The 122,691-nt window shown below is 43.1% G+C and overlaps 1 protein-coding gene across 1 annotated transcript; it reads left to right on the top strand.

Annotated features, from left to right (window-relative positions):
• Positions 1–1,063: 1,063 nt before the first annotated feature.
• Positions 1,064–91,123, top strand: LOC145403135 (uncharacterized). The gene is made up of 10 exons (XM_080274961.1): positions 1,064–1,513; positions 3,876–3,939; positions 4,006–4,083; positions 28,593–28,668; positions 31,637–31,748; positions 38,723–39,293; positions 58,023–58,244; positions 82,387–82,665; positions 85,079–85,182; positions 88,100–91,123. Exons 1-10 carry the CDS (start codon positions 1,064–1,066, stop codon positions 91,121–91,123), a joined length of 4,980 nt encoding a protein of 1,659 aa, XP_080131087.1.
• Positions 91,124–122,691: the final 31,568 nt, after the last annotated feature.

Here is a 122,691-nt window from a genome sequence, read left to right as displayed (position 1 = left end):
TTAACCCCTACAGACCATATTTTTCTGAGGTTATGTTCCACCCCAACTGCAGTTCGGGGTCGATTTTTCATCATTTACCAAGGTAAAATTTTTTCTTATAGATTTGAAGAGCTTGAATTTACACACCTGAAAATGCCAATCTCAGTCCCCTAGGCCTAATGGTTACCGCAAAACCGCCTGTCAAAGATTATAAAAATCTCCCCTCGCAGTGAGAGAAAAGTGGAAAAAATTGTTAGAGAACCTTACCAGAATCAATAAAATTATTATAAAATATGTTTCTATTGATGAAACTAGGTACTAGAGTCAGCTTGAGAGTTAAAGGGGGGGGGTGGAGGCAAAAAAAAATTTTGGTGAGGGTAGACATACAGTACACAGGCTGATTGTAGCAGGGAAATTGCTGTGTCATACTTGGGACAAATGATAGGGAGGAAGGAGGGTGGAGGTGGGGTGATGAGGGGGGATGAGACACACCCCCATTGCGGGGGAGGTGATATGGGGGTATTATGGTGGGAAGAAATACACACAGAGCAATCATAGCATGGAAATTGCTGCATCATTCGATATGAAAGGGGGGGGAGCAGGCATGAGACCCCCCCATACAATGTAGATGTGGTACTGGTGGGTAGTTTGGGTGGGAGGGGACAGAGCAGGCTGTATCCAATCACCCAGAGGGAGGTGAAGTGGTGGGGAGGGGGGGGGGAGGTGGTAGGATCTTCCTTTCCACCACCTCATCCCCTAGTTCTGATTGGGTAAGAACCATTTATTCCATAAAAGGGGCTGGCTTAATGCTCGGAAGTTTTTGATAGACCATCTACGATTGTCAGTCATAGGCAAACTTGCAAACTGACGATTGTCAGTCATAGGACTTTCGGGATTAATTCCTGAGTTTAGGTTTTGATATTTGAGTGGCCAGATGTTTATTTCTGTGTCTGTTTGTGTGCAGGATGAAAAAGGACTGGACAGATCGCTGGCTCTTCTTCACCTACTGAGAAATACTGTTGGGAAAGCATTGCACAAGGTCTTGCTACGAGGATTCAGAAGTGCCCTGCATGTGCATAACAACATGGGCAGCAGGATTAAGGAAAGCATGACACTATACAACCTGCTTTCCCAGGTGAATGCAGTCCCCAAAGATGATGGCAAGAAGAAGAGTGGTTACCAAGAACAAAACTTGTATCGCAGGCCATTACAGATAGCAAACATTGCTAAGAACAGAGACTCTCTTGATAAAGTAACAGTGAAAGACATGCTTGAAGCTAATGAGGAACGGTGTAAAGTCCTGCTGCATTTGGACTTGAACTTTGTCATCAATATCATTACTAGCAGAGTTCTCTGTTATGACTTGAGTGAGGATGCTCTGAGTGCCATGTTCAAAATAAAGGATATTAGGAAGTTTCTTCATCATTCTAATTACCATATAACTGAGATGGAATTTGAGAGAAACCTGCCAGACCTTTTGAGACAAGTGCAAGTTCTGTATCAGTACCTTGGCCAAGCCTTGGAGGATCTTTCTGTAAGGGAAGGACTTGTTCGTAAAGAATCAGAGTCGACGAAAACAGCAGTTATTTTTTGTAAGTGTTGCTTCAAGATGCCTGGTGGTCTTGTGGGTTAAGGCTCTCCAAATTGATGTGGTCCATAAGGGGATCAGTCCAAAGGGCAGTTGGAGTTTATTGCTCTCATAATACCACTCACAAGCAAGAGACTGGTCATTCGCCTCAAATGTCTGGACTAAGTAGCCTAGTCTCTTGCCTCCATGCTTTTGATAGGGCAATTAGAATTGATGGTGATGGTAATAACTTCTGAAGTAAGTTTTTATTCTGTTAACCCCTTCAGTCCATTGACATAATTTTTCATTGTACCTGTATTCCATCATTTACATTCATTCATTCATTCATCTAATCAGGTGATTTTATTCAGCTTTAGGGAGATTTTCAAACTTCTTATTAGTTATAAATTTCATGATCTGGTACAATACAGAGATGCTGTTGCTGTTGGGGGAAAAAAAAAAGGAGGTAGCAAAAACAAATGCAAATCACATAATGGGAATATACTTGTTAATTTTGTTGTTGTAATAATTAACTTTGGTATAGGAGGACAATAGTAGTGGCGGACAGCATTGTGTAAGTATTGACCCCATTAGTGGTGGCATGAGCAATGAACCCCAGCCATCCCAAAGATGTAAACCCTTATGGGCCGTATCTTATTTAAACACTCTTACCCCAACCACCAGGCTTCTATCTCTTTATCTATTGCCAGATGCCTCAGTCCTGTAAGGGGTGGCCACAAACAAATCACCTCCGTGTCTCCCTGTCCAATGCCATGTCACTGTCTTGATCTCAGCTTACACTCCCCTCTCTCATATACCTCTCCACTCCATCCCACCATCTCATCCTCGGCCTCTCCCTCCCTCTCCCCTCCCCTCCACCTCACTTGCATACATTCTCCTCGTTAGTCTCTCGCTCTCCATCCTCTCCACATGGCCAAACCATATCCCATCCACATCCACACCACAATGCTCCTTCACTTCCTCATTTGTCAGTCTGTCTCTCCACGAAACTCCACATGCTTCTCACAGATAACTCATTTCCACTGCTCTCACTCTTGACTTGTGTCTTTCCAACAAGGCCCAAACTTCACTTCCAGATGTTAGGGTTGGTATCACAATATTGTCATGCAGCGACATTTTTGCTTCCATGCTCTTGTTCCTTGCTTTCAAAGAACCCTTTCTTCCCTGTTGTATCCTTTCAAGCGCTTCACCCTCTGAACTTCCATCCTTACTCATCACACTTCCCAAGCACGTAAATGCACTAACATTTTCCATTTCCTCCTCATCCAGCCTCACTGTACATTCAGTCGCTTCATATCACTTCAGCCGTTTCCTGCCAGAGGGCCGGACGAGTTACCCTCGGAAAACAGTAAGAATTTGCGCCTTGTATATTTATCTTTTGGTCTAATTTAGTATTATTGGACTAAGATAGGATTCTTTACTCTACCAGTGATCCATTATTTTATCACTGTAAATGATAAATTAGTAAAACAAGGGATCACGACAGCGTTTGTTTACATTTTCGACACAAGACAAGTCTTGCTGTTATTGCCCAACAATTTTTCTTTCTATTTGCACTAATTTTTACGGTGAAATATTTCTCCTATTTCTTTACAGGTAACTGTGTCGTGACTTTATTGTTATATTTCAGATTGTAGTATAATTTTATTTCTCCATTCCAGGTAATGGTTAGCTTTCCTTTCTCTGGAATAGATTACTGATAAATACTCTGCAGGTACATTACTAACCAGTAAGGTAGTCATTCCTGTACAGTTTTAAACAGCAAGACCCCCCACCAGCGAGGCCTTCACCTGTAGCAATTACATAAATTGTATTTGTTTTGCTAGCAGATTTTGTAAAGGAACTGATTATTGTTCCAGTATCTCTTCCAGGTGCTAATCAGCAATATCTGATTCTGTTTCTCTTAAAAGTCTTCGCAGTAACTTTGAATTTCAGAATGCCACGGAACATTATTTGCGTAGCCTGCTCCGGTAGTTTCACTGGATCCTTTTATATGGACCATTCCTTTGTTTGCAGGATGTGCAAACTACGTCAGAGCTTGGAAGACAAGCTGACCGTAGCCACAAATAAAATTAACAGCCTGACCCATCAAGTTGATGTGCTGGAGGAGTTCATTGCCAGCAACGTTGGACATACTGTGGCGGATAGCCCCACCACTCGGCCAACCACTGTCCAGGCAGACCATCCTCCTCCCGCTGTAGTTACTTCTCCCCCCACCATACAGAATGGATTCCAGCCAGTGTGGAATGGTGCCAGGTTTGTGAGAAAAAGTAGCATCATTCCAGTAATCACATATAACAAATTTCAGATCCTCGCAGAAGTAGAGGAAGAGCCCCACGAGGCATGGGGTGTGAGGGACTCCATCATCTGTGGTCAGTTGGTGGAATTTTGTGGCCGGGCACCCTCTAAACGAAAGCGTTTTTTTATTCCATATGCAGGAGTAGATGACATAACAGAGGCTGTCGATGACGTTTTTGAGAATGCAGAAAATGACGGCCTTGTTATGATTCATACAGGTACCAATCATGTCATGCGAACCCAATCAGAGGAGCTGATGGAGAAGTACAGAAAGATAATTCGATGCTACATAGAGAAACTAACCGTATTTTAATTTCAGGCATACTCCCAAGGATTAATGCTGGGAATGCCTTTTTGAGCAGAACATTTAGTATAAATAACAGGGTCAAGTCACTTTGCTTACAGGAAGGAGTTGAGTTCATCGACACGTGGAACCAGTTTTACGAGCAGCGAACACTATTTGCGAATGATGGACTACAGTACACTTGAATGCCGTTGGTTCCGCCCATCTCGGTTGTTTGCTTAGTGCTCCCGTAAGTTTTTTCTGGAGGAAAGACAAGCATCACGGGAGGCAAACGTAGATGTCATACGATCTAATAAATCAGTAAATAATGGAAGCTCCCCACATCGGAAAAGAAAACACATTAAAGCAATCCTTGTAAATGTGCGTAGTCTATGTAATAAATTTTCTGATTTAGAGGCCCTTGTCTTTACCGAAGATTATGATGTAATTGGTGTAACAGAAACGTGGCTAAATACTGCGCAGAGAGATTTTCTAGCAGAGTTTAGTATACCAGTCTATCACATTTTCTGTAGTGAAAGGATGAATTGAGCAGGGGGCGGAGTGTTGTTATATATTATATCAGGATTTCATCCATTCGAAATTACCAAGCCATTTATTGAAAACATTGACACTGTTTATATTCAACTTAGAAATGAATCTTGTCATAAAATCACTCTTGGGTTAATTTATCGTCCACCCGGTCAGCCACTCAACATCGATAATGAAATCTACAATCGAATTGTCGAAATATCTTCTATGCAAAGCACTGTAATATTTGGTGATTTTAATTTACCAGTTCCAAAATGAGGAGAAGCCCTATCCCCACACACAGGGTTTGACCTATATACAGACTTGCAGGAAAGTTCTTTGTATCAATTTGTAAATTGTCCGACATGTGGAGCTGACATTCTAGATCTTGTCTTAGCCACATCAGAAAATGTAGTGAGTAATGTTATTGTAGGAGAAGAATTTAGTACAAATGATCATCGCATAGTTACATTTAACATTAAATACAGTGAAGACAGTGTCAAGACCAGTTGCAAGAAAGTGCCTGACTTTAAGAGAGGAAATTAAAGGCAATTGCAGGTGCAGGTGACTGGCATCCCATTGTCGAAACTTTAGATATCAATGATGCATGGAATTTTTTTTTTACAGAAACACTCAACAGTGCTGTCAGGTTATGTATTCCAGTGCACAACAGAAGACCTGCCAAAAATTCTAAACCCAAATGGTGGAACTCCAGCATTAAACATTGTCTAGAAGCAAAGAATCTTGCATATAAGAATTATAATACCACAAAGAGTCAAAGTGATAAAAATGAATATGATGCCCTTCGACAGAAAACCAATAAATTAAATGCAGCAAGAAAAACCTTGAGATACTGTACATATTGCAAGTATCAGTAAATCAAATCCCAAAGAATTTTTCAGTTACATAAGAAGCAAAAAGGTAATAACTCCATCAATCGGTCCCTTAATCACAGATAACGGAGAGCACACTGATGATGAAACTATGACGGTGAAAATTCTTAATACTTTTGCATCAGTATTTACAACAGAAATATACATACGATTCCTTCTGTTTCCCCCATTCCTATAGAAGGGGGCAACATAATCACTGACATCACAGTTAGCGATCGTGACGTACTGCTTGCAATGAACAAATTAAGAGAGAATAAAGCATCAGGAACGGACAAAATATCGCCATGTGTATTGAAGGAACTACGGAATGAAATATCAAAGCCTTTATCTGAACTTTTTAATTTATCACTTAAGAGCAGTAAGGTGCCACACGAATGGAAGCTTGCTAACGTAACCCCAGCATTAAAAAAGGGCAACAGAGCCTGACCAGAAAACTACCGCCTAGTTAGTTTAACATTGGTGGTTTGCAAATTGCTTGAAACTATTATCAGAGACAAGTTTGTGAAACACTTAGAAACAATCTCATAAAAGATTTGCAACATGGTTTTCGTAATAATCACTCTTGCCTCAAGAATGTGCTGGACTTTTTCAATGATATGCTGAACATGTATGACGAAACTAAATCTGTTGATGGGGGTCTATCTCGATTTTCAAAAGGCTTTTGACAAAGTTCCACACAGACGACTCCTTCAGAAGCTAAAGGCACACGGTTTCAGTGGCAGTGTTCTCGGGTGGGTAGAAGATTGGCTCACCAGACAAAAGCAAAGAGTTGTAATAAATGGAAAAGAGTCAGACTGGACAAACGTTACAAGTGGAGCACCGCAGGGTTTTTTGTTAGGTCCTATTCTTTTTTTAATATATGTAAATGATATTGATGAAGGATTTACTGATGATACTAAAATAGGTAACAGAGCAGATACAGCACTGCAAAGGCAGGCAATTCAGAGAGATCTTGATCAATTGTTTAACTGGGCCCAAGTCTGGCAAATGGATTTCAATATTAATAAATGCAAAGTGCTAAACATTGGCAGTAAAAATGTAAGAGCAAGTTATAGCATGAATAATGTCCAGCTTGATAGGGTAAACCATGAAAAAGACTTAGGAGTTATAATAACAAACGATTTGAAACCAAGCAAGCAATGTACAGAAGCTGTGAAAAAAGCCAATAAATTGATTGGATTCATAGGCAGAGCATTTGAATATAAATCAGATAATATCATCCTCTATCTATCTATCTATCTATTGCCAGACGCCTCAATCCCGTTTGGGGTGGCCACAAACAAATCGCCTCCATGTCGTCCTGTCCCCCGCCATTTCACTGCCCTGCTCCCAACTCACACCCCCCTCTCTCATATATTTCTCCATCCCATCCCTCCATCTCATCCTCTGCCTCCTCCTCCCTCTTCCCCCCTCCACCTCACTCACATACACTCTCTTCGTCAGTCTTTCGCCCTCCATCCTCTCCACATGGCCAAACCACCTCAGTGTGTTCCTTTGAATATCGTCCTCACTTTGTATAATTCCTTAGTACGCCTGCACTTGGAGTATTGCGTTCAGTTTTGGTTACCGTATTATAAAAAGGATATGGAAAAGCTTGAAAGAGTGCAGCGAAGGATGACAAAGATGATACCTAGATTGATAAATAAACTGTATGAGGACTGTTTAGAAGCCCAGAATCTCTTTACCCTAACAAAACAGAGGATACGAGGAGATTTAATTCAAGTATTCAAGATATTCAAAGGACATGATAACATGGCTGTTGATAAATGCTTCACAGTTGATCACTCAAATTATGCTAGAGGCAATGGGCATAAAATAATTGGCAAACGATTCCAGTCACATGAAGCTAAGCATTTCTTCTTCAATAGAGTTGTAAATATATGGAATAAATTGCCCGTCAGTGTAGGAAATTGTAATACAGTACAAACCTTTAAAGGTCGCCTGGATAAGTATTTGTCGTCTAACCCCCAGCTTAACCCCTTAACCACGGGGCGTCACTTTCGTGACGCTTGGGAGCAAGGGATCATACCGCGGGGCGTCGCTTTTGTGATTTTGTGTTATTTTGAATTCACCCGGGCTTCCAAGTGGGGGCTTGTATCATCTATCAGTACTGCCAATGTCCAACACTAGTCAGCACTCCTAATCTCATCTGTACTCCCATCCATTGTTGACAATTTAGCCATTTCTCCCCGTTCTTGACTCCCCTCCCTACCCCTCCTCCATTACCCTATCCTCTCGCCTGCCCAACCGTGCTATGCTAAGTATATCTTCCCTAGAATTTTTCACTGATTTCATCCATTGAAATAAGCCCTATGCCCTATTCTTATACCAAATAATATATACAAGAAAGAAATAAGGTAAGTGAGAGTGCCATACACCTGGAATTGGCTAATTATCACCTGACAACACCTCACGTGCACTCGTTCGCTAATTTTCGCTGTTTTTTTCCCCTTGAAATACGCCGTATAATCTTTTTCGTAATAAATATACATATAAGGAGGGAAGGGAGAAGCCTAAGTGATATTTACATTCACCTGGAACTACCTAATTTATAATGTATTGTCTAGATTTCCTGCCAATCATTTCAGTGCTATACAAAGCTGTTTCAAGAGCTAACGTTGGTAGTACTGTACTGAATATCCCCTAAGTAGGCCTCCACCCGGCCCTTGCTTATCAGTTTACTCTCATCTTCCGAAGTGGAGGTACGTCTGTTTCCTCTTGCTGACTTCAGGGACTTTTTCACCCCCATGCAAAGGGCCCTATGACCTTTACCCCCTACTAAACCTCGTGTGGAAAGAGGTAAAGGGGTGACAATTGATAAAAGAGTGACTACGATCTTTCTATTGAGTAAAACAATGCAAGTGGAATTGTAAATAATGTGTAAATAATGTGTAAACAGCAAGTGAAAGTAATGAATGTAAATATACGTGAACAATGGAAAATAGTTTTATAAGTTACTTCAAGTGACAGTGCATAACACAGTGTAAATAAAATAGAAATGTAAATAACGTAAATAAAATAGAGAACGTAAATAGAAATGTAAATGAGTAGTATTATAAGAATACGAGTATATACCCTAGGAGTAATGAAAGTGAAAGTTTCACTCTAGCATGTCTGAATACTATGAGTTATGAGAGTGAAGATGAAAGTGACATTCACTCTCAATGCTAGTATACACGACGAGAAAGTGAATGCTACGTATTTTACTGAAAGAAATTGAATCCCTACAGTGACAATAAACTAATACTACTGAAGGAAACATATGGATAAAGACTGTAGATATATAAAAGTGTTATATAGTAATAGAAATATAAAGTGTGAGGGGTTTTATGAATACAGTAATCACTCTAATATCTGGACGCCCAATAACCGAACATCCCCACTAACCGAACCTTATCGTCCTGGGATCAAACATTCCCAAAATGGTCCGAAAATCCAAAAAAAATGGAAAAAAAATCGATTTTTTGCCGTCCGTAATTTGAACTTGCCGCGCGCACCGCGTGAGAGCATTGTTTTGGTTCGTCATTCCTCCGATGTCCGACAGAGCGCCGCTGCATCCTCCCCACTTCCCGCCTGTCTCTCACCGCGACAAGATCTGCGCTGTTCGCCATGGCTGCCCACGTGATCGCTTTTGTGGTGGTGCCGTACTTGCTGCAAGGCCTCCTGCTGCTCTCTGCCCTACTCTTAGTGTGTGTGATGATGGCCCCGCCTCCTGAGAAAAGGAAGAGAGTGGTGTTGACTCTGGAGAAGAAACGGGAGATATTGGAGAAGGTTGATGCGGGTTGGTCTTCCTCTCGCATTCTCCGCGAGTTCAACCTGGCCCGGTCGACTTTGTTCGATATCAAGCGTTCCCGAGACAAGCTCATGCAGTACACGGCTGACTTCTCGTCGAGAAGCAAACGCAACGTGGAGAGGAAGGTTATGTTTACCCCCAAGTATGCAGAGATCGACCGCTCCACGTTGATTTGGTATCGACAGCAACGTGCAGCTGGTGTGATGGTACGTGGAACGGAGCTGAAGGCTGCTGCTGAGAAGTTTGCAAGGCTTCACGACGCCCTAGACTTCAAGGCATCCGAGGGTTGGCTCTTCACGTTCAAGTTGCGACATGGCCTTACTAACCGTAAAGCACATGGCGAAGCATTGGACGCTAACGAGGATGGAGTGGACGAGTTTCGGCACAAGGTGAAAGGCTTGATCGACAGGGAGGGCCTCACTCTCGGTCAAGTCTATAACGCTGACGAAACTGGCCTATTCTATCGCTCGGTGCCAACGAACCCTCTCGCCGATGAGACGGAGAAGCGTGTACCTGGCCGCAAGCTTTCTAAGGAACGGATATCTGCTTTGTGATGTGCCAATGCTAACGGCATGCACCGGCTTAAGCCCGTTATTGTTGGCCGTGCAAAGCAGCCTCGGTGCCTTCGTGGGGTGATGGATGTCCTTCCTGTCGTCTGGTACCATTCTTTGAAAGCATGGTTCACAGCTGTGATTTCCAAAGACTGGTTTCACCATCACTTCGTCAAGGAGGTCATACATTACCAGACGAAGACACTGGGAATTCCTCGCGACCAGGTAAAGGCTCTCCTTCTCCTCGACAATGCACCTGCCCACCCGTGCGACAAGGACTTGGTTGCTGAGAATGGCCGTATTAGGTGCATGTTTCTGCCACCTAATACGACTGCTCTCATTCAACCAATGGACCAAGGAGTGATCGTGGCAACAAAGCGCCTGTACCGTCGGAAGTTCCTGGACGAGGTGATGGTGGTTCTCGAGGACGAGGACGAGCGCAGGGAAGGACGTGACACTCGAGGCAAGCGGACTTTGGAAAACCTTTGCCGCTACAACATCAAGTCTGCGCTGTACAACTGGGCTAGTGCATGGAAGGAAGTCCCTGTGAAAACTCTTGAAAATGGTTGGTCTCGTCTGCTTCTCGGAACAGATGTGGAGTACGATTTCCTAGGGTTTGACGTGGATGACTTCCATGCACGGCTACGTACGCACGGCGACGATGTTGATGTGGACGATGTTCGTGAGTGGTTGGACGACGACGAGGGCGATCCTGGGTATCAGACGTTGTCTGATATCGAGATCGCGTCTTCGGTTGCTGGTGTCAGTCCCGAACTTGAAGATTCCGACGACGAAGGCGATGATGATGCAGACTCCGCCCAGCAGGACAGTACTCCAGCCATCCCCAAGCTGAGCGCACTCCGGGAACATCTAGAGTTCGTCCTAGACTACCTGGAACACCCGGACTGCGACAGGGAGATGGGGCCCTTGGGACTCGTGGAGGAAGTGCGTGCTTTCCGGCAGCGCATCATCAATCGCCAGAATCGTCGGTCCTTGCGTCAGTCAACGATTGACAGTTTTTTCAGGCCCGTGACCCCCGCTGTGCCAAGCCCTGGTTCCACTCCGTTGCCTCCCCAAGACAGGCCCTCATGCTCCGAGCCACAGCCCAGCACATCAGCTACAGTGGAGTCACCGCTCGACGTGAGTTTGCGGCTGTCTTCAGAGTCTTCTGTAGTCAGTACGCCATCACCACTACCCACCGATGCACCCCTTGGACGCCTGCCAGTGATACTCTCGGGCTCTGACAGTGAATAAACAGCAAGAACTTCTCCACTAGACCACACGGGAATTTTGAGTGTTGTGCAGTGAAAAAAACGGTGTGTTGTGTTAAGGTTTTCAAGTTGGGAGAAAAGACTAAGTAGAAAAGAAATTTAACGTAACTAACCTTCTTTGTTTTGGCTTTGGAAACTTAAAAAAACTTGGGAAAAGTTAATGTGCAACACTTAAATTTAATGGAACATTATTTGGACTAAAGTGAACACTGTGAAAAGAACGGACTTCTGTGTGTTATTGACTAAGTTCAGTGCAAGACTTCAGGAAGAGTGTAGTGCAAGTGCTTCAGGAAATCGTTCTTACTGTCAGAGTCCGAGAGGAGGCGGTTATTCATCGAGGTGGCCAGGGACTTGCTGTAAGTAGCCAAAATGTTTCATGTTGTACTATTTCCCATACTATATTTACCAGAATGTTTCATATTGTATTTTTTCCCATACTATACTTACCAGAAAGTGTCATACTGTACTTCTTTCCATACTAAACTTACCTCATGCATGTGCAGTAGGAATGTGTTTTTCAGAGTTCGGTTAGGTTAGGTTCGGTTAGAGTCCATAAGTACCAGAATGTTTATTAATGTATGAACATACTTCTAAACCCACATTTTATGTTTCTATTGCATTTATTTCAGTCATTTATGTGCCTTATTGGTGTGATTTGGGTGTTAAATAGGTGCTATGCATGTCCGGAGGGAGTTGTATAGGTGTTTCTCTGTGTTAGGGTCCGTAAGTACAAGTCCATAAGCTGGGGCCCAATATCCGGACAAAACCAATATCCGAACCTACCGATGGCTCTATTGATCCGGATATTGGAGTGATTACTGTAATAAATGACAGAGTACCAAGAGCGAACTAGTGCAGGTGCGACGGTCAGACGCGCTCATAATTTTCATTGCTTTCACAGTGTTTTTTTTTTTTTGGAGTATGGATCCCAAACTACTTGAAAATCATAGAGTAGTGTTTATAGTGTTAATATCTGGCTGTGGTAATCATATTACGGGTTGTCGGGAAGTGTAAAGTGGAGACTTCGTTACCCAACTTCAGAGGTCTCCACGAGTCCTACGGTAACTGACGAAGGCTCAACAAACATTCCAGGAGAAAGCTGAAGGTATGTGGCATAAGCATATATAATTTTAATATTCTAGGACTAATAACTGATTTTTGGCAAAAATTTTTTGAGAGTCTGTCGGAGCCCGAATAACCCCGGGGCACACGCAAAACATCGGTAAACATGCCCACGGTGTAGGGGTTAATTTGTTTAATCCTGAATAAAACACTTGTGTATGTATAATTTTGTATTTTATTTTATTTTGTTTTTTTTAGAGCCTGGATCAATTTATTAAGTGCAAATATAATACATGCACAGACTAGGATATGCTCAGATAGCCCTGAGTTAATGGTCGCTGCTCATACTTTCGACCTGTGATGGGCTGTGGATCACTGAGGGTCCCTGTTAGTTAAGTGGCCACCATTGGGATTTTTTTTATGTACCAGGGGTCACTGCTTCAGGAGGTGACTTGTGTGCTTGTCCCGCATGGGAAAGTTCCTTGTCTCAGTGGAATGAACGGAGCTAGGGCCTGATTGACTGCTGGCTACCTGAATAGCGCCAGGCAAGGCTGCCGCACCACCCTTGAATATCCACACTGTGTGCTATGCAATTTCCTCTCTCTGTCCGCAGACGCCCCGTCAACTCAACGTACCCATACATAGTGACATGCATTAGTTATTTATTTATTCGATTATTCATTTTACTACTTTCTCTTTCAAGTTATACATACTGGTAGCTTATAGATAATGTATTATAGAATTTAGCTTTTCCTTTTCAGTCGTTCCTATGATATTTCCATGTCAGTTTTTCCATGCTGCATGCCAGTTTTAACTGGAGGGTTTGGAGGCAGGGGGAGCCTTCTTGCTTTCCTATCCTTATCCTTCAGCATGTAGAGTTAGATCTCGTAGTCATAGTCTGCTCTGTAACAAACAGCCTCGAAAGGACCATAAGGTCTGTTGCTGTTTGGTTTCCATTGTACTCCTTTGTACATTGTACTCTCGAAGACTATAACTTTACTATTCCCTACATTGACCTTTAGATTCCATTTCTTACACACTCTCCCAAACTCATTCACCAAGCCTTGCAGTTCATCATCACCTCTTAGCAATACAGTATCAACTGCAAACAACAGTACAGGGAGTTTCCAAACACTGCACTCTCTCATTAGGGTCACTCCAACATCCACTGCCCTACCTTGTATCTCTCTTATTACCCCATCCATGTACAGATTGAACAACCATGGGGCATGACATTCTTGTTTCAGTCCAACATTCAAATAGAAAAATTTCCCTTTGTACAGGGGAATAATTATGCCTGACTTTCAATCCTCCAGGACTCTACCATCCTCCCAGGCCACTCTGCATGTCTTCCATATCCATTCTGCTACTCTCTTTCCCCCATGCTTCAGCATTTTGCCACACACTGCATTAATTCCTTGGGTATTCCCCATTTTTACTTTCTTCATTGCTTTCACTACTTCCATCCGACAGATTTCTTCCTCTGTTCTCACCTCATTCCTTCTCTCAGCCATTCCCCAGTCATTTACACTCACTTTGCTTTCATTCTCTGTGTTCAACAGTTCCTTAAAGTGTTATCTACATCAACTCACTTTTTCTCCCTTCTCCACTAGCAAGCTACCATTTTTACATTTCACTCCCCAACGTCTTCATAACCCTGTCTAACTCTCTTTACATCTTTTTAGAACATTTCTTACATTCCCTTCACTTTACACTCAGATTCCTTCCATATTCCTCATCCACTCTCCTCTTACTTTCCCTTACTAAACGTTTCACATCTCTCTTCCTCTCTACATATAACTCTCTCTTCCGTCTCCCACCTTTCTCCACTCCCCTGTTTCCCATCCACTCACCATATGCTTTCTTCTTTTACTCCACAGCCTGTCTCACCTCTTCATTCCACCAATGCTGTTCCTTGCACCCCCTTTCGTCTTCTCTTCACCCCACACACCACCTCGCTTGTTGCACAGATTTCTTCTGTGCATGTCTTGCACACACCTTCCACATCACCCATCTGCTCCAAATCATGTTTACCCAATTGCTCCTCCACTTCTCTCTTATATTCTTCCTTTTTTCCATTCTCTTGCTACCTTTTTACCCTCCTTGTATGGACTATTTCCTCCTCTCCTTCCCTTCCCCTACTCTTCCATTTCATTTTACCTTGACATTCACCACCACGATGTGGTGGATAGAAAGTCCACTCCCCCAGTTGTCATTGTCATGCACACACACATAATCAGTCATTTCCCTCTGTTCATTTTGTCCACCACCCTCCCTTTTCATCACTCGCTACGGCTTCCATTTGGTTTTATGGTTAACACCCACAATAAATATAAATGGTTTCTTGGGTTACAGGAAGCAGTTTTGCATGTCACTTTGTGTTGAGTAAGCTAAAGAGAGCACAGCACCAATGTGTGGATAGTGGGAGAGCCAGCAGTCAAGTTTATGGAAGTAAAATTATGGAGAGCATTTAATGTTCTGAGTAAAATTATTACCCGGTATGATAAAGGAGAGTGAATATTGATTAGATGCAGTTTGGATTTGTGTCAGGCAGAGGGACCACTGATGCCGTATTCATTGTCCAATGGCTTCAAGAAAAATACAGTAATCCCTCAGTTTTCTGGACCGACCGTATCTGGTCATACTTTGTATCCGTTCATTGGGTCTTGGGTATATTATAACCATAAATGGGATTTATTTGTCTGTAACCGAACTTAAAAGTTCCGGCTTTCGCGGCCAGACCGCCAACAAAGTAAAAAAAAAAAATTCGTTCTGTGGCTCACCAGCCTCTCCGTCCACGTTCGGTTAATAGACCCTAGCCCACAATCCAAGCGAGAATGGCTGTACGGATCCCTAATGTACAGTATGGAGGAAATCACCCGGCCGCCTTAATCACTGGTAACATGCTGGCAGTGCACGAGGAAGACAGAACGTAACCCACAGGCTGAGCTAAAATGGCTGTACGGATCCTTACCAAATGGTGAAAGTTCATTGGCTGGCCAGATCAGCGGGAACATACTGCCCTCAGAGGAGTAACACAGAGCCTAACCCACCAGCAGAGCAAAAGCACCTGTCTGCCTCCTCACCGACCAGCGAAGTTCCTGTGGCATCCCTTGCTTCTCACCCCCCCTTCCCCAGTCCCTCATCCATGCTTCCTCATGCTTACAGCTGGCCAGCTTACCTTCCTCCTTCTCCCTCAGTTCTTCCCCACCCTCGGCTCACCCACCATCCCTACATGAGTTTTTTAGTTTTTTGCATTTTATTTGAATACTCTTGATTTTATCAAAATTTTGAAACAACCACGAGAAAGCTCATGAAATTCTGCATCTAGACATATGCTTAGCTCTTGCCCAGTGCAGGCAGAATTTTGCTCTAGGATGTTGGGAAATTATTTGGAGGTATTTTTAGCTCTCCAACAGTTTTAGTCTAACTGCGGTTTTGTACTTGTATTCATCAGTTTTGTGTGTTTTTATTTGCTAATCTTATAGTACAAACACCAGCGAAGATGTTGGTATACAATTTATACAAATATAGCCAATTTCCAGGGGACATATTGAAATTGAAAGAAATTGTTTTCTTGCCAGGGGTCAGCCATTACTCTTAGTGTCTCAGAAACCTTGTAAATTCCTGAGAGGGTTAAAAATGCTGCAACTATTTTTTTTTTTTTTTTTTTTTTTTTTTTTTTTTTTTTTGCATTCTTAGTACAGTATATATTATTTTAGCTGATATTCCCATGTGTGATTTGATTTGTAAATACAGCTGAAAGACTGGAGAACACTACCAGAATTAGGAGGAATACTGTACATTATAGGTAAGGTGTTTGTGGATTTTTGTTGCTTATGCATTGTTTTCTGAGTGTCTAGCATTATACTGGATAGTCCCATGTTTGTTTTGACGTATAAATGCCGCATAAAGACCGCAGAACAATGCCAAAATTGGGAAGGGTCCTGTGCATATTGGTAGTTTTGTTGTCATTGTTGTTGTTTATGCATTGCTTTCTTAGTGTTTAGGATTATATTGCATATAGCAGTGTGTCCTTTGATGTCTAAAAATCAGCTAAAAGACCTCAGAACACTGCCAAAATTAGGAGTACTGTACATATTGGTATTTTTTTTTTTTTTTTTTATGCATTGTTTTCTTAGTGTTTAGGATTATGTTGCATAATCCAATTTGTGTTTTGATGTCTAAGAAGACCCGAAAGACCGCAGAACACTGCCAAAATTGGGAGGGGTACTGTGCATATTGGTAGTTTTTTTTTTTCTTTTTAAGGATTCTATTGCATACTGCAATGTGTACTTTGATGTCGAAAAACAGCTGAAAGACCTCAGAACACTGCCAAAATTAGGAGGGGTACTGTACATATTGGTAGGGTTTTGCATATTCTTTTATTTATTTTTTTTTTTTTACATTTTTTTTTTTAGTGTTTTGGATTATATAGATGTGGAAGATGTGCAGATTAGCCTGGGAGGAAGGTAGAGTCCCGGAGGATTGGAAGTCAGGTATAATTATTCCCTTGTACAAAGGAAAAGGGGAAAAAGAAGTGTGTGGTAATCATAGGGGCATTTGTCTTCTTAGTATAATAGGAAAAGTGTATGGTAGGATACTTATTGACAAAGTTAGAGAAAGAACAGAGAAATTAGTTGGAGAAGAACAGGGAGGCTTTAGGAAGGGAAGAGGTTGTGTAGATCAGATATTCATTCTTAGATCTTTAGTGGAAAAGTTTCTAGAGAAGGGAAAGAAGTTGTATGCGGCTTTCATGGATTTGGAGAAAGCATATGACAGGGTGGATAGACAAGGATTGTGGAAAATGTTAAGAATATATGGAGTAGATGGGAAGTTGTTGAATGCTGTGAAGAGTATGTACGATGGTGCGAAGGCTGCAGTGCGTGTGGATGGTGAACTAAGTGAATTTTTCTCTTTGAAAGTTGGGTTGAAACAGGGATGTGTCATGTCTCCATGGTTGTTCAATCTGTACATGGATGGGGTAATAAAAGAGGTACAAGGTAGGGTAGTGGATGTTGGAGTGGCCCTGGTGAGAGAGGATAGTGTTTGGATACTCCCTGTGCTGTTGTTTGCAGATGATACTGTGTTGAGTGAAGACAAAGTGGAGCTGCAAGGCTTGGTGGATGAGTTTGGGAGAGTGTGTAAGAAACAGAATCTGAAGGTGAATGTAGGGAAGAGTAAAGTGATGGTCTTTGAGAGAGGTGAAGTCAGCGAATGTACAGCGAGGTTGGATGGTGAGGAATTGGAAAATGTGGGTACGTTTAAGTACTTGGGTAGTGTGATGAGTAAGGATGGAGGTTTGGAGGGTGAAGTGCTTGAAAGGGTACAGCAGGGAAGAAAGGTTGCTGGTTCTTTGAAAGCAGTGATAAGAAACAGGGAAGTGAGCATGGAAGTGAAAAAGTTACTACATGACAGTATTGTGATACCAACTCTAACGTACGGAAGTGAAGCTTGGACGTTGTTGGAAGGACACAAGTCAAGAGTGAGAGCAGTGGAAATGAGTTATTTAAGAGGAGCCTGTGGAGTCACATGGAGAGATAGGCTGACGAATGAGGATATAAAGGAACGTTGTGGTGTTGATGTGGATGTGATAGGGAGCGTTATGAGGAACACACTGAGGTGGTTTGGCCATGTGGAGAGGATGGAGGGTGAAAGACTGACGAAGAGAGTGTATGTGAGTGAGGTGGAGGGTGGAAGAGGGAGGGGGAGGCCGAGGATGAGATGGAGGGATGGGGGTGGAGAGTTATATGAGAGAGCGTTGTGTGAGTTGGGAGCAGGGCAGTGAAATGGCGGGGGACAGGGCGACTTGGAGGCGATTTGTTTGTGGCCACCCCAAACGGGATTGAGGCGTCTGGCAATAGATAGATAGATAGATTATATTGCATATTGCAGTGTGTGTTTTGATGTCTAAAAACAGTCAAAAGACCACAGAACACTGGCAAAATTAGGAGGGATATTATTCATATAGGTTGGGTATGGGTATAGGTAGGGTATGGGCATAGTAGAGGATACTGCTCAGTATCTGGACATTGCCAGTATCCAGTCATGCCTTTGCCTCTGTTATGACGGATAATTGAGGGAGTACTTAATATAGGAAATAGAAGGGAGCTGTAGTTTGTGCTTGTTTATTTGGAGGGGGCCCTTGACGGAGTCTGTAGGGAGGTTGTGAAATGGGCAATGAGAAAGCTCGGGATTGAGAAGTGGCAGGTTATAGTGGTTATGGCTGTGTATGTAGGTGCTTGCACCCAGGTGAGAGTGAATGAAGATTTAATCTGTGAGTTTTCCGTAAATGTTGGTGTGCATCTGGGGTCAGTCTTGAGGCCCTTATTGCTTGTCTTGGTGCTTGAAGTTCACTCATGTGACATCAGAAATAGGCTGCCATGGGAGATGTGTGCTGATGAGAAATGGACTTCCATGGGAGATGTTGTAGGCCTGTGCTGATGACATGGTATTGATTGCAGAGAGTGAAAGGGAAGCAGAGGAAAGATGAAGGAAATGGAGAAACAGAATGGGGCACAAGAGTTTGAGAGTAAATGCAGATAATACCAAAGTGTTGATATCTAGAGTTGATGGTGGTACTGACAAAGCTGAGGGAGTCTTGTTATATGTAGTTTGCACAAGGGTGTGGGAAGTAACTCCATCTTATGCAGTGTTTGTGATAAGTGGGTCCTTAAGAGATGTAGCGATTATTAGAGTAGGCTGTGAAATAATGCTGATTTTGTGTGTGTGGTGTGTCAGGGAGAGCATGTAGAGTTTGACAGGTACCGTATGAAAGGATTGATCATCTGGGGGAGTCTCATGAGTATGTTGAGGAATTTTATTATGAGGATGTCAGTAATTTGGTGTATGAAATATTTTTTTTATTCATTTGTTTTTCCATCCTCTGTTGTTATTTGAAAAAAAAAAAAAAAAAGGGGGGGGGGGGACACACTGTGTGCTGGAGGTGGGGCAGGAGTTAGTTCTGTGGCTAGGGTAAGGAGTAGTTGGAGGGGTTCAGGGAGCTGTTGTCTTTCCTAACATTGAGAGGGCTGTCTCCTTGTGCTAAGGGATCTTCATATGTGGCATGTGTTAGGAGTGTAATGCTGTATGGTAGTGAGACTTGGGCAATAAAGGAAGAGGATATTTGTAGGCTCAGACTTACAGAAATGACAATGATTTGATGGATGTGTAGTGTGTTCTTCAGTGCAAGGCCTGGGAGGGCTAGGATTACGATAGAAGGTCTGAAAAGAAGGATAGGATTTTGTAAATGTATTGGTGTTGTGATTGGGAGGGGTAGATTCAGATGCTTTGGGCATGTTGAGAGGATGGAGGACAACAGTTGGGTGTGGAGGGTAAGAGGTGTGTGGGGGTAGGGTTATGAGAGACAGACTAAAAAAGACCTGGGACAGGGTCATAGAGTGTGACCTCAGGGATAAGGTACTGAATAGGGAGGTTGCCAGAGATCAAACACCGTGGAGAGTCACCATTAGGTGAACATGGCCGATGCATGCGACCATGTTGGAGCCTTTGTAAACGAATCAGTATGAAACTACAGTCGAATGTTCTCACTAGCAAAAGTTTACCCCAGTTTTGATATAAATCTTTCCAGTACCACTTTGATACACCACTCCAAACACATGTTATAGTAAACTCTCATCATGTATACCACACATTTTTATACTTTAAAGCTTCATAACCATCACTTGATTTGTTTAAGAAATGCTGTCATCCTATTTTTGAAAGGTAGGATTATGAGAAAATTGGTATGATAGCAGTAATGCTACTGTATGTGTTCATGAAAATTGTAATTTGAGAAATCATAGTATTATTACACCAGATGGCTGATATTGACTTGCATAATTTAATTGGATATTAGCTGTCTCTGTGCATATCATGTATGCACAGTGTGAAGGGGAAACATTATACACATGCTTATATTAGAGTCAGCCTTGAGATTTTTGTGATAAATTTATCTTTAAAACATTGATTCTTATGGTACCAGTTATATGATTTTCTGATCAGTATGTGGAATGCAGTGGTGATGCTGTACATTATTGCCATATGCAAAGGAATACGGAAGTCATAATATCAAACGTTCATTAATCTATTCACAGCTGAGCACTGTTGTGAAAATTTGTGCACCCCATGCTGATTTAGTGTAGATTTTTCTTAATGGTTCCTGCTCAAACGTGCTAAAAGTTTATAGATTAAAAGGTAAATTTATTTGAACAAATGAATATAAAGACAGTCACCATATTTTGGTAGTGCTGTACAGTAATACCCTCGGTGCAAGTCAGAGGTGCCTTTGTGTTGTGGCAGTGGTATAGCAGGATGATTCTGATGCCTGATTATGCAGATGTCTCTCGACTCCTTGTTATCTGAACAGGGGAGGATGGACTGCAGGAGAGGGGCAACTTCAGCCTAGCCTGCAATGAACTGGGTTCACATTCAGATGAACTTTGGGTTGCAGCTGTTACTACTAGTACAGTAAATTCTCATTATATAAAACTAATTGGGGGGAAAAGCTGATGATATTGCTAATTGTTGAAAAAAAAAAAAAAAAAAAAAAAAAAAAAAAAAGGCTGCTTGACAGTACTGTGATCCTCATTCTAACTTAAAGTGAAGCATGAACCATGTTGAAAGGATACCATACAAGTCAAAAGTGAGAGCAGTGGGAATGAGTGATCTGAGAGGAATATGTGAATTCACATGGAGAGACAGACAGGCAAATGAAGAAGTAAAGGAGCATTGTAGGATTGATGTGGTTATGACTGAAAGCATGAAAAGAACTACTTTGAGATGGTTTGGCTATGTGGAGAAGAGGGAGAAGGAGAGACTGACTAGAAGAGTGTATGTGAGTGAGGTGGAGGGGAGAAGAAGAGGGGGAGACCAAGGATAAGGTGGAGGGATGGAGTAGAGAGATACATGAGGTAGGGGGGTGTTAGCTGGAGGGAGAGCATCCAAATTAAAGATTACAGAGTGATGTGGAAGTGATTTATTTGTGGCCACCACTTACAGGATTGAGGCGTCTGGTAATAGATACCTAAGACTGACGAAGAGAGTGTATGTGAGTGAGGTGGAAGGGGAAAGAGGGAGGGGGAGGCTGAGGGGGAGATGGAGGGATGGGGTGGAGTGGAGAGGTATATGAGAGAGGGGGGGGGGTGAGTTGGGAGCGGGGCAGTGAAATGGCGGGAGACAGGGCGACGTGGAGGCGATTTGTTTGTGGCCACCCCAAACGGGATTGAGGCATCTGGAAATAGATAGATAGATAGCTTGTTCCATGGATATGTAATTGTTTTATATAGTTCTCGACAACAGTATTGGGCGCCCATGTCTGGGCACAGCAAACTTTTGGTAAAAAAAGAATGGTGCTTTTTTGGGTAAAGAAATTTAGAAAGAAATTTTGGGCGCTAACATGACGTCACGGCAGCCCGAGGTCTGGTAGGCCCAGGAAAACTTCTTCGAGGTCCTTTAATGCACTTCAACATGCATTGAAGTCTAATCCTCATGTGACTGCAAGGAGAATTAAGGAAGTGTTTGGCGAGGTCTTAGTGCGCACTGTTTTCTCGAAGAGTCCATGAACTTGGTTACACCAGCCACAGGCCTATGAGAAAGCCTCTTCTTACACGTAACCAGAGACTTCGTAGGCTTGCCTTTGCTAACAAGTACCATACCTGGGATGAAGAGCAATAGTTGTCAGTGTTGTGGTCTGATGAGGCAACATTTACTGTTACTTGTAATCGAGGAGCGTGAGTGTACCGGCGCAGAGGTAGTGACCCGCTTGACCCCTGTTACGTGAAAAGCACAGTTAAACACCCTGATTCGCTTATGGTATGGGGTTGTTTTTCTGGTAAGGGGTTGGGGAAGCTTGTTGTGCTTCCCAGGAACCGCAAAGTGAATCAGGACATTTACCTGGAGCTGCTTTGTGATCATCTACCTGGGTCTTTCGAGCTCACAGGCACATGAGTGTTTCAGCAGGATGGTGCACCTGCTCATACCGCCAAATCTGTCACCATCTGTCTTCGTGACCGCGAGGTATCCTTCATGAAGACTGGCCAGACAATAGCCCAGACCTCAACCCAATAGAGAACCTCTGATACCTCATAAAAAAGGATTTCCAAGGGAAGGACGTTAGCTCTCTGCCTAAGCTGGAAGCAGCCATTCGTGAGTCCTGGACAAATATATCACCCCAACACCTGAGGAACCTGGCCCTTTCACTTCCATGACGTATCGGGTCCGTGAAGAGGTGCAAGGGAAACTTACCAAGTATTAAAGGTAATTATAATGCTTTATTTACAGGTTTTTCCATATGTGAAAGGTTTTTTTTTTTTGGGGGGGGGGCGCTTAGAGCGCCCAATACTTTTGTCAAGTACTGTATATATTCACACTATGTATCTCAGTTTTCTCTATGCTTTTACTTTGTACCTTGATACTTTGTAGAGAATTATTATTGTAAATACAGTAAAATCTCAAATTTCGACAGTTTAGAATTCGATGAATCAAATGTCGATGCATTTAGAGTGGTCTGCCTACCGTACCTTACTTTTTTATGCAAATTCGCGAATTTTGATGCTCTCAGGGCCAGACTTCAACCAAAACAAGCAAAGATAATTTTTTTGATGCAAACCAAAATGCTAGAAGTGAAGGAAAATTATAAGAAAAAATATGAACCTAACCTAATATCATATGTAACGTGTGCTGTCAGGGCCAGACTCCAACCGAAACCAGCAAAGATAATATTTTTGATGCGAACCAATATGCTAAAAGTGAAGGAAAATTTTAAGAAAAAGTATGAGCATAACCATATGTGGACATGCATTTCACTGCAATTTAGTTGTATGTATTTTCTTTGTATTTTCGTTGCAACTTACCTGTTTCAAAATGACAAGCAAGAGTGGTTCTTTGGGTAGCAGTGGTAATGTACGAGAGCAGCCTGGCACCTCTAAAACTTCGAAGGCAAAGGAGAAATGGCAATACAGGAAAGGGTAGAAATACACCAAGTACAGTATACACTTGCTGATAGTATGGCAATACAATGCAGAACTACAGTTACTTAACCACAATTATAGTTCATAAAGTTTACAGGGGGTGTGGGCAAAAAAATCATGATTGTAGGCAGTTAGGTTTGGAGGCCCCGGACCCAAACTAATTTTTCCCATAAGAAGTTCAGTTTAAATTTCGATGTTTTCAATTTCGTTGTTTTCAGTTTCGATGTGGTTTTTTTTGGTACATATCCCATCTAAATTTGAGATTTTACTGTACGTATTTTCAGTCAGTAATAAGCATTTGAAAAAAAAAATACAGTATTGCGCCTTATTAACATGCTGTTCACAGGATGCGCACGGAAGTCAGACTGTGTGTTCTTTGTCACCTGCTGCTTACACTGTCTTTTAATCTGCTGGCTGCATCACCTCAATATATCAACTTTTTCAGTGAATTTTTCCATTTACTGTTGGTATCTCCTGACTACATTTGTGCAGGTCAACCTCTTTTTTTTTTTTTTTTAAAGATTAAGCTGGGAAAGGCCCCAGAAACTGATGGAGTGTGTGGTGAAATGCTTAGGTATGGGGGTGAGATTGTTGTGGAGTGGATATGGAAGTTGTGTAGATTGGCTTGGGAAGAGGGAAGGGTTCCAGAGGACTGGAAATCAGGTATAATTGTTCCTCTGTACAAAGGAAAAGGGGAAAGAGAAGTATGTGGTAACCATAGGGGTATTTGCCTTCTTAGTGTGACTGGTAAAATATATGGTAGAGTACTCATTGATAGGGTTAGGCATATGACAGAGGAGCTAGTTGGAGAAGAACAAGGGGGATTTAGGAAGGGAAAAGGGTGTGTAGATCAGATATTTGTTCTAAGATGTTTAGTCTAGAAGTATCTAGAGAAGGGAAGGAAAGTGTATGCTGCCTTCATGGACTTGGAGAAAGCTTATGACAGAATAGATAGGCAAGGTATGTGGAAGGTATTAAGAATATATGGAGTGGAGGGGAAATTGTTGAGTGCTGTGAGGGGTATGTACGAGGGAGCTAGAGTTACGGTGCGAGTGGATGGTGAGCTGAGTGAGTTCTTTGATCTCAATGTGGGACTGAAACAGGGTTGTGTGATGTCTCCATGGCTGTTTAATATATATATGGATGGGGTTGTAAAGGAGGTGCAAGGTAGGGCAGTGGATGTGGGACTGGCCCTGATGAATGAGGGTGAGATTTGGAAGCTTCCTGTGTTGCTGTTTGCTGATGATACAGTATTGTTGAGTGAAGATGAATGGGAGTTGCAAGGTTTGGTGAATGAATTTGGGACAGTGTGTAGGAGGAGGAAGCTGAAAGTTAATGTAAACAAAAGTAAAGTTATGGTGTTTGAGAGGAATGAAGTCACAGAGTGTGCAGTGAGGTTGGATGGTGAGGATATGGAGAATGTGAGTGCATTCAAGTACTTGGGTAGTGTGATGAGTAAGGATGGAACTTTGGGGGATGAAGTACGTGAAAGGGTACAGCAGGGAAGGAAGGTTGTTGGTACACTGAAAGCAGTGATGAGAAATAGGGAGGTGAGTATGGAAGTTAAGAAGTCACTGCATGATAGTATTGTGATCCCTACCCTGACGTATGGTAGCGAGGCTTGGACCTTGCAAGAGGGGAACAAGTCAAGAGTGAGAGCAGTGGAAATGAGTTACTTGAGAGGAGCATGTGGAGTGACGTGGAGGGACAGGTTGACGAATGAAGAAGTGAAGGAACGTTGTGGGGTAGATGTGGATGTGGTTGAGAAGATTAGGAGAAATACACTGAGGTGGTTCGGACATGTGGAGAGAATGGAGAATGAAAAACTGACTAAGAGGGTGTATGTAGGTGAGGTGGAGGGAGGGAGAGGGAGGGGTAGACCGAGGATGAGGTGGAGAGATGGAGTTGAGAGGTATATGAGGGAGGGGGGGGGTGAGTTGGGGGGAGGGTAGTCAAATGGTGGGTGACAGAGTGACTTGGAGGCGTTTTGTCTGCGGCCACCCTTTGCAGGATTAGGGCGTCTGGCTATAGATAGATAGATAGATAGTATTATAGGTATGTATTTCTTGCCAGCTACCTGCATAATTATTGTATTCACCTTAGGAGAGACTTTCCAAAGTGGAGAGGTATGTAAAACCTTCTCGTATGGAGAGGTTTCTTAAGCCTTCATCAGCTTCTTTGATATGAGAAATCCTTTACAATTTGTGTGGAGGTAGCAAGGAATAAACATAAATAATGCATCATTAGAGAGAAGTGATTAAGATAGACTTTTTGAAGCAGAAGGATGAGACAACCTTAATAAACGTATTTGAATAGAAGTGGCTTTTGGTGTATTGGATAAAGTCATCTGATGGCTTCAAGTATAAACCAAAATATGATGTCACCCAGATGCGGGTGGTTACCTATGTAATCAGCGGATATTACAGTACAGCCTGTGGTGGTATGAACTGACAGGGTGCTGTAGTCATTAATTGTGCAGTTCAAATCCCCACAAAACATGGGATGACAGTATATAGTGTAATTTCTTGAGAACTTTGTCTCTCCTCTAAGTTTTTTTTTTTTTTTTTTTTTTTTTTTTTTTTTTGATAATGAATGGAGGAAGGAAAAACAAAGGAAAAAAAAAAGTTCATGTGCCTAAAGACATCCTCCATTCATAAAATACTTACAACAATTGGATTTAAAATCGAGAGGATTAAATATATGTGGGAAGCAACTCCCAGGAAGTGAATTCCAGAGTAGTAGTAGTTCTGGGGGGGAGAGAGTGTGAGTTCATGGGCGCTCCCAGCTGCCCGAGTATTTCGGGAGAAAATGTGAAGGGGAGGCACAATTGAAGCCAGTTCGTTAGAGCACTTACGGTAAAATTATCGATAAAATAGTGCTAAAGAAGCAACATCTCGACGTACTGATAACGGAGGAAGGTCCTGCGTTATGGTAGGATTATTGATTAATCTACTGGCTTTATTTTGAATTTTGTCCAGCTGCCTCAATGCAACCGCTCCACATCCACTCCACAGTGGTGGACAGTATTCATTCTGAGAATGCACATGACTTTTGTATATTGTGGCCATCTGCTCGTCAGTGAAGAACTCACGAACTTTGTACATAAGTCCTAGTTTTTTAGAAGCATTTTTAGCAAGGAATTTAACATAAGTTGTCCAGCTTAGGTTGGGGTTTAGAGTAACACCTAGGAGTGGATATGGGATATGGGAATACTGACATCATTTAAAATTATGTGTGAGTCTGAGGGATTCATTCTATTGGAGAAATTAATGTATTTAGTTTTCTGAGCATTAAATGAGACCAGATTTTTTTTCCCCATTGATTAATTTTAGAAAGGTCCTGGTTCAAAGAAATTGCCGTGTTTATTTGGGAATTTATAATATCAAATTGTGTAACGGAGGTACGAAATGTAAAAGAACTATGAAGGGTTGAGTCATCAGCATAAGAGTGTATTGGGTTGTGCGTGACAGATAGGAGGTCATTTATATGAATGAGAAAGAGGGTTGGCGCCAAAACTGATCCCTGAGGTACGCCAGCATTTATGGAATGAAACTGAGAATAAATTCCATCTACCATGACCCGTATTTTTCTACTATGAAGGTAAGAAGAAATTAGAGGAACCAGTGATGCAAGGCCATAGTGTGACATCTTTTCCTCATGGGTCACTTACTAGATTTCCATTGGGGGACTGTAACGGTGGATTGGAAGAGGTGGTAGTGAAGTTAGTTTTAAATGAATTAAGGGTTGACCAGAATATTTTGTTATCATTTGGATGGTTTAGTAGTTTGTTAGCTTGTCTATGTAGAAAGTTTGATTTAGAAAGATGATAATAGTTTTGGCGTGGTTTCTGATATTTTTATAATAGTTAAAGGCTTCTTTGGTTTTGGTCCTTGTATAAGTGTTATAGGCTATTGTTTTATGTTCTGTTACTCTAGCACAATTGTGGTCAAACCATTTAGGAGAATTACATCTTTTTCTGTAACTATGATGGGGAATGAATGTTTCCATGCTGACTTTAATGAAATCCTGTATGTGGCCCAATGTGGAATTTGCATCATGGGAGAAAAAGGAGGTCCAAGGAACATCCATGAGAAAATTTTGAAGTCCCTCCCAGTCTGCCCTGTCGTAGTGCCATTTAGTCATCACGACAGGTTCAGCGCAAGAGGGTGTGGTAGGTGTGAAACTGGTGGCTTGAATCAGACAATGATCAGAGGATCCGAGTGGGGACTTCACTTTGACATTATAATTATCTGAATTGGTTGTTAGAAACAAGTCCAATAGGTGGGGATTTTGATTGGGGTTGTCTGGTACACGGGTGGGTTGACTGACTAACAGGGTGAGATTAAATGAATCTGCAAATAGCTCACATTCAAGACCAGAGTCATCAGTTCTGGCTGAATAAGTGAGCCATTCAACATTATGGACATTAAGATCACCCAGAACAGTAATTTCTGATGCAGAATTAATGTTGAGGACACTTAGTTTTGAAGACTGAGAGTCAAATAAACTCAGCTCTGAAGGGGCATTAGGGGAACGATAAACACAACAGAAATACTTAATTTTACCAAAAGAATTTAATTTGTATATGGAATAGTCGAAAAAAGGACAATTAAATTCAGTAATCTCCAGGGCAATTTCTGATTTAGCATGGCAACATACGCCTCCTTTGGATCTGAAATTTTGAATCAAGATATATCCAGGAAAATTAAATCTAGTTAAATCAGAGGTGGAGCTTACTTGTGTCTCTGTCAGAAATAGCAGTTCAGGGGATTCAAACTGGAGGAAATTTTGAACAGAGTTGATGTTGGAGTGAAGTCCCCTAATATTGCAAAAGAAAATTTTACTTCACTGACAAGCAGATTCATGGCACCGCAACACTGGAGGTAGCACAGTCGCTTGATGACGACCGGGAGGGCTCTGTGCAGACAACCCAGCCCTGCCGGTGGTGGTCACTCGAGAAACCACGGCACTGATTCCCAAAATAGCAGCAGCCATGGTTCTTTTTATGGGGGGAAGAACAGGGATGTGTTGTGGAATGAGTATGATATGTAATGACAAGATCGGTGTTTTTTGGAGAGAGGATAGCTGGTTTAAGGTAATGTAATATAATGTGGATGTGTGTGTTATGTAAAGAGGGCAGCCTGATGCCCTCCAGTGTGTGAGGCAGAAAGATGTGTAACCAGTTACTAAGGCCTAGGAGAGAAACTGGAATCCAGGCTATTCCTTGAGTCTCTCGCGACCTTGGTGGTAGTACTTCCCTGGGTGGGGCTGCCTACCCCTACTACTCCAGCATTTTCATTCCTATGTAAGAATTGTAATATCCCTTGTGTCAGGTATTTTTCTATGATGCCTCATACATACTTTTTGAATCCACAGACGAATTGCGTGCTGAACTTCAGAAGACGTATGCTGACCCACCAGATTATATCCTGCCCAAGATCACTCGTAAACAGTAGGTCCACATCTGTTAGTTTTCTCAGAAGCTCAGTATTTTGCAGGTATTCATTGAACCCAGAAGTTCCAGTAAATATTCCAAGATGTGTGAATGATGATTGTGTCATATGGTGAAAGTTATTTAACCACTTAGTTTAATGGTAGATATACTTCCCTGGTTGATAACAAATAGGTCATTGGACAACCTCAGAGCTATATATAAAACACCCTCTAACTCCTCCTCCCAGCCATCCTTCTCTTCAATCTCATGATCCTCATTCATCCCTCCACCTCTCCCTCTCCTCCCCATACCACAGCCCCTCTCCCTTTCTTCTCCTCCCACAACCACTCTTCCTCTCCTCTCTGTACTAAAACCCTTTTCCTCACCTCTCACAACCTCTCTCCCTCTCCTTCCCTGCCCACAGCCCATCCCTCTCCTCACCTCCCATAACCTTTCTCCCTATCTCCCCACCTCCCACAGCCCCTCTCCATCTCCCCTGCCCACAACTCCCTGCTAACACCTCTTCCTGTCCCTTTCCTCCTCTCCTCTCCTGCCCACAACCTCTCTTCCTCTCCTCCCCTGCCCACAACATCTCTCCCTCTCCTCCTATGCCCACAACCTCTCTTCCACTCCTTTCCTGCCCACAACTTCTTTTCCTCTCCTCCCCTGCCCACAACTCTCTCACTCAGGACCTGACAACAGCTCTGTGCCTTTCCTTTCCTGCCCACAACCCCTCTCCCTCTCCTTTTAACTTTTAGCCTTTAGCTACCTCTCCTTCGATCACTGTCTCGCACCCCCTCTCACTCCCCACTAAGCTTCAACCACTCTGCACTACACATGCCATACCCATCATCATGGACACTACACTTCCCTCACCATCACGTGTGCCAGAATGCACTACAGATATCACCACCTACTACACTACCTTTGTATTTCCCTGCCAGCACAGGAAACCCTCGTTCCATGCATGATGAACCAGTACATTGAGTCTTCAATATACGAAAGGGATAGGGACAAAAAATAAACTCGTAATCCGAAATTTCGTATATCGGAACGATTTTCCCCATTGAAATATACAGGTAACTCGCACGGAACACGTGGGTTTCGTTCCTACCGTGCCGTGTTAGGTGCGAAATCGCGTATATTTAAACTACTCCGTATTTTGCTCCCTAGACCCCCCAAATGTGTTGTTTTGCTGTTATCTGTCATTGGTAATCACTAGAAAGCACTTTAAGTGGTTAGAAGGTTTATTTAATGTTATAACTCACAAATACAGTACTCCAGAGCAAAACTTCAACACACAAATACTGTACATAAACACAAGGAAACATTCCGACGCCGATCATAGGTAATCATATAAATCAGGTTAACTGGTACCAGTGCTTTAACTTACAAGTACATACCAGAACAGTACATATTTAACTTAGAAATGCAGTACTGTGATATCGAATGATTTCAGTACATAATATGTTAGGAATGGCTGGAAAAAAAAAAAATGTTATGAATACATTTTCACCTTTTTGATATATGTTTATGGTAATTTCGAGTTATTTTTTACGTTATCGTTGTGCCCAAGCTTGGAAAAGGGAGCGAAAGAGTTGAATTTTCAGTCCTAAATGAGAAAACTGCACGTCTTCCAAGGCTAGACTCTGCCACGGGAGAATAAAGTGGAGGGTCAGTCCGATTAGCAATAAGGAAGTTGTGTCACAACTTCCAGCTCCCACACCACGAGAATGGCTAAAAATAGAATCGTAATGCAGTTTCAGAACTAACAATAAGTCTAATTATTACGAATACAGATACAAAGCAGAAATAAATACGTTTACAGACGGGGAAAACGTACTTCTTCCGTCATAACATGTTCATCTTTCGCTATCATTTTACGTTCATCTTTATCGTTTTACCTTGTTATTTTCGCAATATGTATTGCTGTCTCGTAAACAGGGTGGTTGTTTGTGTTTTGCAAGGGAGGAAAAAGATTGTATTTTCTGTCTGGGTCGAGATAATGGGTGTAACTATGTGTGGTTAGGCATGGCCACGAGCGAAAAAATCGTACATCCACTCATCACGATAGCAAGTGGTGAACTGACAGATGATACATGAGAGGGTGAAGTCAAGGTCAGTCTCATGTCCCAGATTTTCGTTCACTTCCCGAAAGTTTTCACAGTTTTCTACAAGTTGCATTGCATCAAATGATCCAAACCATTACAGCAAACCTGAGCAAATAGGTAAAGATACCAAGACAAAAATGTATTTTTCTCTTATTATAAGTCTTTAACGAACAAACAAAAAAGGCAATATTCCGACGCCGATCATGGGTAATCATATAAATTAGGTTAACTGGTTACAAGGCTATATTTAATGCTTTAATTGCTTACAAGTACATACCAGAACAGTAAATATTTAACTTACAAATACAGTACTGTAGAAAAGCAGTACAGTACGAGTTTAACGAACAAACAAAAAAGGCAATATTCCGACGCCGATCATGGGTAATCATATAATTCGAGTTAACTGGTTACAAGGCTTTATTTAATGATTTAACTTTATTTAAGTGCTTACAAGTACAGTACATACGAGAACAGTAAATATTTAACTTACAAATACTGTACAGTACTGTGGAAAAAACAAACAAATAAAAAAGGCAATATTCTGACGCCTATCAGGTAAACTGGTTATAAGACTTTATTTCTTGCTTTAACGTTATTTAATAGTACTTTAAGTTGCACATAAACTTACCAGTACAGTACAGTACTGTAAATATTTAACTTAAAAATACTGTGCTACTGTACTCGGGAATGTCTCACTCACTGAATAATTTCCCGCCTAGATCGTCACGTAATCAAAACAAACCGCACGCTGCGGTGACGTTCGAGGATTTGATCTTTCAAAGGCCTCTCCTGCATTAATTTGTAGTTTTTATAATGGTTTTTTAATCTTACGTTGTCTTTTATGTATCCCAGCCCTTACCGTGTATAATTGCGAGCGCGTTCCATGAGATTGTGTTCCGTGCGAGTTACCTGTACATAGAAATGGGGGGATGTATCCCAGGACCCCCCCCGGACCCCTCACCTAAACTATACCCCTCCTATTTTGAAGTAAGTAATACCTGTAGAAGTAAGTAATACCTGTAGATGCAGAGAATGAGGTGGCCATTTTCTTTTACAGTACATCTCTTTTTTTTCTTGGTCACAGTCCCAATAGTGGAAGCTGCAAGGCCTAAAGCACGCCTAATCTCTGAGACTCCCTGCCCCTCCTCGTGGCGTCTTATAATTTCCAATTTCCTCTCCAGAGTTAGAGTAAGGTGCTGCTTCTTCATTGCAGCGGGCTCCCCCGATGCTGGAGATGGTGTAGGGGACTTGGGAGGCATGTCTATACAGTACGAAAAAGTGTAGAGCTGCGAAAATATCCTCATGTACAGCAAAGCTGCGAGGAGGGACGTGGACTCGGTTCCGGGACAATCCGCTGTGAAGTCAATTTGCCATCAAAACATGGACATTTCCCCATCAGGACAATTCACACCCAAGACGATTCCCCGTTGTTCTGTAAATGTACATAATATTAATTGATTAATACTATAATAACTAATTTCATGGGGAACTATCAAGGTCTATGTTCATTCAGCAGCATAGGCTTTTGATATTATTTATAATATGCACTTGTAGTAAGTAATTAACTTACTTCTGCCTCGCTGTAGTCGACTTTGAATTAAAATCTGGCGTCTCCCATAGATGTCTTCAGTAATTTTTATTGTAATTTTTGGATGCAGTCGGTTGAGATTGATTGATTAGCTGAGAATGTAGACATAATATGAAGATCTATCTATCTATCTATCTATAGCCCGACGCCCTAATCCCGCAAAGGGTGGCCGCAGACAAAACGCCTCCAAGTCACTCTGTCACCCACCATTTGACTCCCCTCCCCCCAACTCACCCCCCCCTCCCTCATATACCTCTCAACTCCATCCCTCCACCTCATCCTCGGTCTACCCCTCCCTCTCCCTCCCTCCACCTCACCTACATACACCCTCTTAGTCAGTCTTTCATTCTCCATTCTCTCCACATGTCCAAACCACCTCAGTGTATTTCTCCTAATCTTTTCAACCACATCCACATCTACCCCACAACGTTCCTTCACTTCTTCATTCGTCAACCTGTCCCTCCACGTCACTCCACATGCTCCTCTCAAGTAACTCATTTCCACTGCTCTCACTCTTGACTTGTTCCCCTCTTGCAAGGTCCACGCCTCGCTTCCATACGTCAGGGTAGGGATCACAATACCATCATTCGTATAATTTTAGAGTATGTCGATCATTCACTTGAGGTTTTTAGGCATTTATATAAATGCCAGTGTCTCATATGTAGCCATTTGTTAAATGATGAAGTGAAACATTGTACATCACCTGATTCACGTTTCAATATATTTAAAAAAATTTTCCATTTATAACAACTATTTGATGCCATATTTTACATTAATTATAAAAAGAATAAACCACCATCACCTTTATAACTCATATAAATCGAAAACTAATATACTTGCTAAATAAACTGATATGTAAATAAATGACGGGGAATCGACCTGACATTGAATTGTCCCGAAATCTTGGACTCAACTGAGAAGCGTGCGACAAACTGTTTACCGGAGAGGGGTTAGTTTGTTTCCTCGCTGCAAGTGAGCACCCATTTTGAATTTTTCATATTTCCTTTCGTATCACTTTTCGCATAATTGAGACAGATACTTTCGTATTGTGGAAATTGTCATATATTGATCGCTTTCATAACATTGAAAATTCATACTTCGGGTTTACGTTTGTCATGGATTCGGACTCATTGTATGGGATTAATTGCTCATACAGTGAGGAAAACGTTAGGATCTTCTATCTACCTATCTATGTATTGCCAGACGCCTCAATCCCGTTTGGGGTGGCCACAAACAAATCGCCTCCAAGTCGCCCTGTCCCCCGCCATTTCACTGCCCTGCTCCCAACTCACTCCCCCCTCTCTCATATACCTCTCCACCCCATCCCTCCATCTCATCCTCGGCCTCCCCCTCCCTCTTCCCCCCTCCACCTCACTCACATACACTCTCTTCGTCAGGCTTTCACCCTCCATCCTCTCCACATGGCCAAACCACCTCAGTGTGTTCCTCATAACACTTCCTATCACATCTACATCCACACCACAACGCTCCTTTATATCCTCATTCGTCAGCCTGTCTCTCCATGTGACTCCACAGGCTCCTCTTAAGTAACTCATTTCCACTGCTCTCACTCTTGACTTGTGTCCTTCCAACAATGTCCAAGCTTCACTTCCGTACGTTAGAGTTGGTATCACAGTACTGTCATGTAGTAACTTTTTCACTTCCATGCTCACTTCCCTGTTTCTTATCACTGCTTTCAAAGAACCAGCAACCTTTCTTCCCTGCTGTACCCTTTCAAGCACTTCACCCTCCAAACCTCCATCCTTACTCATTACACTACCCAAGTACTTAAACGCACTCACATTTTCCAATTCCTCACCATCCAACCTCGCTGTACATTCACTGACTTCACCTCTCTCAAAGACCATCCCTTTACTCTTCCCTACATTCACTTTAAGATTCCGTTTCTTACACACTCTCCCAAACTCATCCACCAAGCCTTGCAGCTTCCCTTCATCTTCACTCAACAACACAGTATCATCTGCAAACAACAGTATAGGGAGTTTCCAAACACTATCCTCTCTCACCAGGGCCACTCCAACATCCACTACCCTACCTTGTACCTCTTTTATTACCCCATCCATGTACAGATTGAACAACCATGGAGACATGACACATACCTGTTTCAACCCAACTTTCAAAGAGAAAAATTCACTTAGTTCACCATCCACACGCACTGCAGCCTTCGCACCATCGTACATACTCTTCACAGCATTCAACAACTTCCCATCTACTCCATATATTCTTAACACTTTCCACAATCCTTGTCTATCCACCCAGTCATATGCTTTCTCCAAATCCATGAAAGCCGCATACAACATCTTTCCCTAGAAACTTTTCCACTAAAGATCTAAGAATGAATATCTGATCTACACAACCTCTTCCCTTCCTAAAGCCTCCCTGTTCTTCTCCAACTAATTTCTCTGTTCTTTCTCTAACTCTGTCAATAAGTATCCTACCATACACTTTTCCTATTATACTAAGAAGACAAATGCCCCTATGATTACCACACACTTCTTTTCCCCCTTTTCCTTTGTACAAGGGAATAATTATACCTGACTTCCAATCCTCCAGGACTCTACCTTCCTCCCACGCCAATCTGCACATCTTCCACATCCGTTCTACTACTATCTCTCCCCCATGCTTCAGCATTTCACCACACACTCCATCAATTCCTGGGGCTTTCCCCGATTTAACTTTCTTCATTGCTTCCACAACGTCCATTCTACTGATTTCTTCCTGTCTTCTCACCTCCCTCCTTCTCCCAGCCATTCCCCAGCCCCTTATACTCGCATTACTTCCATCCTCTATGTTCAACAATTCCTTAAAGTGTTCTCTCCATCTGCTCACTTTTTCTCCCTTCTCCACTAGTAATCTACCATTTTTATCTTTCACTCCCCTGGTAACTTCACTTCCACCCTGTCTTACTCTTTTCACCTCTTTCCAGAACATTTTCTTACAGTCCCTCCACTTTACACTCAAATTCCTTCCAAATTCCTCATCCAGTCTCTTCTTACTCTTTCTTACTAATCTTTTCACCTCTCTCTTTCTTTCTACATATAACTCTCTCTTCCGCCTCTCAACTTCTTCCACGCCCCTATTTCTCATCCATTCATTGTATGCTTTCTTCTTTTGTGCCACAGCCTGTTTCACCTCTTCAGTCCACCACGCTGTTCCTTGCACCTCCCTCCGTCTTCTCTTCCTTCCACACACCACATCACATGCTGCACATATTTCTTCTGTAAATATCTTACACACACCTTCCACGTCTCCCATCTGCTCCAATTCATATTTGCCCAATCGTTCCTCCACGTCTCTCTTATACTCTGCCTTTTTCTCATCCTCTTGTAACTTTTCCACTCTCCTTGCAACTACTCCTTCCTCTCGTCTTTCTCTTCTTCTGTTCCTCCATCTTACTTGAATTCTAATTCTGGCCACCACCAAGTAGTGGTCAGAAAGTCCACTCCCCCAACCTCTATAAACTCTTGCATCCATTACACATCTTCGCATCCTTTCATCCACACACACATAATCAATCATTGCCTTCCTTTCATTCAGTTCACCACCCACCCTTCTCATCACTCGCCATGTACCCCTGTGGATCATTTTATGCCTGAAGAGGGTATTGGCTATCACCAACCCACTCCCAGCACAAATGTCCACTAATGCACTCCCATTCTCATCTATCTCAGCAGGCACACCCCACTCACCAACTATTCCATCCACCTTCACATTCCCAACTTTACCATTGATATCACCAATCAAAAACACTCTCTCATTCCTTCCAAACTTTTCCATGCACACTTCCACATTTGTCCAGAACTCTTCTCTCACTCTTCTAGCACGATCTTGCGTTGGCGCATACACACACACAATCACCCACATTTGTATTCCAACGTTCAACTTTACCCACACAATCCTTGACCCAATATATATTAGGGCATTTTTGCTTATGCTGTACAATCATTATTATCTTATATGAAGCCTCACTGGTCAATGTACAATCACCATTTTCGCTTATACGATCTTGGACACAAGCTTAGTCATATGTTTGTTCCAAGATGGCTTTTGAAATCAGTCACTATCGGTTGTGTTGATGTCAGTGATGTAATAGTGTGGTGCTGGAGTTCAAGCAACAAGCAAAGTGTAGTGAAATGAAGTAACTACCACCATTGGTGAGTTGGAAACAAAATTTTAGACATTTGTGGTAGTAAGCAGAAAGTGAAGTGCTGAAGTAACTACCAGTTGCATTGGAAACTAGTATTCAAACATTTTTGGTGGTAAGCAGCAAGTGAAGTGCAGTGAAGTAAAATAACTACCACTTAAGTTGAGTTGGGAACTTGTTTTTGGACTTCATTGGAAGGGTGACCCATGGCCGAAATGTATTTTTGTGATGGATTTTTTTTTTCAAATGTAGTCTCATTGTGAAATGAGCTTTTTTATTTTTTCCAAGCACATTCTCATTGAAAATGAGGGCATGCTCATCACTGCTGCACAGCAGCACAGGTGTCTGCCATGGGAGAACTCATCTTAGTCCTCTGGATGACATTTGCAATAACAGAAATACAGCAAGAGGCACAGTCACCAAAACCAACATTGGCTGTTTCACCATGAAATAGAAACAACCAGAACACACTGCATGGCTCAGTACAGATTATCAGACTATAGGAGCATACCTCTTGACCTAATAGGCCATGTCCATGATAACCAATGAGGTCCGAACAGTAGCCAGCACCCATGTCAAACTCCTATAGTGTATGTTGGACATTCCAACCTCCCTCCATTCAGAGAGCACTCACAAGGATCTGAGCTGCATTTGTATCACTCTAGGTAATATATTGGTGCTGTGTCTCGTACACTTCATGATACTGGTCACAGGGCAATGGCATTTGTGAAAGGTCTTACTGGGCTTTGAACAGCAACCATCACACTACTTTAATCTCAGACTGCCAGGAAGTGCTAAATCTCATCCTATTCATGATGATGGACCTGAATCTGGCATCCCACTCTGCCATTGGCTACAGCTTCTATGAAATCATTGGCTACACCCCATTCTGGTACCTGGGCCATTAGTACCAATCTACTGTAAAGATTTTTCAGACCCTCCTCAGTGATGTCTGGGAAACTTGCTCCACTGCAGTCTTCACCAGTGATGTACAATGACCCAACCCAAACGCTGAGACAGACACTCACTGGGAGGTTGAACGTGTTGGCGCTGTGAAACTTTAGTGGAGCACTGCGATATTCACCTGGGAGCCAAATGTCTTTACATTTACATGCACCTTGCCATGGGAAGGACCTTGTTCCACTCCTGGTAGTGTGCTATCTGCCGTAAGGGGATACTGTTTCCCTACACCACTGGTTCTCAAACTGGAAGCCATGGCTCCTAAGGGGGCCACGGCAGGATTTTTTGGGGGCCATGGCGGGCTAGTGTAAGTAGTAAATCAGAGTGTGCCTGCTGTACACTTGGGTGAGGGGGCCATGTCTTTAAGCAGGCCGCTTTGCTCCCTCTTACTTCAGCGTATGCTTGCAATGTTTCAACACCGTTGGACCAATGAGCGAGCAAGAAAAAATATGGCTAAGTGGTAACACTTTGTATGAAGTATGCAGGAGTGAACTTGCAGAGCAAACCATATACAAAATCCTTTTTGCCTCAATAGAAGGGATTCTTCCAACAGACATAGGACTGCGTACAGGGTGAAAGTGTGTCTCCCTTGCTCCCTGTTGTAACCTCCGTCTTGGTCACGACTCCAGTTGGCACCCGCAGAAGTAGGTTTGTGAGAAATATCTCTGCTTTCTGTACTGCTTTGTGCAGTGGCAGTATCATTACCTGTGAGGTCTTGCCTAAATGACCTATTTGCTGCTGCTATAAGGCTCATGTTGGGAAATGTTGTAAAATACCATCTCATCACTTTTGCGGCACCTTGGTTTAGGTTACCTTTCCTAGAATGGTAGTCAAGTCATACCTCACCTGCTTTTAGTGGCCTTGCAGACACCCTGTTACAGTATTTAATTTCAGTTCTTTGTTTTTTTTTTGGTTTTCTTTTTTCCTAAATTAGGGTGACACAGACGGGGTTGGCGCTACCCAGGTTTATCCCGGGTGATATTGTATAGTATTGTATATACTTTATGCTGTTGTTGTTGTTGTTTGCTTTGTTCATTTATTTTGGGGGGATAATCATGAGCAAACAACACCATTGCCCTCACTGCAGTAAGTCTGTGGCGAAAAGTGCACATGCATTGAAGTGTGCCTACTGCAGTGAGTGGGTTCATTTAGCACATGAAAGTGTGTATGCAAACGACTATCCATTTATGAGGAAAAGCCACCAGCTGGGCTTTTGCTGGCTGTGTAGCCAGTGTGTTGTACCTGCAGATGAGGTCTTGGCTGATGGAGGAAGCAGTCACAAAGAAGGAACTGGAAAATAAGATAATTGGTCCTATTTTTCTGGCTATCAGGGATGTTTCAAGTAGACTGAAGGCACAGGACACCAAGGTCTCATCATCCATGGCTGTCACCCAAGATCAGTCCAAGTCATTTGCAGATACTGTTTGGGGGCCTTTCATGGGGGATGCAAAGGATCTGCCTAGGGGCGTGGTTGAGATCAGTGCTCGTGGCCAGAAAAAAGCCATCTGTAGTCAACAGGTACTGATTTTAAAACCAAAACGTGGTGCTGAAGCTCCGCCAAGTCAAATGGGACCTGAAGAAATCAGAGATGTACTTGACTTGGTACTGGTTGATAGCTGCTTTAAGACCAGGCCTGGTGGGCTGGTAATGAAGTTTCCATCAACAGAGGCCAGAGGTGAAGCAGATGAGGTACTGAATGATCATTTTGGCTTTGATGACACTTTTTATGTATCAGAGCCAAAGAAAATGCTGCCAAAAATGACCATGACAGGCCTTTCTTCTTCCTTGGGCGACTCCGACATCATCCCAAACATTCTGAGTAAAACAGTAAAATTAAGTTGCTGGTGGATGGAGGGTATACCCTCAACCTTCTCTTCACAAAAACTAAGAATGAATCTAAAACTGCTGTCTTGAAGATGTCGCCAGAGGTGAGATCCTCCATTGTAGAACAGGGCAATTATATCTATGTGGATCTTACAAGATGCCACACTTTTGATAGATTCTGGGTTACACAGTGTCAGGGTTTTGGTCATACATCTGAGAGGTATTCTAGAAAAAATGATGAATCTAAATGTGTTTTTTGTGCTGGAGTCCATATATCTAAGGATTGTAGTGACAGAAATTCTCCCAAATGCATCAACTGCTCTTCCTTAAGACATCAAGAGGTTAACACTAATCCACAGTCAGTTGCCCATATTGCATCTAGTAGAGACTGTCCAGTTGTACTTTTTCATAGGAATAGATTGATTGAAAACTCCAACTTAGACCATGAAAAAAACTGACTACATCCCTCTTGAACCAGTTAAGGATGGATCTTTTAAATATTCATGCCATTCGCAGTAAGATAGACTATATTGTGCATACAAAAATGAACAAAAGAATGAGTGCAAATGTTTGTTTAACTTTCAGCAGAAAGACCTTACCAGTTCAATTCATATTTGTGCAGTTTATTTTCAGCATTTTTTTGACTATTTTTTTTTACCCCTAACAGGCGGCCGACATTACGTAATGTCCGTGCGTGAGGAGGCGGGTGACGTTACGTAACGTCCAGATATTTTCGGTCCTAATTTATTGGTGCAACTGGGTGATGAGGCATCCTTGTCACCTATTGACCTTCCCTCTACTCTCCCAAGCCTTGAAACAAGTAAAATAGTATATATATACAGTAATTCCTCCAATATCTGACTTAATAGAGCCATAGGCAGGTCTGGATAGTGGTCCTGTCCGGATATTGGGCCCCAGCTTCTGGACTTGTACTTATGGACCCTAACTCAGAAAAACACCTATACAACTTCCTCTGGACATGCATAGCACCTATTTAAGACCCAAATCACACCTATAAGGGACATAAAAGACTGAAGTGAATGCAAAAGAAGCATAAAATGAGGATTTTGAGGTAGGTTCATACAATATTCAACATTCTGGGTACTTACAAGTCCCTGGCTCTTGGACTGGTAGTTATGGACCCTAACCTAGCCCAACTCAGAAAAACACCTCCCTACTGCACATCCATAGCACCTAAGACACAGCATATTCACACCAATAAGGGACATAAAAGAGAGAAATGAGGTGTTTGAGGTAAGTATAGTATGGAAAATACAGTAGAGTACAGTATGAAACATTCTGCCTACTTACAGCAAGTCCATGGCCATCTCGATGAATAACCGCCTCCTCTCAGACTCTGACAGTAAGAAGGATTTCCTGAAGCACTTGCAGTACACTATTCATGAAGTCTTGCACTGAACTTAGTCATTCGCACTCAGAAGTCCATTCTCTTCACAGTGTGCACTCTTGTCTAACTTATGCTCCATTGTAACTAAATAAGTGTTACACTCTGCACTTTAAGTCTTTCCACTCTTATAACCATTTTCTAAAGCAAAAACACACAAGTTTATGTACGTTAAATTTAGTCCAAAAATTGTTTGTCTTTTCACTCACAACTGTAAATCCTTAACACAATGCACTGTTTTTTCACTGCACAACACTGTAAATTCCCGTGTGGTCTAGTGGAGAAGTTCTTGGGGTCTGTTCACTGTCAGAGTCCGAGAGTATCGCTGGCAGGTGATCTAGAGGTGTGTCGCTGGGTCGTGGTGATGGCGTACCCACTGTAGACGACTCTGAAGACAGACGCAAACTCACATCGAGCGGTGACTCCACCGTGGCTGATGTGTTGGGCTGTGGCTCGGAGCATGAGGGCCTGTCTTGGGGAGGCAACGGAGTGGAGCCAGGGCTGGGCACAGCGGGGGTCAATCATTGATTGACACAAGGAATGACGATTCTGACGATTAATGATGCGCTGCCTGAAAGCACGCACTTCATCCACAAGTCCCAAGGGCCCCATCTCCCTGTCGCAGTCCGGGTGTTCCAGGTAGTCCAGAATGAACTCTAGGTGTTCCCGGAGTGCACTCAGCTTGGGGATGGCTGGAGTTGTGTCATGCTGAGAGGAGTCCGCATCATCGTCGCCATCTTTGTCGGAATCTTCAAGCTCAGTACTGACACCTGCAACTGAAGATGCGATCTCGATATCAGACAGGGTCTGATACCCAGGATTGCCCTTGTCGTCATCCAACCACTCACGCACGTCGTTCACATCAGTATCGTCGCCATGGAAGTCATCCACGTCAAAACCTAGGAAATCATACTCCACATCCGTTCCGAGAAGCAGACGAGACCAACCATTTTCTAGAGTCTTGACAGGGATTTCCTTCCATGCACTGGCCCAGTTGTAGATTGCAGTCTTGATGTTGTAGCGGTGAAGGTTTTCCAAAGTCTGCTGGCCTCGCGTGTCCCGTCCCTCCCTGCGCTCGTCCTCGAGAACAACCATCACCTCATCCAGGAACTTCCTTCGGTACAGCCTCTTCGTTGCCACGATCACTCTTTGGTCCATTGGTTGGATGAGAGCAGTTGTATTATGTGGCAAAAACATGCACCTAATGCGGCCATTCTCAGCCACTAATTCCTTGTCGCACGGGTGGGCAGGTGCATTGTCGAGGAGAAGGAGGGCCTTTACCTGGTCGCGTGGGATTCCCAGTTTCTCCGTCTGGTAATGTATGACCTCCTTGACGAAATGGCGGTGGAACCAGTCTTTGAAGATCTGGGCTGTGAACCATGCCTTCAAAGAATGGTACCAGACGACAGGAAGGACATCCATCACCCCACAAAGACACCGAGGCTGCTTTGCGCGGCTGACAATAACGGGCTTAAGCCGGAGCATGCCATTAGCATTGACACAACACAAAGCAGATATCCGTTCCTTGGAGAGCTTGCGGCCAGGTACACGCTTCTCCGTCTCCTCGGCTAGAGTTTTTGTTGGCAAAGAGCGATAGAATAAACCAGTTTCGTCAGCGTTGTAGACTTGACCAAGAGTGTGGCCCTCCCTGTCGATCAAGCCCTTCGCCTTGTGCCGAAACTCGTCAACTCCATCCTCGTTAGCGTCCAAAGCTTCGCCATGAGCCTTACGGTTGGTAATGCCATGCCATAACTTAAATGCGAAGAGTCAACCCTCGAATGCCTTGAAGTCTAGGGCATCGTGAAGCCTGGCGAACTTCTCAGCAGCAGCCTTCAGCTCCGTACCACGTACCATCACACCAGCAGCACGTTGCTGTCGATACCAAATCAACGTGGAGCGGTCGACTTCAGCAAACTTGGGAGTAAACATCGCCTTCCTCTCCACGTTGCGTTTGCTTCTCGATGAGAAGTCAGCCGTGTACTGCATGAGTTTGTCTCGGGATCTCTTAATATCAAAGTAGATCGGGCCAGGTTTAACTCGCGGAGGATGCGTGAAGAAGACCACCCCGCATCTACTTTCTCCAATATCTCCCGCTTCTTCTCCAGAGTCAGCACCACTCTCTTCCTCTTCTCAGGCGGCGGGGCCATCATCACACACGAAGGAGAGGCACGAGAGTAGCAGGAGTGCCTGCAGCAGGTAAGGCACCACCTCAAAAGCGAGCATGTGGGCAGCCATGACGACGAGCGTTCACTCGCGACGAGAGACAGCCGGAAAGTGGGGAGGATGCAGGGGCGCTCTAGCGGACGTCGGAGGAATGACGCGCCACAACAAAGCTGTCCCGCGCCTCGCGCGCCAAGTTCAAATTACGGGCGGGATTTTTTTTTTTTTTTTTTTTTTTTTTTTTTTTTTTTTTTTTTTTGCGGTTTTCGGACCATTTTGGGAATATTGGATCCCTTGATGATTATGTCCGGTTAGTGGGGATGTTCGGATATTGGGCGTTCGGATATTAGAGGGCTTACTGTATATAAGTTGTAGTGTTATATTTGTTCAATTAAAATAGAAAACACATACAGTACATAAGATTTTGAAGACAATGAATAATGTAAACATAATTGATGAATATAGTGTTCAGTGGTAAAGAAAAAGCAAATGATTGAAGTTTGCTAGTCTCATCCCAGGTGCACCTGGTGATAAGCTGCCTCCCTGCTATCCTCCCTCACTCCTTCCCTCCTCCTCCCACAGCCAGCAGAGACGTATTACCACGCATGTAACACCTCTTGCCTTCGTTTTTCATTCATTTTCATCAATTTATGCATGTTTAGGCTTATTCCTTGATACTTTATTTTTCCGATAATATGCCGCCCCACACGGTGGTATAATTGATAAGTTGCCCGCCCATAAGGGGTTAAGGAAGAACTGGCTAATTAGTGAATTCAGCAGTTAGTGAGTTCGGCAATTATGGTTTTCTGCTGTAGTAATAAAATATGCAAACAAAGAATATGGTGAGGATAGTAAGAGAATAAAAAGTAAAGAATAAGGTAAGGATTCTGGTAAGTCAGTGGTTTTTGGAATGGATTTTCCTAAACAGAATTATACTAGTGTTAATGGAAATAAGTGTAATATATACTGAAAAAAAAAGTTTCTTTTCTGTATTTTTTCCAACTCTTATTTTTTTTTATTTTTTTTTTTAAGGAAGAAATCACCAGTTAGTCAAGTCGTTAATTATGAGTTCAGCTGTTGTGGTATTCTACTGTGTATTTACGACAATTGTGCAAGGGAAAATTTTTTACAAGACATTACATACCGTAACTTAGAATTATTCGTATGCTCATTTAGTGCCCCCCCCCCCCCGTCCAACCTGTATGGGTATCCGAGTTATGAGTGTCCAACTTACTGAGGCTTGACTGTATGTTACCAGTGATCCTGGCTGCCGGATGACTTTGACCATTCAGTGGGAAGCCAAATGGGTGTTTGCAATCAGCTTGTGGGTTACTGTCGGTATTACTCACGTCCTTGTGGTACATTATGAGAGATCCTGGCAGCCAGACGACTTTGACCGTTCATTAGGGACCTGGACAGCCATTTAATCTTAGCTTGTGTGTTATGGTCTGTTATGGTACTCGCCCGTGAACAGAGAGGCCAACAACCCACCCAACTGATTGTTTGGACTTGTCGGCCAGCCAGCTGCCAATGTCAGAACTTTTATGTTCCGGACAAATAAATCTGGAGACGGGTATAATAGAGCGCGGGCGTAACATCTGGGTGTAGAGCATCCAGATAATGGCGACCATCAGCCACTCACTTGATGTAGTGCTGCCTACTTCATCCTTAGCCTTTATCATTCTTTTTCTGTGCCTGCCCTCCTCTCTTCCTATTTCTTCCATCTTTCCTGTCACTTCTTATTGCTTTTCTTTCCTTTACAGGTGGCTTTACATTGAGTGACAAGCCAAATGGTTTCCTGTAAGCCAAGAAACCATTTACAGTGCTGGGTGGTAACCATATAACCAAACCATGCGTGCTCCATACATGTCAACAAGTGGGTTGGTGGAGGGTTAGTGCCCCTCTCTGTAAAACAACTAACTAACTCAGAATCAAATGGCCACGCCTTACAGGATTATGGCGTCTGGCAATATATATATATATATATATATATATATATATATATATATATATATATATACAGTATATATATATATATATATATATATATATATATATATATATATATATATATATATATATATATATATATATATATATATATATATATATATAATCTTTATGTATGTATATATATATATATATACACTCAAACCTCAATTTAAGGGACCTCCTATTAAGGGATTTTGGATTTAAGGGACTCCATATTCTACCTGACAAATGGATAGGACCATTAAAAAAATCTGCTGCTTGAAACGTTAATATGTTTCTTTATACAGTACCTGTAAAATAATATTCATAATCATATAAGATAAGTATAACAATCATTGCATTTCATTATAAGGTTGTCTTTATATGTGGCAAAACAATGGACGTTTTCAAGTAAGGGACAAGTTGATTTCTCATTTAGTCCCTTAAATCGAGGTTTGACTGTATATAGATATATATATCATCATCATCATCATCATCAGCCGTTGAGGTCCACTGCAGGACCGGCCTGTCCCTACCGAAGCAGGGACAATACAGCCAATGTATCTCTACCCAGTGGCTTAGGCTGTCTGGTAGAGACTGTATGTAGGGTGAGAAGTGCTTGTGAGTGTGATTGTAGTGTTGTAGTGGCTTTGGATGTGTGTGTAGTCTGTGAACCAAGTGTAATCGGCCCGCCTTAAGCCGATTGGGTGCAAGCATACTAGTATGCGACACTGGTTCGACCACAGCACCGCTTGTGTCCACCAAAGTAGCAAGTGGCTTGGTGAACACTTCCCAAAGTTTTTACAACTCTGGCGGGAGGCGAACCTGCGCTCACCAGCGTGTGAAACGCACACTGTACCACTGTACCACAGAGGCTCCATATATATATAAATATATAAATACAGTATATAAATATATATATATATATATATATATATATATATACAGTGGGCTTGCATAGTGCGCGAGAGATTGGGCGGTGCACGAGCTCGCGCACTGGGAATTCGCGTACTAGGAATACATAATCTTATGGGAATAATTACATATGGGCGATACCCCCTCATACCTGGACATTTTTTGGCCCTTAGAGACATAATAAAGGTCATATGTTTCAGTCATTGTACTAAAGCTATTGCCATAATAACAAAAATATGGGTAGTCACCTTAACAACAGTAGATAACAGGCCTGATGACCTTAAATAACAGGGGTTCCGAGGCGCGGCCACACTTACAGCGCCGCACTCTCCACCGCACTCCCCACCGCACCAACACTTCCCTCCGCAGACTCCTCTTGATCACCTTCCCCAGGAGCATCAAAGTCACTCACTTCGGCCATAAACCCTTCAAAGTCCAATGCTGACACTTCTGACATTGCATCCTTTTCATCCTCAACAGGATCAGGAGCAGACGATGTCAATGGTTCCGCTATTTCACCAACTTGAGCCTGCTGTGTGTAGCTTGTTATGAGCGTCTGTCTTCTCCTGTTTATTTCTTCCCTGTGCCTGTCTGTGTAGAAACGGAAGAGTTTGTCGATACCAACCAGAAGTTCCTCCGTTCTTAGGTTGCTCACTTCCTGTTCCTTCACCTCTTCCTTGAGCTTATCCACGGCAGCAAGGATCTTGCTAATGTTTGACATACATAGCTCAGTCCTGCCTTCCATCACGCTAGGCTGCTCAGCTTGACTCTGTCTGGCGTCGGGCTCTGCGTCAGCCTCATCTATTCGTTGCATTACTTCCTCGGGAGGCTGTTCCTCAGTAGCAGTGTGCACTTCTTGTATGTCCGCCAATGTAACGTCCTCGAAACCTGGTACAGCTTGTGCTGCTGTCAATGTTGGTGCCTCAGCATCGGCCAGTGATTGAATGGCCGTCTCCTGGGTGATGCATAGGTGAGGGACGAGCATTCGCCACGCATGGTTCACCATTGCAGGTATAATCTGGTGCCAGGCTTGAAGGAGAAATTCAACTGTGTCCTTCACCGTAAAGTTACGCCAAAATGCCTCAACAGTCATGGCATCTGTTGTAGGTCGGGATACAGGTGCTGGTGGAGATGGAACGGGAGCAGATGCCTCATCAAGGTCGTCGTCGTGATCTTCTTGTAGAGCATGAAGCTCCTCTTGTGTGTCGGTCTTCCTGTGTAGGTGGTCGTACACTTCCTTATGGTAGAAATGCTTCACTGTGGCGATTAGTTCTTGATCGAGTGGCTGCACTAGTGACGTTGTGCGGGGCGGCAGAAACACAACACGACAATCCTTGTGAAGATCTTCCAGGTATGGAGAGTGACTTGGTGCATTATCAAGCACAAGGAGCATCTTAAATGGAATGCCCAGTTCCCAACACTTGGCTCTCGCATCAGGGACACACCGCCTTGTTAACCAGTCTGTCATAATGTTCCCGGTCATCCAACCATTGACTGACTTGTACCAATACACTCTACTTGCGTCCATGTTCGTGAGGTTTTTGTAGCACCTTGGATGTGAAGCTGTGTGTACAACAACTGGCCTCATCTTGTGGCTCCCAGACAGGTTTACAGCGAACATTACCATCATCTTACACTTCTGGAGCTTGCGACCAGGGGCTTGTTTCTGTCTTTTAGCAATGTAAGTTGATTTTGGCATGGCCTTGTAATATAAGGACGTTTCATTGATGTTGTAGATCTGGTCCTTGGTGTACTGTCCCTCTTCAATAATTGCTTTAAATATTGCAGGATAGTCTCTCGCGGCCAGCTCATCGGCAGAGGCACGTTCACCAGGCAATTTCACGTAACGGAGTTCCTTGCGCTTGAAAAAATTTTCCAGCCATCCAACCTATGCCCTGAACGGTTTTTCCACTTTTAACCTTCGAGATGCAGCCTTGTAAAAGAGCTGGGCTTGGTTCCGAATAAATCTTCCATTGAGTGGAACACCTTCCTTTTCTTTCCGCATTATGAAGGTGGCAAGATAGCGCTCCATTAGTATCATAGCACGATTTCCCACCCGCGAAAGGCCGTCTAGGTCAGAGGCACCGTACGTCTTCACTACAGCCTTTATGGCTTCATGGTTCTTCCACACAGTTCTCACTGTAGATTCAGCCAGTCCCAGGGTTCTCCCAATAGCCGTGTTTCCTTGACCCTCCTCCTTCATCTTAATTATCTTTAACTTGGTGGCATGCGTCAGAAGTTTCTTAACTCTTGGGGTTGGAGCCATGGTGTGGTGAAATACAGGCAGCACAAAAAACACCACACGTTGTACATGATGGGTTAGCTGTAGAGAGTGGATCCGCACAGTGCATGAGCCAGGACTGTTATGGCGCGCCCGCTTCCTTGTACCCCAAGCTGCTCAGTAGAATGCCCGGGAATTTCTGCGCATCAACATGACGACGCGTGACGCGCTGTGTGAGGGGTGGCCGTTCACTAGTAGAAAATGGCATTTTTGAGCCACTCCTTGCCTCTGCCTCACGTTCTGTGCGGTAAACTCGCGCATTAAAGGGTTTTTGGTTATGATTTTTGGTCACTCATGCACAAGGCGAATCGCGCACTGCGGTGACGTGCACTGTGCAAGCCCACTGTATATATATATATATATATATTTATCTATCTATCTATCTATCTATAGCCCGACGTCCTAATCCCGCAAAGGGTGGCTGCAGACAAAACGCCTCCAAGTCACTCTGTCACCCACCATTTGACTCCCCTCCCCCCAACTCACCCCCCCCTCCCTCATATACCTCTCAACTCCATCCCTCCACCTCATCCTCGGTCTACCCCTCCCTCTCCCTCCCTCCACCTCACCTACATACACCCTCTTAGTCAGTCTTTCATTCTCCATCCTCTCCACATGTCCAAACCACCTCAGTGTATTTCTCCTAATCTTTTCAACCACATCCACATCTACCCCACAACGTTCCTTCACTTCTTCATTCGTCAACCTGTCCCTCCACGTCACTCCACATGCTCCTCTCAAGTAACTCATTTCCACTGCTCTCACTCTTGACTTGTTCCCCTCTTGCAAGGTCCACGCCTCGCTTCCATACGTCAGGGTAGGGATCACAATACCATCATGCAGTGACTTCTTAACTTCCTTACTCACCTCCCTATTTCTCATCACTGCTTTCAGTGTGCCAACAACCTTCCTTCCCTGCTGTACCCTTTCACGTACTTCATCCCCCAAAGTTCCATCCTTACTCATCACACTACCCATATATATATACAGTAAAATCTCAAATTTCAATGGACATATGTACCCAAAAACTGCATTTAAATTCAAAACATTGAACTTTAAATTGAACTTCTTATGGGAAAAATTAGTTTGGGTCCGGGGCCTCCAAACCTAACTACTTAAAATCATGATTTTTTGCCCACACCCCCTGTAAACTTTATGAACTATAGTTGTGGTTAAGTAACTGTAGTTCTGCATTGTATTGCCATACTGTCAGCAAGTGTATACGTGGTGTATTTCTGCCCTTTCCTGTACTGTCATTTCTCCTTTGGCTGCAAAGATTTAGAGGTGCCAGGCTGCTCTCGTACATCACCACTGCTACCCAAAGAACCACTCTTGCTTACCATTTTGAAACAGGTAAGTTGCGACGAAAATACAACTAAATTGTAGTGAAATGCATGTCCACATATGGTTAGGCTCATATTTTTTCTTATAATTTTCCTTCCCTTCTAGCATTTTGGTTCTCATCAAAAATATTTTCTTTGCTTGTTTTGGTTGGAGTCTGGCCCTGAGAGCACGTTACATATGATGTTAGGTTAGGTTCATACTTTTTCTTATAATTTTCCTTTACTTCTAGCATTTTGGTTCGCGTCAAACATATTATCTTTGCTTGTTTTGGTTGGAGTCCGGCCCTGAGAACATCAAAATTCGTGAATTTGCATAGAAAAGTAAGGTAGGCAGACCACCCCAAAATGCAGCGAAATTTGATTCATCGAACTCTAAACTGGCGAAATCTGAGATTTTACTGTATATATATATATATATATATATATATATATATACAGTAACCTCTCAAATAACGCGACGGTTAGGTTCCTGGAGAGGTCACGTTAGTTAAAAACGCGTTTTTTAAACATAATTTTCCCACAAGAAACAATGGTAATATTGGGGGTTACGTTCCTGGACTCTGGGAAAGTCTACCCATTTGGTGAGTTATGCTACTCTTAACTTAAAAGCAACAATATTAATTTGAAGGAAAATCCACGTAATAAACAAAAACAGTTTATATGGGGAGAAATAAACATTTGATCCCTAGTTGGGCCGAAGCATTGGTTACTTCTCCCCAAGTACATACTGTTTTCGTTTTTTATGTGGATTCTCTTTCAATTCTGCTTCATTCACGGCATTGTGAAAGTTCCTCAACATTATTAATGCACTAGTAGGTCATAAAACACTACAGTATAAGCAACATTTTCATTACAGTAAGTAGGTCACAAACAATAACAGCACACAGCCTCACTTCATCTATGCATCACTTGTCGTCTGCTGTTGTCCCTCCTTACCCCGCTACCCCACCTCCTGCTGCTCCCCACCCTAAATTTGTTGTCGCTCCTCACTCTGCTGTCCTTCCTCTTCCTCTGACTCCAGTGCTACTGATGATGAAGATAACTACATTATGTTTTCTGTCTTCTTCATAAAGAACTGCTCTATCATGGTCTGAGTGGTTTTCTTCTTTCCATTCTGCAGCATCAAGTTGTAACAATTTAGATCTACCATCACTTTCCTGGCCAAATTTTGTCCGAACATGCTCAGAATGGGGCCAAACTTCATTTTCGAATATTACAGTTCAAATAAAACCAATTTAAGCAATAGATAAATAAAAAATTGAATTTTTGCATAAACTGCCACACACGGTCTATCAGGTCGGGACTGTCCAAGGCGCGCACGGCTAATTTGAAACCATCACGTACATGTAAAGTCGCGTTAAATCTACAAACCCGTTAGTTAAACATATCTCCTTAAATATTTGCTTGTGTTAAAACGAAAACGCATTTTTAAACTCGTGTTAGTTGCGAGGTAACTGTATATATATATATATATATATATATATATATATATATGTGTATATATATATGTATATGTATATATATGTATATGAATATACATGTATATGAATATCTATCTATCTATCTATCTATTGCCAGACGCCTCAATCCCGTTTGGGGTGGCCACAAACAAATCGCCTCCACTTCGTCCTGACCCCTGCCATTTCACTGCCCTGCTCCCAACTCACACCCCCCTCTCTCATATAACGCTCCACCCCATCCCTCCATCTCATCCTCGGCCTCCCCCTCCCTCTTCCCCCCTCCACCTCACTCACATACACTCTCTTCGTCAGTCTTTCACCCTCCATCCTCTCCACATGGCCAAACCACCTCAGCGTGTTCCTCAAAACACTTCCTATCACATCCACATCCACACCACAACGCTCCTTTATATCCTCATTCGTCAACTTGTCTCTCCATGTGACTCCACAGGCTCCTCTTAAATAACTCATTTCCACTGCTCTCACTCTTGAGTTGTGTCCCTCCAACAATTTCCAAGCTTCACTTCCATACGTTACAGTTGGTATCACAATACTGTCATGTAGTAACTTTTTCACTTCCATGCTCACTTCCCAGTTTCTTATCACTGCTTTCAAAGAACCAACAACCTTTCTTCCCTGCTGTACCCTTTCAAGCACTTCACCCTCCAGACCTCCATCCTTACTCATCACACTACCCAAATACTTAAACGTACTCACATTTTCCAATTCCTCACCATCCAACCTCGCTGTACATTCACTAACTTCACCTCTCTCAAAGACCATAACTTTACTCTTCCCTACATTCACCTTTAGGTTCCGTTTCTTACACACTCTCTCAAACTCATCCTCCAAGCCTTGCAGCTCCCCTTCGTCTTCACTCAACAACACAGTATCATCTGCAAACAACAGTACAGGGAGTTTCCAAACACTATCCTCTCTCAACAGGGCCACTCCAACATCCACTACCCTACCTTGTACCTCTTTTATTACCCCATCCATGTACAGATTGAACAACCATGGAGACATGACACATCCCTGTTTCAACCAACTTTCAAAGAGAAAAATTCACTTAGTTCACCATCCACACGCACTGCAGCCTTCGCACCATCGTACATACTCTTCACAGCATTCAACAACTTCCCATCTACTCCATCTATTCTTAACACTTTCCACAATCCTTGTCTATCCACCCTGTCATATGCTTTCTCCAGATCCATGAAAGCTGCATACAACTTCTTTCCTTTCTCTAGAAACTTTTCCACTAAAGATCTAAGAATGAATATCTGATCTACACAACCTCTTCCCTTCCTAAAGCCTCCCTGTTCTTCTCCAACTAATTTCTCTGTTCTTTCTCTAACTCTGTCTATAAGTATCCTACCATACACTTTTCCTATTATACTAAGAAGACAGGCTGACGAGTCACGAGGAGAGACAGGCTGACGAATGAGGATATAAAGGAGCGTTGTGGTGTGGATGTGGATGTGATAGGAAGCATTATGAGGAACACACTGAGGTGGTTTGGCCATGTGGAGAGGATGGAGGGTGAAAGACTGACGAAGAGAGTGTATGTGAGTGAGGTGGAGGGAGGAAGAGGGAGGGGGAGGCCTAGGATGAGATGGAGGGATGGGGTGGAGAGGTATATGAGAGAAGGGGGTGTGAGTTGGGAGCAGGGCAGTGAAATGGCGGGGGACAGGGCGACTTGGAGGCAATTTGTTTGTGGCCACCCCAAACGGGATTGAGGCGTCTGGCAATAGATAGATAGATAGATAGACTAAGAAGACAAATGCCCCTATGATTACCACACACTTCTTTTTCCCCTTTTCCTTTGTACAAGGGAATAATTATACCTGACTTCCAATCCTCCGGGACTCTACCTTCCTCCCAGGCCAATCTGCACATCTTCCACATCCATTCTACTACTATCTCTCCCCCATGCTTCAGCATTTCACCACACACTCCATCAATTCCTGGGGCTTTCCCCGATTTAACTTTCTTCATTGCTTCCACAACTTCTATCCTACTGATTTCTTCCTGTCTTCTCACCTCCCTCCTTCTCCCAGCCATTCCCCAGCCCCTTATACTCGCATTACTTCCATCCTCTACGTTCAACAATTCCTTAAAGTGTTCTCTCCATTTGCTCACTTTTTCTCCCTTCTCCACTAGTAATCTACCATTTTTATCTTTCACTCCCCTGATAACTTCACTTCCACCCTGTCTTACTCTTTTCACTTCTCTCCAGAACATTTTCTTACAGTCCCTCCACTTTACACTCAGATTCCTTCCAAATTCCTCATCCACTCTCTTCTTACTCTCTCTTACTAATCTTTTCACCTCTCTCTTTCTTTCCACATATAACTCTCTCTTCCGCCTCTCAACTTCTTCCACACCCCTATTTCTCATCCATTCATTGTATGCTTTCTTCTTTTGTGCCACAGCCTGTTTCACCTCTTCAGTCCACCACGCTGTTCCTTGCACCCCCTTCCGTCTTCTCTTCCTTCCACACACCACATCACATGCTGGACATATTTCTTCTGTAAATATCTTACACACACCTTCCACGTCTCCCATCTGCTCCAATTCATATTTGCCCAATCGTTCCTCCACTTCTCTCTTATACTCTGCCTTTTTCTCATCCTCTTGTAACCTCTCCACTCTCCTTGCAACTGCCCCTTCCTCTCGTCTTTCCCTTCTTCTATTCCTCCATCTTACTTGCATCCTAATTCTGGCCACCACCAAGTAGTGGTCAGAAAGTCCACTCCCCCAACCTCTATACACTCTTGCATCCTTTACACATCTTCGCATCCTTTCATCCACACACACATAATCAATCATTGCCTTCCTTTCATTCAGTTCACCACCCACCCTTCTCATCACTCGCCATGTATACCTGTGGATCATTTTATGCCTGAAGAGGGTATTGGCTATCACCAACCCCCTCCCAGCACAAATGTCCACTAACGCACTCCCATTCTCATCTATCTCAGCAGGCACACCCCACTCACCAACTATTCCATCCACCTTCACATTACCAACTTTACCATTCATATCACCAATCAAAAACACTCTCTCATTCCTTCCAAACTTTTCCATGCACACTTCCACATTTGTCCAGAACTCTTCTCTCACTCTTCTAGCACGATCTTGCGTTGGCGCATACACACACACAATCGCCCACATTTGTATTCCAACTTTCAACTTTACCCACACAATCCTTGACCCAACTGATCCATACTGTCTTATGCTCTTCTTCCATCTTTTACTCACAACTATACATACTCCTTCCTTTGCCCTCTCATTCTCATCTACTCCTGCACATATACCCCATCCATACTCCCATTCTCTCACACTTTCTCCTCTCCATTTTGTTTCAGTTATTCCACATACATCCACTTTCGCACCCTCAAGCACCTGGACAATCTCTCTCTCTTTCACCTCATCATTCGCTCCTCTTACATTCCATGTACTCATTACCAAGTCCTTTGTCCGGTCCTGGGTCGTCATCGTTTGGTCAGTCCTTGTCCGAGGCTTCTTGTTTGTTTTTTTAGTTAGTTGTTTTCCGGGGAGGGGCACTAACCCTCCGCCAACACTTTTAGTCGCCTCTTACGACAGGCAGGAATACTGGGGGAGTATTCTTGAAAACCCCCCTATATATATATATATATATATATATATATATATATATATATATATATATACTGTAAAATCTCAAATTTCGATGGATATATGTACCCAAAAACCGTATCTAAATTCAAAACATCGAAATTTAAACTGAACTTCTTATGGGAAAAATCAATTTGGGTCCGGGGCCTCCCAACTTCACTACGTAAAATCATGATTTTGTGCCCACACTCCCTGTAAACTGTATGAACTATAAATGTGGTTAATTAACTGTAGGTCTGCACTGTATTGCCATACTGTACTGTAGTGTAGAATACAGCAAAATTTGTTACAGTTTGTCAGTATCCTGTAACAGTTTTTATTACAGTAGCTACAGCACACTGTACAGTACAGTACTAACCTTAGGTTATGGAATATTGTCACTTGGCTGGCTGGTGTTGGTGGTGTGTGGTAGGGGTGGACCACTTAGTTGAAGTTGCCTCCCCTGTGGAGGTATCCAACCCAAATTCCTCAAAATGAAAATCATCCTTGAGTATGTGGACATCTGCAGTGTCAACATCTTCCTCCTTACCCCCTTGCATGGTTATATCTTGCAACGCCCTAGTAATTGGCCTGAAGAAGGTGATGATCTTTGACTGTTTCTGCTTATGAAGCCCGTGACAGCATCGAAATTCGCGATTTTGCATCGAAAAGTGAGGTAGGCAGACCACTTCAAAATGCATCTAAATTCAAATCATCGAATTCTAAACTGTCGAAATTTGAGATTTTAGTGTATATATATATATATATATATATATATATATATATATACAGGTAAGCCCTTAATTCACGCGAGGATTACGTTCCCAGACCCTTCGCATACAGTATGTGGTAAATTCGCGTATATGTTCTGCCCATGTGTGCACATAATTACGCATGTCTGCTAAGTATATTACATCTGAATAATACTGTTTATACACTACATACACCTTATAAACTAGCATAAAGTATGAAAAACAACAAAAATGTAAGAAATTTAACACTGAAACCTGACAAGCACAGGCGTAGGTGGAGACACTTCAACAGTCTGGTGCACAAGCCCTCACTGCCTCCCATATGCTACATTCTGCCTTCTTTTTTGTCCAAACAGTTGACTCATTCACCCCAAACATATGGTTCCGAGCCAGTTCACAGGTGTAGGTGGAGACACTTTAGAACAGTATGGTGCACTAGCCCTCACTGCCTCCCGTATGCTAGGTTCTGCCATCTTTATTGTAAGAACAGTTGACTCACCCCAAACACATGGTTCCAAGACAATTCACCACGAAGTCAATTCACCATCAAAACATGGACGATTTCCTGTCATTCTATAAATATACTTATTATTGATAATTAATACTTTTGTAACTTCAGGGAGATTTTATAACTCATATAAGTAAAAAACTAGTGTACTGTACTTGCTAAATAAACTGGTATGTAAATAAATGACGGGGAATCGTCCTGACGGAGAATTGTCGCCAACATTCCTCCCTTAATTTTGTCCAACACTTTAACTTTCTCTGTCAGCAACATCACTTTACTAGTCTGTTTTGGTGTGTTAACACATGCATCACTAGCACTACGCTTAGGCCCCATGTTGGCAGACAAGGCAAGCAATCACTGGAAAGCAGAAAAATAAGCCACAAATAACGATTCGCGAGTCACACATGGTTCGACCGTCGGATTCAAACTAACTGTGTGGTGCGTGGTAGACCGACCTCACACACACACACACACATACATATATGTATGCACACCGGCAGCAGGTAGGCATTTTTATATTTTATTTCTCTTCTATATTAAAATTATTTATTTGAATACTATAATTTTTTTTTAATAATTGTACGAAAAATTCATGGATAACCGAAATCGAGTCAAAAAAGTTCGCGTGAATTAGGGGCTTTCCTGTGTGTATGTATATATATATATATATATAATGGCCAAAAAAGAATCGCCTGTTTTTGGTAGTAAAAATTGAGCCAGAAGTTTGCGGCGCTAGCATGACGTCACGGTAGCCTGAGGCCTTCGTACCCGCTTGTTGGTTCCTGCCTCAGTTGCCTACAGGCTGCCTGAGAGAGAGGAACTCTGCACGTCTCCCTCTCTTTGTGCACCATTTTTTACCGAGTGTCCCGCAGTGTTTTGGCTTTCGCCACTTTGTTATGGCACCTACCTGTGAACTATCGAGTGAAATCATATCGCGGATCATTGCTCTAAAGGAGGCAGGCCACCAAACGAAGGAAATTAGTGAATTGGTTGGGATGGCTCGATCGACAGTGCGTAGGTGGTGCGCCCGTTTTCGAGTGGAAAACAGTGGTGACGTTCCCACAAAGAAACCGCGGTCTGGTAGGCCCAGGAAAGCTTCCCCGAGGTTTGTTAATGTTTTAAAACGTGCAGTGGAGACTAATCCTCGTGTGAGTGCAAGGAAAATAAAGGAGAGCAACCCGGAAGTGTTTGGTGAGGTTTCTGTGCTCACAGTGTCTTGAAGGGTCCATGAACTTGGTTACACAAGTCACAGGCCTGTGAGAAAGCCTCTTCTCACACGTAACCAACGACTTTGTAGGCGTGCTTTTGCTAACAAATACCTTAACTGGGGTGAGGAGCAATGGTTGTCAGTGTTGTGGTCTGATGAGGCAACGTTTAGTGTTCCCTGTAATCGAGGAGCACGTGTGTACTGACGTAAAGGTAGTGACCCGCTAGACCCACGTTACGTGGAAAGCGCAGTTAAACATCCTGATTCACTTATGGTATGGGGTTGTTTTTCTGGTAAAGGTTTAGGGAAGCTTGTTGTGCTTCCCAAGAACTGCAGAGTGAATCAGGACGTTTATCTGGAGCTTCTGTGTGATCATTTACCAGAGTCCTTCGAGCTCACAGGTGCACGAGTGCTTCAGCAGGATGGTGCACCAGCTCATGAGGCCAAATCGGTCACCAATTGGCTTCGTGACTGCGAGGTATCATTCATGAAAGACTGGCCAGGAAATAGCCCAGACCTCAACCCGATAGAAAACCTCTGGTACCTTGTAAAGAAGAATCTCCAAGGGAAGGACGTGAGCTCTTTGCCTGCTGGAAGCCGCCATTCGTGACACCTAGGACAAAATACCCCTCCAGCACCTCAGGAACCTTGCACTTTCACTTCCAAGACGTCTCAGGTCCGTGAAGAAGCATAAAGGATACCCTATGAAGCACTAAAGGTAAACAAAATTCATTATATATATGTTTTTTCGATGTTGAAAGTTTTTTTTTGTAGGAGGGACACAGGGCGCTCGATACTTCTGACGAGCACTGTATATATATATATTCACAGGGTGATTCATAAGTCTGTGAAACATATTAGAAATTCACCGCATATGAACTACGCAACGAATATTGTTAATTCATATGCCGATTGAATGAGAAACTTGGAGATTTTTTGAAAACCCGCCCATGTGCATAGTTACCGTGGTTGTCGCTAGGAGGCAGTAGTAGCAAATATGGCGCCAAGTAAACGTGAGAGATCATTTTGTGTGTTGGAATACGCAAGGACCTCGTCCACTGTGACTGTGACGATTTTGAGCAGAGTTTCAGAAGGAACCACCTGTGTACAACAGTATCAAGAAGTGGTTTGAGAAGTTCTGGGACGAAGGCTGTCAGTGCAGCGCTCCACGGCTGGGATGTTCAGGGCCAAGTGAAGCAACTGTGAATTGTGTTAGGCAGGCCTATGAGCGCAGCCCCTGCAAGTCCATTAGACGTGCGAGTGCAGAAGTTGGCATCTCCCAATCAACAGTGTGGCGAATTCTCCGTAAGTGACTGAAGGTTAAACCGTACAAGCTTCAGCTGCATCAGGCGCTCAACGTTAATGACAAAGAAATGCGTCTTTATTTCTGCATTGAAATGCAAGAGAGGTTTGAAGTTGATGGTTTCGCAGAGTCGCTCATCTTTAGTGACAAAGCAACTTTTCATTTGTGTGGGAAGGTGAATCGGCACAATGTGCGAATCTGGGAGACCGAAAATCCCCACGAAATCATTGAGCATGTGCGAGACTCACCTAAGGTGAATGTCTTTTGCGCAGTTTCGAAGGTGAAGGTGTATGGACCATTTTTTTTTGTGGAACCTACCATCACTGTACGACATACCTGGTCATGTTGGAAAACTGACTGATGCCGCAGCTTAGTGAAGTCAGTAATGATTACATCTTTCAGCAAGACGGCTGTCCGGCTCATTATCACAATCAAGTGCGAAGGTACCTCAGTGAAAATTTGCCACAACGTTGGATAGGACGTGCAGCTCAGGAAGATTACGTGTTAATGAGGTGGCCACCCTGATCCCTGGATTTAACCCCATGCGTCTTTTTCCTTTGGGGGATCGTGAAGGATACTGTTTTTGTGCCCCCTCCCCGCTGATCTCCAGGAACTTCGCAACCATATCACCACAGCCATGGCACTGGTTGACCGTGATATGCTGACACGCATGTGGAATGAAATGGATTAACGGCTAGATGGCCACCCCAAACGGGACTGAGGCGTCTGGCAATAGATAGATAGATAGATAGATATATGCCGCATCAGCAAAGGTGGACACATGAGCATTTGTAAGGTACAGTAATCCCGCATTTTTTGCGGATTTTTTGTCTACGGTTTTGCCCTCTCGCGGATTTTCTTAGCATTAATAAGTTCAACAAAAATATCCTTGAATATACAGAAAAAAAAAAAAAATGAAATTCCCGCAGTTTCCAATTGTAGCGCGGTAAACTCACGCCACCCTCTGTCCCTTTCCCGTGGCCCCTCTGCCAGTGTTACCATATCTAGCATAATTTTATTCTTTTAGCATAATTTTGATCAAATTTTCGAGTCTGGAATATTTTTTAACATATTAGAAGTTTTAGAATCATTCTAGCATAATTTTGAATGGAATGGAATATTTTTAGAATAATTTTATAAAAGCTACAAATCAGAGAGAGAGAGAGAGAGAGAGAGGACCAAGGTAAGAAGATGTTTGAATAATTGGTTACTTTCAGTTTGGGCTTGGTTGGGTTGGATTAGGTTAGGTTGGATTAGGTTAGGTTAGGTTAGGTTGGATTAGGTTAGGTTAGGTTAGGTTTTAGGTTAGGTTCGGTTAGGTTAGGATAAGTTTGAGCTTTGTACTTTACCCATGAAACCTAGGTTTTTCCGATGGATTTTGGTATGATTCATTCGATTTTCAGCTTCATTTCAGTCGGAAATGACCATTTTCTGTGTTTTCCCCCCTCCCTATAACCCCCGATTCCCCAAAGATCCCTCATTATTTCAGGGGGATGGGGGGGGGTCATAACTCAAAATCTCGTTATTTCCGACGGAAACGATGCTCAAAATCGAACGAATCACATCAAAATCCATCAGAAAAACGTAAGTTTCGTGGGAAAAAGCAGTATGGGTAGATACCGATATTTATCCTCTTACTGTATGTAGCTTCAAGTTAGTATAATTCATTTTTTACTTGGAACAAATATGCTCAATCTAGCATAATTTTTTCATTGCCCTAGCATAATTTCGTTGTTTGGATATGGCAACACTGCTCTCTGTCCCGCATTCTTCAGTCCACGCCTGACTGCCTTAGGTGGCTGTTGTGGTTGTAACCACACTATGATATGAGCCTCTTGCCTCCCACTTGCTTTCCACATGGCCCCAGGACGTAAGCCAACCTCACCAAGGGCTAATAATACAATTAGTAAGAACTCCAAAGTAACAAAACGATCAAGTTATGACCTTAGCAGAGAAAATTGTGTTACTGAACAAGCTAAGAAACGACCGTGGGAGTGTTTGCTATCACCAGTTAATGCATCTTTTTATTTTGTACTGTTTTGTTAATAAATGTGTAGATAATTGTGTATTACAGTACGGTGTTTACGTTTCTCCTTCATAATGGAGTATGTGCTTTCAATCTTGTAAGAAGGTATTTCGGGATGAGTATGGAGGTTTCGGGACAATTCGCAGTCACAACAAACACAAAACAATTCGCCTTCATTAATGAAGATAGCTATGGGTGACGCTAGAATATAATTCAAAGGCGACTACAGCGAGGAAGAAACAAGTTAATTATTGACTAAAGGTGCAACTAATAAATAATATCCAGAACCTACGCTACTGAACATAGACTGCTGGATCCCCTGAAATATAGTTATCAAAGTATTGATTAATTAATAATAAGTATATTGATGAAAGTATTGATTAGTATATTTATAGAATGGCGGGGAATCGTCCAGGGTGCGAATTGTTCTGAAGGGGAATCGTCCATGTTTTGACGGGGAATTGTTTGACGGCGAATTGTCTCGCAATCAGTATGGACATGGACTGTGTTATGGGCAGCATGGTGGACACAAGTGCAAGTTTTCAATTGTTAATAGAGTATTCGCGGAATTGACTTTTCGCGGGGGTTACAAGAACGTAACTACCGCGAAATATGCGGGATTACTGTATGTGAAAAATCTTGGAGAGTTTATTTATATTTCCTTATAATAAAATGTGCTATCTGTTGTGTCGTTTATTAGTGGTGAATTTTTAAAATGTTTCACCGACTTATGAATCACTCTGTATATATATATATATATATATATATATATATATATATATATATATATATTTATGTGTGTGTGTGTGTGTGTGTGTGTGTATATATATACATATACTGTATATACCCATACCCCTATATCCAGCTGATTGATAACTGACAGTTTGCTAGATCAAACAAAAGAAATATGGGAATATTCCCACAGTCGAAACAATCCAAACGGCTGTCGCCTTGCTAGTCCGACACCCTGCTGCTCCTCAGGTTTGAATCATGTGCGTCCAAACCACTGCCATGTCAACAGCTGAGCCAGCTTCATACTCCCTAGTAGGAAAACTTTCTTTTTGTACTTACACGTTTCGTTTGTCATCATTCAGTTGCCATAACATTTGAGTGAGTGAGTGAGAGAGAGAGAGAGAGTGAGTGAGTGAGTGAGAGAATGAGTGAGTGGGTGAGTGAGAGAATGTGAGAAAGAGAGAATAAATGAGTGAGGGAATGAGTAAGTGAGTGAGTGAGTGACATGGGGTGGAGGTTGGGGGTAGTAGGGCAGTTTGGCTTTCTTTTCTCCCTCCCAGTCCCCACACCCTTCCCCACTCCTGTTTATCTCCCCTCCCATCCCCTTGCCCTTACCTTTCGCCCTCCCTCCCTCACCCCCACTGTCTCCCTCCCTGCCCTCGTCCATCCCTGAATGCCTTCCTCTTCACCCTCTCCCACCCCTGCATGTCTCCCTCCCTGTCCGCTCACTCCTACGCCTGCTTGTTTCCCTCCCTGTCCCCCTGCCCTCCCCCTCCTCCTCATAGCTCGCTAGCTGTGAGTTGCCCTCCCCCCACCTCACCTTCCTGAAGTGATGTTTGCTGTCCCATTTTTTTAGCGACAACAACATTGCCTATGGTGTCTCAGTGTCAGTCTCTATTGATTGAGTAGGGTATTTTATATAAGAGTTTGGGTTTGGGCCTGGAATGCATCTCTTGGCTTTTCGTTAGTATTAAATGGGGAAAATTGCTTTGATATCTGATACACGTGCTGACTGAACACTCCCACTGGTACACAGCACTGCTGGAAATTGGTGTGTGTGTGTGTGTGTGTGTGTGTGTGTGTGTGTGTGTGTGAGTTCTAACCTAATTGTATCTTTACAGGAATGAGTCAAGCTTGTACTGTCCCGTGTCTTAAACCATTTTCTTCATACATCTCAGTGTGTGTGTGTGTGTGTGTGTGTGTGTGTGTGTGTGTGTGTGTGTGTGTGTGTGTGTGTGTTCTAACCTAATTGTATCTTTACAGGAATGAGTCAAGCTTGTACTGTCCCGTGTCTTAAACTATTTTCTTCATACATCTCCCTAAATTTCTGAATTGTTTTGGCACACACTGTTTCATTTGGTAGTGCATTCCACTGATCAGTTGCCCTATTTGGGAAAGTGAATATCCTTACCCCCCCTGGGGGAAGGGTTTTTTTTCAAGAATACTCCCCCAGTATCCCTGCTTGTCGTAAAAGGCGACTAAAAGGGTTGGCGGAGGGTTAGTGCCCCTTCCTGGAAAACAACTAACTAAAAAAACAAACAAGAAGCCTCGGATAAGGACTGACCAAACGATGACGACCCAGGACCGGACAAAGGACTTGGTAATGGCAACGTGGAATGTAAGAGGAGCGAATGATGAGATGAAAGAGAGAGAGATTGTCCAGGTGATGGGGTGGAGAGGTATATGAGAGAGGGGGGTGTGAGTTGGGAGCAGGGCAGTGAAATGGCGGGGGACCAGACGATGTGGAGGCGATTTGTTTGTGGCCACCCCAAACGGGATTGAGGCGTTAGGCGATAGAATATCCTTACGTCTTGATCGCCCCTCTTTTTATGCAGTTCTTTTGCAGTGTCCTTTTGCTGATGCTTCCCCATAGGTTATATAATCATTTATGTCTGTTTTCCCCTTTCCTGATATGCATTTATATAGCATAATCATGTCTCCTCTTTTTCTTCTGTAGTGTTGGCAGATTCTGTTTTTCCAGTCTTTCTTTGTAGCATTCAGTAGGAGGTGGGTGGATGTGGCATGTTTGCAGGAAGTCCGGTACAGGGGTGGATCAGCCAGAAAGATTGTTGGGAAGGACTGTTGCTATAAGTTGTTTTGGCAGGGGGGGACAGACGGATATGGAGGTGTTGGTGTGATGGTTGCGGAGAAGTGGGTGGAATATGTTATGAATGTTTTGAGAGTAAGCGATAGGATATTGGTAGTGAAAATTCTGTTGGGAAGAAAGATAGCCGCGATTATATCGGCATATGCTCCACAGGCAGGATTGGATGAATCAGAGAAAGATAGATTTTGGGATGATTTAATACGTGTAGTGGGTGGTATGTGGGATGATGAGATAGTGATTTTGGGAGGGGACTTAAATGGTCATGTAGGTGAAGCAGCACAAGGTTATGAAGGAGTGCATGGGGGATGTGCGAATGGTCTAAGGAATGCAGAAGGGGAAAGGATACTTGAGTTTGGGGAGGCAACGGTCATGATTGTGTGCAACACATATTTTAGGAAAAGAGACAGTAGGTTAATTACGTATGAGTCTGGGGGAAATAGCAGTCAGATAGATTATTTTCTGGTTAGGAGGGCCGATAGGAGGTTAGTGAGGGATGTTAAAGTTATAGGAAGTGAGGAGTGTGTGCAGCAGCACAAACTATTGATTTGTGATATGGCGCTTAAAGAACAAGTGATGAAAAGGAGGACTTATGTACCTAGGAGGAAAATTTGGAAGCTGAAAAACCAAGTAGTAAGGGATGCCTTTTATAGCGAGTTGAGGAGAGTGGTGGCTGAACAGGGAGCTGTAGACAGAGGCGTTAATGAACAGTACAGAGCCCTCAAGAACAACTTCTTGAGAGTTACTGATGTAACATGCGGTTGGACAAGAGGACTACCAAGACATAAAGTAACTTGGTGGTGGGATGAGGGTGTAGAAGCTGCAGTTAAGGAGAAAAGAAGGCTTTTCCAGGAATGGAAGAAGGGTGGTAGCAAAGAGGAATATATGGCTGCCAAGCGTAGGGCTAGAAGAGAGGTATACAGGGCAAAGTCTTAGTCACAGAGACAATTACTTGATAACCTAAATCATGGGGAAAGGAAAAATATATTTAGGGTGGCAGATCAGGTGAAGAGGGATAATCGGGATATTATAGGTGAGCAGTGTGTGAAGAATGATGAAGGAAGGGTAGTGGTGAACAGTGAGGATATTAAAGATGCATGGAGAGAGCATTATAACCGGTTGTTGAATGAGGAGTTTGACTGGGACAGGGAAGGTTTGGAGCCAGCAGATCCAGTGTCTGGTCCTTGGCCTTTGATTGATACTGCTACTGTGAGTGAGGCAATAGGCAGGATGAGGGTGGGGAAGGCAGCAGGTGAGTCTGGGTTGACTGCCGAAATGTTGAAGGCCTCAGGCAATATAGGGGTGAGTTTAGTCACTGACCTGATAAATAGGATTATTTATGAGTGTGTTGTCCCAGATGATTGGCTGAAGAGTGTAATTGTAAATGTGTATAAAGGGAAGGGTGATGCCCTGGAAAGAGGAAATTATAGAGGTATAAAGCTTTTAGATCAGATAATGAAGGTAATGGAGAGAGTTTTAGAAGGTATGATTAGAGAAAGAGTGAATATTGATGAGATGCAGTTTGGGTTTATTCCGGGTAGGGGGACCACTGATGCCATATTCATTGTTCGACAGGTTCAGGAAAAATATATTGGTAGGAGAAGGGATCTTTATTTTGTTTTTGTTGATTTGGAAAAGGCCTTTGACCGAGTCCCTAGAGAGGTGGTGAAGTGGGCAATGAGAAAGCTTGGCTTGGAGGAGTGGCTGGTTAGGGTGGTTATGGCCATGTATGTGGGTGCTCACACCCAGGTGAGAGTGAATGGAGATGTGAGTGATGAGTTTTCCGTGAATGTTGGTGTGCATCAGGGGTCAGTCTTGAGTCCCATGTTGTTTATCATGGTACTCGAAGCCCTTTCACGTGACTTTAGAAACGGACTCCCGTGGGAGTTGTTGTATGCTGATGATTTGGTGTTGATTGCAGAGAACGAAAGGGAGGCAGAGGAAAGGTTTAGGAAGTGGAGAGATGGTATGGGGCATAAGGGTTTGGGTAAATGCAGATAAAACAAAAGTGATGATATCTAGGGTTGGTGGCGGTACTGTCAAAGACGAGGGAGAGTGACCATGTGCAGTTTGCCACAAGGGCGTGGGAAGTAATTCCATCTTGTGCGGTGTGTGTGATAAATGGGTGCATAAGAGATGTAGTGGTATCAGAGGTAGACTGCGAGATAATGCTGATTTTATGTGTACGGCGTGTCGGGGTGAGCAGGTGGAGATTGTCAGATGTGAAAGGATTGAACTTGCTGGTGAATCTCTTGAGTGTGTGGAAGAGTTTTGTTATTTGGGAGACATGTTGTGTGCTGGAGGTGGCACTGGAGCTAGCTCTGTGGCTAGGGTGAGAAGTGGTTGGAAGAGGTTCAGGGAGCTCTTGCCTCTCCTGACATTGAGAGGGCTCTCCCTACGTGCTAAGGGGTCTTTGTATGCAGCATGTGTTAGGAGTGTAATGCTGTATGGTAGTGAGACCTGGGCAGTGAGGGAGGAAGATATTCGCCGGCTCATACGTACAGAAATGACAATGATTAGGTGGATGTGCAGTGCGTCCCTGCGTCCAAGGCCTGGAGGGGCTGGGTTTACGATGGAAGAGTTGAGAGGTAGGATGGGACTGGAGTGTATTGGTGTTGTGATGAGGAGAGGTAGATTGAGGTGGTTTGGACATGTGGAGAGGATGGGGGATGATAATTGGGTGAGGAAGGTGAGAAGTGTTAATATTGGGGGTGGGGTTATGAGGGGTAGACCAAGAAAGACATGGGACGAGGTCATTAAGTGTGACCTTAGGGTTAAGGGACTGAACAGGGAGGCTGCAATGGATCGTGCAGCATGGAGAGCCGCCATTAGGTGACCAAGGCCGACACATGCAAGCATGTTGGAGCCTTTAAAAACAAAACAAAACGATTTGTAGCTTAGATCCCTTAAGCTTGGTACCCATCTTGTAGTGGCCCTTTGAACTTTTTCAGTCTTATTTATGTATTTTTTGAGATGAGGATTCCAGACTACTGATGCATACTCCAGGGTTGGTCTGATGAATGATGTTATTATCTTCTCAGCATGTCTTCATTTATGTAGGTGAATGCTATTCTCATACAGTAGGCTCGCACAGTGCGTGAGAGATTGGGCGTTCCACGACCTCACGCACTGGGAATTCGTGCACTGAGAATACATTATCTTATGGGAAGAATTACATATGGGCGGTACCCCCTAATACCTGGACATTTTTTGGCCCTTAGAGACATAAAAAAGGTCAGATTTTTCAGCCATTGTACTACAGATATAGCTGCAGTAACAAAAATATGGGCAGTCACCTTAACAACAGTAGACAACAGGCCTGATGGATTTAAACAACAAGAGTTCTGAGGTGCGTCAACGCACTTACAGTGCCCCCGCCACCACCCCGGCCGCACCACGCTTGTTTAACGGTTGCCAATGTTGTATTATTCCAGGCTTTGACAAAGAAATTTATGGCCTGTTGAATGTTACATTTCTTCCAGAATGCAGCAACAGTCATTATGGTGGGGGTTGCAGGTATGCCAGGTGAAGCAGGTGAGTCAGGTGGGGCTGTGAAGGTGGAGAGGGAGGCGGCTAGTGAGTCAGGTGGGGCAGTGGAGGACGGCGGTGGGCGAATCAGAAGAGGTGGTGAGGGGAGGATCTTCCCTCTCCTCCTCGCTACTGCTCACATTTTCAGCAATTTCTTTCATCTCTTCTTGCTTGTTTGTTTCATTCCTCATCTTGTTATGGACATATTGGCAGTATAACAACTTGGTATTCATGAAATAAACATCATTATTATAGAAACTGGGTATCTATTCTAACTTACTGTTATTGCCGAAAACGTTATTATTGAAGCTGTTATTGGCGATATCTTATTGTAGACTCCTCTTGAGCACCTTCCCCATGAGCCTCTAGGTCACTATTGGCGCATTGTGTGTGTGGGGGGTCGCGTACTGATGGAAAATGGCGTTTTTAAGCCACTTCTTGCCTCTACCTCATGTTCTGTGGGGTAAACTCGCGCATTCAAGGTTTTTCGTTATGATTTTTGGTCACTCGCCCACAATGCGATTCACGCACTGTGATGACACGCACTGGGCGAGCCTACTGTATTTGCAAGCAGGGTATAAATGTTCCGTACCTTCTCACTGATGTGGTCAGCTTGAGATAATCTGTTATTAATAATCACATCTAGGTCCTTCTCTCTAGTATGTGTAGGGTTTTACTTCCTAACTTACAATTCCAATCTGGTCTTTTCCCAGTTTTACCGAACTTGACTACATGACACTTGTCCACATTAAATTCCATTTGCCATGTATTACTCCATTCATGAAGTTTATTTAATTCTTCTTGTAGCTCTTTACATGAGTCTGTGTTAGTAATTCTCCTTTGTATTTTTGCATCATCAGCAAACATATTTAGATAACGTTCATTTCCAGTGTTGCCATCTGTGTCATTTATATACACTAAAAACATAATTGGTACCAGCACTGAGCCCTGTGGAACTCCACTAGTCACTTCCCTCCATGATGAGTAATTTCCCCTTAGTACTGTTCTCATTTCCCTTTTTCTGGGAAAATCTTGCATCCAACAGTACACATTGCCTCGGATTCCTCCTTGATGGTACAGTTTCCATAGAAGTCTTTGGTGCGGTACTCTGTCAAATGCTTTCTTGATATCTAGGTAGGTACTGTTCACCTACCCTTCTCTTTTCTGTAATGTTTCTGCGTCTCTGCCATAGTTGCTCAACGGATTAGTAACACATGATTTTTCCCTTGCTGAAACCAAATTGTCTTTCTGTTATCATATTGTGTTCTTCTAGATGGTTTACCCAAACTTTTCTTATCAGCTTTTCCAGTATCTTACTTACAACAGTGGTTAGCAATACTGGTCAGAAGTTGAGTGGATTTTGTATATTCCCTTTCTTGAATAAGGGAACAATGTTTGCTTCCAAATATTAGGTAGTTTACTGTACCTTGACCCAAGGATTCCTTGAATATTAAAGATAATGGTCTACTTAACTCATTTGCATATTCATGTAGCACCCAACATGAAATTTCATCAGGACCATTTGCTTTTCCTTTGTCTAACCATACTTAACTCCTCCTGTATTTCTTTTTCTGATATTTGTATATCTAGTAATATATTTGGGTATGCATGTTCCATATCATCCCCCTCAAAATAATTTTCTTCTGTTAAAACTGATTGGCAATTCATATTTAGTGCTTCATAAATATCTTTCTCTTGTGTATAGATGATCCCCTCATCCGTAATGGATTATATTTTATCTTTTACTTTGGTTTTGCTTCGGATGTACCTGTAAAATAGCTTCAGTTGATCGCTACTTTTATTTATAATATCTTCCTCAAACTATTTTTGGGATTCTTTCCTTATTCTTGTATATTCGTTACTTGCCTGTTTATAGTTTTTATGAGCCCTCTCACTACTGTCTTCTGTATCTCTTCCACAACAAGTCTCTTTTCTCTTCTGATTTTTTACATTCTTCATTAAACCAATTTCTTTATTTTCATTTCTGATTCTTTATGCTGAGGGATATAATTTTGGACTCCTATTTCATAAAGTTCACAGAATTTTCTATATATAACATTTAAATCTTGTCCTCTAAGCTCATTTTTCCCAAGCTGTTTTTTCCCAACCTATTTTTAAGAAGTATTTCTTTGTGCTGGGAGGGGGTTGGTGATAGCCAATACCCTCTTCAGGCATAAAATGATCCACAGGTATACATGGCGAGTGATGAGAAGGGTGGGTGGTGAACTGAATGAAAGGAAGGCAATGATTGATTATGTGTGTGTGGATGAAAGGGTGCGAAGATGTGTAATGGATGCAAGAGCTTATAGAGGTTGGGGGAGTGGACTTTTTGACCACTACTTGGTGGTGGCCAGAATTAGGATACAAGTAAGATGGAGGAATAGAAGAAGGGAAAGACGAGAGGAAGGAGTAGTTGCAAGGAGAGTGGAAAGGTTACAAGAGAATGAGAAAAAGGCAGAGTATAAGAGAGAAGTGGAGGAACGATTGGGCAAATATGAATTGGAGCAGATGGGGGACGTGGAAGGTGTGTGCAGGATATTTACAGAAGAAATATGTGCAGCATGTGTTGTGGTGTATGGGAGGAAGAGAAGATGGATGGGGGTGCAAGGAACAGCGTGGTGGACTGAAGAGGTGAGACAGGCTGTGGCACAAAAGAAGAAAGCATACAATGAATGGATGAGAAATAGGGGCGTGGAAGAAGTTGAGAGGCGGAAGAGAGAGTTATATGTAGAAAGAAAGAGAGAGGTGAAAAGATTAGGAAGAGAGAGTAAGAAGAGAGTGGATGAGGAATTTGGAAGGAATTTGAGTGTAATGTGGAGGGACTGTAAGAAAATGTTCTGGAAAGAGGTGAAGAGAGTAAGACAGGGTGGAAGTGTGGTTAGGATGGGAGTGAAAGATAATAATGGTAGATTACTAGTGGAGAAGGGAGAAAAAGTGAGCAGATGGAGAAAACACTTTAAGGAATTGTTGAACATACAGGATGGAAGTAATGCGAGTATAAGTGGCTGGGGAATGGCTGGGAGAAGGAGGGAGGTGAGAAGACAGGAAGAAATCAGTAGGATAGAAGTTGTGGAAGCAATGAAGAAAGTTAAATTGGGGAAAGCCCCAGGAATTGACGAAGTGTGTGGTGAAATGCTGTAGCATAGGGGAGAGATTGTAGTAGAATGGATGTGGAAGACGTGCAGATTGGCCTGGGAGGAAGGTAGAGTCCCGGAGGATTGGAAGCCAGGTATTATTATTCCCTTGTACAAAGGAAAAGGTGAAAAAGAAGTGTGTGGTAATCATAGGGGCATTTGTCTTCTTAGTATAATAGGAAAATTGTATGGTAGGATACTTATTGACAGAGTTAGAGAAAGAACAGAGGAATTAGTTGGAGAAGAACAGGGAGGCTTTAGGAAGGGAAGAGGTTGTGTAGATCAGATATTCATTATTAGATCTTTAGTGGAAAAGTTTCTAGAGAAAGGAAAGAAGTTGTATGTGGCTTTCATGGATTTGGAGAAAGCATATGACAGGGTGGATAGACAAGGATTGTGGAAAGTATTAAGAATATATGGAGTAGATGTAAAGTTGTTGAATGCTGTGAAGAGTATGTATGATGGTGCTAAGGCTGTAGTGCGTGTGGATGGTGAACTAAGTGAATTTTTCTCTTTGGAGGTTGGGTTGAAACAGGGATGTGTCATGTCTCCATGGTTGTTCAATCTGTTCATGGATGGGGTAATAAAAGAGGTACAAGGTAGGGTAGTGGATGTTGGAGTGGCCCTGGTGAGAGAGGATAGTGTTTGGAAACTCCCTGTACTGTTGTTTGCAGATGATACTGTGTTGTTGAGTGAAGACAAAGGGGAGCTGCAAGGCTTGGTGGATGAGTTTGGGAGAGTGTGCAAGAAACAGAATCTAAAGGTGAATGTAGGGAAGAGTAAAGTGATGGTCTTTGAGAGAGGTGAAGTCAGTGAATGTACAGCGAGGTTGGATGGTGAGGAATTGGAAAATGTGAGTACGTTTAAGTACTTGGGTAGTGTGATGAGTAAGGATGGTGGTTTGGAGGGTGAAGTGCTTGAAAGGGTACAGCAGGGAAGAAAGGTTGCTGGTTCTTTGAAAGCAGTGATAAGAAACAGGGAAGTGAGCAAGGAAGTGAAAAAGTTACTGCATGACAGTATTATGATACCAACTCTAACATATGGAAGTGAAGCTTGGACGTTGTTGGAAGGACACAAATCAAGAGTGAGAGCAGTGGAAATGAGTTATTTAAGAGGAGCCTGTGGAGTCACATGGAGAGACAGGCTGACGAATGAGGATATAAAGGAGCGTTGTGGTGTGGGTGTGGATGTGATAGGAAGTGTTATGAGGAACACACTGAGGTGGTTTGGCCATGTGGAGAGGATGGAGGGTGAAAGACTGACGAAGAGAGTGTATGTAAGTGAGGTGGAGGGGGGAAGAGGGAGGGGGAGGCCGAGGATGAGATGAAGGGATGGGGTGGAGAGGTATATGAGAGAGGGGGGTGTGAGTTGGGAGCAGGGCAGTGAAATGGCGAGGGACAGGAAGACGTGGAGGCAATTTGTTTGTGGCCACCCCAAACAGGATTGAGGTGTCTGGCAATAGATAGATAGATAGATAGATTTCTTTAGGTCATGATAGTTGCCTTTTTTGTAGTTAAGGCTCTTTTTGTAACTTTCATTACCGTTAACTATGTCATATGCAATCCTGAAGTTGCAAATTAACCCCTCCCTGGGCGCCGGTGTCAAATGACGTTTAGCCAATAAATGGCCACAGGCGTTGTTTGAGCGCGACCTATAAAAAAATGCAAAAATTTTTGGGAAGTAAACGAACGTTCTGAACATCTTCACACTGACCTACGCTACATTCCATACACCTCGTCAAGCAGTTCAAAGCCTGCTGCTCTGATGAGTGGATTTTCGATTTTTTCGCTTCTAGCCATGCCTAAACAAGCACAACTACACATATTATCTCGACCCAGGCGGAACATATCATCTTTGTCCCCTCTTGCAAAACACACACAACCACTCGTTTACGATTATGAAGTAATACAGGCACATACAAAAAAGACATGATAATAAGTGAAAAATATATTTTTGTCTTGGTATCTTTACCTATTTGCTCAGGTTTGCTGTAATGGTTTGGATCATTTGATGCAGTGCAACTTGTAGAAAACTGTGAAAACCTTCGGGAAGTGAACGAAAATCTGGGACATGAGACTGACCTTGACTTCACCCTCTCACGTATCATCTGTCAGTTCACTACTTGCTGTCATGACGAGTGGATGTATGATTTTTTCGCTCGCTGCCATGCCTAAAAACACATAGTTACACCCATTATCTAGACCCATACAGAAAATACAATCTTTTTCCTCCCTTGCAAAACACGTACAACCACCTTGTTTATGAGACAGCAATATATATTGCGAAAATAACAAGGTAAAATGATAAAGATGAACATAAAATGACAGAGAAATATGAACATGTTATTACGGAAAAAATACGTTTTCCCCCATCTGTAAACTTATTTATTTCTGCTTTGTATCAGTATTCGTAATAATTAGACTATTTTTAGCCATGCTCATGGTGTGGGAGCTCGACGTTGCGACTCAACTTCCGCATTGCTAATCGGATCTGACCCTCCACTTTATTCTTCTGTGGCAGAGTCTAACCTTGGAGGACGTGCAGTTTTCTCATTTAGGACCGAAAATTCAACTCTTTTGCTCCCTTTTCCAAGCATGGTCACAACGATAACGTAAAAAATAACTCGAAAGTACCATAAACATTTTCTTTATCAAAAAGGTGAAAAAATATTCATAACAATTATTTTTCCAGCCATTCCTAACAGATTATATACTGAAATCATTCGATATCATCATATCTCATATATGTACAACATTTCAGCACCAGTCGTATTGTTTTGGGAGGTAAAAAAAAAAATAACACCTGCCCAGTTTCGCTGCAGCAGTGCCCCTGAGTGGCGGATATCGGTTCCTGATATTTCTGCAACTTCTGCGCTCCATTGCAAGCCATAAAATGCATCTAGGATGCTGGGATTTGTATTGTTAGGTGCATCTGAACTTTCTCTTCAATATGGCAAGAAAAAAAAAAATCAATTTTCGAAACTTCAAAAAATGACCCCGGCGTCGGCCTGGCATGCATGAAAAGTTCCGGGCCTTCAGCCACGGAGGGGTTAATACTGCATGGTTGCTTTTGCCGAATGAAGGGTGATACATAAGATTGTCAGTATCATTTTTTTTTTGCCTTGTAAATGTAAGATCTAGTACTGATGGTACATCAGGTCCTCTTTTTCTGGTGCTTTCTTTTACATGTTGCATTAGGAAAAACTCCTGCACAGTCTCCAGGAGCTTTTGGTCCCAACAGCTTTCCTGGCTTTTTATATCTGGAGTATTCCTGTTTATATTTGTATTGGATACTCCAGTTAATGTGTGTGTGTGTGTGTGTGTGTGTGTGTGTGTGTGTGAGTGTGTGTGTGTACGTGCATTCGTGTTTATAGTAATATCTCAGTTATCTGTTGTTGCAATATCTGGTTCACCGCAATAACCGGCGCTTTTTGCTCGGCTCTGTTGAAACAGTATCTGGCGAAATTAGGCAATATCTGGCCCATAAACAGGAACAGGAAGCAATCGCTATTACTGTGCATTTTTCAATGGTGATGTATATCATCCAGCTCAAACACTGACCCAAACGGCACACAGACAGACCTCAGAACACACCAGTCAATCACAGTGTGTTGTTGTAGGAGCAGCCCACACAATGCACCAAGCCAATTGTTGCTGTATCATTCTCTCCCATTAATGCCATATAGTGAGGACATATCTGTGTGTTGTGCATTTGTGACCCATGTGGTGGCTACCCCCTAGTGCAGTGACTTAACTTGTGGCCCATTGTGCTGGAGTAATCTTTGTGGGAGCAGTATGTCACTAGACCACATGGGATTAAGTGCACTGTACTGTATAGTGTACTACTACACCCTGCATTGATGCCATCAGTAGGTAAGTGGAGTATGATTATGATTATATTATATACTGCTTTACTGTACTGTGTTAGTACTGTATTGTATTTTTTGCATGATTATAATCTTTTACTCATGGGTAATATTGTTGGAAATTTTTTTTGATAGAGGGTTGAGATGGAGAGCTTAGGGTAGTGACACATTTTCTGGCTCAGTACCGAATGGGTACTGTAGCTGATTGTGGGTACTGACGCAGTGTCCGGTGTTTCGCATTATTTGGCATAGGGGTTCGGTGAATTACACCAGACAGTTGGGAGATTACTGTATATATAAAATGTACTGTATACGGTACATCATCATCATCATTATCCGGACCTCCTTTCCCACCCAAGGGCAGGGTGAGGAGTAGCAACGTCCAGACAGCCCAAAATTGCCCAATCCAATGGGCCACGCTTCCATTCACTCATCATTCAAGCCCCTGGAATCCTGGCTCTATCGGACATGCCAAAAACATTCACCATGTTCTGTAGCTTCACATAATCGTATCAGACAGAGTCAATCCAGTCACTGTCACGTTAAAAAGGGGTGCCAAAAATCCCTGATCATACACTTCTTCTCACAAAATTCATCCAGCCAGCTCGATCTGTCAGTTCCCTAGCCTCACCGACTTCCAAACCTCTCTTCCTCACACATTCATCCACCATATCTCTCCACCTTCTTCTTGGTCTACCTCGTCTCCTCCCTCCTTTGAATTCACTCAGATATACCTTCTTCACCACTCTCTTGTTATCCATTCTCTCCACATGACCATACCATCTCAGTACACGCTCTTCATTTCTGGTGTCCACCGACTTCCTCACTCCGCATCTTTCATGGATCACATTATTTCGTATCCTATCCACCCTCTGTACTCCACATACATTCCTCAACAGTCCCGTCTCCACTGCTCTTACTCCTGACTTTTCATATTCATGCCACACCATAGTCTTACATCCATATGTTAAAGTTGGCACTAACACGCCTTCATGTAAGCCTCGTGCAGCTGCAACACTCAAGCCTCTGTTTCTTATCAAGGCCTTCATTGCACCAGCTACTTTTCTTCCTTGTGTCACTCGACATTCAACTTCTTTTGCACATTTTCCTCTCTTTTCTATCACTGTACCCAGGTATTTGAACTCTCTCACCAATTCCAGTCTCTCCATTCACTGTTACATTGCACTGGGAGTCACCTTCTCTCTCAATAACCATCACTTTACCCTTTTCTATATTTACTCTCAAGGAACAACGCTCACAGACATCAGCAAAATGCTGCACTAGCCTATCAAAGTTCTTGTCCGGTACTTGCAAGCAGTACTGCATCATCAGCATACAACAAATTTGAGATATTCCATCCATCACCATTCATTACCAATGCCATCCCTCTCATCATTACTCGTGTTTTCACTTCTCCCATCACCCCATCCATATATACAGTACATTGAACAACCATGGGGACATCACACAACCTTGTCGCACGTCCACACTAATCCTGAACCACTTAGATGCCCATTAACCCTGACACATGCTTCACTACCATCATAAAAACTCTTGACGGCACCTAACAGCTTACCCTCTACATTGTACATGTGCAAAACTTTCCACAATCCTTCTCAGTCCACGTTGTCATATGCTTTTTCCAGATCCATGAATGCCATAAACACCTTATGGTCCTTCTCACAAGCCTTCTCTGCTATCTGTCTCACTGCAATTATTTGGTCTACACATCCTCTGCCACTCCTAAAGCCACCCTGTTCATCACTTACTAGGACTTCTGATATCTCTCTTACTTTCTCTATAATAATTCTTCCATATACCTTCCCTGCCACACTCAGTAAGCTTATGCCACGATAATTCATGCACTCACTTCGTTCACCTTTATTTTTGTACAGGGGTACAATCACAGCCTTTTTCCACTCTGCAGGCACAGTTTCACTCATCCATGCCTTCTTACATATCTCCAACAAGCACTTCATTCCATTCTCTCCACTACATTTAAACATCTCTGCATACACCTCATCAACCCCAGCTGCTTTCCCATTTTTCAGCCGCTTCACAGCACTCTTCACCTGTTCGAGTGTCACGTCTCCTGGCACTGCATTCCTTCTCTGCACACCCCCAAAACCAATCATGTTTACAGCTACTTTGCTCTCTCTATCCCCATTCATCAGGCTTTCAAAATATTCTTTCCATCTGGTCCGTACTTCATCTCCATGGGTTAATAATCTACCACCTGCATCCTTCACACCATCTCATGTCTTTCCACTTTCACTTTGACATTTCTGCACCTCTTTCCAGAATAACTTTCTATTTTCAGAGTAGTTCGTATTCATTTTTCTTCCTAGATCCTCATTTACCTCCTCCTTTTTCCTCTTCACTAGTCTCTTTACGTGCTTCTTGCTCTCAACATATTCAGTTCTTATTTCAACTGAACCCCTATCCTGTAACCACTTTAGCCACTTCTTCCTCTTTTCCTCCACTGCTCTCTTTACCTCCTCATCCCACCATGTCGTACCTTTCTTCTTTGTTGATACTCTTGCCACACCATACACTGCTTTAGCATTCCTAACTAAGCAATCCCTATATGCATTCCACAGTCTGTCCAGATCCATTTCATTCCAATTCAGTAATTCTAACTCGTCCTCTACTTTGGTCCTGTATTCATCTGCCATTTCTTTGATCTTCAGCCTGTCAGCATTCAGTCTTTCTCCCTGACTGCTCCTCTCTCTCCTGATCCACCTCACTCCTCTCAGCTTGATCTTGCATACCACAATCATATGATCTGACAGACCTCCACATCGTCCTCTCACAGCCCTCGTATCAGCAACCATTCCCATCATCGACCTCTCTACGATCACGTAATGAATCAGGCTTCTTTCAACACAATCCCCGTTCCCTCCATACAGTGTACAGTAAACCCTCATTATACGATGGGGTTCCGTTCCTGAAAACCCCATCGTAAAGCAATCCATCGTATAGCAATCCCATTATAACATGGAGTCAGTGGGGATACGTTCCCAGAGGTGCCTAAACTCTCACATACACACACCTTAGCACTCACATACATGAAATATCCTTATGTTTAAACATTTAAAGTAACACATTAATAGTGAAATAAAGAGAAAAAAGCATGAAAACTACAGTATACAGTAGATCTTACCTTTACTGAAGCAAGCAACGGTTGTTTATGTGGTTCCTAGACAATTCGCCATGAAATCGACAATTCGTCGTCATAATATGGACGTTCCCCATCATGACAATTCCCCGTCATTCTATAAATATACTTATTACTGATTAACTGATACTTTAGTAACTAATTCACAGGGGGATCTATCAAAGTCTATTTTCATTCAGTAGCATTAGCTTTGGATATCATTTGTAAGTTGCACTTTTAGACAATATTTAACTTGTTTCTACCTTGCTGTAGTTGAGTTTGAATTATGTTCTAGCATCACCCACAGCTGTTTTCATTCATTTCCATTGGTACTACAACATCCTGGGTATATTTTAAAACGACTTTGAAGAGGTACAAGTACAGTACTAAAAAACTAGTGTATTTCCTAAATAAACTGATATGAAAATAAACGACGGTGAATCATCCTGATGACGAAAAGTCCCGATGGCGAATTGTCTTGTTATTGTTGTGATGGCGAATTGACTTGATGGCGAAATATCCCGAAACATTTATATAGACTTAACATGAAGATTATTTGTATAATTCCAAAGTATGTCGATCGTTCACTTAAGGTAATTAGGCATTTATATAAATGCCAATGTCTCATATGTAGCCTAATGCTAAGATGAAGGATCGATCATAAATCAGCTGATTCACGTTTCAATAAAATATTATTTTTCATTTAATGTCCATGATTTGATGCCATATTTTACATTTACTATATAAACAATAAACCACCATCACTTTTATAACTTACATAATTAAAAAACTAGTGTACTTGCTAAATAAACTGATACGTAAATAAATGATGGGCACTCGTCCTGACGGCGAATTGTCCCGACTCGGCCTCATAGTCACAGGGACTCACAGCCCTCACTCATCAATATCAGAACTGCCTGGCTGGGCAGGGCTGGCTGGCTGGGCAGGGCTAGCTAATGAGGCTGGACCGGTGGACAAGTGTGTGTGGTCTAATGCCGACAGTGTGAGGACGTTTTTGTTGCGTTTGCACATTCGCTGTTCGCAGAGCCACGGATGATCCATCGTTGTTGCAAATCGTTCCCATTATATAGTGGGCATAGGGTACTAAAATTTTGACATTGTATAAGCGAAATATCGTACAAAGAGGCATCGTATAATGAGGGTTTACTGGACTGTATATTTATGTGCATCTCTGTGTTTGAAATACGAGTTACAAATGCACGACCTCCTCTCCTGACACATATCCTTCAATCTCTTCCCATTATCACTTTCTCCTGGTACTCCATAGCAACCCATTATGCCATCCTCAGGACCAGTGCCTACTCTTCCGTTCATGTCCCCCATCACAATCACTTTATAGCTCCTGGGCATTTCTCCCACTACTTCACCCAGCTCATCCCAAAACCTGTCTTTCTCTCTCTCACTCCTGTCCTCACACAGTGCATACGCTACAATTGCTGCCACTTTCACCTTCTCAAACTTGAACTTGACATACATACACCTCGAGCTGACACATTTGAAGTCTCTCATTCCACTCTGCCACACCTCATTCATCAACAAAGCAACTCCTTCCTTGCATCATCCTCGCGCATTCATTCCCAATCTTACACATTTCACACCCTCCCACTCCTCCATTTTGCACCCTTTCATCTTCGTTTCACACAATGCCATCACGGCATATCTCGCGCTCTTAAACACATTCACCACTTCCACCCTCTTGCTTTCCTCATTCACACCTCTCACATTCCACATGGCCACAAGAGTCTGCCCATTTGGTTGGGGCCCTGGGCAGGTATTGGGCCGTCCGAGGCTCTCTGAAACGACTACCATGATTAAGTGATTTTGGATAGGGGAATCTGGGGGACACTCAACCCTGCCAGAATCCCCGGTTATATGGTTACCACCCAGCTTAGTAAATGGTTTCCTGGGTACAAGAAACCATTTGGCTTGTCACGCAGTGTAGAGGTCATATGGCACCTCTACATTAAGTGGATGATGGGTGCCCCCACCTACCACATACGAGCACTAAAACAAGCTTACTAACTGAGTCCAGACTTCAATCCCCTTCAAAGTATTAGCCCCTTAGGACTCAACACACTTAGCCCAGTGGTCCTTCTATTGCTGGAAACATTTTGTAAAATCAGTTTTGGGGATTGCCAACAACATCTTTATTGCATTTGCCTTTATCTCATTTATGTCCTCAAATCTTGAACCCTTCAGTGGCATCTTCAATTTAGGAAATGGCCAAAAGTCACAGGGAGGCATGTCACGAGAGTAGGGAGGCTGCCAGACCTCTGTAATACTGTGTTTGGCCAAAAAAATCCTAGATGAGATGGGATGAGTGGGTTGGAACACTGTTGTGGTGGAGATTCCAGTCCTCCGCCTGCCACAACTTGTCTCTTGTGACGCATTGCATTCTGTAGACGACAGAGAACTTCCTGGCAGCACTCATTATTGTTTGGTCATTAGGAGTGTACACTTAATGAACAGTACCCTGGTAGTCAAAAAAAAAAGAAAAAAAAAAAAAAAAACTGTCAGCATGAGCTTCTTCATGCTCCAGACATGCTATGCGTTCTTTGGTCTTGGTGATTTTGGTGACTTCCATTGTGATAACTGAGATCTCGTTTCTAGGTCATATCCATAAACCTAAGACTCATTGCTAGTTAATACCTTCGTGAAGTTTGAAGTCTGTTTAACAAAGTTCAACATGTCCCTTGTGACATCAAGGCAGAGGTCTTGCTGCCTGGGTTTCAGAAGCTTTGCCACAAATTTTGCCACAACCCAGGCATAGCCAAATCTTCCGTCAGAATTACTTGTGCCAGATCTTAGCCAATGCCGAGTTTATTTTCAGTTTCCCTTATTGTTATACAGCGGTTTCCCATCACAGGGCACAAAATTACTCATTCACTTCTGGATTTTTGCTTGTGGAAGACCTGCCTGAATGTTTATCGCACTGCACTGATGTTCGGCCATTTTTGAAGGGATTGTATCATTTGTATTGTACTGTCTACAAAGCCTCCAACATGCTTGCTTGCATCAGGTGTAGTTACCTAATGGCAGCTTTCCATGCTGCTCGATCACTGGCAGCCTGTATAATTAGTCCCTTATTCCTGAGGTCACACTCTGTGACCTTGTCCCAGGTCTTTTTTGGCCTGCCTCTTACAACCCTACCCCTTACATTGTGCACCCAATTGTCACCCTCCATCCTCTCAACATGCCCAGACCATCTTGATTTACCTCTCCTCATCACAACATCAATACACTCCAGTACCATTCTTCCTGTCAACCCACCAGTCATAATCCTAGCCACCTCCCCCCCCTCCCAGGCCTTGCATTCAAGGACGCAGTATACATCCATCTAATCATTGTTGTTTCTGTACCTTTGAGCATATGAATATCCTCTTCCTTTGATGGTCAGTTCTCGCTACCATACAGCATTACACTCATAACGCATGCCTCCTTCAAGGGTCCCTTGGCATGGATGGAGAGTCCTCTCAGTGTCAGGAGAGGCAACAGCTTCTTGCACTTCCCCCAGCCACCCATTACCTTAGTCAGAGCAGCACATGACATACCCCTCAGATAATAAAACTTCTTCACATTGAAGAGACCCATGTGCAGGATCAGTCCTTTCATGCCTTACATTCTTTACATGCAGTCCCTGACACACCGCACACGTGAAATCAGCGTTATCCTGCAGTCTACTTCTACATTCCATCTCTTATGTAGTGCATTATCAGAGACTGTGCACTGGATGGAGTTACTTCCCACACCTTTCTGGCAAGCTGTACATGGTTACACGTCCTCTGTTGTGAGAGAATTGCCTCCAGCTCTAGATATCATCACTTTTGTTTTGTTTTATCTGCATTTTCTTGCAAACCCCTGTGCCCCTTTCCCTCTCTCCACTTTCAAAATCATTCCTTTGCCTCCCTTTCATTCCAGCAGTTGACATTGTCATCAGCATACAAAATCTCCCATGGAGTTCATTTCTGAAGTCAAGTGAGAGGATTTCAAGCACCATGATAAACAAGAAGACTTCTTTTAGCAGGTGACATAGAGAGCAGTCCAGGACCTATCGACAAATACACATGTCCAACATGCTCAAAACCTTTAATTTCGAGTCGACAGACAAAGGGTTCATTCCAGCGCAGTTCCTGCAAGAACTAGACCCATTTCACCTGCACAACACTTGCATCCAGAGAACATTACACAGACACCTGGACCTGCTCCTTATGCTCCTTCCCCCCACCCATTAACCCCCCACCAACCCCTCTCCTACGTCTTCCACAGCTTCTCAGCCCAACCCACCGATTCTTCCCATACCATCCAATCCCCCAACCCATTCCATTCCATCCCAATCTAATTCACCCCAATTGTTATCTCTATTGCAACTTTCTCCTACCCCTTCCCCTCCACCCACACCCGCACCTCCTCCCCGAGCTGCAGCACCCAACACACATCATACACACAACATGAACATTTGCCAAATAAACATAGATGACATAAGCACCAAAAAACAGAACTCACACAGTTGATCAAAAAACATAACATAAACATTGTCATCTTACAGGAAACAGCACTGCAGCAAACAAGAAAGACCTACATTTCATAATTTCACCACCATTAGACAAGGCCGGGCCAACATCGGTGGCGGTGGACTTCTCACCCTGGTACACCAATCCATCAACTTTTCAGATACTAGTGCATGCACAAAATCACTTCACTTCCCACATGGTGCCACAATAGAAATACAAATTAAAATACGCACTGGTAACAAATAACACATAACAGTCGCCAATACGTACATTCCCCCCCAGTCATCCCCCACAGTACCACACAGTTATCCTCCTCAAATACACCACATCACTAACATACCCAACATCATTCTGGATGGTGATTTCAATGCCAAGGCATTGGCCTGGCATGTCAACAACCCTGACACAGACAGAGGGCTGGTACTGCATTCCCAAACAGATAATCTTTTCATCCTCAACAGTCTTCATCAACATACCTGTATCCCACACGAAGCCCTCTTCCTCCCATCATCCCCAGACATCACCTTTTTCTCCCCAAACCTTGTCCCCTCAACATCCTAGAGAGTGGTGAAAATCCTTGGATCTAACCACCTCCCATTCATCATCACTACCAAAACCAGGATTATGCCACCTGGCCACAGACACACATACACTAACTAAAAGAGAGCCAACTGGGAGGCCTGCACAACTGAAACAAAACAACACTGTGGAACATGAAACAGTACATCCATCACAAACATCAACACCACTGTGCACACTTTCAATACAGTTATTCAAAATGTAGACAAAAGACACATCCTTAGAGGCAGAAGAAAGAGAGACAACCCTAACTTCACACCAGAAATTCAAGGCCTCATCAATCAATGCAACACACTACAACATTCCCCAACATCCCATACACAAGACACCATACAACAAATAGAAACACTCAACATTCAAATAAACGATGAAATATCAGAGTAGCAAACACTAAATTGGAATACTGTAATAATATCGAAACACTTGATCACAAAACAAACACCAGCAAACTCTACAAAACACTAAACAGTATCACACTCTCCAACAGGAACACTACACAATCACACACCGCCATATCAACAACAGACACCATGCCCTCAAACAAACAACAAACAAACACTCTCATCAGTCACTTTTCGCACATCAGCCATCCCCCATTGCGACGACCAACGTGTCATCCGACGCAAGAGACAGTTCCCCACAGACCCAGGCTTTGCACCCTTCACATACAACCAGATGAAACACATCATTAGCAGCCTTAAGCACTTATCTGCCTGTGGCCCAGACAGCATAATTAACATAAACCTTAAACACCTTGGACCACAAGGCATACAAGCACTTATCGACATAAACTACAGCTACTCACACAACATAATACTCAACATCTGGAAGCATAGCACTATCATCATTATCCCCAAACTCAACCAAGACCCCATGTTACCTTCCTCACACCACCCCATCACACTCCTCTGCACGCCCTCCAAAGTTGCTGAATTACTGGTAGTACAACTATAGCTCATACCAATTAATCTGGTGAAGCATGTATGGCAACACTGTTCCCACCGAGATTCTGATTGGCCGGAGGTGTTTGTTCGATTTCATTGTTGCTTAAGCCGGTACTCTCTTTATTATCAGATGTGATACTGAGTCTGTCGACAATACAATTGTTCAAAGCAATAAGAAATCCGTTTTATACTTAATGAAATTTTCATAGGAAAATAGAGATATGAATCATCAAAGTATTATAACAGTCCACGTCAAGGTCAGCATTAGAACAAATCCTTTATGTCTCTGACACTCCATAATATAACAGAAAATTAAGGAAACTTACTTAATCTAAGTTTTGGTATAACACATTTAAATTTTTAGATCAGTCCGTACTGTGATAACAGAGGAGATATAATGAAACAGTTTTCTTTTAGCCTACTTTGATTTTCGCGATTTTTTCAATCCTCCCTCCCTGCAGAACTCGTCTTTTCATTAGAATTTATAGTTATTCAGAGTTGTGGCACAATTTAAGGGTGTGGACTGATCTTATAATTTAAATGCGTGTTATACCAACGCTTAGATTAAACAGGTTTCCTTAATTTTCTGTTATATTACGGAGTGTCGGAGACATAAAGGAATTGTTCGAATGCTGACCTTGACTTGGACTGTTATAATACTTTGTTGACTCATCTTTATCTTCCTACGAAAATTTCATTGTTGTTAAGTATGTAACGGATTTCTTATTGCTTTTGACGATTGTATTGTCGGTAAACTTAGTGTCACATCTGATAATAAAGAAAGTATTGGTTTAAGCAGCAACAAAATCGAACAAACACCTCCAGCCAATCAGAATCTCGGCGGGAGCAGTGTTGCCATACATGCCTGGCCAGATTAATTGGTATGAGGTATAGTTACACCTCACATCCCCTTAGCCCCATCACAACATGGTTTTAGGCTGCTACACTCCACAAACAGTTTTCTTACAGACCTTATAAAAAGAGATTTTGATGGCATCAATTCAGCTAGACCACCAGACAGAACATTCCTAGTCACACTAGACATCAGCAAAGTTTTTGATGCCATCCCCTGCCACAACCTCACAAACAACACAGATGTGCACAATAACACAAAAAGATGGCTGGCAAACTACTTAGCAGGCAGATGTGGAGATGTAACATTTGTCAGTCAGTCATCAAACATCAGAAACATCACAAACATCATCCCCCAAGGATCTGTTTTGTCCCCTACTCTCTTTAACCCATATGTGCACGACATACCCACACCCCACAAACATATATAGCTTCCTAGATGGATGACATAACACTTACATGTACACACCAAAACACAAACACAGCTGCACACATTCTCCAGCCTTACCTCAACACACTACATGAATGGTTCACCACAAACAGACTCACAGTAGCCCCAGCCAAATCTACAGTGACCTTTGTCACAAACTGGACCTTAGAACACAGTCATATTCCACAACTCACCATAAACAACACTCCCCTACCACTCACACACATGCTCAAAGTCTTTATTGTAACATGCAGTGTATCAGTGTCATTTAAACAACACATCACAAACATTAAAGATAAATTAACACCAAGACTCAATGCCTTAAGGTCACTTGCCCATACAACATTTGGATACAACAAAGAAACCACCACCACAGTATACAAACAATATATACTTTCAGTGATGAATTATGCAAGCCCTTCTTGGGCTTCTAACCACTAAAACACACTCCAACACTCTACAGACCATACAGAACAAGGTCCTAAAAATAATCACAGGCTGCACAGCTACTACACCCACAGACCACCTAAACCAAGAAACAAAAGTCCTCAGAGTCAAAGATCATCTAGACATGAGAGGCACACAAATTCTTGCTGCAGCCTCCACAAGCCCACACCATCCACTGCACTACATGGCAGCACATCCACACACACCAAGGAACATCAAAATGACACCCAGGATATAGTAACATACACAAATACTGTTATCTCTCCTCCCTCGCCCGCCTCAAACCAGCTTCCAGAAGCATATCCATACTCAAATCACTCGCCACTCCATCCTGTCACTTAAAGACAGCACACAGCTGCATGCACGTCCTCCTGATATCCATCCTTCTGAATTCTACCTCCCTCGTGAGGACAGGGTCCACCTGGCCAGGCTGAGATGTGGACATCACGCAGCCCTCTTGAGTTACCAGAAGAGGCTGGATGACTCCATCGCTGATACCTGTCCAGGATGCAGTGCAGCACCTTATACTATGAAGTACATTATGGAAGAGTGCATTGCACACAGTCGCCTGCGCCAGCAACACAACATAGCTACACTCCTTGAGATCTCTGTGGGAAAACCCTGTCTCGGTTGTGGCCTTCCTTAGGGACCCAGGGCTGTTTGGCTAGACTGCCTAGGGAAGAACTACTACAACTATTACAAGAAGGGACTCAAGACTGGTCCCTGATGCTTGCCGACATTCACAGAAAACTCATCATTCAAATCTCCATTCACTTTCACCTGGGTGCGAGCAACCATATCCATAGCCATAATGACTAACCAGTCACTCCTCAATCTCAAGCATTCTCTTTTGCTCTTCTCACGATCTCCCAAAGAACTCTGTTAAGGGCCTTCTCCAAATCAATAAAAACAAAGTACAGCTGTCTTTCGTTTCCTATAGCTATATTTTTCCTGAAGCTGGTGGACAATGAATGTGGCATCACTGATCTCTTTGCTGGCCATAAACCCAAACTGCATCTAATCAGTACAGTAATACCTTGATTGTCTGACGTAATAGAGCCAAAGGCATGTCCGGATAGTGGACTTCTTCCCCCTCCCCCCTCCCCCCTTTGTACGTACCCTAACTTTGAAAGCCATTGAAAAAGGCCACTACAGCACAGCACTTATTCCTAGTGTTTTACACTACTCTGTCTGGTCAAGCAGACCTATAAACCATAGCCAAGCAATAATTAGGGTCAACCAAACCCATCAGCCACAGGCAAGCTATCATCACGGCCCTTAAAAAAAAAAAAAAAAGAAGAAGAAGAAGAAGAAGCGGCCAAGTCGGGCGAAAATGTTTGCATGGTCATAAATTCCACCCAGATGCAAGCATTTTGTCCAGATGAAATGGAAAAATGTACGACTAATGGTTTTGAACAGCCAGATCACAGCATCCAGATATTGGATGGTCCGGATAGTGAACGTACAGGTAATTGAGGGATTACTGTATTCATTTTTCCCTAATTACAGTATACCTACTAGGACTCTCTCCATTACCTTTATTGTCTTGTCCAAAAGTTTTATGCCTCTATTATTTCCATTTTCCAGGGCATCACCCTTCCTCTTGTACACATTTACAGTCACATGATTCAGCTAGTCATCTGAGACAACACACTCCTAGATAATGAAACCAGATCAGTAATTAACCCCACTCCTATATCTTCTGAGGCCTTCATCATTTCAGCAGTCAGCCCAGACACACTTGCTGCCTTCCCCAACTGCATCCTGCCTATTGCCTTGCTCAGAGTAGCAGTGTCAATCACAGACCAAAGGCCAGACTCTGGATCTGCTGACTCCAAACCTTCCCTGTTCCAGTTAAACTCCTCATTCAGTAACTGGTTATAATGCTGTCTCCAGGTGTCTTTAATATTCTCACTGCCCACAAGTAGATTTCCTTGATCATTCTTCACACAGCTCACCTGTGATATCCCTGTTTTCCCTCTTCATCTGATTTGCCTCCTTAAATATTATATTCTTCCTTTCAGTGCTCTTTAGGTTATCCAGTAAGTCTCTGAGACTCAGATTTTGCCCTGTGCACTGTATACCTCTTTTCTAGCCCAATGCTTGGCAGCCAAGTACAGTATTCCTCTTTGTTACTGTGCTTTTTCTGATCCTGGAAAATCTTTATTTTCTCTTTAACTGCAGCTTCTACACCCTCATCCTACCACCATGTTACTTTATGTCTGGGAGGGGGGGGGGGGTGTTGTCCATCAACACACTGAATCAGTAACTCTCAGGAGATTTATTTTTGAGAGCTCTTTGCTGTTCATTAACACTTCTCTCAACCCTCATCCTACCACCATGTTACTTTGTCTGGGCAGGAGGGGGGGTGGGTTGTCCATCAACATACTGAATCAGTAACTCTCAGGAGATTGTTTTTGAGAGCTCTTTACTTTTCATTAACACTTCTCTCAACAGCTCCCTGTTCAGCCAGCACTCGGCTCATCTTGCTATAGACAGCATCCCTTACTACTTAGTTTTTCAACTTCCATATTTTTCTTGTAGGTGCATAGGTCCTCTTCATCACCACCTACTCCTTTAGCACCATGTCACATATCAATAATTTGTGTTGTTGCACACCCCTTGTGCTCCCTATAACCTTAACATATTTTCATTGTAGGTGCGTAGGTCCTCCTTGTCACCACCCACTCCTTTAGCACCATGTCACATATCAATAATTTGTGTTGTTGCACATCCTTTGTGCTCCCCATAACTTAACATCCCTCAGCAACCTCCTATCAGCCCTCCTGACCAGGAAATAGTCTACCTAGCTGGTGTTCCCCCCAGACTTATATGTAATCAAAGTACTCTCTCTGTTCCTAAAATGCACGTTACACACAAACATGTTCATTGCCTCCCCAAACTCCAGCATACTTTCTCTTTGCACATTCCTTGTATCATATGCGCATCCCCCATGTACCACATCATATCCATGAGCTGCTTCACCTACATGACCATTTAAGTCCCCTTCCTACTAATCTCATCATCCCTTGTACCACTTACTACATGTATCAAGTAATCATCCCTTGTACCACTTACTACATGTATCAAGTAATCCCAGAATCTGTCTTTTTCTGCATCATCCAAGCCTGCTTGTAGAGCATACGCTGATATAAATGAAATTGTGAGCCTGCCGAAAAAAATTTTCATCATTATAATCCATTCATTTATAAGACATATTCCCCCCATTTTCCCATAACCAGCACACCCACACCACCATATCCATCTGCACTACCCTGCCAAAATAGTTTATATCCACAATTCCCCCCAGCAGTCATTGTGGCTGATCCTCCTTTGTACCTAACCTCCTCTCCACAACAACATCCACCCACCTCTTTCTCATGTCCTCAGCTATTTCCCCTGTTCTACCCTTCAAACTACCCACATTCCAAGATGTTATTCTGATCAGCTAGCTATATTGAAATAGTAATACTGTACTGAATAAGATCCTGTTGAACTTGGGCTTGTTATCTGCAATGTTATGACAGGTTAGTATTGTGGTGTCTGTTTTCTTCCTAAGGGACAGGGGTGAGATTGTGGTGGAGAACTTGGCCAAGTTCGTGGAGGAGCAACAGCGTAAAGCAGGAAGTGCCCCTCTTCTGTTGTGTGGCCATCTCGACACTTCATTGCACATGATCCTACAACACTTGGCCGTTAAGCTCACAGCTGACTTACCCTCCTTGGTACTGTTGCTGGTGGATTCCTGGCAGTGGTCTAAAGTGTCATCAGCACAGGAACTGTTGGAGCATGTTAGCACATACCTTGTGGACCTCGCACCTTACACCCTGGGAAAGTTTGGCTCTGAGGATGTGAAGGCTTTACTTGGGTTGTACTGGGAACAGATTGTGTTCCTGGTGGACTGTGGATTTGAAGTGCCAAGTTCAGTGCGACGTGAAATGCAGAAGGGCACGTGGGTTCTGACGCACCGGGGCCAGCCAACTAATGTATTGGATTGGCAGGTTCTGCAGGTGCATGAGTACACAGAGTCACAGGTGGAGCAGGTGTTGAAGAAGAAGAAAATTGTTAAGGCTGACTTAGTTTCACTGTATCAGGCCTGCCAATACAAACCAGTCATTGCCTCACTTGACATGATAAATGCTTTTGCCAAGATGGCTAGGCGAGCTCATTCCAACACAGAGTGTGAGTTTGCAGAATTTTATGTCAATGAGCAGTTGCAATCATTTGGTGGTACTGACAATGTAGTATGCAAACTTGGTGAAGTTGCTTTTCAAGCTGCATTAAAGGGCAGGATTGTGTATTCAGATCATGCACTTGTAGAGGTACCTGACATAATAAAGACGAGTTTTCTGGAAGCCTGTGGAAGCAAGGGGTATACTTTTGCACAGGCTATAGCTCGAGATTTTGTGATTGCTAAGTTTGTAAGTCGGAATCCTGATCATGTATGTAAAGACTGGCTGCAAAAAGCAGAACAATTAAGCAGAGCATTCTGTTTCACCTGCTATCTTTGGAGCAAAAATCTCCACTGTCTGAAGCGCAATGAACACCACATTAAGGGCTTCCTTGAGTCCATGTTCCTAAGTGACCTCAGTAACAAATGTGGCAAAAAGGGAATAAAAAATCAGAAAAAAAGATCAGGTATAAGGAGAATGAAGAATTGGAAGTTTATATTAGATGTGGATGAAGCATGTGGGCACAGACTGGTGCTAAAGCTGCTTGCAGATATTCTCTCTCATTTTCCCCACTGGATGTTTCCAGCAGATTTGTATTTGACCAGTGATAGGCTCAGAAGATTAGAAAAAATACTAAAGAATGTGAAGGTGGGTAGAACTGTCACCATTGAGATAGAAAACAGTATAAATTCAGGATCTTTACCAGAACTTTGGAACAAATTAAAGCACTTGAACAACTTGCAAGGAAAGGCATATGTCAAGATGGTGGTGGCATATGACACAGCAGAGTTTGAGAGAATTGCACAGCTGCCAGACGCCATTGCTGGGAGCGACAGTGATGTTTTCATTACTTACTATTCTGGACCTATGCTTTGCAAAGACATTCCAGACTTTTTAAAGTGTGGATGCATGGGGCAGCTGAGAGAGTTGGATGTGACTGTGTATGATGTGGTTTCGTTAAAGCAGATGCTTTCATGTCAGCCATTAAAAGCACTAGAATACATGAGAGTTGTGGTGGATTTAAAGGTATCACAGCAAACCCAGTCCACCCCAAACACCATCCCAATCCCAACAAATGTTGATTTACAGTTGGTCATCAAGTACTTTGACAAAGTTCAACAGTTACTTGATAGTTTTTATGATAAATGCCACCTCAAATCTCTCAGCATTCATGATTTGGTGGTTTCTGACAACTTCAAGATAGATTTCACTACATTTACAAACTTAAAAAGTTTAAACTTCAGGTACAAGCCTGCAACATGCAAGTCAGAGGCAATAGAAGAAAATATAGGGTTACATGCTAATGCAATAGAAAATCCTAATGATGCCCTTGTAAGGCAATATGGGATGCTTACTCTGGTGAATATGCCACTGCCTCAAACTGTAGAGCGACTGCTGCTTAGAAATGCTTACTTTTACAAGGACAGCAATCAGTACTTGCTCTGGCCGCTACTAGAGAAAGAGAAACACACAAAACTGGTAAGGCTGGTGATACTGGATTGTATGCTGACTCTTTCTGGAGCAAGGATGGTAGTGAGCCGTAGGAGTGAGGAGAACCTGGAAACCCTCACAAAGAGAATGAGAGTCCATGGGTTTCAGGACACAGAGGTACAGCAATTGGTGGACAAAAAGGCTCGTTTGTCTAAAGATGAACGGCTGGCTAGGAAATGGAAAAAGCCTGAGGGGAGGGAGGTGGTGATATTGTCTGAGGTGAGTCTGTGTAACTCTTGCAAGAGATTCCCTTGCTTATGCCCAGTTCAAGATGGCCAAGACATCAAGGACACCCTTGACACAGTCTCAGGATTGATTGCAGACATATATACCTATAATATTCTCACTTTCTCCTATACTAGTGAGGTGTGTTCAGTGAGGAAGGATGTATGTGGGGATCTTAATGTGCAGTGTGTTGTTTCTGTACTCAGTGATGATAAGGCTCTCTCTTTGAATGCATCATCTGGCACACCTCTCCATACCCTTTTCCTTTGTCTTACCTTAGCTCAGGTTATAACACTGAAAGGTACCACCCTCTCCCCAGTTGGAGTACAAGCTGTAATCCAGCAGTTGTGTCATGTAAAACAGAAGCATGCACCCAGTCAGATAAAATCTGTAACAAGCAAGAAAGAAACAGATATGGAAGTGGATGCAGGAAGTGCAGAGGGGATAGAACCATTCAACCTTAGCATAGAGACCAACTGGTGTCCAACCTATGATGTACGAGCCTCCCTTGACCAGCTGTTCCAGGTCGTGAAGTCACTTCCATGCCTTGCTGTATTTAATATGAAGTGTGAGAGCAGAACCAAGTGCATCAAATTCAAGAAAACATTCAAAGGGGAAGTATTTCTTGATAATATACCATTTGATAAAGTGAAAGATGCAGACTAAGTATAAATCATTGTAACCAGTGTGTTCTCTGTCAGGACTATTGTTTGGAGTGTAGTGTATCATCATCCTCAGTCATCATCAGTCATCATCATCATTAATCATCCATCATCATCATCATCATAAATCATATTTCACACTAATATATGAGATGGGAATGGTGTACATGCAGGAAACAGAAATAATAAAAACAGAATTATAAACAGTTTGCCCAGTGTAATCGGCCATACATCTGCCCCACAAGCATTTGCCTTTACAGAGTCCCTCATTTGATCAAGGTGTCACTGAAAGTGTTTTAGGGGTAGCCATCCACTTATTGCAGTGCTGCTCGCAGGTGACTTCCCTTTCTTCTCTTCCTTCCTTCCTCCTCTGTCTTCGTTTCCTCTCATTCTTTCCTCTTCCTTCTCTCTATGGGTGACACTACTCTGAGTGACAAGCCAAATGGTTTCCTGTACACAGGAAACCATTTACTATGCTGGGTGGTAACCATATAACCAGATTATGGCTCTTGGTGGTTTAATGGGTAATTAAGGTGGAGGGGGTGGAGAGGGAGGGGGCAGCCAAGGATGAGATGGAGGGATGGGGGTATGAGCTGGGAGCAGGGCAGTGAAATGGCGGGGGACAGGGCGACATGGAGGCAATTTGTTTGTGGCCACCCCTTATAGGATTGAGGGATCTGGCAATAGATAGATGGATAGATAGATCATGCCTGTATTTTGTCAGTGGAAAACCTTTTATTCAAATGAACTTTTCCATTATTAGTGTTTTTAGGACACATAATTTGTAACTACTTTGTAAATTGTAAACTTAAATCAGTTGTAGATGGGCATAAGTTTGAGGAATTTGCTGATGGATTGTATATCATGTATTCTCACCCCACACCCTTGGAACGCAGTTCAGCGTGAAGTTTTGTTATAGCTAAATTTGCATTAACAAATTCAGTCAGACTGTAATAGATTTATTAACCTGTAACACTTTTTTTTTTTTTTTTTTTTTTTTTGTAAGTGTTCAGTCATTTTAGAATTATAAGTGATGTTAAGATGCCTGCCTCAAATGTTCAGAACTTTTTGTAACGTACCCTGCACTTCATTGCAGTTCTTTTGCATTCATCTAGTCGGTATGCAGAACAAAGTTGCTACCTACACCCTGCTTACATATAGCAGAAGGTCAGTTGTCATTTACCAACACGGCCACAGTCTGCCAAACTGACCTTTACTTTGATTTACTTATATAAAAATAATACAGCACTGTATATATAGAGGTAACATGTCATTCATGATATTGTAGTGAAATATTACGACCTCACTAATGCACTGCAGAAACAAAATTAGTGAGCATTATGTTTTATGCATATTGAGTGTCCATCTTGTTATTCCATGCTGTGTTCAATATTGGGGATTCTAGGAAAGTTTTGGACTGAATAATGTACAATATGACCGTTCTTCATTTAGTTTGTTACATAACAAATTTTCTGACGGTTCAAATTTGTCATGTGAAGCAATGTTGGACTGTTATGCACTGCTGCTAAATTTTATTACATTGTAAATATTGAGTAATCCACTCACTTGATGTAGTGCTGCCTACTTCTTCCTTAGCCTTTATCATTCTTTTTCTGTGCCTGCCCTCCTCTCTTCCTATTTCTCCCATCTTTCCTGTCACTACTTAATGCTTTTCTTTCTGTTACAGGTGGCTTTACATTGAGTGACAAGCCAAATGGTTTCCTGTAAGCCAAGAAACCATTTACAACACTGGGTGGTAACCATATAACCAAACCATACGTGCTCCTTACGTGTCAAGTGGGTTGGTGGAGGGTTAGTGCCCCTCCCTGTAAAACAAATAACTCAAGAGTCAAATGGCCACCCCTTACAGGATTATGGCGTCTGGCGATAGATAGAATGTCCTGATATAAATGCTTCTAAGTATTAATTTCATGTGCAGAGCATATATGTATTTTTATATTAGTGTCTGGTTACTTTTTATAAATGACAGTATAGAATGTTATGTAAGTACTGTATGTGTATTGTCATATTATTGACTGTTGTAAAAATTTTTACTTTCAGATACAAATTGAACAGGTTGTACATAAAGCAAGATATCCATTAAAACACATGTGTACATGTGACATTGAAAATGGACATTTACTGTATATTTATCCCCTTCCAATGGAATCATCAGATGTAATTTGTCTTGCAGTATTAAGAAAAGGGATTTAAATCATCGTCACGTCTTCATTGTTGTTTCTCTCTCTCTCTCACCCTCACTGACACACACACACACACACACACACACACACACACACACACACACACACACACACACACACACACACACACACACACACACACACACACACACACACACACACACACACACACACACACACACACACACACACACACACACACACACACACACACACACACACACACACACACACACACACACACACACACACACACACACACACACACACACACACACACACACACACACACACACACACACACACACACACACACACACACACACACACACACACACACACACACACACACACACACACACACACACACACACACACACACACACACACACACACACACACACACACACACACACACACACACACACACACACACACACACACACACACACACACACACACACACACACACACACACACACACACACACACACACACACACACACACACACACACACACACACACACACACACACACACACACACACACACACACACACACACACACACACACACACACACACACACACACACACACACACACACACACACACACACACACACACACACACACACACACACACACACACACACACACACACACACACACACACACACACACACACACACACACACACACACACACTTTTCTTATAGCTGCCCTTCTACAAATGACAATTACTATATTGACCAAGATGGTGTGTTTCTCATTCTTTGGTGCCAACATGTGTGACTATGCTGACCAATTCTAGATCGCAAACTTTGTAACACAGTTGGCATGTGAAGTCTGGGTGTGCTGGGAGAACTCTGTTTTGGTTGTTCCTCCATTGTCTACGCTAGGTTCCGAACATCTTTGAAATCAATGGTTCCTTCACTCCAGGGGGCTCACCATTGTTTTCTGTCAGAGGCATTGGTTTCAGAATCTTTTGATGTGATGTTGCATTTCTTCAGAGCTATCCTTAGATGATCTTATATCTCCTCTTCTGTCCTGTCCTCCTTGGTTGCAACGTGCTGCGGGAAGTTGGCCATGCAGAACCTGGTGGGGAAGGCGGTGCTCAGGCATGCAGAACAATGTCAGACCCATCTATGCTTTTTTTTTTTTTTTTTTTTTAATAAGCTAGCATACTTTATATGGTGGTTGACATTGCCCGCTGGTGAATTTGTAAGTGAGGAATTTTACCTTTCCATGTGTTTTAGATGGTACTGTAAGCACTGAATGTGGAACAACTCAAGATGATTGACGAGATGCTGGTAGGTAGGTCAAGATTCAGCACTGTATAAGAGAGTGGAGAGGCATACAGCTTATGTACTGATACCTTCTTCACAATTCTCAAGTTGGTGATTCATGGACTCTGGATCTGAGACATCCAAAAGAGTCTGAGGTGTGATTGATTCGTGCAAAGATGTCAGCATCAATGTTATGTTTATTTGTGAGCACACTTCCATCCATCCATCCATTGCCAGAGGCCTAAATCCCGTAAGGGGTGGCCACAAACAAATTGCCTCCATGTCGCCCTGTCCCCTGCCTTTTCACTGCCCTGCTCCCAGCTCACTCACCTCCCTCTCATATACCTCTCCACTCCATCCCTCCATCTCATCCTTGGCCCCCCGCCTCCCTCTCCCACCCCTGCACCTCACTCACATACACACTCCTCGTCAGTCTCTCACTCCATCCTCTCCACATGGCCAAACCACCTCAGTGTGTTTCTCCTAATGCTTCCTATCATATCCACATCCACGCCACAACGCTCCTTCACATCTTTATTTGTCAGTCTGTCTCTCCATGTGACTCCACATGCTCCTCTCAACTCATTTCCACTACTCTCACTCTTGACTTCTGTTATTCACTTCCATACATTAGAGTTGGTATCACAATACTGTCATGTAGTAACTTTTTCACTTCCATGCTCCCTTCCCTATATCTTATCACTGCTTTTGAGGAAGCAGCAATCTTTCTTCCTTGTTGTACCCTTTAAAGCACTTCACCCTCCCAACTTTACTACCCTAGTACTTAAACGCACTCACATTTTCCATTTCCTCCTCATCCAACCTCACTGTACATTCACTGACTTCATATCTCTCGAAGACCATAACTTTACTCTTCCCTGCATTCACCTTTAGATTCCTTTTCTTACTCTTCCACCAAGCCTTGCAGCTCCGCTTAACAACACAGTATCATCTGCAAACAGCAGTACAGGAAGTTTCCAAGCACTGCTCTTTCTCATTAGGACCACTCCAACATCCACCGCCCTACCTTGTATCACTTTTATAACCCCATCCATATACAGATTGTACAACCATGTAGACATGACACATCCCTATTTCAACCCAACCTTCAAGTAGAAAAATCCACACTTCACTATCCACACGCACTGCAGCCTTAGCACCCTCATATATACTTTTCACAGCATACGACAACTTCCCATCTACTCCATATATTCTTATTACTTTCCACAATTCTTGTCTATGCACCCTGTCATATGCTTTCTCTACATCCATGAAGGTTGCATACAACTTTTTTCACTTCTCTAGGAACTTTCTCTCTAAAGATCTAAGAATGAATATCTGATCAACACAACTTCTTCCCTTCTTAAGACCTCCATGTTCTTCTCCAATTGAGTCCTCTGTTATTTCCCTAACTCTTTTAATAAGTATCCTACCGTATACTTTCCCTATTACACTAAGAAGACAAATGCCCCTGTAATTACCACACACTTCTTTTGCCCTTTTTCCTTTATACAAGGGAATAATTATACCTGACTTCCAATCCTCCGGCACTCTACCTCCCTCCCAGGCCAATCTGCACATCTTCCACATCCATTCTGCTACTATCTCTCCCCCATGCTTCAGCATTTCACCACACACTCCATCAATTCCTGGGGCTTTCCCCATGTTGACTTGTTTCATTGCTTTCACAACTTCCATCCTACTGATTTCTTCCTCTCTTTTCACATCCCTCCTTCTCCCAGTACTTTCATTCTCTGTGTTCAACAATTCCTTAAAGTGTTCTCTCCATCTGCTCACTTTTTCTCCCTTCTCCACTAGTAATCTACCATTTTTATCTTTCACTCCCCGACTAACTTCATTGCCACTCTGTCTAACTCTCTTTACCTCTCATTCCAGGACATTGTCTTACATTCCCTCCACTTTACACTCAAATTCCTTCCAAATTTCTCATCCACTCTTTTTAATCTCTCTTACGAATCTTTTCACCTCTCTCTTCCTCTCTACATATAACTTTCTCTTCCATCTCTCAACTTCTTCCATGCCCCTGTTTATCATCCATTCACTATATACTTTCTTCTTTTGTGCCACAGCCTGTCTCACCTCTTCATTCCACCATGCTGTTCCTCGCACCCCCTTTCGTCTTGTCTTCACCCCACACGCCACCTCATATGCTGCGCAGATTTCTTCTGTGAATATCTTGCACACACCATCCACTCCCCCCATCTGCTCCATTCCATATTTACCCAATTGCTTCTCCACTTCTCTCTTATATTCTGCCTTTTTCTCATCCTCTTGTAACCTTTCCACTCTCCTTGCAAATTCTACTTCATCCCGTCCTTCCCTTCTTATGTTTGTCCATTTTCACTTGGACCTTGATTCTCAACACCACCAAGTAGTGGTCGAAAGTCCACTTCCCCAACCTCTATATGCTCTTGCATCCATTACACACCAAAGCATCCTTTCTCTCTCTCTCTCTCTCACTCACACTCACACACACACACACACACACACACACACACACACACACACACACACACACACACACACACACACAGACTTTGCCTTTAGTTCATTCAGTTCACCACCCACCTTTCTCAACACTTGCCATGTATACCTGTGGATCATTTTATGTCTGAAGAGGGTATTGGCTGTCACCAACCCCCTCCTGGCACAAATGTCCAACAAAGCACTGCTATTCTCATCTGTCTCAGCAGGCACACCCCGCTCTCCAACTACAGTACTCCATCTACCTTCCCATTCCCTACTTTACCATTCATATCGCCATTCAAAAACACTCTCATTCCTTTCAAACTTTTCCTTGCACGCTTCCGCATTTATGCAGAACTCCTCTCTCACACTGCTTGCACGACCTTGCGTTGGCGCATGTACGCACACAGTCGCCCACATTTGTAGTCAAACTTTCAATCTTACCCACACAATCCTTGAGCCAACTGATCCATACTCTCTTATATTCTCCTTCCATCTGTTAACGATACACACTCCTTTTGCCTTCTCATTCTCACCTACTCCCGCACATTTACCCCATCCATACTCCCATTCTCTCACACTCACCTTTCCATTTAGTTTCAGCTAATCCACATACATCCACTTTCGCACCCCCAAGCCCCTGGACAATCTCTTTCTCTTTCACCTCATCATTTGCACCCCTTACATTCCACGTCGCCATCCGTTGTCATGTCCTTTGTTTGGTCCTTAATCGTCACCTTTTGGTCAGTCTTGGTTCAAGGCTTCTTGTTCGTATTTTTTTTAGTTGTTTTCCGGGAGGGGTACTAACCCTCCGCCAGCCCACTTGTTGTCACGCAGGGAACACGTGTTGGTTGGTTATAAGGTTACCACCCAACGTTGTAAATACTTTCCTGGTTTACAGGAAATCATTTAGCTTGCCACTCAGTGTAGGACTACCCTAAGAACAGAGTACTACTACACTAAGTGGGTGGATGGTGGGCGCCCCCACCTACCACTTCCAAGGTAGGTTAAATTCTCCACTCATCATTTATCAGAAATAGCCTACAAGAGGCTCTGCTGCATTGTTTCTCAGATATTATTTCTGCTTTATTGACTTTATTCGGAGCCACATTGCATATGGTGTATGTTGAAAATGATGGTAAGACTGTTGTAGGGAGTCTTCGGTAAGTGTAGCTCGGTCATCAGCGTACAGTAGCTCTAGGAAAGGAGTTGTTTCAGTCTTTGGATGTGCAAGAAGGCGTCTGAAATTAAATTAGTAACCATGTAGATGGCACTGGATTTTTATTCCATCATCAAGGTTCATTTGTTGGTGACTTAAAAGGATGACTGCAGTGAGAGGTTCAAAATGTCAGGAGCCAAGACATCCTTGCATTACGCCCACATCCACTTTGAAGGGTTCAGATTTGCTCCCACCTATGGACACACTGGCATTCATGTTGTCATACAGGTTCTATAGGATGGTAAGAAATTCGTTTGGAACTCCAAATTTTTGAAGAGCATTTCCTAAAAGTTCTCTGTTGACAATGTCAAATGCTTTTCCAAAACCAGTGAATGCAATATACAAGTCCTGGTTATGCTAGTGAAATTATCTTGTGTATGTCGTGCAACAAACATCATATCAGGCACTTGGTTCTTTCTGAAATCCACATTGTGTAAAGAGCATTCAATAAAAGTTCTCTGTTGACAATGTCGATGGTTTTGCAAGATCGATGAATGCAACATTCAGGTCATGGTTCTGCCCGTGGCATTTCTCTTGTATCTGTCAGGCAACAAGCATCATATCTCAGGTACTTCTGTAGCGACCACCGCCGGCGTACGCTACAGCAGTTTCCTCTGCAACCACTTCCTTAGCGCCGACAACATACAGTAAGGTGCACTCCGGGCAACAACACAAAGAACTTCGGGCCGATGTGCCCTTCTTGCCCGCAGGAGCAGAGCGGGTGACTGCACAGTCGTGCAGGAAAAGTCAGACCAGGGGAAGACACTAAGGTAGCACAAAAAAGGGGGGGGGGGGGCAATTAGATTAGATGCAAAATACGCAGGGTAGAAAGAAAATATAAAATAGAAAATGTAGGAGAGTTACCAATGTAGTCAGTAAGCAACGGGGGGGGGGGGGTAATACTGAGAGGAAGGGAAAAGCAGAGCGATGGACGTAGGGTAGGAACGGGCAGTCGAGAAAAAGATGTTGGATAGTCAAGGAGCAGTTACAGCGTGAATAAAGTGGCGGGGAGGGGGGGTCACGACTCATTAAGTGACCGTGAGTGAGGCGGGTGTGACCCAAACGAAGTCGAGCAATGAGTCTCCCATCAACGATTAGGATTAGTGGAAGTAGACCAAGGAAGAATAGAAGGTTTAACGAGATTAAGCTTGTTGGTGACCTGGGAGTCCCAGAAAATTTGCCATAGTTCACAGAAGATGCGAGTAAGAATAGGAAAACAATCAAGAGCAGGAGTGGGTCGAGGTGAGGATGTGAGAGACCGAGCAGCAGAACGAGCCAGCGAGTGTGCGCATTCATTATCGGCAATGCCAACTTGACTAGGGACCCTGCAAAAATGAATTTACTTATGCACAGAAAAACAGGAGAGCCACCCCTGAATCTGGGTGACAATTAAGGGGATGGTAAGAAGAGGAGGCCCGTAGAGAAGACAGCGCACTGTGAGAGTCGGAGAAGATAACAAAAGAGGAAGAGAAACGAAACATAGACTTCACAGCGAAAAGAATAGCATAAAGTTCCGCTGTGAGAACACCTGCAACAGAAGGAGGGGAACTGGAAAAAGAAGACTCAGGGGAGACAATAGCAAAACCAACGCCGTGAAAGGATTTGGAACCATCGGTATAGATAGGAGCTGCAGAAGAGTGAGAAGACTTGTGTTCAAGAAAATGGGAGCAGAGTGCGACAGGCGAAAGAAGAGAGCGAGAACAAGGGAGAAAAGGAGAGGCCACTGGAGGAGGTAAAAACCAAGGGGGAAAAGAAACAGGACGAAAGGGATGAATGGGTGGAAAGGTGAAACTAATACTGTAGACTGAGAAGAAGTGCAGGGACATGGAGGGAGAAAGGAAGGAGGAGATGAGCGGCTGACTGAAGAGAATGACGGAGAGAGGGAGGAAGGCGGAACAATTGTTAGAAGGAAACTGACGCATATGTAAGGAGAGAACGATGAAAGGAAAGGGGGGAGGGGGGACGCCCAATTCGATGCAGAGGCTCTTGGCTGGGTTTGACCGAAAGGCACCCATGGCTAAACGCAGACCAGCATGATGAAGGGAACCAAGTTTCGAAAGAGTACGGTCATAGGCAGAAGAATAGACTTGACACCCATACTCGAGGTAAGAAAGAATGAGGACAGAATGGAGACAAAGAAGCGTGGTGCGATCAGCTCTTCACGAAAGATGAGACAGAATTTGTAATAAGCGAAGGCGATGAAGAGTGGAAGAACAAAGGGAAGAAACATGCACATTCCAATTTAACCGAGAGTCAAAGACAAGACCAAGAAAAATTTCTGAAAGCCAGTAAGGGAGAGAGGCGGTTGAGGTATAGTACGGGAGTGGGTAAACGACACTGCATAAGACTTGGAGGCAGAGAAGCAAAAACCATGGGTGCTGGCTGAAGTGGAGGCTGCTGTAATGGCTGACTGAATAAGGGATTGGAGACGGGGAAGATCCGAATCCTCATCGTATATAGCAAAATCATCAACATATAGAGTGGTGGAAACACAAGGGGGACAGAGATGAAACAGTACCGGTATCATTAATTGCGATAAGAAAAAGATTAGTACTGAGGACAAACCCCTGGGGGACGCCTTCTTTCTGCGGGAAGACATGTGAAAGATGGGCACTGAGATGGACCTGGAAGGTGTGGAGGGAAAGGAAACTTTGAGGAAAAACACCAATGTTACCATGAAGACCATGGGAACGAAGACAATGCAGAATATGATAGTGCCACATAATATTGTAAGCCTTTTCCAAGTAAAAAAATACAGCAATGTCAGACCAACGAAGAGAAAAAGCAGAACAGATAAAATACGCCAAATGAAGGGGAGGATCTAAAGTGCCACGAGCTTTTCAATATCCTAACTGTAATGGGGAAAAAAAACAATGGGATTCAAGGTGCCACATAAGTCGCAGACCAGAGTGAGCGTCAACTCAGTTTGCCAGCACCTGGTCTAGCCATTTCACCAGCACCTGATTCAGTCTCCTCAGCAGCAGCAGCTCCAGCCTCCATCTTCTCAGCAGCAGAAGTTCCAGCTTCTTCAGCGATGTCTCACCAACACCATCAGCAGCAGTCATCACTACAGCAGCTCACTGTGCTCTCAGTGGCTCGCTTGGCTATACGACTTAGGCTGGTACTTCCCTCCCTCACAACATACCCTTGTAACGTACAGTATGTTCCATTGCTTCAATATTATACCATATAAATCTTACAACACCGAGTTTAATATTGTCCTGTGTAGCAGTAAAGCACTCATTCCACTACATTGGTTGTTCCTGGAGGTATCACACACAGTGGACAACACCAGGTAGCCTGGACCTACACAGTGGACAACACCAGGTAGCCTGGACCCACCTGGCTTGGGCCAAGCCTGCCCAGCCCCAGCCACCCGGGCCCCAGCTGTCCAGGCCCCAGTGGTCCGGGCCCCCAGCATTCCCAGTCATGGTACAGCAGCCCCAGCACTGGCCTAGTGGCCCCATCCCTGGCCCAGCAGCTCCAACTCTAGCCCAGGACTAGCAGTCCCATTTCTGGCCCAGCAGCCTCAGTCATGGCCCAGCAGCCCTAGCCCAGTGGCCCCAGCCATGGCCCAGCAGCTCCAGCCTCCCCCAACAACCCCAGCAATGGCCCAGCAGCCCCAGCCATGGTCCAGCAGACCCGTCCCTGGCCCAAGCAGCCCAGGCTCCAGCAGCCCTGGCCCCAGTGGCCCAGGCCCCAGCAGCTCCTGCCACTGCAACCCCGACCCCAGCAGCCCTGGACCCAAGAGCCCTCTTCCCACAGTGCACGGGGGTCATCCACTACAACAGTTTCCCCTGCAACCACTTCCCTTGGCGGTCTTGGAGACGACATACTCGCAGTCCGGGCAACAACGTCACAGGGGACCCATGGACGTCGTGCCCTTCTTGCCCACAGGAGCAGTGCGGTTGACTCTGAAGCTATGCTGGGAAAGTCTGACCAGGAAGGACATCAACTCAGTTCACCGGCACCTGGTCTAGGCACTTCACCAGCACCAGCTGCAATCTCCTCAGCACCAGCAGCTCTGGCTCCAGTGAACCAGTCTTCTCAGCAGCAGGAGCTCCAGCTTCTCCATCGATGTCTCGTCAGTGCCACCAGCGGCCTTCATCACTACAACGGGTCAGCAGCTCACTGCGCTATCAGTGGCTCACTAGGCCACACGGCATAGTACTTCCCTCTCTCACAACATACCCTTATAACATACAGTATGTTGCATTGCTTCAGTGATGTACAATCTGCAGTAAACACTACAACATCGAGTTTAATATTGTCCTCTGTGGTAGTAAAACACTCGTTCCGCTATACTTCATTCCTTCTGAAATCCACATTTTGTTTCAGAAAGCGCTGACTTAGTCAAATGTTTTGTCAGTAGGGATAACATTATCTTGGCTATCACTTTGCTGGTACTCACAAGCCTCTGCTGTTGTCACAGTTTGAGCGATTTCCCTTTCTTCTTGTATATGGTTACAACATCAGTAGTAAGCCATTCAAATGGAATTTGTTCATGGTTCCAGATAGTCAGTATGAGACTATGGAAGGTGTTGATGAAGTAACTGGCCACCCTCTTTGATCATTTCAGATGCTGTTCCATCAGGGCCAAGGCTTTTGTTATTTTTTAAGGACTGGATGGCCTGAACAGTTTCTGCATGTGGAGGTGGGACATAAGATCTGCCACTTGAAGAGCATTTGGGATGTTATGAAGGATATTGTGTTACACCAGGTTTCTTTAGTTCGGTATGGTATTGAAGTGTTGAGCCCATCTTTCTATGATTGCTTGCTTGTCTTTCGGGAGCTATCCTTTTGCTGATCCAACAGGTTTTTTGCTGTGTTTTGTTGGCCCATAGATGTTTTTAATAGAATTATAGAACCCATGTTGGCCGTTAATATCAACCAGTCTTTGCAATTCTGTTACTTGATCAGTCCACCATTTGTTCTCCATGTCATGCATTTTTCTCTGGGTTTCACTCCTGAGATCAAGGAATTGAGTTTTTAGGGTTAAGGAGCTACGATGAGCCAACAAATCGTTATGTACTCTATTATCCATTGCAAGGAAGTCATGTTCATCAAACCAGTCCTTATGCTGGCAAGAGGGGAAGCCTAGGATTTCTTCTGCAGTACCTGGAGCAGTGCCTTAATATTCAGCCACTCTGCGTCTAGGTTTATTGCATTATTGTTTGGTTCAATGGTGGACATTGAGTGAGCTTGTCTGTGGTAGAGCTGTGGAAGGTGTTACAAGTTGCCACAACCTTTAAACTACTACAGTTGTTGGTGGATGGTATGTGGTGCATTTGTGGGCATATGACTAGATGCAGGTTGGTGAATATAAGGTTATGATCTGCTGTGCACTCAGCACCTCTCATAACTTGGGTTATAAGAATTTCTCTCTGATCTCACTGCCTTACAATGACTGTCCTTTAGGTGCCAATGTCTAGATTGCAGGTGCATCCGTATGGTCTTGTGTTTATTCTTAAATTGAACAGTGGTGTTGGGTGATGACCAGACTATGATCCAAGCATATGGAAAGCAGTCTAATGCTATTGTTGCTCAGTTTACTAATACCGTGGCAGCCTATACAGTAATGCCTTGCCAGAGGTGATTATCTTTTCCTGGTTGGGCATTAAAAGCTCCAAGCAGGACCAGTTGTCATTAGGTGGTATTGAACAAATGGTAGATTCCAAAGAGTCATAAAAGTAATCTTTGATGGTGTCCTTAGAGTCAAGGGTTGGGGCATAGGCACTGATGACTGTTGCATATTGGCCTTTAGAAAGTGGTACGTGCCAGGACATCTGCCTCTCTTATATACCCACAGGTGTTGTTTGAATAGTCTGTAGTAGATTGCTTCAGACTGCAAAGCCAGCACAGTAGTTTCTTCTTACACTGTCTGGGTATACCCTCCAGAAATAGGTATATTCTTCTCCTTCTATTAGGTTGCCCTCTCCTGAGAGGCGAGTCTTGGACCAGGCAACAATGTCAGTTTTATATCTTTCCAGTTAATGGGCAAGAAGGGCAGTTCTATGGCGTGGTCGAGTGTCGTGGTCACTATTAAGCAAGGTTCATATATTCCAGGTGGCACGAGTCACAGGGATTCTTTTGTTTTTTTAACTGGTATGTGGGGTGCCTTGACAGACGTGGTGATCTGCCCAGGTGATGCAGAGCTGCAAATATTTAGGTTACCTTTTCTAAACCCCTCCCTGTCAGTGGTAAGCTGTTAGTTGTCTAAGTCCAGCTGCTTAGTCTCACTGGATGCTGCCGAAGGCACGACCTGTTCCTGTGCCATTATGCCAGCGACCACTGGGCCAATGCAGCCTATGTGCCGGACTCGAGCTATCGACTTCCAGCCACATCCATGACCTGTCACTGTCACCCTATCCTGTCGCCATAGCTCTTTTGATTTTGATGAATGGATGAAATGGGAGATGCGTATAGCAGTGGGCTTGCACAATGAATGGATCTGGTGTGATGGTGAGGGTGTGCAATCCTTACTATCAGGTAACTTGGCCCTTCTCAGCCTGTGATGGTGGTATGATTCACGACGACCATCTGCCGAGTACGGCTGCAGGAGTCTGCCAGGAGCTTTGTTGATTTACACCTTCCGTTGGACTCCACTCGCGGATTTTATATATATATATATATATATATATATATATATATATATATATATATATTTGTGAGGAAGAAGGAACCAAAGGCAACGAGCCTGCAAAACTATTCCTTCCAAGAGAAAAACAAAATATAAGAGAGTGCCAAATTCAAGATCCGATCATTTCCAGATGCCTGGACACACCGCTTGAAAAACTGGAGATCATAGGAAGTAGGAAATACAGACAGTGGGAGACAGTTCCAGAGTTGACGGGTTGCATAAATGAAGGACTGGGAGTAACGGTTAACTCTTGCATTAGAGAGCTGGACAGAAAAGGGATGAGAGGGGTGCTACACGCCCGTCGTAGGGGTGGAGGAATGCATGCAGACAGTTCAGAGGAGCAGTGACCATTGAAGTGGCAATAGAAAAGAGATAAAGATGCAACAGTGTGGCGAAGAGACAAAAGTTGAAGGGAGTCAGTAAGAGGAGGAGAGTTAATGAGGCGAAAAGCCTTTGACTCCACCCTATTGAGAAGAGCTGTCTGTGGGGAGCCTCCCCACACATGAGAGTTGTACTCTACACAGGTGCAGATAAAACCCCTGTATAGAGTCAACAATTGTGCAGGGGTAAAGAAGGAACGGAGTCGCCTTAGCACAACCCATCTCTTGGAAGCAGATTTTACAAGATGTAATATGATCTTTCCAAGACAAGTTCCGAGTAAATGAAACCCCAAGCATGTTCAAGGATGATGCAGGATTAAGCTGAATATTATCAAACATCAGTGGGTATACCTGTTGAAGATTTTGTCAGGTTGATAGGTGCAAAAACTGAGTCTTGGATGCATTAAAAACAAGATTATTTTTACCCCAGTTAGAGATATGAGCCAAGTCAGACATTAGGTGTGCCATAGCCTCATCCCTTGTTTGTTGAAGTAACTGCTGAGATGGACGTTGCGGGAATCGAATGGAAAGGTGAAGGGTGGAGTCATCAGCGTATGAGTGGATAGGGTTAGATGTACAGCTTAGAAGGTCATTGATGAATAAAAGGAAGAGAGTTGGTGATAGGACAGAGCCCTGAGGAACACCACTATTAATAGATCTAGGAGAAGAACGATGGCCGTCTACAACGGCGGCTATAGAACGACCAGAAAGGAAGCTAGAGATGAAGGCACAGATAGAAGGATAGAAACCGTAAGAGGGCAGTTTGGAAATTAAAGATTTATGCCAGACTCGATCGAAAGCCTTAGAGATGTCAAGTGCAATGGCAAAGCTTTCACCAAAGTCCCGAAAGGAGGATGACCAGGAGTCTGAAAGGTAGGTGAGAAGATCGCCAGTGGAGCGTCCCTGACAGAACCCATACTGACGATCAGAAAGAAGGTTGTGATAGGAATGATGCCTTAAAATTTTTCTAAGAAGAACAGACTCGAAAACTTTTGAGATACAGGATATTAAAGCAATTGGACGATAGTTAGAGGATTGGGAATGGTCACCCTTCTTTGAGACTGGCTGAATGAGAGCAAACTTCCAGCAAGAAGGAAAGGTACAAGTTGACAGACAAAGGTGAAAGAGTTTGCCTAGGCAGGGTGTAAGCATGGAAGCACAGTTCTTGAGAACAACAGGAGGGACTCCATCAGGCCCATATGCCTTATTAGTATTGAGGCCTGTGACAGCAGAAAATACATCAGCTGAAGAAATTTTAATGTCAGCCATGAAGAAGTCAGAGGGGGGAAGTGATGGAGGAACAGCACCGGAATCGTCTAAGGTGGAATTGGAGGAGAAAGTCTGAACGAAGAGATCTGCTTTATCAGTAGAATAAATAGCTACAGAACCATCAGAGTAGAAAAGAGGAGGGAAGGATGATGAGGTAAAGTTGTTAGAAAGGTTTTTAGCAAGGTGCCAGAAGGAGCGGGAAGAATTCGAGTTAGAGAGTTGAGAGCACTTAGTACGGATGAAATTATTTTTAGCAGAGCGAAGAACAGACTTAGCACGATTCCGGGCAGAAACGTATAAAAGATGTGATTCAGAGGTGGGTTGGCTCCGGTACCTTTTATAGGCCCTCTCTTTGTTGCAGACAGCATTAGAACAACCGTGATTAAACCAAGGTTTTCGTGCATTAGTCAAAGGATATGAGAAAGGAATGTATGCTTCCATGCCTGAAAGAATAACCTTTGTAATGCGCAAGGCACACCCAGATGGCTCCCAGCCACGGAAGCAATAATAATTCCAGGGAAGATCAAAGAAGTACTGTCTGAGGGCCTCCCAGTCTGCAGCTCCAAAGTGCCACAGACGACGTTTCTTTGGAGGGTCCGCAGGCCGTACTGGAGCGATAGGACAGGTTAAGGTGATAAGGTTGTGATCGGAGGAGCCCAACGGAGAGAAAAGATTAACAGTGTAAGCAGAAGGATTAGTTGTAAGGAAGAGGTCAAGTATGTTGGAACTCTCTCCAAGGCGATCAGGGATACGGGTAGGGTGCTGTACAAGCTGTTCTAGGTCATTAAGGATAGAAAAGGTGTAGGCTTGTTCACCAGGTGGATCAGTGAAAGGAGAGGAGAGCCAAAGGTGGTGGTGAACATTGAAATCTCCTAGAATGGAGATTTCAGAGAAAGGAGAAATGGATAGAATGTGTTCCATCGTAGAAGTAAGATAGTCAAAGAATTTTTGATAGTCGGTAGAATTAGGAGATAAGTAAACAGCACAGATATGTTTAGTCAGAGAATGACAGGAAAGCCGAAGCCAGAGTGTAGAGAATTCGGAAGAATCAAGTTCAGGAACACGAGAGCAAGATAAGTTGTTGCGTATATATACACAACAGCCACCTTTGGCTTTGAGATGAGTATAGAGAAAGTAGGAGGATACAGAAAAGGGTCTGCTGTCAGTTGCCTCAGACAGCTGAGTCTCAGTTAGAAAAAGAAGGTGAGGTTTAGAGAAGGAGAGGTGGTGCTCAACAGAGCGAAAGTTAGAGGAAAGGCCACGAATGTTGCAGAAATGAAGAAGAAGAAGAGAGTCAGACAGTGGTTCCAGGCATCTTGAGTCGTCACCGGAGAGGGGCAGAAGGTGGGGGCATTTATGGTCCCCCCCCCCCTGGGGACTCCGAGGCTATGTTATTTGATGCCATCTTTTCTTTTTAAATTTTGAAAAGGGAGTGTGGTGTGTATGTGCATGTAGTTTGGTGTTGATAGTTAGAGAAACTTGAACTGGAGAGCATGCTGGCCTACTCTCTGTGTTACTGAGACACTGAAAAAGTTCAGCAAAGGGGGATGGTCGGGACCTAGTCCCGAGAGCTGATGAAACGGGAGCTCCAGCTCTCCCTATCATCAGTTTTCCATCCACCTTGGGAGTACTGCCCTGCTCGACTGGTGCTACAGTCTTCCAAGGGCAGTCCACAAGGCAATGGACCTGGGAGTCATTGTTATTATTATTATTGATTATTATTATTATTTATTATTATTATTATTATTAGTAGTAGTAGTAGTATCACAAAGAAGTACTGTACATTGCTCGTATTTGCTCAGTTTCAAAGTTATGGCCATCATATCTGGCCAACTGAGTCCCCCAGCTTGCGGCTTCATATGACCCAGTATCATGCAGTTCCCAGTATGGGTTTTCCATTTACATCCAGAAACCTATAAAAATAGTTTATTCGTGGATTCTCAGAAACCGTTAAAGATACAGACTTGAATTTTTTGTGGGACATAGCCAAGGTCAGGGAGCAGGTCTGAAATGACCATGAGCCCATTTGGGCCAGTAGTTTCTGAGATCTCCCAGGGGTCAATGGAAAGTAATTTGGCCTCCACCATTTTCGCTCTGTGAGGATTTTGTTACTTTCACCTTCATCCAAGGTGTTTGACACTTTTCTAGGGGGGACCTACTACACCAGCTCTTCACTTCAAAGTGCTCACTATATGAAGGACATTGAAATCACCTGGCCCAGCAATAGCTACAATGTGGGAACAGTGGGGAATAAATTTGCTGCTACAGTCAAACTAAGGAAGAAATTGGATGATCTTATCGTGTGTCGCGTGGTAGTTACTCAAATTGCTAATGGCAGTTTCTGTTTTCTAATTATTATTATTATTATTGTTACAGTAATATTATGATGATGATGATGATGAGGATGATAATTGTTGTTGTTATTATTTATTTGATTTTTTATACAAAATTATTTTTTTGACAATGTGATGAGTAGAATTTTGGTGTGTTTCAATCATGGTAAATGTTTTGTGGTACTTTATACTGTATGTAATTTGTGATAAAATTGATGTCAATAAGAAAAGCTAAATCTTACCCAGAGTATGTGGTTTTACTGTAAACCTTAGAGTGAACCATTTACAGTTATTGCCCACTTAATAATGAGATGCATTGTTGGGAAACTGATTGTTAAATGAACGCTTGCTAATCCCTTCATTTTGTTGGGTTCTCTACCAAGCAAACTGTCTGCTTGCATACTGACCCATTTATCTAACTCTCCATAAAGTCATTATTCTGTTTGTCTACTTAGTACACAACTGAATGTGGGTCAGTCGTATACATAATGGCATTGTGTCACTTGCGACAAGAGGTCGGAATATTTTCGTTAAAACCGAGTTTCTGGTTCGTAAGAGACGATCCCTGACTCGTTTGGTTAATGCAAAATTGACAGGAACATAAACTTTACATGTTTTTAATGTAAGGCTTAAATTGCCACGTTAATATGAATTAATGGGTGTCCAAAACCACACATAATCTGTGTTAACGATAAACAACCGCATGTCTTTGTAACACAAGGTCCAACTCGCAGTGTGTATATGTTATGTAACACCTAACAACAGGATGAAAGCGTTGGCAGGTGTACCGAAGTATTGTATGTTGTTGATTTGTTGGTGCTTAATACAGAAGTGTATGATAATATAAATAAGATCAATACCTGATGGATCATTTCATCAGTATCTTTATTTATGTTGGTTAATAAAGGGTGGGAGTGGGGGACAAGTGGGTAAGAGAGGCGTTTGGTGGAGACAGGAGCCCAGAAAGAAGGATGGTGGAGGTGGGAGTGAGAATGGATGAGAAAAGACATCACATCTTACAATAGATGTTGGTCACTATATTATACTTATTTGTAACATTGTAACATAGGACGTAAGTAAATAGGCAATAACACATAATGCATTGTAGGTCTTCTTTCATTTTCGTACCGTACTTATATGTTGTGGATAACAGCACAGTCTTACACATTAAGTACTTTTTTATGCTCACCTATACTGTTCTTATTGTCTGTAAAAACAATCTTGACACATTGTAACATCACCAGCTTTGGCCGTTCCACATCTGTCCAACAATGTTTACAGTGGGGTAGCAGTAGGGGCGGTGGGTGTGGGGTGTTCAGTCGTTCGGCCGTCACTGCCCTCGACTTCATCTTCTAGGGGGGAAAGGGGAGAAATTAGTGCTTTTGGGTGTACTTTCCTACCTACCTACCTGCCTGTCTATCTCTTCACAAACTTATCTACCTATCTCCTTGTCCACCCACTACCAGTACCTGTCTACCCATCTACTTAACAGTTTGTATGCCTGTCTATGTACTGTCGGCTAGACTTCCAGTTTTAATACTTCGTGTTGCCAGTGCTCTCATCAGTGGTTTTATCTCATGTTACCAGTGCTTTCATCTTTGGTCTTAACGCATGGTTACGAATCACTTGCAACAGAAGAAGTGAGGGATGTGGAGGACGATCAGAGTGGACGGGAAGTGTGGTGTAGGAATTGAGGTGGGGTATGAGTACAGCGGGAAGAAAGGTGGAAGGTGGAAAATTTTACGGATATAATGCATAATTGATGATGAAGGAATGACAGTATCATGGTCTGTATTATCACATTGTAGGACGGCAATATAGACTTGTGATACAAGACTCAACCATTCTGTGCATATTTGCAGTAACGAACTGGCGAAAAATTACGCCACAATAATCCCGGTACTCCCCCTTCCCTCCTCCGCCATTCATCTAACCAACCACCCATCCCATTCATATAGATTCAAATTTGCTCAGCCTGCCGTTTGTGCTCAGCCTTTCCCTTCCCTCAAGGTATCACCTTATCATTCGTTCAGGTAGCACCTCTGTTACTCCTGCATTTGTAGTAAAGGAATGTCCTTACGGCTGTGAACGTGACTTTCCTTTAAGCCAGGATGGCTATCTTCAGTATGAGTTAGGGATGTGTTTGACTACGAATAATCAATGAAGTAATTTAGGTGGTGATTGTGGTAGGTGGTGGCGACCATCATCCACTCATTTGACGTAATGCTGCCTACTTCTTCCTTCACTTTTATTTTTATTTTTTTTTCTGTGTGTCATCCTTTCTTCCTATCTCTCTCATCTTTCTTATCACTTTTTATCACTCTTCTTTACTTTTCAGGTGACTTTACACTGAGTGACAAGCATAGCGGTTTCCTGTAACCCAGGATACCATTTACAACGCTGGATGGTAACCATATAGCCAACCCACACGCACACATGTTCCCTGCGGGTCAACAAATGGATTGGCGGAGAGTTAGTGCCCTTCCCAATAAAAACAACTAAATAAAAAACAAACGGCCACCGCTTGCGGGATTATGGCGTCTGGCTGTAGATAGATAAATAGAATTTAGTTATAATTCTTATTTACAAATATAACAAACAATTGTCCAACTTCCAATGAGAAGCGGAATGTGAGAAATGATGCAAGTGTGTGTGTGTGTGTGTGTGTGTGAAAATTCAAATGCTGTTTGATCCGATTGTAACCAAACGTGGCGGAAATGTTGAAGGTAAGTTAAGGGGTGATGGACTGTTAGAAGAGTAAATCAAAATTCAAGGTCACATGGTATGGTCATCTTAATTTTCATCCGATTTAGATAAAACGTGGTGAAGGTTCAGGCTAAGGCAAGAGTGCAAGGAATCAGTTTTGAGGGAAATCGGTAGTCTAAGCCACATGGCAAGGCTATAATGTTTCACCCATGTGTGTTTTCTTTGAACACAAGGACTAAAGCAGCTTTAAACTGACGTGAAAAACTTTGTGAAAGGGTTAAAGGTCTCCAAAGGGATTCACTTTTTTTTTTTTTTTTTTTTACAGTAAGTCAAAGGTCACTGTCACATGGCAGGGTCAATTTAAATAGCTTTTACTTTTTTTTTATTTTTCGGAAAAGTTCAGGGTCAGTCAGTGATGCAGGGATTCAGTTTTGAGAAGTCATTTCCAGCCCAGGGTCACAGGGAAATGGCGAAGGTCAGAGGTACATGACAAGATGAAGCTAATTCTGGTTCAGTTTAGACTAGAGGATGAATAAGTAGAGGTTCAGATACTAACGAAAGAATTTGATTTTACGAACAGTCAGTCAGTGGTCAAGACCAGAAGACAAGGTCAGATTTCGACCCTTGTGTGTGTTTGAGTAACATAGATTTAATAGTATTGTTCTGATTTTATATGAACTTATCGCGGTGCCATTTAGACAAGATGGGTTATTTGATCGGTGGGTAAGTAAACAGGCACACAGTGTGATAGATGGATTGATTAGTGGATAGGAAGGAAGACAAGCAGACAGGCAGAAATGGGTTAATCAATAGGGAGGGACGTAGACAATAAGTAGATGAGTTAGTGGACAGATTAAGTAAATTAACACAGTCAGAAGCATATGTATAAGGGTTAGCTGATGGGTAGGTAAGTGGCTGGGCAGGCAAGCAAAGTGGTTGGCTATGTGGGACTAACTCATGGAAAACTAATGCGTCAGACAGATTGTCTGATAGGTACGTAAGTAGACTGGCAAGCAAGTACGAGTAGATAGGCTGATATTAAGTTAGTAGATAGGAAGGCTAATAGATGATACTGTATTAGTGGAGAAGTAGGTAAGTAGGTATGGAGATTGGTAGATGGTTTAGTGGACAAATAGGGGGGCGCGGTAGCACAGTGGTAGCGCGCCGGACTCGTAATCGGGGGATTGCGAGTTCGAGCCTCGCCCGGGCTGCCGTGCCGGGAGTGGTAGCTCGCTCCTGTAACCCTAGCGGGGCTATATAGTCCAATACAGGGCTTAGCTCGGGGGAACTCCATTTCTCCCATTTTTTTAGTGGACAAATATATAATCGAGTATGTAGGAATTGCTGGTAAGTCAATGGAACAGTTGATGAGCAGGGATGTATGTAGGCAGGTAAGCTGCTAGTTGATGGAGATAGAAGATGGGCAAGTTGTTGGGCAGTCATTCAGAAGGGCAGATGAAGTTCGTGGAGCGTTAGATTCAGGGAACAGACAGACAGACAGTAGATAAGCAGAAGCTGTTTGATAGATATGTGAGCAGTTAGTGGTGGAAAACTGAAGGGAAGACTTTTTAGTGAACAGGTAAGCAGGTTGGAGGCAAGGAGAAAGGTGTGAGACAGTGGACAGAATTAGTTAGGCTGTCCTACAAATAGGTGTATGGGTTCCTAGGCAGTTAAGTATAAATGTAGGCAAGCAGAGAATTTAAAGGGTGGATAGGTTGGTATGTACAGAGGCATGTAAAAGGGTAGGTAAGCTTAGTAGGTTAGGTTGGCAGGCAGGCAATGAGGCAGATATGTTACAAGACAGGTTGGCTGATTAGTGACTAGGAAGGTCTGTAGGCAGGGAAGCAAGAAGATGAGTAAAAATGTTAGTAGATAGTTAAGGATATAGTTAAAAGTTGGAGTTGTTACTTGGGTAAACAGATACGCAGTTCACTACATGGGTTAGTGGACGAGCAATCAACTAGTGGATAAGCAGGCAACCAGACAGGTTACTAGGTTAGTGAATAGGCAAGTGGATATATAGGTAGACATTTAAAGAGGTAGGTAGGTTAGCAGGAAAGCAGTATTATGTACGTGGATTAGTTAATACAGTAAACAGGTAGGCATTCAAGAAAATAGTGAAAAGAGAGTGTGAATAGGCAGGTAAGAAGGAAGACATGGAAGCAGAAAAGTAGATGGGATAGTGAATACGCATGCCAGTAGGTAGGTGGGCAAGTAAATAGGTAGATGAATAACGGATAGGCAGATGGTTTAGTGGATAGGTAGGTAAGCAGGTAGGTGGACAAGCAAACGGGTAGAGATGGATTGCGGATAAGAGCGTATACAGGCATACAGGAAAGCTGACAGGTTGATTCTTTATTGATCAGGTATTTAGCTAGGCTGGGAAAAAGTCAGGCAGATTGGATAATGAAAAGGTAGATGCTCAGGTAGACAGGCAGAGAAATAGGTAGATAGGTCAGATAATTTAGTAGGTAAGCAAGCAGGCAGGTAGATGGATTTATAGATGAATACATAAGTAGGTAAGAAGAAAGTTAAGCGGAGAGGTAAATTGGATACTGAAATGGTGGCCAACACCTAGGTCGATGAGTTAATTGATAGATATGTAAGCAGGTAGGAAGAGCATCAGACTGATAGATTAGTGGATATTAAGCCAAATATGCAAGCAGGAAAAACAAATAGAAAGATGGATTAATGTAGAGATAGGTAAGTAGGTAGGTAGGTAAACAGACTGGATGGGTAAGTAGATAGGTAGGCAGCCAAGCATAGCAGCAAATGAGAGGTGGTAAGCCCTTGGGGGAAGCAGACGATTTAGTGAGTACGGGTAGATGGATTAGCTGATATGCGGGAGGTAGACAGGCAGAGATGGAGATAGGTAGTTGGATTAGTACATATGTGGGCAGGGACTCAGATACTTAAGGCTGGTTTGTGGATATACGTAATAAAGTAAGCATTTAAGCAAGCAGTCCTGTGGATAGGTTGGTAAATAGACAAAGATGTAGGAAGCTAGACAAGCATTTAGATGGTTTGATTACTTTATAGGTAAGTAGGTAGGTAGACAGGGAAGTACACAATTATACTAGTATGGATAGTTAGGTAGGAAAGGATAATAGATCTGTTGGTGCACAGGTAAATAATTAGGTTGGTAGGTGGGCAAATCTGTTGATGTTTATTAGATACGTAGGCATGAAACAGAGCGACTAGAATGGATATAGCTTACAGTACTTGTATGGATGTGACGGCCTGAGGAGATACTCAAAAAGAACAGGACAGTTAGCTTGAAAAAATCACTGACTTACCTCCTGCAGTGTTCCAAGTCAACTCTGATCCAGCACGGAGGTGAATCCCATAAAATACTGCCTAGTAGACAGACTCTGTTGACAAGTGGCTGAGACAGCAGCGTGAGACTTGCAACAGCCCTCTAATCCAGTGGCATCTGCGAAACAGACACATCCTGGAACATCCGAGAGCAAAGCAACGGTGATAACACTAACGAGGAAAAAAAAAAAAAAAAAAAAACAGGACTGCCCCAACCATTTCAGTCTCTGACTATTTTCTCCCTTCACCAATATGATCTCTTCCATTAACCTACTTATCTTTCACCCCACTTTACCATTCAAGCTCATACTTGCCAGAACTTATGATTTTGACTTCAACTGATGAAGACCTAAATTGATAACTGAACCTTATTGACGTTGTAATGGGTATATATAAAAGCCTGCTTTGCTTAGAGGCAAAGTGGGGATCTTCTCTTTGGCTCAGTGGTAACGTGCGCGCCTATGAAGCGCGAGGGCTTGAGATAAGATTTCGGCCAGGACAGTGTGATTAATTTGGTAAGTTTCAGTTGGGCCATTACAAGGTGAAGCCCCCCACTAAACCTAACTGGATCTAGAGAGCCCTTGATGGATCTAATATAACTTGACTGAGCCTGATGGATGTTGTTGTTTTTTACCCTCAACTCCGGCTTGCTTGGCCCAGCAGACACGTCGACCGTAAGTAAAAACTGCCCCTACTGGGTCATCCCATAGGTTTCCTACAACGCTGATGTTGTACCTACGTGGCATGTCTCATGCACTGCTCCATCAGGTGAGTTATGTTTTGTGGGCTTATTCTACAAGCGGGGCACGTGTCACCTCTGACTTTACCCAGCCCAAATCTAAGTTGGTAACTGAGGGGAGGCTGGGTGCTTTCCTAATCGAAGCGTAGCTAGATAGTTAAATGAACTCAGTCGGCCCTAAAGATACCTCTGATGAGCGAATGTCGGGGGAGAGGGGGGGGGGCTGTAGTACAGCGTTCTGATTGAGCTATATTGGCCTGAGTGTGAAGTAAGTATGAAGGTGTTTCTTCAATGCTAGTAGTGGAGTGTCTGGAAGATGAAAAATCCTGGATGGATCCAAATAGCCTGAATATGTGCAGTGGGACTTCAGTGGACTTAAACTGAACCTGAGTTGTCCTAATCTGATCTTTAATGACTTGCCTGAAAATGGATGTGACGGGACTGATTGAGCCTGAAGTGGTACTGATTAACTTGAATCGGCAATATTGGTCCTTATTGGACCGAATTTAACTGACTGGGCCGCACCGAATATACCGGTAAGTATCAAATAACCTTTGTTGATTTTACAAAATTGACTCTGACAGCTTAAAGTGTAAAAACTGACCTGGTTGAACCTTAGCTGACAAAAAATGAGCCTTGTTTGGTTTGATTGGGTCTGAATATAGCTGATATGATATAAAACAATAGATTTAACAGTGCCTGGCGGGACCTGAATTAACCACCGGAATGAATTGTTCATAATAAGTTCGGACTTGAAAATCATAAGCTATTTTCACTGTCCTTCAGGTGATAATGCCAGTTAACGATATGTCAACCGGTGCTTGTCCCGGTTGATGGTAGTCCTGGCACGATAATGTAAGTAGACAACGAATGCTCTTTCTGTTTCAAGGCTATCTGAAGCAAAAACTTCCAGTGGAATCTAACGTAAACTAAACTATAACAATTTAACATCCACTAAACCAACTTGACTACCTTACAAGGGTAGCTTAGGGTAAGTTCAATCAGATGACCATCGAATAGCTGAGGACATTTCACTTTTGGGTTGCTAATATTCACTCACTCTTAGATGAGTGCAATAATCTGGCTATAGGTGGAAGGAAGGAAGAAAGTAATATGAAGAACTAGCACCAAACCTTAATATGCTGTGACAGTAAGGCAGAAGGGAGTGGGGGAAAATGGTGACGGATAGTCACTGGACAGTTACAGTGTGAACAGAGGGGCTGAAGGTTATGGCTCATTAAATGACTGAGTGAAGCGAGTATGGTCCTAGCGAAGACCAGCAAGGATAGTCTCCAACAGACTATAGAGGTGGGTTGTTGTGTGCCAGGGAAGAGGTGAGGGTTTAACACTATGAAGTTTGTTGCGAACCTGTTGGTTCCATAAAGATTACCAAAGTTCATGAAAGAGACTGGTCAGAAGAGGAAAAACATCAAGAGCAGGAATGGGGGAGAGAGAGGACCTAGAGGAGAGAGTAACAGAGCCAACGAGTAGCGTGCCAGCGAGTCAGCTTGTCCATTATCTGTAATCCCAATATGGCTAGGAACCTGGCAGAAGCGAACTGACTATATATTGCCAAACAGAAAGGTGGAACAGTCACTCCTGAATTTGAGTGGTTGGAGGATGAGAAGAAGACTGTGTGTAAAGAAGTGAGCGCACTGAGAGAAGCGTAGAAGTTAACAAAGGTGGAGGAAGGGAACCTAGGAACAGACTTGAGAGCAAAAAGAACAGCATACAATCCTTCAGTGAGAATAGGCTACTTGCAATGGGAGGAAGTGTACTTTGGAAGGAGGAGTCAGGGAACACAATAGCAAACCCAACACCATGGTAAAATTAGGAGCCATCAGTAATGAAATGCATGGCAGAAGAGTGGTAAGACATAATGTTCGAGAAAAAGGGAGCAAACAGTATCTGGGGGAGGAAGAGACTTAGAACATGGGAGAAAAGGACAGACCACAGCATGAGGCAGAAGTTAAGGTGGGAAGGAAGCTGGGCGAAGTAGAAGACTAGGAGGAAAAGGTGCAATAAACAGATTGAAGAAGGGTGGAGATCTGAAGGGGAAACGGAAGAAAGAGATAGGAGACTGAGTGAAAAGAGCGTTGGAGTTTACTTGCACAGGGAGAGGGTGAGGGAAGAGAAGAACGGGAGCATGCTGAATGGGAAGGTGGGACAGAGGGATCACAACTAACAAGAGAGGGAAAAGAGGAAGAGGAATTAGGGAGGGAGAAAAGAACAGCGAAAGAATTGGAGATAGGAATGGAAGTAGAGACACTGGAAGGGCTGGAGACCCTTGACATTGTAGGCTAGGTCAAGCCACGCGTGCATATGAGTTGCCAGAGGGTGACCTAAGCGACGTACCTGTCAATGGGCTTCTCAAAGGGTATGCCTGGTTTTCAATGTGTGTGGGATTCTTTGGTCTCAGGAATGTAAACAGGTCATTTTCTATATGAGGATGTATTATATCCCTCACAGTTTGGGCAGGACTGGATGATCGATGTTCAAGTGTAAGAAGAGTGCCCAGCCTGTGAATAATTGGGGCAGATAGCCTATGACCTGCATTGACCTGAAGTATTTTGCTGGGTGGCCAAAATGCCAGCAGGAAATGCACTGACGATGGGGAGGAGCGTATTTTTTAACAGGGAGGACAGTACCCCCGATGACGACTGAGGAAGGTGGATCGCAAGATTCAGATACAAGATTGGCAATGTTAGCTGGTTGTTGGTGGCATCTACAGGGAGGGGTGGTGTAACAGTGAACAGAAAGAACTGGGTGATATTGTTCAGAAAGAGTGAGTCGAATATCAGCAAAATTTCGATTACCAAAGGAGAAGAAAGAGGGAAGACGGATAGTGCCTGTGGATGAATTTAACTGTGTATCTGGAGAGACTGATACTGGGTTGCTGGCTGGATCAACCAAAGATTTAACTTTTTCGGCCTGGGTTGCATTTTGTAGTTTAAGAAGACGAAAGCCACTGGGTCGCAAAGAGAACGTAACATCAGTGGCTGCTTGGCATAACAGAGAGAGGTCAGGTGAGAGATCACCCCTTTGTGAGGTGGTTAAAATACAGAGACCAGGTCTGTGGCCCTAAAAGAGGAGTGGTCAAGACAGCGTTAGTGAGTGGGGAAGAAGTATGAGAACGGAACAAGCAAGCTGACAGGAAGGGCAGATGGAGGAGGGGGTGGAGGTAAATAAGGTTCAAAAGTTACAATAGAAGATGGAAAAATGGACAGAGTTGTTGACATAAAGGACTGTGAGGAGGGAGCTGGCATAGTTAAGTGGGACGAAACAGTAGAGGTAAGCAGTGGGTGGAAAATAGTAGGGAGTGGCAGAGAAGTGTCAGGAAGAGTAGTGGGGGTCTTCTCGGAGTCAAAACATCGGGGGAGGGAGAATTGGAGGCAATTTCTATTATTAAACGTGCTAAGGATAAGGCTCAATATGACTGTTGAAAAAGAAAGGATCGTGTGGGTGGAACCCGGAGTCTAGAGGCCTGGCCAACAACCCAAGCAGGGACCAAGTTCCTATTCTACTCAAGAACATAGGCGTACGAGCCAGGGGGGCTGGGGGGGCTGCAGCCCCCCCAAGATTTCGGCAGACACAAATTTTTTGGGCAGAGTAGCCAATGTAGCAGGGCTATTCAACTGGCGGATCGTGAGCTAAATCCTGTCCTTGAGTGTTTTTTCTTTTCATATATGAAATTTTACTTTTCCCTTAAAAAACGAAATGCCATAATGGTCCTTTTCTGTACTTTTTTAAAATATTGCTTAGTTCTTACTGTTTATAAATAAACTATCAGCCAGTGTTGACAGGCAGAGCTGGATGCTCGTGTCCGTACCGTCCGTTCGTAAATTATGTAATAGTGGACAGGCTCATAAGTCATAAACTGTACGTGTCTAGAACGGGAGAACAAGTACACACTATGCGTCGGCAGAGTCCCCAAGTCCCGCCCGCCAGTTTGCTCAGGGCTTGAGTGGAAGCTGCACAGTGACACACAAATCCTGACTTATTCTTTAAAATCCTTAAGTATCACACGATGGTCATGCAGGTGGGAAGCCGTGAAAAGTGTTCACGAGCAAATTGAGAGAATTGTAAAAGCTCTCATTCAGCTAGCAGATGATAAAGATCCCAAGACATACTCTGATAGTCGTGCACTTCCTTCTGCAATCTGTGACTTTGAGTTCATTCTTGGACTCTGTATCCTCAAAGTCATTCTTTCAAACACCAACAGTCTGAGCAGATACTTACAGTCCAAAAATATGGATGTCATCACTGCTCGCCGAAATGCATATCTTACCATCAGGACATTGGGAGAATGTCGTAATGATGATAGCTTTGACAAGATCTGGCAAAGGGCTGACCAAATCAGCCAAAACATAATATCTTGGATTGAAAACACAAGATTGAACTTCTGTGATGCACGGATACCTCGAAAAAAACCCATCTCGTCGATTGCAAGTCCTTGTAGGAGAATTGACAGGGATGGATGCCCAACCACTTACACCAGGACAGCATCATCGTGTTAACACTTATTACAACTCAATTGACAAGGTCCTGTCAGAACTGGAAGTTCGTTTCAAGGGTAATGATCAAGATGTTCTGTGTGCTCTTGGTGCCATTGCAATAAGTGATTCACCATCACAAAGTGCCTATGAACTAGTTGCAAACTTTTATGGCCTGGACAAGGATCTGATGGAAGCAGAACACAGACTTTTCTTTAAGTTTAAGCAAAGGCGACAAGGAGTCTTCCTCAAGACAGCATCAGATGTTGTCCAGTTTCTACACGAAAATGAACTGTCAGAAATGGTACCCGAGTTTATGAAAGTTGTATCTCTTTTGGCTGTCATCCCTGCTACTTCATGTTCAGCAGAGAGGTCTTTCAGTGGACTTCGTAAGCTGAAATCCTACCTCCGCAGCACCATGGGTCAAGCAAGAGTTAGCTGCCCAGCACTTATCAACATAGAAAGAGAATATGCTACTAGAGTGATAGACGAAGATATGGACAAAATTATAGCTGTTTTTGGAAAAAGAAAGGGACGTGAAAAATATTTTTCCTAACTTGATTTTTTCTGTAAGTCTTAACTTTATTATGGATAGGAAAAGAAGCACTTTATTTTTCTAATCATGTTTTAATTTAGTATGAAGGTGAACTATGATTTACTTCAATTTTTAATAATTACTATATTTATACCATTCAACCATTGCAATTTATTTCAGTAACAGCTATTATTTATTTAGTATATTACATTAAAAAGTATAACCCATACTAATTACTCAGTTCAATTTTAAACTGTAGGCTTTACGTAATACTTGTAAATGTGGGTGAAATTTAGCAGTTCAGTTAACCTTCATTTTTACATGGTGTGTAGAATAAATGTGCAATGTCTTCATGAAGTGTGGTTTCTTCCTTCACACACACACACACACACACACACACACACATATATATATATATATATATATATATATATATATATATATATATATATATATATATATATATATATATATATAATTGCTTGGATTTACAGGCAAAATATATTTCGGGCAGAGAGCTCAGCCCCCCCAGATGAGAAGGGTCCCGTACGCCTATGCTCAAGAAGGGGTAGTAACACCATGTGGGAGAGCAGTCTCCCAGCACAAAGTTGGGCCACCAGTCAATGGCTTGGAGTCCTACAACAAAGCAGAGGTACCCCCAGATCAGTAGCTGTAGCTTTACAGCAATCACTGAGATGGTGCTGAACCACCGTGGTCTCCACATTTGGCCAGACCAACAGCCCACGGCCACATCCTAATCCTTCCAGTTTCAGCATATTAAGGGCCATTTGTAAGAATTTTGACGAATGTGACAAATTTCACTTTATTTAAAGCCAAAGTTAGAATAGACAGGACAGGAGAAAAGGATGGAAGATGCAGCTGTAGATGGAAAGCACCCTGCAAAATTAGTTGTGACAGTGACGGGGTCCTGAGGAGAGGGGGGAGGGCAGAACAGAGTGGAGCCACAAATGCGATGACTACCCTGCAACCAAACACTCACAAACCATGAAGTCCATTAAGGTACCCTGCTATACCTCCCCTACACACGAAGTCCCAGTCGATGTCTCCAAAGCCTCCCCTCCCTTCCCCACGATGACAACGAGCAAGGAAACGAGGGGGTTTTAGCTGGAACAAAAGACTAGACTCGTCACAATCATTTGAAGGTCAAGTAAATGTCCACAGGCCAAGTAAACATCGGCAACACTTATATTCTATGACGATTTAATTTTTTGTTCTATCAATGGTTCGACTTCTCTAGACTATGAGACCCCCACTGGAAAGAAGGGAACAATGATGGTTACAGTGTACAGTATACAAGTGCTCGTGGGCCCTTCGGGCCCCTGGCACTTGTTCCCGCGTGGGGCTCTCGCGTTTATGTGCTGTTCTAGTGTAACGTTGTCACTTGGATTTTTTGCAGCTTACCGATTGATCATGATATTTGCAGCTTCGGCAATGAAACCCGGAAGTTTATTTTAGTTCTACCTCTGGGGAAAAAATTCTACGGAGATCCTATGCCGGGCTTCGGGAGCTTTTTTTTTTTTTTTTTTTTTTTTTTTTTTTTTTGTCAAAATGTGATTTCTCATTATATATAGTAAAAGTTTTTCAATCGTGATGGGACCAAATTTTTCACATTAGCGATTTTTTTGCGATTTTTGTTCCAACTTCGGTGCGATTTGAATGTGTAGTTTCGGCTGCCCAAAATACTCACACACACAGACACACGCCTGCTGCTATAGTATATTAGATGATCCCTTCAGCTCGAAGTCAATCTTCAGCTAAATCCAGGGTGGACCATACATAAATTTCCTCTCCCACTCTGCTGATCGGTTTTCCGTGTGTTGCTTGGACAGCTCAGCCACCGTTATCAATGTTTGACCTTCATTCAGTTCCTGCTCCCACGGCTTAATCCACGCACACACCAGCAGACCAAACCGTCCCCGCAACACATAGATACCATCAGGTGAA

Source organism: Coenobita brevimanus, chromosome 60 (assembly GCF_032717465.1).
Source record: "Coenobita brevimanus isolate Jiangsu-jjx chromosome 60, ASM3271746v2, whole genome shotgun sequence".
In the NCBI taxonomy this organism is placed as follows: Eukaryota; Metazoa; Arthropoda; class Malacostraca; order Decapoda; family Coenobitidae; genus Coenobita; species Coenobita brevimanus.
Note: the sequence above shows the minus strand (reverse complement) of the source record. Positions and strands in the feature narration are given on the sequence as shown.

Bases quoted from the DNA above. Each gene is read 5' to 3' on its own strand.
- LOC145403135 (XM_080274961.1), top strand. From the start codon at position 1,064: ATGGGCAGCAGGATTAAGGAAAGCATGACACTATACAACCTGCTTTCC. The intron at 1,514-3,875 runs GTAAGGGAAGGA...AACAAATTTCAG, and splicing joins AAGCCTTGGAGGATCTTTCT to ATCCTCGCAGAAGTAGAGGA. The intron at 4,084-28,592 runs GTACCAATCATG...TTGAATCCACAG, and splicing joins CCTTGTTATGATTCATACAG to ACGAATTGCGTGCTGAACTT.